Source organism: Staurois parvus, unplaced genomic scaffold, assembly GCF_062004578.1.
Source record: "Staurois parvus isolate SC_StPar_1 unplaced genomic scaffold, SC_StPar_1.0 ptg000090l, whole genome shotgun sequence".
Lineage (NCBI taxonomy): Eukaryota > Metazoa > Chordata > Amphibia > Anura > Ranidae > Staurois > Staurois parvus.
The window spans coordinates 15,675,181-15,819,359 of NW_028317886.1; the positions used below are offsets into that span (position 1 = coordinate 15,675,181).

At 41.6% G+C, this 144,179-nt stretch overlaps 2 protein-coding genes across 8 annotated transcripts in view; both read right to left on the reverse strand.

Annotated features, from left to right (window-relative positions):
* Positions 1-7,074: 7,074 nt before the first annotated feature.
* Positions 7,075-107,463, reverse strand: MND1 (meiotic nuclear divisions 1). 2 transcript variants are annotated; one of them, XM_089670439.1, is made up of 8 exons: positions 107,313-107,461; positions 96,274-96,339; positions 90,086-90,143; positions 87,688-87,836; positions 58,605-58,679; positions 57,770-57,884; positions 13,277-13,321; positions 7,075-7,594 (listed from the first exon to the last, which is right to left on the reverse strand). In XM_089670439.1, the coding sequence occupies exons 1-8, from the start codon at positions 107,313-107,315 to the stop codon at positions 7,488-7,490; spliced, it is 618 nt and encodes a 205-aa protein (XP_089526565.1). In that variant the 5' UTR covers positions 107,316-107,461; the 3' UTR covers positions 7,075-7,487. The 2 variants fall into 2 exon arrangements, with proteins under 2 accessions (XP_089526565.1, XP_089526566.1); XM_089670440.1 differs by lacking the exons at positions 7,075-7,594; positions 13,277-13,321 and adding an exon at positions 38,416-38,844 and having other exon boundaries at positions 107,313-107,463.
* Positions 107,464-120,463: 13,000 nt separating this feature from the next.
* The window catches only part of TRIM2 (tripartite motif containing 2), a 185,303-nt gene continuing 161,587 nt past the window's right edge, over positions 120,464-144,179 (reverse strand). For all 6 annotated transcript variants that reach the window (XM_089670443.1, XM_089670445.1, XM_089670442.1 and 3 more), the window contains exons 8-12: positions 143,620-143,787; positions 139,537-139,705; positions 133,955-134,025; positions 131,584-131,724; positions 120,464-126,641 (exon numbers count right to left, since the gene is read on the reverse strand). In XM_089670443.1, coding sequence (XP_089526569.1) covers positions 126,489-126,641; positions 131,584-131,724; positions 133,955-134,025; positions 139,537-139,705; positions 143,620-143,787 — 702 coding nt within the window. In that variant the 3' untranslated portion in view covers positions 120,464-126,488. The remainder of the gene's footprint in view (positions 126,642-131,583; positions 131,725-133,954; positions 134,026-139,536; positions 139,706-143,619; positions 143,788-144,179) is intronic.

Consider the following 144,179-nt stretch of genomic DNA (forward strand, 5'->3'; position numbering starts at 1 on the left):
AGATCACCCAGAGAAGAATGTTTTCTCTCTCAACAAAGGTAGAGTTACTTTTAAAAATCCCCTCCCCTGACAGTACAGCTCACTCCAGTATAGATCTTCCCCTTCCTGTACAGATTTTCCCAGCACAGCTCATCCCCAATTATATCCTGTACATATTTCCCCACTTGTACAGCTTTCCTCCCAGTATAGAATTTCCACCCCCAAGTTCAGCTCCCACCAGTAGATTTCCCTTTCTATGGAATCTATTCACAAAACCAAGCATTTCAGATTTAGGGGGAGTCTTCCCTTGGCTGTGTCATGTGGTCGGAGTTGAGGAGAGGCTAAGAGAGCCTACCCTCACTTTGAACTGTCGCTGCCTGCCTGTCTGACAGGCAGCAGGGGTGGCTGCAGTGCTTGAGATGTGCAGGATCTCTCAGCACTAGCTGCAGCACTGTGAACGAGTTGGTAGGTAGGGGAGGATGGACCTCTCCATTCCCCACATCTACACCTCTGGTCCATCCACACTGCATAAGCGTGGATGATGGAATCTGTTATGTTATTTTCATTGGGCCTACAGGCTGAAGAAAAAAAATAATCTAAGTTTTTATACTTAACTTTAACAGAGCATTGGTTACTGCTAAAAAAACTGATAGCTAGAAAATGTGTCCCTGCCTCGCCTTCTACTGTTGGAAAGTGGCTGAAGAAGATGCACATTATGTTATGTTTTGAAAAGCTAACATATACTTAAAGGGGTTGCCCACTGAAGCTCCAGAAAATGTTGATAGCTAGACAAACTAGATCCTATGGTCAATCTGGCTATGCACTGTACAAATATGCTCAGAGGGTGGCACTGGCAGCTTCCCACTGCCTGACATCCCTCGATTGAAAAAAAATTTAAGGAGCCAGGCAGGAAATAGATGAAAAGCAATCCAATCAGATGCAGCTGCTGCTCAGGTCTTCCAACAGCTGTTGGAGCTGGCTTTCACACACATTATATATATATATATATATATATATATACATACATACACACACACTGATCTCTGATTACTACCATAGAGTTAAGGCACCAGGGATTGGAGGATATTATAGGCACTCGTACTCAGAACAACTGTCCTACTGGTGACAAAGGGACCAAACATGAATATACTGTATATGCAAGATGCATTGTATTAGGTTTCCTCAGCTCAGTGCAGAAATCTGTATTACAAGGACTCAGTAGCAGGTCGATATGGAACTATGTAATTTCTGTACAGAACTCGGTGAACTGATTGTTCTTATGTCACATTTCATAACGCTGTATGCTTCAACACATCTTGCTGATGTTTTTCTGTATGTGTGTTTGTATTGTTTAAACATAAAAGCTGTACATACCAAAAAAATACTGGCTTAAAAAAACATCTGGTGGTTGGGAATCTAGCCAAATCTTATGAGTTTTCCCATGGAGAGCACAAAATTAGCACAGCCATGAATTTTGAAAAGGCCAGTGAAGCTGTTGCAATCTCAAAGAGCAATCTCACAAACTAGTAGTGATTATAGCCAACTGAAACCCCAAAGAATCTTTGAATTGAGAAGGTAGGCATCTTTCATGCCCATGGTTTCCAGAAACTCTCCCTGTTTCATTGAGGTGATGATCTATCTAGTGTAAATAAAATGAACACAGACATGATGACAGAAAACCATGAGGTCCAAAATTGGGTGGACTGAACTTTTTTTATTGAATAGTTTAATTTGAACCCCAGTGAAAAAAATCCTCCCTTGCAGTGGGCTCCACCTGAACTGCAAGGGTTAAATGCTTGTTACTTACCTGATCCTCTGCTCCCTTAAGGCTATAAGACCAATCCCTACAGCCTCTCCTCTATTCTCTTTCGGCCACAGGTCCTATGACATCATTAAGTAGAATGCAGGGCCCAGTAGACATAAGGATGCCAAGGGACAGTCCACCGATGGAGCACAGGAGAGTGCCAGTGGCTCCCTGGGGAAGTGGGGATCAGAAAAATAAAACTGCTTTTTCTGGTACCCTTGATGTAAATGAGTGTTTGACTCTTGCAGTGCAGGAGCAATCTCACTGCAAGGTAAGATTTTTGTTTTCCCTGGAGATTCATTAGGCTTTATTTGAGATTTTTTAGCAACTATTAATTTCCTCGTATCGACCAAAGGTCTTTGTAGGTGGCCTTGGGCCTTACACTGAAGAGAAATATGTATTTCAGAAGCCAGATTGTGCAATGCTCTGGCTCCAGTGTGACATTTGAGGAGGAAATGTGTAGAACACACATCTGTCTACCAGCTCTTCTTTGACACCTACAATTCTATGTACACTTCACCTTATAGCAAGGATAGGAGCCAACATGCTATGGCTGGGATCCTGGGACTAGCCCCATGCCATGCCTGAGGACCTTATTAAGGTAGCCCACCTGCCCAGGTGGGGTGCATCCCCAACCAAGTGGCCCATCCCCAATAAGGGCCCTCCATCAATTGGCCACCAACGCTCCTATTCCACGCTGGCTGCATTTCTCTCTCACCATTTTCACATTACTTTTCAACCAGGGTTGCAGCTCAACAAAGTGTTTTAGGAAATATACAGACAGGCAAAACGGTGCATTTTCATATCTTTACTTCTACCCTAATTACAGGTAATAACAGTTCCAATAATAAGAGATAATTCAGTGGCTATGTTTAACATTAGTCTTAACTGTCACAGACTCTCCTCACGGTCGTAACTCATGGGGCTGCTGCGGTGTACAGATTACCTCTTTTCTCTTTGGATGAGACACCCCATCATCACAAGTCCCACATTCCATCCAAGTTCATGAAGAAATGTCCCTATTATAGGGTGTCCACAGAAGGGAAAAACAACACCCTTTTTACGCTCCTTATTTTTATTTATTTATTTCAGGTACTTATTATTTATTTATTTCAGGTACTAAATTGTACGCTGTCAATTTTCCGCAGCGCTTTACACATATATATATTGAACATTCACATCAGTCCCTAACCCTCAAGGGGTGTACAATCTAAGGTCCCTAACTCACATTCATACATACACATATTAGGGCCAATTTAGACAGGATCCAATTAACCTACCAGCATGTCTTTGGAGTGTAAGAGGAAACCGGAGCACCCGGAGGAAACCCACGCAAGCACAGGGAGAGCATGCGAACTCCATGCAGGAGGCGCCATGGTCGGGAATCGAACCCATAACCCATGTACTGCAAGGCAGATGTGCTAACCACTAAGCCACTGTGCCGCCCAACCTTATACCTAAGACTTCCCAATATCCTTTCCTCCTAACTGATTCCTCCACTTGTATATAAAGCATTAACCCAAAAGGGTGGCAAGGAACAGGAATTGTCATGCAAATAATATTTTATAGTTGGAAGAGGCCATTTCTCTTACCAAAAAAGGTTCAGATGCCTAATCAAGTCGTGTGTGCAAATTGAATATCTTGGGGTAGTCCTTCAGCTAGAAAATAGACTTGCCCCCATGCATTGATCCTTTGGCTTGATATTTAAAGGATTTTTTTCTGGAATCTACACCTAAGAGATTGAAAAGTAATATTTGCTTGTCTTTGTGTAGGGTCGCATAGGGTAAACTTGCATGAACACCACCACACCATGCCCATTCTGAGCAATTTATAATGTAGTTCCTGTTTTAGTCTGTGGCAGATGTGTTCTCTTTTCTTTTGGTAATTTGTTAAATGCAAAGTATAGTTTTTTCAGCAAGCCCATATTATTAGAGTCATTATTGCAATGTAAATTCCTTATCTTGGGAGTACAGTACAGGACTTGTATTCTTAGACCATGGGTTATATGGCTACCTTCAGGCGAACAGACACTGGCAAAAAAAAACAAAAAACACTTGTTAGAGCTGCACCTAGAGGGCACACATATAACAACGCCCACTCCGTAAGACTTCAGCCAAAGCAAGGAATTATCAAAGAAGCAAAGGGTAGGGATCTGTGTCCTGTACTTTAAGCAAACAAAAAAAATTACAGGTAAGTCAAATTTCCTATTATCCTAATCATATAGTACAGGACTTGCGTTCATAGACCAAGGGACATACCTAAGCAATACACTGAAAGAAGGGCAACAACATAGCAAACAAAACTGCCAAAAGGCTCAAAATAATAGAAAGGTTAAGGGTGAACAAAACACTCAGAAAATAGCTTGAACCGCCTTGCGGTGGCCGAAGCCTGTACATCTACATGGTAGAACTTAGAGAACATGTGAACAGAAAACCAGGAGGTAGGCTTTCAAATCTAAGACGTAGAGTCTTGACGCTGAAAAGCCTAAGAGACCCCGACAGCTCTGGTGGAATGGACTCTGAAAGGGAAAGGAGAAATTTGATCCCTAATGGTGTAGGCCCTGGAAATGAGTTGCTTGATCCACCTGGCAATGGTGGAGTGGGAAGCAGGATGACCTCTTTGAGGGCCCACAGGTAAGACAAATAAAGATCTTGTGAAAATAGGCTGTTGCTCCCAAGCTGACAGTCCTGATCACATCAGAAGAGTTTAAGGCAATTTCTGTCATGTTTTGGGGGAGGATAAAGCAAGGGAAGAACAGAGTCCTCGCTGAGGTGGAAAGGAGAGACCACCTTAGGCAGGAAGGAAGGTTTTGATTTCAAAACTACTTTGTCCTTGTGCATAACCAGAGAGGTCTTTTTGCAGGAAAGAGTTGCCAACTAAGAAACAAGCCTAAAAGACAATAACTACCAAAAAGGCATACTTACAAGTGAGGTCTTCCAAAAGAATATCTCTAATTGGCTCTTTCAAGTACAAAGAGCACCAGGTGACAGACTCTTGAATTGGGGGATTTATATGAGCAGTTGCACAAAGAAAAGTCTTATTTGAGTTGTTTCTGGAAGAGAATGGATAAAGAAGAAACATCTCATGAAAGTACTCCAGGATAGAAGCTGGTCAAGACTAGACTGAAAAAGGGCAAAATACAAGTGATAGAGTATTCCCTGGATCTTAGTTTCCTCTCCTCGCACTAGGCAGAAGTAAGCCTTCCATGTGAGATAGTAAATATTACAAGAGTTGGATTTTCTTGCTCGGAGTAAGGTAGGAACAAGAATCAGAAATACCGATATTCTTTAGGACTTGGGTTTCAACAGCCATACCATTAAATCCAGAGACTGAAAACTAGGATGGAACAGAGAACCCTGGGCCAGTAAGTCTTGTCTGTTGCAAGTTTTGGACTTGTCTGCCAGAAGTATGAGTATATCCATGTACTATGTTCTTCTTGGCCACTTTGGTGAAATGAGAATCACCTGAAACCTTTCCACCAATGGGAAGGCATAAACCAGCTTGAATTGCAAGGAACCACTAGAGCATCTATTGTGAAAGTTGGAAGATCCCTTGTCTTGGCTACCAATTTGTTCATATTGTTGAACCTGAAGGTCGTGATTTCAACATCTGGTTGTCCCCACCTTTGACAAGACATTGCTCCAGGACATAGGAACAATTATAACCCTGAGTAGTGTTTTGAATTCCCTGTAGAATTCTTGATATACTGTCCTTTTGTCCCAGCTCCCTTGTGCCTGTGATCCACCACTGTTAAATGGGAGGATCCCCAGTGGGGAACCCATGGTTATGGAGTGCGGAATAATAAGGCTTTGCCTGCCTGGGTGAGGGAGCCACTGTAACCCAGGGGCTGACCATGTTCCTGTGGCTGTCCATAGATAGGTATTCTTATTTTCAACCAGCAGGCAAAAGGAAAAACAACTAACCGATTCCTACATCCACAAAAGCAAGGTGGATGAAGAACCCCCTCCCACCACACCAAGACATTGTATTCTGACAGCAGGACTCTCCAATTGACATTTTCTAGTATGTCACCTTCTGTTGAGCAGGGAAGCCGGTTTAGCAGGGACCATTTTGATCAGTCTATGGCCAGCTTAAGAGGTTTAGTTCCAGAGTGATTCCAGGTGGCAGAGAGCTCTAATTGGCTGGCGGGATGTGTACTAAAGCAAGGAAATTACAATCAACCTCCAGTACCCTTTCCTTCTGCCAAAACTCTGTTTAGAGAAAATGAAAAGAACTAAAGTAGCTAATAAAATGAATTATTTTATGGGTTGACTACCTATTTTGAGATATTAGTTTAAAAAAATACTTGTAATTTGAGATGGATGTTCCTCTAGAAAAGGTCTAATCTAATGTCTGCGTTGGCCTAATTTTAGTTATTGTTAAAGCAGAACTCCAGGAATTCAGCCACTTGCTAAAATATGGCAAACTACTATGGGTTAAGTCCAATGAGGTGCATGCCACCTTGTGGACTTATCGTTTTAATTTACAATCAACATTTTTACTGAGCACCGGGAGTACAGATATCACTACACTCTTTGCACTCTGACAGGAGCAATGCTGCTTTCTCAAACAGCAGCTGCTCTGTCTGCTCCCCCGTCTGTTGTCCATTTACAGGTGGCTTTGAATTTTGTGAAGGGCTTCACAAGATACAAAGTGCTGTGTTTGGACAAGAGGAGGGGAGGGATGGATATTGCATGTCTCTACTGCAATAAAAAGCCTGCCTGCTCACAGTTTTTGAAGCAGGAATTTATTTCCACTGTGAAGAACAGGACCAGTAATCAGAAATGAAAATAAAACCTTATTGGAGGACATTTTCTTGGGCATTATTAACTTCCTGCTCAAAAATCACACTGATGGACCATGGGCCTGATTATTGAGCAAAAATGTAAGTGTTGCCCATACCAACTAATCAGGTATATTTCATATAATAAGGAATCTTGCTGCCAACGGCAACAGTTTCATCCATGCCCTCCAGTTTTCATTAATTGTCCAAACTATTACCTTACACAACCAATTAATCCTTCTTTCAAGTAAACAGTACACTGAGAACAATTACTTATAGTTTAGATATAAAGAACACAAATCAACTAACATTTGTAAAGTACTATGGCAGCAGCTTCAAGCAAGCTTACAAACAATTAAGAAAACAATTTGCACTAGAGTTCTGTGAATGAATTATCTGCCATAGTTTCTGTCTATAAAACAACTACAGATTAGGGGGAAAAAAATATTTAACTTATATACAGTAATACATTGTAAGCAGTTAGTCTGTGTTACAAAATAGTTACAAGTTCAAAACACATTTGCATTTTAATAGCTTATTTCATATATACAAACACAAATATTTACATACACCTAAAGTAACTCTTTGCAATTCAAATACATATGGGATACAAACATATACTGTATATGTAATGGTCATCTTATGTGAAAAACTGCATGTCAAAGCAATCAGTAGAAGAGGATGAAATGGATCTTTGGAGAAAGCAATCAGTAGATCCAGTGATACAGTCAACGAACGTTTTGCCATATTTACTGCAGGTAATTACTGCTTATACATTTTTCCTCACATGGTTACTATGAATTGCCCAGGTTTTTTCACAGGTTTACTTTAATGAAATGCACGCTCAGTGAATTTAGACATACTTACTACGGGTATATTACTACTACTAATATACAACAAACTGTATAATTGAGAATGAATTCAATCAATATAATCAAATTCTTCAGGTATGCCAAATGTTTTATCAATCTTGCTTTCTTCAAAACCAAACTTTTTCTTGGCCCAGGATTTTACAGAAAATATGTTGTCTGCAAATACATGAACAAATAACAGATTATGTCAGATTCATAACATACTTAAATATTTTAGTATACTAAACTAAGAGGTACAATATACTCCTGGCACAGTGGAGTGGAGACTCATGGTTGGGCACTGTGTGGTAATGGCAGGCAACATTACAATTCATATTCTGATAATCCAATATTACAAAAAGCCAACACATCTCATGTGCCAAGTGTGTGTAGTTACTAAGCAGTGATCACAGCAACTAGTCAATATGAAATAATAAAGGTCCAAAATGAGGACCAAAAGGTGTAACAGACAATAAATCGTGACCATGGGCATTTTGCCCACAGTCACAATTTATTGTCTGTTACACCTTTTGGTCCTCATTTTGGACCTTTATTATTTCACCTTTCCCTTCACTCCCATATTCCTTCCATTTACTGATTATGTTATGGTGTATTATCTATAGTTATCTCATTATTTGTTTTGGAATGTCTGTAGCATTATTGTGATTAGCGCAATGGGTTTTACCTACCTGTACAAAGCAGAAAACTGTTCTGCTTTGGACACTGACAAACATAAACAAACTGTAGGCCAGCCAAGGATAACCCCTCTCTCACTGCCAACATGTCTCAGTTTGTAGCAAAGCAGTATGGAAAACATAATCATATACATAGAAGGGAAACATTTTTTACAGTGAATATAACGTTTTTTTGAACTAAGAATGATAATTCTATTTGACACAAGAGATAAGGGCCTTAATTTGGACATGGGATTCCTCAATCATTATCCGACATTTTTATGACTATTAGCTGTAGCTGTAGTATCCCCCCCACCCATCCTCGCTTTGACTGCATCTTATCTCTAGCCTCCTTTTTTCTTTTTCTTTTTTTCTTTCATCTCTTCTAACATTCTGCTAACTTTGTGAGTAGTACTGCTTAGACCTTGAAGAAGGGGACATTCCCCGAAAGCTTGTCCTCAAAATTGTATGTTAGTGCAAATAAAAAAAGTATCACGGACAGTACTCAATTGTTTCTGTCGCAAATGCACTAATACGGCTACAATCAACTCATTACAGTGAATATGAAATCCTATTTTCTCTCTAATCTATTGAGGGACACACAAAGTCTTCACTCTTCGGATAGGCCAGACGTAGCCCTAATGAGGGGTGAAAAAAAAAAATTATAGAACTGGAGACTCAAAGAGCTGCCTGAAGAATTGTATACCTTAAGCTGGTATCAGATGAGGTTCTGCCCCTCAACAGGAAAGGGCGAAACCAAATCCTTGAAACCAAAAACTTGAATGATGGTCTATCTGAGCCACCTAGTGATTATGGTACGAGAAGCTAGGACACCCTTCTGGGGTGTCAACAGCTCTCTTTCCTTATGCAAGGCCAAAAAGGGGTTCTTTGCTAAACAAAGCTGTCACAATTCAGAAACTCACTTCAAAGGTGATGGCTACAAATAAAGCCACTTTATGGGTGATAGTAGAGAAATGTCCTCAATGGGGTCATACAACAGTTTCTGAAGGACAGAGAGAACCACATTCAGATACCATAGAATCAATGGAGAATGAACGGGGTTGTTACATGGAAGACCCCTCGTACAAAGGCCCTAATCGAAGAGCAAGATGTGAACTGTTGATGAAAAAGAATGAAAAGAGCAAACACCTAGTCCTTGATAGTGCTGAGAACCAACATTGATCCAAACCCAGCTGCAGGAAGTAAAGAATTCAGAGAAACTCCTGACATGCAGCCTCAAGACTTACATCAAGTGAAGTATGTCTTTCACACCTGATTACAGACCTTGCAGGAATTAGACTGAGGACTGACTCCTCAGAGGTAAAATCTGATGTCAAGCAGTGACTCAAATTCAGACAGGCACTCTGCAGCGTATGGTTCAGAAGCTACTAAGGCGATCAGTAAATCAGTTACACAATGTAATGCGCGGGAGTGTGCTTGTTGTCTCTTCAATCAGTCAGTAAATATTTAGGTGATTTGGGTCAAAGTTTTTTACTACCTTGGTAAAGACCTCAGCCAAAAGAGTTTGACGTTGTATGGTGGAAAAGTGGGCGCAACACTGCACCCAGCAGATGACATTAGTCACACAGTGGTATTCCCTTCCACAGCAGAAAAAAAGCAGAAATTAACAAAATAATTGAAAATCAAGTAGCTTTTGAAGCTCAGCCCAACTGGTATGCTCACTGAGTATTTAGAGCTAGAGCAAGCCATAAGAAAATGCCAATAGATCTGGACTTGGAGAACTCTCCACATAGAACTTTTACCAGCACAGAGCCACATGCAGAATCAAGTGCTTGAAGGTCACTTCCAGGCTCTCCTCACAACATCCAGTCCAGCAGCACTCCAAAAAACTGCATTGAAAAGCTACCAATCGGAGGGGAAATTCCAGCAGTGCTGTAGAGTAAGCCTTGACCGAATGAAAAAAAACTGAAAGAAAAGCAAAGTACTAGCAAAATAATAGGTTAGTCTTTACAGACACAAAGCTGTAGAAAAGATGTTCATCCTCCCAGGAGACTAGCAAAAAATTGAGGCATGCTGGTAGGTGGGGTTAGCTTGTGCTGGGATTTTTTGTTTGCCAGTGTCGAATTGTGTAGGTAGCAGCAGTGTTAATTTTTACATCAAATTTCGATTGAGTTTATGTCTTCTGACTAAAATGCTATTTTAGTTTTAGTGGTATATTAGTCATCTGAATTGTTTTAGTCGTATTTTAGTTCACTAAAATCTCCAGTACATTTTAGTCAACTAAAATCTAATGGGTTTAGTTAAATTGTAAGGCATTAAGAATTTCCTAACTCATAATACATTTCTGGAGTAAACAATCTAATAACACGTTTTTATTTATGGTATTAAGGTTCAACAGTTGTTTTATTTGTATTTTAGTCAGCTAAAATAGTGGTAATTTTGTCATCGAAATTAACACTGAGTAGCAGTATAATTCAAAAGTTAAATACTTTGTGTCCCTCGATGGACAAGAAAGAAATCGATATAAAAAATACATTAATGTAACACACACTGGCATTCATGGTGCACAGGTCACTGCAAATGCCTCTGATCTACTGTATGTATGCTGGAGTCCACAAAAACCGTAGCAAATGTTCAAGTGTAAATCATCTCACGTAATGCATGGGACATCCATGTGGAAACACCTCCAGAATCACTGGGTATATAGCTATGCTTTTCAGAATGTTCCATAAAAGTTACAAATAAGCAAATCAAATATAGGACACCTAACAGAACTGGTGCAAAGGAATTGAATAAGTGGTTCACACCAGAGCGACTTGTCATGCAATTTGACAATTCCAAATCACATACCAAGTCGAACCCTATTGCCTATGGAACCGTTCAAATCGGTGCAAATCCAGTTTTGGAGTGCGGCACTAATTTTGAAAAAAGGTTCCTGCACTATTTTTGGCGATTTCATGTGCGCCTTGCACAGACATCTGTGCATGAAGTTGCGCAGATGTCAGGCAAGCCGCACATGTAATCGCACTGACCAGCGATCAAGTGAAATAGCACAAGTTCAAAGCCGCATTTAGTGTGAACCAAGGCTTAAATGATTCTGGAAGGGCTCCCCTATGATGTCCCAAATGTCAGGCTAGTTTAGAGACAGCTGCACTGGAGACTGCCTTCGCTTACCTTTGTTACCTGGCTGTCTCTCTTTTCAATACTTTCTGAGCTAAGCTGGAACAAGCATGAAGCCAATTAACTCCTGATCCACAAGCTTGTTTTGAGTTAGTAACTCAAACAATAATGAAGTCATTGCAGACCAGCATAGCTTAAAACTGAAGCAAATTTGTGAAAGGTAGAATAGAGCACCATATGCAGTATTTAAGCAGAATTTTAACTGCATTTTGTTCTGTACAACTGTAGGCCCCGTTCACACCTGAGCAATGCTTTCGCACCACATTTTTTTGCACGTTGTTGGAACGGCGCTATTCATTTTGAATAAGAGTCCCTCCGGTCCAAAAACATGCCAAAAGAAGCTCACGTACCAAAACTTTATTGTTGATCCAGGCAGATTTTTATAAACTGTGTTTTACCACGATTTTCGAATGTTTTGTTGTGTTGCAATCATGGCAAAATTGCACCACGTTTGGGGTATCATTAAGAATGAATGGCACCCAAGTATGATTTTACTTTGATTTGTAATCGCAGACGGAATCATGGTGATTCTGCTGCAAATTCCAAATCGCAAAGTGTGAACGGGAGCCTTAGTCACAGTACTTCCCACAAACGAAACATGTCCCATATTGTGCAAGCAGCTGGATCCTGGGGAAATGTACACTGCAGGGATGCAGAGTCCTCTTCCTGTCTCTGAACTTCTGGTACTGCAATGGTTAATAGCTTTGGACTCTGGGTTAAGTTGCTGTGAAAATGTTTGACTGGAGACCTACCCCCTCTTCCTGTTTACACTGCTTGTAACAGGATTTCTGAATGGGGGAGTCTGATGAGGTACCAGATGCTCTTACCCATTTAAGGGTCATGTTACAGGCACAAACACAATGAAAGAACTTTTCGTGGGGGAGGAGGGGCCGGATCCCCAGTGACTGAAGATATTAAGCCCTGCAACCCCAAATGATCAGATAGGATGAGGACTGGGCCTCCCTGCAGTGAAGATATCTTTAGGATCTGGATTCCTGATGTGGGGGAGCCCTCATTAATGGTAGAAAATGTGACAAAAGATGTACAGAATAAAAAAAAAATCGCAATACTTCAGCTTCAAAACCTTCTGATAGAAATAACCCTTACATCATAACTTTGCAGCTTACCAAAGAACATTGTAATAACCATCACTCAAGGAGCTTAAGGGTGAGCAAATCTCAAAACCTCTTTCATAGAATAGATAATACACTGTGACATACCAGTATGCAAGTCTGTAAAACAGGATGTGGTTGTTTTATAGCTGTTTGCAAAGATCAGCTAAGCTAAGAAACATTGAAACATTTGACCCAAGAGTTCTCCAGATAATCTGTTAAATAAAGCACTGTACAGTGCCCATACACCTTTATCATTCTTTCAACCAAATCGCCAAGTGAGGATACTAAAAAAAAATATTTCCACTGCATCAAACTTTCTCTAAACTGCTACCTCATTTAGAACATACTAAGTGAAACTAAAAAAGATGGTAGAAATAACTGCTCTACAATCATTTTGAAATATAGAACCTCTTTATAAAAACATCTGATCATTGTTTAGAGCAGTGTTTCTCAACCTTTTTTCAGTCCAAGCACCCTATAAAATTTGGCACAATCTTGAGGCACCCCATTCTAAATTGTAAAACCATAGCTTTACATAATGGAGCAACATCCATACACATAGGAAACCCAACATGATTTATTCACACTGGTACTAACTAGTATTGCAATGTTTCTTTCCCTCACTCTGCTAATGTGACCCCAGTGCTGAGAGAGAGGGGCAGGGGAAAGGCAAACAAGAATACTATACAGGCACCTGATGCCCTCCTAGTTGTAGCTAGCAGATTGTAATGGTGCATAATGAAAACCTGTTGCTTTGTGTAACTAAAAGGCAGGCTTCATCCACTCTAGCTTGTATACAATTTTTGGGCAAGTTGTAGGCATTTTTCCTAGGCACCTCCTGAAGAAACCTGACAGCACCCTAGTTGAAAAGACTGGTTTAGAGTGTCCACCAGTTGGGTCCTCCTTAGTAGTAGGATGAAAATGCTTACCAGTCCAGCGGTTAGCAGCATCCTTGGCCACCTTGTTGGTTTTACCTGCAGATTAAAAAAAAATTGGTTTAGCACCCAAGTATGCATAAAATCATACTATGTCATGAATCATAACCGACGATGAAGAACATATTTACAAAACCAATAAACATTGGATCTGTAACATACACAAACTCAAGCTGTGGGGTGTTTTGAAGGGTTCCAGAATGAAGACTGGTTAACAGACAATTTCTCATGAACAACGCTAGATTAAAGTCAGCCCATAGACATAACCTGATTACGGTTTGATTCTGCCAGTTTTAGGCCTCTTTAACAAAATTCAAACAACAACAAAGCAAAGTTCCAATCATTATCCCCCTGATGAAGTCACGTGACCCTGTGACGCAACGCGTAGGGGAGGGGCTCTGACGTCACGACATTGCAGCGGCAAGGCTCGGTGATTCCAACGCAGACAGTGGCAGGCAGGGAGGGAGAGCAGAGGTACAGGATTGCTCACCCATTATTGACTGTGTTATTTATGCCGCCCTGGACTACCAAGGAACTGTGTATCGCTGTGAAATATCGCTACAGGCAGAAATAAATTTCCACTTTTAAAAGGATAAAGCACAATGGTTTGTTTTTCTTTTATCTACATCTGACCCTTAAATTCCACATGGGTGAGAGGAGGAAATGAGAAGGAGGTGACCCCTGGAGGGGAATAAGGAGAAAGAGCTGGTCTTTAAATCGGTGTATGAGCAGTTGTTAAAGGAGAAAGAGGAGAGTACAGGAGTACCTACATCTACACCTTGGCACATCTAATCACACAGAGCATCAACCCACCGATCCTGGAAGGATCAAAAAGTTTTTTTGCCTGAATTCATTCAGGCAAACCTAAAGGTGAGCGCATAGGGAGACCACAAGGCACCTGGCGAGAGGGAACAAGGATTCACCTGCACTTTGGCACTTGCTTAGAAAGACTTTATTTATTTATTTTTCATATATTACACTTATGCACGTGCACATTAGTATATTTTTGCACTAATATTGCCGGATTGATCACATATAATTAGAGTGGCACTAATTATATTTATACTGTTATTGATATATTCACTTATTTATTATTCACATTATATCAAGGTCCTATATTGATTATTATTTATCACACAAATTTAGGTTGTGTATGTGTGTATTGGCAATATATCAACAATTATTTTAGTTTATGGAATATCACTATTTATTAAGTAGAATGAGCACAGATTGGATATAGAGACATAGAGATATATATGTATACAAATAGGAGCGCGGCATTATTAATACCTTATATATTGATCTGACACTACCAAGTGAGTTTGTGTAAGTGCCAGCGCACCTAACACAAAAAATTAGCACATAATTGTTTAACACCCACAGAATACCTCATTCTTAATAGCTCACAAGGATTCACATTATATAAAGCAACAAAGCAAAGTTCCCTGCTCAACTCTTTAAAGAGGAACTGCACTGCATCTGAGCACCACAAACTAAAAATGCTATTTAATTCATTTTTAACATTCAAAGCAAACTCATCCAAACTTTATTTTGCTGAGAAATCATTTTGAAAAACACCCCCTTGTATTTCTGGCAGTGGCCATCTTGAGTAAGGGCAGATGATTCATGTAGCATTTACACCCTGGAATCCATCTGCCCTTGGTTCAGGCATATGCTGAGTTGAGAACCCTCCCTCGCCTCCTAAAGACTCCTGGGATGTATGACATCATTTGCCTAGGCATGGAAACCAGGAAGTAAATGAAACAATGTAAAAAAAAAAAAAGTTTAAAACAAGTAAATATGATATACTTTCCTATCCATTTATGAATTCTGGCTTCATAAGGATTAAAAATAGTCCATGTTGATTGAGAGAGTGAAGTTCCACTTTAACAAACTTGCATTTAAATATGAATGCACTATAAATATACAGTTTTAGACTAAATTTATGTATTTTGACAATGCCACTAATTTGAATGATTTATGCATTATGAATAGAGATGAGCGAATCGAACATGACGAAGTGGAATTCGTTCCGAAGATTTGGAAAAATTCTATTCGCGACGAATCCGAAGATTAGCAAACTTCGGATGCACGAATCGAATTTTCCCAAAAATGGCGGCGACATGTGTGGCCACGGAGAAAATGGACAGAGAAGATGGGGCGGGGATCTCTGGGAAGGCGCGCAGACAAGGCGCGCTGACCCATAATGCATTCATGTCATGTGATCGCATTAGCCAATCAGCAGCCAGCCAGCACTATAAATCGCGGCCATCTTAGAATTCTCCATTAGCCTCCGGTCATTCAAGAGAGACAGACCTGTCTGTATTAAGGGACAGAGTTAGGGCCACAGAGACTTTAGGGCCACAGAATCGTTACTCAGGGACACAGAATCGTTACTCAGGGACACAGAATCGTTACTCAGGGACACAGAATCGTTACTTAGGGCCACAGCTATCAAAGAATCGAAAATTTAAAGTGACATACACCCTTTTTTTTTTTGGTGGCTGTCGTGCACAGTTGGTGCTGCAGTTTGCCGATTGTGCAAAATAAACTGACTTTCTGCTTCACAACCACTATTGTACGTTCAAAGAGTTAAATCCATTTACACGCCGGCTGGCGGTAATATTTTTTGGGTGATTAGTGCATTCCAGTGACACAAACGTACAGTTTACAGCCAACGGCAAGCTGCAATTGACCGATTGTGTACAATAAACTGACTTTCTGCTTCACAACCACTATTGTACGTTCAAAGAGTTAAATCCATTTACACGCCGGCTGGCGGTAATATTTTTTGGGTGATTAGTGCATTCCAGTGACAGAAACGTACAGTTTCCAGCCAACGGCAAGCTGCAATTGACCGATTGTGTACAATAAACTGACTTTCTGCTTCACAACCACTATTGTACGTTCAAAGAGTTAAATCCATTTACACGCCGGCTGGCGGTAATATTTTTTGGGTGATTAGTGCATTCCAGTGACAGAAACGTACAGTTTCCAGCCAACGGCAAGCTGCAATTGACCGATTGTGTACAATAAACTGACTTTCTGCTTCACAACCACTATTGTACGTTCAAAGAGTTAAATCCATTTACACGCCGGCTGGCGGTAATATTTTTTGGGTGATTAGTGCATTCCAGTGACCTAAACGTACAGTTTCCAGCCAACGGCAAGCTGCAATTGACCGATTGTGCAAAATAAACTGACTTTCTGCTTCACAACCACTATTGTACGTTCAAAGAGTTAAATCCATATACACGCCGGGTGGCGGTAATATATTTTGGGTGATTAGTGCATTCCAGTGACATAAACGTACAGTTTACATCCAACGGCAAGCTGCAATTGACCGATTGTGTACAATAAACTGACTTTCTGCTTCACAACCACTATTGTACGTTCAAAGAGTTAAATCCATTTACACGCCGGCTGGCGGTAATATTTTTTGGGTGATTAGTGCATTCCAGTGACACAAACGTACAGTTTCCAGCCAACGGCAAGCTGCAATTGACCGATTGTGTACAATAAACGGACTTTCTGCTTCACAACCACTATTGTACGTTCAAAGAGTTAAATCCATTTACACGCCGGCTGGCGGTAATATTTTTTGGGTGATTAGTGCATTCCAGTGACAGAAACGTACAGTTTCCAGCCAACGGCAAGCTGCAATTGACCGATTGTGTACAATAAACTGACTTTCTGCTTCACAACCACTATTGTACGTTCAAAGAGTTAAATCCATTTACACGCCGGCTGGCGGTAATATTTTTTGGGTGATTAGTGCATTCCAGTGACCTAAACGTACAGTTTCCAGCCAACGGCAAGCTGCAATTGACCGATTGTGCTAAATAAACTGACTTTCTGCTTCACAACCACTATTGTACGTTCAAAGAGTTAAATCCATATACACGCCGGGTGGCGGTAATATTTTTTGGGTGATTAGTGCATTCCAGTGACATAAACGTACAGTTTCCAGCCAACGGCAAGCTGCAATTGACCGATTGTGCTAAATAAACTGACTTTCTGCTTCACAACCACTATTGTACGTTCAAAGAGTTAAATCCATTTACACGCCGGCTGGCGGTAATATTTTTTGGGTGATTAGTGCATTCCAGTGACACAAACGTACAGTTTACAGCCAACGGCAAGCTGCAATTGACCGATTGTGTACAATAAACTGACTTTCTGCTTCACAACCACTATTGTACGTTCAAAGAGTTAAATCCATTTACACGCCGGCTGGCGGTAATATTTTTTGGGTGATTAGTGCATTCCAGTGACAGAAACGTACAGTTTCCAGCCAACGGCAAGCTGCAATTGACCGATTGTGTACAATAAACTGACTTTCTGCTTCACAACCACTATTGTACGTTCAAAGAGTTAAATCCATTTACACGCCGGCTGGCGGTAATATTTTTTGGGTGATTAGTGCATTCCAGTGACCTAAACGTACAGTTTACAGCCAACGGCAAGCTGCAATTGACCGATTGTGCTAAATAAACTGACTTTCTGCTTCACAACCACTATTGTACGTTCAAAGAGTTAAATCCATATACACGCCGGGTGGCGGTAATATTTTTTGGGTGATTAGTGCATTCCAGTGACATAAACGTACAGTTTCCAGCCAACGGCAAGCTGCAATTGACCGATTGTGCTAAATAAACTGACTTTCTGCTTCACAACCACTATTGTACGTTCAAAGAGTTAGATCCATTTACACGCCGGGTGGCGGTAATATTTTTTGGGTGATTAGTGCATTCCAGTGACATAAACGTACAGTTTCCAGCCAACGGCAAGCTGCAATTGACCGATTGTGCTAAATAAACTGACTTTCTGCTTCACAACCACTATTGTACGTTCAAAGAGTTAAATCCATATACACGCCGGGTGGCGGTAATATTTTTTGGGTGATTAGTGCATTCCAGTGACATAAACGTACAGTTTCCAGCCAACGGCAAGCTGCAATTGACCGATTGTGCTAAATAAACTGACTTTCTGCTTCACAACCACTATTGTACGTTCAAAGAGTTAAATCCATTTACACGCCGGCTGGCGGTAATATTTTTTGGGTGATTAGTGCATTCCAGTGACACAAACGTACAGTTTACAGCCAACGGCAAGCTGCAATTGACCGATTGTGTACAATAAACTGACTTTCTGCTTCACAACCACTATTGTACGTTCAAAGAGTTAAATCCATTTACACGCCGGCTGGCGGTAATATTTTTTGGGTGATTAGTGCATTCCAGTGACAGAAACGTACAGTTTCCAGCCAACGGCAAGCTGCAATTGACCGATTGTGTACAATAAACTGACTTTCTGCTTCACAACCACTATTGTACGTTCAAAGAGTTAAATCCATTTACACGCCGGCTGGCGGTAATATTTTTTGGGTGATTAGTGCATTCCAGTGACCTAAACGTACAGTTTACAGCCAACGGCAAGCTGCAATTGACCGATTGTGCTAAATAAACTGACTTTCTGCTTCACAACCACTATTGTACGTTCAAAGAGTTAAATCCATATACACGCCGGGTGGCGGTAATATTTTTTGGGTGATTAGTGCATTCCAGTGACATAAACGTACAGTTTCCAGCCAACGGCAAGCTGCAATTGACCGATTGTGCTAAATAAACTGACTTTCTGCTTCACAACCACTATTGTATGTTCAAAGAGTTAGATCCATTTACACGCCGGGTGGCGGTAATATTTTTTGGGTGATTAGTGCATTCCAGTGACATAAACGTACAGTTTCCAGCCAACGGCAAGCTGCAATTGACCGATTGTGCTAAATAAACTGACTTTCTGCTTCACAACCACTATTGTACGTTCAAAGAGTTAAATCCATTTACACGCCGGCTGGCGGTAATATTTTTTGGGTGATTAGTGCATTCCAGTGACCTAAACGTACAGTTTCCAGCCAACGGCAAGCTGCAATTGACCGATTGTGCTAAATAAACTGACTTTCTGCTTCACAACCACTATTGTACGTTCAAAGAGTTAAATCCATATACACGCCGGGTGGCGGTAATATTTTTTGGGTGATTAGTGCATTCCAGTGACATAAACGTACAGTTTCCAGCCAACGGCAAGCTGCAATTGACCGATTGTGCTAAATAAACTGACTTTCTGCTTCACAACCACTATTGTACGTTCAAAGAGTTAAATCCATTTACACGCCGGCTGGCGGTAATATTTTTTGGGTGATTAGTGCATTCCAGTGACACAAACGTACAGTTTACAGCCAACGGCAAGCTGCAATTGACCGATTGTGTACAATAAACTGACTTTCTGCTTCACAACCACTATTGTACGTTCAAAGAGTTAAATCCATTTACACGCCGGCTGGCGGTAATATTTTTTGGGTGATTAGTGCATTCCAGTGACAGAAACGTACAGTTTCCAGCCAACGGCAAGCTGCAATTGACCGATTGTGTACAATAAACTGACTTTCTGCTTCACAACCACTATTGTACGTTCAAAGAGTTAAATCCATTTACACGCCGGCTGGCGGTAATATTTTTTGGGTGATTAGTGCATTCCAGTGACCTAAACGTACAGTTTACAGCCAACGGCAAGCTGCAATTGACCGATTGTGCTAAATAAACTGACTTTCTGCTTCACAACCACTATTGTACGTTCAAAGAGTTAAATCCATATACACGCCGGGTGGCGGTAATATTTTTTGGGTGATTAGTGCATTCCAGTGACATAAACGTACAGTTTCCAGCCAACGGCAAGCTGCAATTGACCGATTGTGCTAAATAAACTGACTTTCTGCTTCACAACCACTATTGTACGTTCAAAGAGTTAGATCCATTTACACGCAGGGTGGCGGTAATATTTTTTGGGTGATTAGTGCATTCCAGTGACATAAACGTACAGTTTCCAGCCAACGGCAAGCTGCAATTGACCGATTGTGCTAAATAAACTGACTTTCTGCTTCACAACCACTATTGTACGTTCAAAGAGTTAAATCCATATACACGCCGGGTGGCGGTAATATTTTTTGGGTGATTAGTGCATTCCAGTGACATAAACGTACAGTTTCCAGCCAACGGCAAGCTGCAATTGACCGATTGTGCTAAATAAACTGACTTTCTGCTTCACAACCACTATTGTACGTTCAAAGAGTTAAATCCATTTACACGCCGGCTGGCGGTAATATTTTTTGGGTGATTAGTGCATTCCAGTGACAGAAACGTACAGTTTACAGCCAACGGCAAGCTGCAATTGACCGATTGTGTACAATAAACTGACTTTCTGCTTCACAACCACTATTGTACGTTCAAAGAGTTAAATCCATTTACACGCCGGCTGGCGGTAATATTTTTTGGGTGATTAGTGCATTCCAGTGACAGAAACGTACAGTTTCCAGCCAACGGCAAGCTGCAATTGACCGATTGTGTACAATAAACTGACTTTCTGCTTCACAACCACTATTGTACGTTCAAAGAGTTAAATCCATTTACACGCCGGCTGGCGGTAATATTTTTTGGGTGATTAGTGCATTCCAGTGACCTAAACGTACAGTTTACAGCCAACGGCAAGCTGCAATTGACCGATTGTGCTAAATAAACTGACTTTCTGCTTCACAACCACTATTGTACGTTCAAAGAGTTAAATCCATATACACGCCGGGTGGCGGTAATATTTTTTGGGTGATTAGTGCATTCCAGTGACATAAACGTACAGTTTCCAGCCAACGGCAAGCTGCAATTGACCGATTGTGCTAAATAAACTGACTTTCTGCTTCACAACCACTATTGTACGTTCAAAGAGTTAAATCCATTTACACGCCGGCTGGCGGTAATATTTTTTGGGTGATTAGTGCATTCCAGTGACACAAACGTACAGTTTACAGCCAACGGCAAGCTGCAATTGACCGATTGTGTACAATAAACTGACTTTCTGCTTCACAACCACTATTGTACGTTCAAAGAGTTAAATCCATTTACACGCCGGCTGGCGGTAATATTTTTTGGGTGATTAGTGCATTCCAGTGACACAAACGTACAGTTTACAGCCAACGGCAAGCTGCAATTGACCGATTGTGTACAATAAACTGACTTTCTGCTTCACAACCACTATTGTACGTTCAAAGAGTTAAATCCATTTACACGCCGGCTGGCGGTAATATTTTTTGGGTGATTAGTGCATTCCAGTGACAGAAACGTACAGTTTCCAGCCAACGGCAAGCTGCAATTGACCGATTGTGTACAATAAACTGACTTTCTGCTTCACAACCACTATTGTACGTTCAAAGAGTTAAATCCATTTACACGCCGGCTGGCGGTAATATTTTTTGGGTGATTAGTGCATTCCAGTGACCTAAACGTACAGTTTACAGCCAACGGCAAGCTGCAATTGACCGATTGTGCTAAATAAACTGACTTTCTGCTTCACAACCACTATTGTACGTTCAAAGAGTTAAATCCATATACACGCAGGGTGGCGGTAATATTTTTTGGGTGATTAGTGCATTCCAGTGACATAAACGTACAGTTTCCAGCCAACGGCAAGCTGCAATTGACCGATTGTGCTAAATAAACTGACTTTCTGCTTCACAACCACTATTGTACGTTCAAAGAGTTAGATCCATTTACACGCCGGGTGGCGGTAATATTTTTTGGGTGATTAGTGCATTCCAGTGACATAAACGTACAGTTTCCAGCCAACGGCAAGCTGCAATTGACCGATTGTGCTAAATAAACTGACTTTCTGCTTCACAACCACTATTGTACGTTCAAAGAGTTAGATCAATTTACACGCCGGGTGGCAGTAATATTTTTTGGGTGATTAGTGCATTCCAGTGACATAAACGTACAGTTTCCAGCCAACGGCAAGCTGCAATTGACCGATTGTGCTAAATAAACTGACTTTCTGCTTCACAACCACTATTGTACGTTCAAAGAGTTAGATCCATTTACACGCCGGGTAGCGGTAATATTTTTTGGGTGATTAGTGCATTCCAGTGACATAAACGTACAGTTTCCAGCCAACGGCAAGCTGCAATTGACCGATTGTGCTAAATAAACTGACTTTCTGCTTCACAACCACTATTGTACGTTCAAAGAGTTAGATCCATTTACACGCCGGGTGGCGGTAATATATTTTGGGTGATTAGTGCATTCCAGTGACCTAAACGTACAGTTTCCAGCCAACGGCAAGCTGCAATTGACCGATTGTGTACAATAAACTGACTTTCTGCTTCACAACCACTATTGTACGTTCAAAGAGTTAAATCCATATACACGCCGGGTGGCGGTAATATTTTTTGGGTGATTAGTGCATTCCAGTGACATAAACGTACAGTTTCCAGCCAACGGCAAGCTGCAATTGACCGATTGTGCTAAATAAACTGACTTTCTGCTTCACAACCACTATTGTACGTTCAAAGAGTTAGATCCATTTACACGCCGGGTGGCGGTAATATTTTTTGGGTGATTAGTGCATTCCAGTGACATAAACGTACAGTTTACAGCCAACGGCAAGCTGCAATTGACCGATTGTGCTAAATAAACTGACTTTCTGCTTCACAACCACTATTGTACGTTCAAAGAGTTAAATCCATTTACACGCCGGCTGGCGGTAATATTTTTTGGGTGATTAGTGCATTCCAGTGACCTAAACGTACAGTTTCCAGCCAACGGCAAGCTGCAATTGACCGATTGTGTACAATAAACTGACTTTCTGCTTCACAACCACTATTGTACGTTCAAAGAGTTAAATCTATATACACGCCGGGTGGCGGTAATATTTTTTGGGTGATTAGTGCATTCCAGTGACATAAACGTACAGTTTCCAGCCAACGGCAAGCTGCAATTGACCGATTGTGCTAAATAAACTGACTTTCTGCTTCACAACCACTATTGTACGTTCAAAGAGTTAGATCCATTTACATGCCGGGTGGCGGTAATATTTTTTGGGTGATTAGTGCATTCCAGTGACATAAACGAACAGTTACCAGCCAACGGCAAGCTGCAATTGACCGATTGTGTACAATAAACTGACTTTCTGCTTCACAACCACTATTGTACGTTCAAAGAGTTAAATCCATATACACGCCGGGTGGCGGTAATATTTTTTGGGTGATTAGTGCATTCCAGTGACATAAACGTACAGTTTCCAGCCAACGGCAAGCTGCAATTGACCGATTGTGCTAAATAAACTGACTTTCTGCTTCACAACCACTATTGTACGTTCAAAGAGTTAGATCCATTTACACGCCGGCTGGCGGTAATATTTTTTGGGTGATTAGTGCATTCCAGTGACCTAAACGTACAGTTTCCAGCCAACGGCAAGCTGCAATTGACCGATTGTGCTAAATAAACTGACTTTTTGCTTCACAACCACTATTGTACGTTCAAAGAGTTAAATCCATTTACACGCCGGCTGGCGGTAATATTTTTTGGGTGATTAGTGCATTCCAGTGACACAAACGTACAGTTTACAGCCAACGGCAAGCTGCAATTGACCGATTGTGTACAATAAACTGACTTTCTGCTTCACAACCACTATTGTACGTTCAAAGAGTTAAATCCATTTACACGCCGGCTGGCGGTAATATTTTTTGGGTGATTAGTGCATTCCAGTGACAGAAACGTACAGTTTCCAGCCAACGGCAAGCTGCAATTGACCGATTGTGTACAATAAACTGACTTTCTGCTTCACAACCACTATTGTACGTTCAAAGAGTTAAATCCATTTACACGCCGGCTGGCGGTAATATTTTTTGGGTGATTAGTGCATTCCAGTGACAGAAACGTACAGTTTCCAGCCAACGGCAAGCTGCAATTGACCGATTGTGTACAATAAACTGACTTTCTGCTTCACAACCACTATTGTACGTTCAAAGAGTTAAATCCATTTACACGCCGGCTGGCGGTAATATTTTTTGGGTGATTAGTGCATTCCAGTGACCTAAACGTACAGTTTCCAGCCAACGGCAAGCTGCAATTGACCGATTGTGCAAAATAAACTGACTTTCTGCTTCACAACCACTATTGTACGTTCAAAGAGTTAAATCCATATACACGCCGGGTGGCGGTAATATATTTTGGGTGATTAGTGCATTCCAGTGACATAAACGTACAGTTTACAGCCAACGGCAAGCTGCAATTGACCGATTGTGTACAATAAACTGACTTTCTGCTTCACAACCACTATTGTACGTTCAAAGAGTTAAATCCATTTACACGCCGGCTGGCGGTAATATTTTTTGGGTGATTAGTGCATTCCAGTGACACAAACGTACAGTTTCCAGCCAACGGCAAGCTGCAATTGACCGATTGTGTACAATAAACTGACTTTCTGCTTCACAACCACTATTGTACGTTCAAAGAGTTAAATCCATTTACACGCCGGCTGGCGGTAATATTTTTTGGGTGATTAGTGCATTCCAGTGACAGAAACGTACAGTTTCCAGCCAACGGCAAGCTGCAATTGACCGATTGTGTACAATAAACTGACTTTCTGCTTCACAACCACTATTGTACGTTCAAAGAGTTAAATCCATTTACACGCCGGCTGGCGGTAATATTTTTTGGGTGATTAGTGCATTCCAGTGACCTAAACGTACAGTTTCCAGCCAACGGCAAGCTGCAATTGACCGATTGTGCTAAATAAACTGACTTTCTGCTTCACAACCACTATTGTACGTTCAAAGAGTTAAATCCATATACACGCCGGGTGGCGGTAATATTTTTTGGGTGATTAGTGCATTCCAGTGACATAAACGTACAGTTTCCAGCCAACGGCAAGCTGCAATTGACCGATTGTGCTAAATAAACTGACTTTCTGCTTCACAACCACTATTGTACGTTCAAAGAGTTAAATCCATTTACACGCCGGCTGGCGGTAATATTTTTTGGGTGATTAGTGCATTCCAGTGACACAAACGTACAGTTTACAGCCAACGGTAAGCTGCAATTGACCGATTGTGTACAATAAACTGACTTTCTGCTTCACAACCACTATTGTACGTTCAAAGAGTTAAATCCATTTACACGCCGGCTGGCGGTAATATTTTTTGGGTGATTAGTGCATTCCAGTGACACAAACGTACAGTTTACAGCCAACGGCAAGCTGCAATTGACCGATTGTGTACAATAAACTGACTTTCTGCTTCACAACCACTATTGTACGTTCAAAGAGTTAAATCCATTTACACGCCGGCTGGCGGTAATATTTTTTGGGTGATTAGTGCATTCCAGTGACCTAAACGTACAGTTTACAGCCAACGGCAAGCTGCAATTGACCGATTGTGCTAAATAAACTGACTTTCTGCTTCACAACCACTATTGTACGTTCAAAGAGTTAAATCCATATACACGCCGGGTGGCGGTAATATTTTTTGGGTGATTAGTGCATTCCAGTGACATAAACGTACAGTTTCCAGCCAACGGCAAGCTGCAATTGACCGATTGTGCTAAATAAACTGACTTTCTGCTTCACAACCACTATTGTACGTTCAAAGAGTTAGATCCATTTACATGCCGGGTGGCGGTAATATTTTTTGGGTGATTAGTGCATTCCAGTGACATAAACGTACAGTTTCCAGCCAACGGCAAGCTGCAATTGACCGATTGTGCTAAATAAACTGACTTTCTGCTTCACAACCACTATTGTACGTTCAAAGAGTTAAATCCGTTTTTATTTTTGGGGTGCTTATTGAATTAAAGAGTATGTCAGACAACACGCAGAGGAGTGGCAGAGGAGGCAATGTTTCAGGAGCAAGCAGACGTGGCAGCAGAGGAAGGGGTCGAGGCAGCACTAGTCGCAGCCAGAGGCCAGTGCTCCCGGTGTCATCCAGCGGTCGTGTCTCCACCGACAACCCTGCCGTCATCGATTGGTTGACTCGGTCGTCTTCCTCTTCCCAGGTCACCTCTGACACCTACAGCCAACGGTCGGTGGGTACGTCAGACACAACCGTTAGTTGGCATGGCCTGGGAGCAAGCCCACTGAAATCACGTGTCCTCGACCTGCCCCTGTCCTTTGGTGTTCCCTCACCAAGCGAAGTATCGCATGCTGTGGGCTCAGCCCTACTGTACAGTGAGGAAGAGCTAACAGAGGGCGGTCAGGAACGGGGGGAGACATCCGCCTCTTCAGCAGCCAGGCGAAGAAGTACTGGCGAGGAGAGTGGCTCGGTAGCCGGTCTAGAGACAGGTCTGTCTCCTGACCCACACGCAGCCGAGGGGGCTAGTAGTGACGCGGAGACCCTAATTGATGATGATGAGGCTGATCGCACTTGGCAGCCTCGTCGTCATCAGGCTATTGCTTCCGCATCATCAGAAGAGGGTGCCAGCTTGCCAGCGAGCAAAACAGTCGGTGGGTTGCCCAGGAGGCAGCAGGGTCGCAGCAGTGTCAGTGGAGCCAAACGGCCACGGAGTAGAGCACCAGCTCCACTGCAGCCTACCACCACGGCCAGTAGTGGTGCCGGTGTGCACGGAGGAAGTAGCAGTCAGCCAGTGAGGAGTAGCGGGGGCAAAGTTTCCTACTCGGCGGTGTGGCAATTTTTCATCAAGCCGCCCGAGGAGGTAAACGTAGCCGTATGTCGACTATGTGGCCAGAAAGTCAAGCGTGGCCAGGGGGCCAATGTTGGGACTACAGCGTTGCGTCAGCATATGCAGCGTCGCCATTCGGTGGCCTGGGAAAACCGTGATAAAGATACGGCGGTTCTGCCTGCCCCAGCCCCCGCTCCATCACCCGCTCCGTTACTTGCTCCGTCACCCGACGTCAATCGCCCTCTATCAGCCAGTCAAGGCTCCAACACCTCTGAGGGGAGGGGTGCTGAGGGGAGTTGTCGCTCGTTGGCATCTTCCGCTCGTTCAGATGCTCCTTCTCCTGCTACTCCTCTTCACGGATTCCGTCAGCAGTCTTTCTTGGAATCCGTTTCCAAGAGACAACAGTTTGCGAGCACGCACCCGACGGTGCAGAAGCTGAACGTCCTCCTGTCCAAGTTGCTGGTGCTGCAGTCCCTCCCTTTCCAAGTGGTGGACTCAGCACCTTTCCGAGAAATGATGGCTTGTGCCGAGCCGCGGTGGAGAGTGCCAAGCCGGCATTTCTTCGCCAAAAAGGCAGTGCCAGCCCTGCATTCACATGTAGAAGAGATGGTGGGCCAGTCTTTGAGCATGTCGGTCTCTGCCAAAGTGCACGGCAGCGCCGATGTGTGGAGCTGTAACTACGGTCAGGGACAGTACATGTCATTTACGGCCCACTGGGTGAACGTGGTGCCGGCACAGCAGCACCAGCAACTTGGACAGGTCACGCCGCTTTTGCCTCCACGTTTGCACGTCCTTGGTCCAGCAAAGATGTCCGCCTCTACCACCTCTTCTTCCACCGTGTCCTCAGCCGCCACCCCCGTGCCAAGTCCCATTACCCGACCGGCATATCACATGTGCAGGGCGCAACGGTGTCACGCTGTGCTGCACCTGGTATGCCTTGGCGAACATAGTCACACAGGGGAGGAACTTCTGAGTGTAATGAACAGAGAAATCGACAGATGGCTGTCTCCGCGCAAACTGAAAATCGGAACCATGTTGACCGACAACGGAAAGAACATGGTGTCTGCTCTGCGTCAAGGAAGGTTGTGCCATGCGCCATGCATGGCTCACGTGTTCAATCTGGTTGTCAAGCGGTTCCTAAAATCCACCATCCCACTGCAAGACATCCTTAAAATGTCACGTAAACTTTGCATGCATTTCAGCCATTCCTACACCGCAAAGCACACCCTCCTTGAGCTGCAGCGGCAGAACGGAATTCCACAGCATCGCCTGATCTGCGACGTTGCAACAAGGTGGAATTCAACCCTACATATGTTAGACCGCCTTTACGAACAGCGAAAGGCCATCACCGATTTCCTGATGTTACAAGCGGATAAAGGTACTCCCCTGTGTAACTTAGATGTCAGCCATTGGCAGCTCATGCGTGACACCTGCCGTTTGCTCAGGCCCTTTGAGGAGGCCACGCTATTCGTGAGTCGGCAGGACTATGGGATGAACGACGTCATTCCTCTGTTGCACGTCCTGGAACAAATGCTGTTAACAATGGCTGGTCAGGGTGCGGTAGACGTGGCGCACAGATCTCAACGCCACATGACCCCTGTGGGGGCAGGACAGGAAGAAGAGGAGGAGGTAGAGGAGGACATTGGTGCTCAGGAATTATTGAGTGAAATGGGTGGTTTTTCCACTCAGCGGACAGGAGTGGAGGAGCAGGAGCATCTGGTAGAGGAGGAGGAGGAGACAGAGGACCCAGATGCACCGTGGCAGTATGCTGTGGAGATGGAGGCAGGGAGTCCCTCGCATTCCTTGGCACAAATGGCCCATAGCATGCTCGGTTGCTTGCGTAGCGACAGCCGAATAATAACCATCAGACAGAGGGATGACTTTTGGCTGTCCACCTTGTTGGACCCTCGCTACCGTTCAAAAATGGTGGCCTTTTTCACACCTGCTGAGAGGGAGGCCAAAATAAAGTACTATAAAAACCACCTATGTAGTCAGTTGGTCTCTGCCTTTCTGCGCCAACGTCCATCCTCAGACACTGTGGGACCTGTGCGCTCGCGGGAATTGCTTTGTATATCTGTCGCCTTAGGGGCCGCTGTCTGGCGACATAATTTTTTGTCACTGTGTAGACATCTATTTATAGGCCGATGTTTGGCCACAAAAATATATTTAGTAATAACCTAGCCCTTCAGGCCGCTCCCTGAACACCTCGGGAATTGCTTTGTATATCTGTCGCCTTAGAGGCCGCTGTCTGAACAGCTCATGAATTGCTTTCTATATGTGTCGCCTTTGAGGCCGCTGGCTGGACAGCTGATGAATTGATTTGTATATATGTACTTATTGTCCGCTGTCCGGACAGCTCATGAATTACTTTTTGTATATAGCCTTCCAAACCACTCTCAGAATAAGTCATGATATTCATGCTGTGTATAGCCTTATAGGCCAATGGTCAATCAAGTCATGATTGTTATAGTGTGTATAGCCTTATAGGCCGCTGTCTTTACAACTTTATAATTCCATGCAGTATATAGCCCTATCGGCCACTTTCTGGCATCCAGTTGCTGTAGCCCCCATCACCACACTGTGCCATGGGCCCCTGTACCGCCTTCTCATACTGCTGCCAGATCCATCCTCTGCCATGTGCGTCTTTGTCGTCTGCCCACGCTGCTGGGTTCCAGTTTTAAACCTAGGCCTGTGTATGGCTTCCGAATACTGCTGCCTCCACCGCCACCCTGCGCCATGTGCCTCTGTCGTCTGCTCACGCTGCTGACGGCTTCCGCTTTTTAACCTAGGCCTGTGTATGGCTTCCGAATACTGCTGCCTCCACCGCCACCCTGCGCCATGTGCCTCTGTCGTCTGCTCACACTGCTGACGGCTTCCGCTTTTTAAACTAGTCCTGTGTATGTCTTCCGAATACTGCTTCCTCCACCGCCACCCTGCGCCATGTGCCACTTTCGGGTCCCCTCACACTGCTGCCAGGTCCATACTGATTCATGGCCCCCTGTACCGGCTCCTCATGAACGTGGTTCAGCGGGTTTGCATCACTTAACGGCAAATCGTTGACAAACGCTGGGACGTTCAGTGTTGTGCGCATTAAGCCAGACACCAAAGGGCAGCACAGACCTGTTATTACTCGCTCAAGCATGGCTGAACAAAACCAGTCTCTACCACAAATTGGACCCAGACCTGCCCAGGGTCTCGTAACTAGATTGCACGGAGGAGTAGAGTCCGTTATCGGAATTAAATAGACAAAACGCCACACCAAAAAGAGTGGCCATTTCCAACACTTATTCCAGAAAGAGGAACAACCCGTTTCATATACAGCCCGTAGACGTTTCACGTCTGCCACATTCAGTCAATTTAAGACGCAAGCTCCACTTCCTGTGGTCTCTGACCGTCGATATACCTTTAAGTGTCAGCTTTGAAGCTATATTCCCTCCGGAGCACTGACACTGGTGCCCTTCCGTCAACATGCCTTTAAGTTTCAGTTTTCAACCATATTCCCCACAGAAGCCAAAGTCTTGGGTATCCCAGAAGCTGCTCAGCGGGTCAGGGCAATAAAGCTCCTGGTTCGCAGGTTGTTCCGTCTTATGGATGGAAGTACGACGGTATATGATCTTCTTCGCACCCACGGCATTACCTCATAAAATTTCTGCATTGCATCTGCAATCACAACGCTGACTTCCCGGATCGCCACTCAGCCATTGGACTCTTGATAGTCGTCTCCCCACACTGCTGCTGGGGGGACTTTTTAACCTAGGCCTGTGTATGGCCTTCAATTGAAGCTGCTTCCGCTCCGCCACTCTGCCATTGGACTCTTGATAGTCGTCTCCCCACGCTGCTGCTGGGGGGACTTTTTAACATAGGCCTCTGTATGGCCTTTAATTGAAGCTGCTTACGCTCCGCCACTCTGCCATGGGCCTCTAGGGTATCCCAGAAGCTGCTCAGCGGGTCAGGGCAATAAAGCTCCCGGTTCGCAGGTTGTTCCGTCTTATGGATGGAAGTACGACGGTATATGATCTTCTTCGCACCCACGGCATTACTTCCTAGAATTTCTGCATTGCATCTGCAATCACAACGCTGACTTCCCGGATCGCCACTCAGCCATTGGACTCTTGATAGTCGTCTCCCCACACTGCTGCTGGGGGGACTTTTTAACCTAGGCCTGTGTATGGCCTTCAATTGAAGCTGCTTCCGCTCCGCCACTCTGCCATTGGACTCTTGATAGTCGTCTCCCCACGCTGCTGCTGGGGGGACTTTTTAACCTAGGCCTGTGTATGGCCTTCAATTGAAGCTGCTTCTCCTCCGCCACTCTGCCATTGGACTCTTGATAGTCGTCTCCCCACACTGCTGCTGGGGGGACTTTTTAACATAGGCCTCTGTATGGCCTTCAATTTAAGCTGCTTACGCTTCGCCACTCTGCCATGGGCCCCTGTACCACCTCCTCTTGCTGCTGCCAGGTCCAGAGTGTGTCATGGGTCCCTGTACGGCCTCCCATTGCTGCTGACTTCATCGCCAGACTCTGCCATGTGCCACTTTCAGGTCTCCTTACACTGTTGGTGGGTTCCATTTTGTGATAGGGTGCTGTATGGTCTTCCATTGCTGCTGCCATGTGCCTCTGTTGTCTGCTCACGCTGCTGACGGCTTCCGCTTTTTAACCGAGGCCTGTGTTTGGCTTCCGAATACTGCTGCATCCACCGCCACCCTGCGCCATGTGTCTCTGTCGTCTGCTCACGCTGCTGACGGCTTCCGCTTTTTAACCTAGGCCTGTGTATGGCTTCAGAATAATGCTGCCTACACCGCCACCCTGCGCCATGTGCCTCTGTCGTCTGCTCACGCTGCTGCCAGGTCCATACTGATTCATGGCCCCCTGTACCGGCTCCTCATGAACGTGGTTCAGCGGGTTTGCATCACTTAACGGCAAATCGTTGACAAACGCTGGGACGTTCAGTGTTGTGCGCATTAAGCCAGACACCAAAGGGCAGCACAGACCTGTTATTACTCGCTCAAGCATGGCTGAACAAAACCAGTCTCTACCACAAATTGGACCCAGACCTGCCCAGGGTCTCGTAAGTAGATTGCACGGAGGAGTAGAGTTCGTTATTGGAATTAACTGTGAGGGACTTTTAAACCTAGGCCTGTGTATGGCCTTCAATTGAAGCTGCTTCTGCTCCGCCACTCTGCCATTGGACTCTTGATAGTCGTCTCCCCACGCTGCTGCTGGGGGGACTTTTTAACATAGGCCTCTGTATGGCCTTCAATTTTAGCTGCTTACGCTCCGCCACTCTGCCATGGGCCCCTGTACCGCCTCCTCATGCTGCTGCCAGGCCCGTAATCGGCCATGGGCCCCCGTACCGACTCCTCATGCTGCTGCCAGGCCCGTAATCTGTCATGGGCCCCTCTACCGCCTCCTCATGCTGCTGCCAGGTCCAGAGTGTGTCATGGGTCCCTGTACGGCCTCCCATTGCTGCTGTCTCCATCGCCACACTCTGCCATGTGCCACTTTCAGGTCTCCTCACACTGCTGGTGGGTTCCATTTTGTCATAGGGTGCTGTATGGCCTCCCATTGCTGCTGCCTCCACCGCCACACTGTGGCTCCACACTCTGGTTTTGGCCCCGTGACTGCCCAAATGAGTGAAGTGTGCGGTGATTCTAAGATCGACGGCACTCATCTGCATGTCATACTGACTGACAGTATTATTTCTCTTCCCCAGCAGACTCCAAGGGCATTTAAATTAAAGGTACAGTGTTCTGCACTAATATAAAGGCTCTCTGAAGCCTAGAAACACCCTTTTTATAAGTTAAATTCGCAGCGAATATATTCGGCTCGAAGCGAATTTATTCGGCGAATTCGGCGAATCAGCCGAACCGAATTTTTGAATAATTCGCTCATCTCTAATTATGAATATATTAACGCTCAGATACTGCTGCATACATACTTTTTTGAAACTGCTCTATAAACAAACACATATATGTAAACTGTACCAATGAACAAACCACACAGCTATTTAATTTTGGTTTGGTTCAGCAATGCTAAATTTAAGTAAATAGGGCCTTGTAATGATTAAACTGGTAGCTTCAGTTTACTGAAGAAAAAATAAATCCTCTCCGGGTCGGTTATAAAAACTGCAGCAGTTTTAGCAAATTTCATTGCATTGTTTAACCTGCTGCTCTTTTCTTGAAACTATTAAATAGATCCCAATCACTTCCTATTTCCTATGTGCTAAGTAGTAGCACCTGCTGTAGTCACATGATCACTTCTAGTGCAAAAAGCCAATCATATATTTGTTTTGGATAGAGCAGGGAAGGATTACAACTCCTATCACAATTTACTACAGTCAGAGGCTCTATTGGAGACATTCCTTTACTTTCCTGTCTTGTAAAAAGGTTGTCCCCAGGACAGGAAGTGAGGAAAAATCTCTGACACCAAGAAAGGCAAAGGTAAAATGCTCTTTTTTTTAAGTATGGTAATGTTAGAACCTCTGTCAACCTTTTATTGATGTCTGTGCTCTGTTGCACATTTTTGCTTCCTGTGTGGTAAAAGGTTGAGGGGAAATCTCTCTAATGAAACTACATATAGTAGTAAAACTTGACAGGGTTTCTAACATTTCCCCATTCTTTTTATTGAATCTCTGTATTGAAATTATATATATATATATATATATATATATATATATATATATATATATAGATTAGAATTAATTGCTAAGCAAAAAACTTGCTCACTGAAACAGAACTGTACAACTAGGTAATGACTGCTTTAAGTGACTAGAACTGTACAACTAGGTAATGACTGCTTTAAGTGACTAGAACTGTACAACTAGGTAATGACTGCTTTAAGTGACTAGAACTGTACAACTAGGTAATGACTGCTTTAAGTGACTAGAACTGTACAACTAGGTAATGACTGCTTTAAGTGACTAGAACTGTACAACTACGGTAGGTAATGTCTGCTTTAAGTGACTAGAACTGTACAACTACGGTAGGTAATGTCTGCTTTAAGTGACTAGAACTGTACAACTACGATAGGTAATGTCTGCTTTAAGTGACTAGAACTGTACAACTAGGTTTAAGTGACTATTGTCATTTTGTAAGACACAAAATGTATAAAAAGAGAAATAGAGAAGGGAGAGTACAATATAGAATAGAAGATACAATAGAATATAGAGAAGAAGCTAATGAAGTGTTGGCCATTAGTGTAATATAAAAATAACCACATACTGTTTTATAAAAAGTCATATTTGCACACTGTGTACATCGGTGTGGTTTTATGCATACCTGATAAAGTCAAATCTGAGGGAGATATCTTCTTAATGCATGGAGGACTTCCTCCATGAGGCATATGTGTGTTTTTTTTTTTTACAGAGCCAGTCTTTAAGTGTTTATTACCCCAACAATTCATATTCCTGATATAGGTGTATGTTGTACCATGTACTTTAAAGTATCCTGTTCTCTTTGTATTTCTTCCTTTGTTTGAAGTATCTGGTGATCCTGCAGGTCCCCCTGCTATCCTATCTCAAACTGACCAGGCTAGGCACATCATTATCAGCGTGGTCAGCTTTCTGCCTGTCCTCCAGACACGCCCTCCTGCAAGGTCTTCAATGGGAAGATCAGTGTATTGTTCCTTCTCAGCCTGCTGCTGACACCCCCCCCCCAGTCTCCACCCCCACCTCTCTAAGTCCATTATGTTGCTGAGAATAAAGGTAATGTGATCACTTATAAAAGAAAAGAAAGCATTTGTAATATATACAGCGGGCAAAGTATTGAACACTTCACAATTTTTCTCAGTAAATAGATTTCTAAAGATGCTATTGACATGTAATGTTCACTACATGTTGGTAACAGCCCATGCAATCTATACATACAAAGAAATCAAAACGAATCGGTTTAGAACTTAAGATATATGTAATAAATGTATTATAATATTATTATACAGGATTTATATAGCGCCAACAGTTTGCACGGCGCTTTACATGAGGGCAGACAGTACAGTTACAATACAAATCAATACAAGAGGAATCAGAGGGCCCTGCTCATTAGAGCTTAAAATCTAAAAGGGGAGGATCAAGGTATACAAAAGGTAATAACTGTGGGGGATGAACTGATGGAGAAAATACACGTAAAGTTGTTATAGTGGAGGCAGGATAGGCTTCTCGGAAGAAAAATGTTTTCAGGGATCGCCTAAAAGTGGACAGAGTAGGAGATAGTCGGACAGATTGGGGTAGGGAATTCCAAAGGATGGGAGAGGCTCAGGAGAAGTCCTGGAGGCAAGAATGGGAAGAGATAACAGGAGAACTAGCGAGCAGGAGGTCTTCGGAGGAATGAAGAGTGATTTGGTTGGTATTTTGAGACTACTTTAGTGATGTAGCTAGTATTTTGAATTTGATTCGTTGGGTAAGTGGCAGCCAGTGCAGGGACTGACAGAGGGGTGGCAAATATTGAACGGTTGGTAAGGTGGATGAGCCCAGCAGCACCATTCATGATAGACTGGAATAGGTAGGTCAATGGGGAGGGAACAACACAGGGAAAAAAGTATTGAACACATGAAGAAAGGGAGGTGCAAAAAGGCATGGAAAGCCAAGACACCAGTAGAAATCTATCAGTAATTAGAAAGAAATCCTGCCCCTTGTCAGTGCAAATTAATGTCAGCTGGTTCAGTCTCAACTGGTGGCCTATAAAAGGTGTCTCATTACCAAGGTGCAATACAAGAAACATCTCATGATGGGTACAAGCAAACAGCTCTCTTAAGACCTTCGCAACCTTATTGCTGTAAAACATACTGATGGCATTGGTTACAGAAGGATTTCTACATTTCTGAACTGTGTGTGTGTGTGTATATATATATATATATATATATACACACACACATATACACACACACATACATACATACACACACACACTGTACACACGCACACACAAATGTTTTGCCTTGCATTTCTATTTTAAACTGAATGGGTTGAGGGATCACTGGTTCCCAGATAGCAAGGGAGAAACCTGTTCAAACAGGTCAGTATTTCTCTGCCTTGCCAATTGTGACAGAGGGCACTAACAAGAGACCAGCATAGGGATATGTGAGCATTTGCTGTGCATCAAACAAACAGGCATGTCTGGGGGATGCAGTGTGCATGTTCAAGCACTAATCATTAGGTAAACTAGGTGTTAAAACTTTTGGTTATGTTAAGTTTTTCTTCCCTAACAGACCAGAACACTATCAATGTGCATGGTCTCAGGACTTGTTCTTCCTCAGGAGAAAAAAAAAGAAAAGCTAACTTATAGTAGCTTTTTTTTTTTTTTTTACTTTGGGTGCCCAATGGAGGCTGGAGGACAGTATAAGGTGCGATGGATATCGCTAGAAAACAACTGGTATATTATTTATACAGGACAATCAGCTTTCATGGCAAAATAAAGATATTTAATACAAAGTATAGAAAACAAGTAGAACAAACAAAAACATACCATACACTAGTACACCTTTTTTTTTTTCTATTTCAAAACATATGCTCCATATGAGCTTACAATTGGAGTGGCTTGCATGTCCAGTGTATAATCTGTAAAAAGTATCAAAAGGGATGCAGCAGACAACTCTATTAACTAGTTGCCGACCGCAGATAGCCGAATGACGGCTGCACTGCGGCCGGCCAGTTCTGAGTGGACGTCATATGACGTCCTCCCAGAACGCGCTCTCCTGCGCGCCCCAGGGGGGGCGCACCCGGCAATCTCCATGATCGCTGTGTCCTACGGACACAGCTGATCACGTGATGTAAAAGGCCAATCACAGCGGACTTTTACCACGTGATCAGCGGTGTCCAATGACACGCTGATCAGAGGGAAATGCAAGTGCCGGTTCTCGGCTGCACTTTCCTCACGCTGTCAGATCGTGAGGAAAGTACTGCCAAGACCCGGCAGTTGTCAGAGCGGGGATCGGCACCGATCATCAGGGCACTGATGATCAGTGCCCTGATGATCAGTGCCCAGCAGTGCCACCCACAAGTTCCATCCACCTGTGCCCAGCAGTGCGCCCACTAGCTCCGCCCACCTGTGCCCAGCAGTGCACCCACCTGTGCCCAGCAGTGCACCCACCTGTGCCCAGCAGTGCACCCACCTGTGCCACTCTGCAGTGTCACACACCTGTGCCCAGAAGTGCCACTTACCTGTGTCCAGCAGTGCCACCCACCTGTGCCCACCCACCTGTCCCCACCAGTGCCACCCACCTGTGCCCACCCACCACTGCTTCCCACCAGTGCCACCCACCAGTGCAGCCCAGCATTGCTGCCAGTCAGTGCCACCAGTCAGTGCCCAGGGGTTGTGCCAGTCAGTGCCCAGCAGTGATGCCAGCCAGTGCCGTCTATCAGTACCCATCATCAGTGTCACCTATCAGTGCCGCCTATCAGTGCTGCATATTAGTGCCGCCTATCCGTGACACCTCATTAGTGCTGTCTATCAGTGCCACCTATCCGTGCCACCTCATTAGTACTGCCTATCAGTGCCCTTTAGTGCTGCCTATCAGTGCCGCCTATCAGTGCCCATCAGTGCTGCCTCATCAACGCACATCAGTGAAGGAGAAAAAATACCTGTTTGAAAAATTTTATAATAGAAACAAAGAAACTTTTTTTTTTTCCAAATTTTTTGCACTTTTTTTATTTATAGCGCAAAAAGTAAAGCGCCCAGTGGCGATTAAATACCACCAAAAGAAAGCTCTATTTGTGAGAAAAAAATTATCAAAATTTCATATGGGTACAATGTTGCATGACCGCACAATTGTCAATCAAAGTGCGGCAGCGCTGAAAGCTGAAAATTGGCCTGGTAAATAAGGGGGTATAAGTGCCTGGTAGGCAAGTGGTTAAAACTAGGGGAGCTTGCTCAAAACATTCCTTTAGAAGAAAAAAAAAAACACACACTTTACTAGTGTTGCCTTCTTTTCAAGGATATCTCAGATCATAATTTAACACCCAGGGATTTTGAGTTACATCCCTTCCAAGCAAAACAAACATTAAGACTGGGTTCACACTAATGTAGTGCGGGACACCTCATGTAATTTGCACAGGAATCACACCACATTCCTGTGCGAATTGCATGCAATGTCTGTGCGGTGTGATTTGAACCATTCTTTTTGTATGGCTCAAATCTCATCGCATCCACACCAAAAAGGTGCATGACCCTTTTTTTTTTTTTACCCGCACCTGAATCATATTGCATGGGTGTTCTCACCCATGCAATGCGATTTCTGACAATTGCGTTGCATTTTGCTATCTGTTTTGGGGTGCCATTCACTTAACATTGACACCGGCACCAGATCGCATGAAAGACATGTGATTACAATGCAGTGCAGGAAACACACAGGATTTGCAGCGTTTCAAACTCCGCATCAGTGTGAACGCAGTCTAAGTTGCATCCAGCTCCAGTTTTGTGCACACGTGGCCACAAACTGGGGCATGCAGCATTTTTTTAATACACTGGATAGGGCAGCTTAAAGTAGCACGCAGCTATTAATCTGAAATGTTCTAAATTAAAAGCTACAGTGGGGATCGAAAGTTTGGGCACCCCAGCTAAAAATTTGTATTAATGTGCATAAAGAAGCCAAGGAAAGATGGAAAAATCTCCAAAAGGCATCAAATTACAGATTAGACATTCTTATAATATGTCAACAAAAGTTAGATTTTATTTCCATCATTTACACTTTCAAAATAACAGAAAACAAAAAAATTGCGTCTGCAAAAGTTTGGGCACCCTGCAGAATTTATAGCATGCACTGCCCCCTTTGCCAAGCTGAGACCTGCCAGTGTCATGGATTGTTCTCAATCATCGTCTGGGAAGACCAGGTGATGTCAATCTCAAAGGTTTTAAATGCCCAGACTCATCTGACCTTGCCCCAACAATCAGCACCATGGGTTCTTCTAAGCAGTTGTCTAGAAAACTGAAATTGAAAATAATTGACGCTCACAAAGCTGGAGAAGGCTATAAGATATAAGAAGATAGCAAAGCGTTTTCAGATGTCAATATCCTCTGTTCGGAATGTAATTAAGAAATGGCAGTCATCAGGAACAGTGGAAGTTAAAGCAACATCTGGAAGACCAAGAAAAATATCAGACAGAACAGCTCGCAGGATTGTGAGAAAAACAATTCAAAACGCACGTTTGACGGCATGATCCCTCCAGAAAGATCTGACAGACACTGGAGTTGTGGTACACTATTCCACTATAAAGAGATACTTGTACAAATATGGTCTTCATGGAAGAGTCATCAGAAGAAAACCTCTTCTACGTCCTCAACACAAAAATCATCGTTTGAACTTTGCAAATGAACATATAGACAAGCCTGATGCATTTTGGAAACAAGTTCTGTGGACAGATGAGGTTAAAATTGAACTTTTTGGCTGGAATGAGCAAAGGTACGTTTGGAGAAGAAGGGGCACAGAATTTAATGAAAAGAACCTCTGTCCAACTGTTAAGCATGGGGTTGGATCAATCATGCTTTGGGGTTGTGTTGCAGCCAGTGGCACAGGGAACATCTCACGAGTAGAAGGAAAAATGGATTCAATAAAATTTCAGCAAATTTTGGATAGTAACTTGATGCCATCTGTGAAAAAAATGAAGTTAAAGAGAGGATGGCTTCTACAAATGGCTAATGATCCTAAACACACCTCGAAATCCACGGGGGATTACATCAAGAGGCGTAAACTGAAGGTTTTGCCATGGCCTTCACAATCTCCTGACCTCAGCATAATTGAAAATCTATGGATAGACCTTAAAAGAGCAGTGCGTGACAGACAGCCCAGAAATCTCAAAGAACTGGAAGACTTTTGTAAGGAAGAATGGGCAAAGATACCTCAAACAAGAATTGAAAGACTCTTGGCTGGCTACAAAAAGCGTTTACAAGCTGTGATACTTGCCAAAGGGGGCAGTACAAGATATTAACTCTGCAGGGTGCCCAAACTTTTGCAGACGCCATTTTTTTGTTTTCTGTTATTTTGAAAGTGTAAATGATGGAAATAAAATCTAACTTTTGTTGACATATTATAAGAATGTCTAATCTGTAATTTGATGCCTTTTGGAGATTTTTCCATCTTTCCTTGGCTTCTTTATGCACATTAATACAAATTTTTAGCTGGGGTGCCCAAACTTTCGATCCCCACTGTATATAGATGTCTTTTAATGTTCCTAAAAAATGTAAATCAAGCAATTTTTTTTTTTTTTTTTTTTTTTTAGATAGAGGTTATAAAACTCTATTAGGATTTTTATTCTCTTTAAGTCCCCATATGTGAGATTTACCTGTACTACCTGCCCTCAGAGATACAACAGAAAGTAAACAGCCCACTCTACAAAGCAATCACAAAGTCCACCTTTAACAGTTATTATTTCTCTTTTGGAAATCTCCCTTGCTTTCTCTCCCACAGCAATGGTCAACAGGACAAACAGTGAGGGTAAATTTTCCTAAGGGGGAGCACCACAATAAAAACCTGGCTGAGACTCCAACCCTTCCTTACTCCATTCAACCAAAATGAGACAAAAATGTTTTATCTGGGAGATTATATTAAGTGCACAAAGTGCATCTATAATGCATGAAGTTGTGGCAAATGTAAACAATTCTGCATATGAAGACATTGCAGACAACAATCGCTAATATCCTACTGAAGTGAAAAAGTGCAGAAAGTGAGTTGTAAGAGTTGACAGCTAATACAAGTTTAACATACACAAACAAAAGTACTGTTCTAATCTGCTCAGCTCAGTGTGGGCACACCATAAATCACCCAAGAAAAGATATGATGACATTTGGCCTTGGAGCAGAGGCTTGCTTTCTCAACTATATACCAGCATTAAGATGGAAGTCTTATTCTCTTTCAGTTCCTCCCATGATGAGATAATCACTAGATTATGGGATTACTACTCTGTGCAGTTCAGTGATATTTTATTTTGCTGTTGATGATAATTTTATAGGCAATGGGCTTTGAAAAAAACCTATAAAAAAATACAACTATTATTTTTCTCTACCATGTAAAATTTGTCTAATGCCTAAAAGAAAGAGGTACACTTCTTGACAACACAAATAAGAATTGCATTTTCACTAGATATGACATATGTGCAAATATCAGATTTTTTATTTTGTGGGCTGCCCAAGAGGGATATTCCAATTTTTGGTAGATACTGAAATATTAAACCATCCAATGGTTTCCTACATGTCCCAGGCTGTAATGGTATGCAGGGGCGTATTTGCCACGAGGCAAACAAGGCATCTGTCTAGGTGGCACCTTTCCCACGGAAGGGACACTTAGGACAGGGGCTGCTGTGTCATACCTGTCTCTGCGACTCCGTGTCCCACTTCAATCCGGTCCACGAGGCACTGCTGGAGGAGGGGTAGAGAGGTTGTCTGGTCCAGTGTCTTCATCACTCTGGATCTTGGATCGTGATGTGGGGGGAATGACATCTGATCTCATCTGGCCACACCCCCAGGATCACTGGGCAGCCTGTCCTTCCCTCCCCAAGGTCCGCCTCTTCGCCGGTGATTGGCCGCCGGATCTGTAGCTCAAGGAAATCACACAGGCAGAGAGGAGGAGCCAAGCAGCAGCGTGAAGATCGAAGAAGCTGATTGGAGTGAGGGACCAGCCGAAGCCAGTGAAGAGGAGGAGAGCGGCCAGAGAAGGAAGACAGCTAATTGGTAAGGTAAGTGTCTGTGCGGCCAGGATCTGGGCAGAGCAGATGGTGCTGCTGCAGCCAGGTATGCTGGCTGTGGATGGGAGAGGGAGGGAGCCCGGGCTGGAGCAGGAGTCAGCAATGTGAGCATCATTGGTGTCAGTGGGAGTAATAGTGCCCTATCATTAGTGTCAGTGTGGGAAGAATAGTGCCTCATGATTGATGTCACTGACACCAATGATGGGGCGGTATTCCTCCCACTGACACCAATGATGGGGCACTATTCCTCCCACTGACACCAATGATGGGGCACTATTCCTCCCACTGACACCAATCATTGGACATTATTCCTCCCACTGACACCAATGATGGGGCACTATTCCTCCCACTGACACCAATGATGGGGCACTATTCCTCCCACTGACACCAATGATGGGGCACTATTCCTCCCACTGACACCAATGAAAGGAAACAATTGCTCCCACTGACACCAATGATGGGGCACTATTCATTCCACACTGACACCAATGATGGGGCTCTATTCCTCCCACTGACACCAATGATGGGGCACTAATCCTCCAAATTACACAGATAATGGAATAAAATAAGAGGTGGAGCCTAAAGAGGAAGGGTGGAGTTTACAGATGAAGGGGTGGATCTTAAACAGGAAGGGGTGGGGCGAATTTAGATAAGGGGGGTGCCCAATTTTAGTCTTGCCTAGGGCAGCACAAAACCAAAATACACCACTGATTGTATGATTTCTGCACTGGAATTCCCAGGTCTGCACACCTTTCCAGATTGTGAGGGGGTCCCACTCTACCTAGTAGATTAGCACTAATTTTATATTATCAAGATCACAGGTGGAAGAAATAATCCAAGATAGATGCGGCTTTATATCCATAGTAAACATGTAAGATACAGAAACACAGATCCTTTTGTATTACTATATAAAGGGAATTGTTTTCCTGTAAATCTTTTATCCAGCTAGTCTGAAGAAATTAACTTTATTCCAAAGCAGCTCATAGATATAACTTTATTCCAAAGCAACTCATAGATATGACAGAACTGCTTCATGTTTCAGCTAGAACAGGGAACAATTCTCACATCCTGTGCCATGCCGGTACTTACTGTCCCCTCAGCCTGTCAAACTGCATTTCATTATAACAATCATGAAATAGTCCTTGGGAAAGAAATAAAATCTTCAGGCTATCCTATCAAATTCCCTTATCACCTGTGTCCTAAAGCAGATTTTCATACGTAGGTTGAACTACTACTTTGTACAAGAAAAATTTTCCATCCTGCTCTTTCCAATTTTCTCGTTACTGTGAGTGAAAAAGGAATGTCAATTTGACCCCAATTTGAATGGTGAATCAAACAAACTTTATTAAAACTAAACATTTTAAATGAAAATTTTCTAGTGTATAGCCAGCTGGAGTCCATTCACATTCCTATCTACCAACCACTCCTATATACTGATGAAATCTCATGACTTACATTTTACATTTTTATATATCAACATATTCATTTTGCTTTTTAAGGTAGGGGTTTTAGGAACTTTTGCAATAATCACTTTAAAGACATTTGTATTACAGGAAATCTGTCACAAACCTCAAACAAAATATATGATATTAGCATATGTTAACTTCAGTGAAAGCCACATGTCAAAATTATTTGTAAATACAGATGGATAACAGTGTAAATGATATTGTAAATTCTGTATAAAATTGTATTCTATGCCCATGTATTGTACACTGAAATCATTGTGCACACACCACTAATAATGTTTTCATTAGCCTGCCTATGTAACGTCCCTTGTTACCATAAACGTACAATTGTAATATTAATGTGATATCTACATAACTATGCGTATAAAAGACTTTCAAATGTGCCGAATAAGCAGAACAGTTATTTGAAAGATGCGGAGTGTATCTTTGTGTGTTTCCTACTGCAGTAGTTATTCATTTGGAACCACTAATCAATATGAGGATAGGAGTTGCCTGTCTATATAATTTCAGAATTAATTTGCAGAAAAAAACGGTATATACAATGTATAACTTTGGTTGGCTGAGAAGATGGCCAGGATGGCACATGGAGGAGCTGACAGTGAGTAACAGTGGGCCCGGGAGCTGGCTGAACTCTACTCTCCAGGTGAGAGGAGACACCTCAGGCGCCTGCTTTTCTGTGGTCTCTGCCTTCTCCCCTGCTGGGCTCCCCCCTCCCACCTCCGGGATCTACTTTGCACCCTGCACACACTGGAGGGGAGCAAAACAGGCCTAGAACCGCAGCCGCTCCACCCCCCAACTTTGGCTCCCAGCTTCCGACACTTATTGGCTTGCAGCTGCTCCGCCGGAGTCCCACCAGCAAGGCAATCTATGGGTAGGGGCGTTAATATAAGGGGGGGGGGGTCTTTCTGATCTAATGGAGGTCTCTAAGGGAGAGGGAGGCTCTGAGCTAATGGGGGTCTCTAAGGGGGGGTGCTAACTGCATCTGATCAGAAACCCTCCTCCCCATTTAATCAGAGTCCCCCTATATCATTATCCCTCCCTTAGAGATCTCCCATTAGATCAGAGTGCCTTTATATTAGCACCCCCCTTAGAGACCCCCCCATTTAGATCAAAGTCCCTTTATATTAGCACCCCCCTTAGAGACCCCCCATTAGAGTCTCCTCCTATTAGTACCCCCTTTAAGAGACCCCCACATTAGATTAGAATCCCTTCATATTAGCACCCCCTCTTTGAGACCCCCCCCCCATTATATCAGAGTCCCCTTTTATTAGCACCGCCATTTAGAGATCGATGATTGGTCATCTCTGTTGCCTTGCCAGTCAAAAAAAAAAAATGGCTTCTAACTTTTTTTAGCTGGCTCCTAGATTTAAAGGAAATGCGTCAATCCCTGGCTTAGCCCCACCTATTCCTGCTTTCTTAAAGCAGGCTTTTTCCCTAAAGGTCATGTTATACTGCCCTGCCTCCTACATCCCTCTCCCTCTCTTACCTTTGGACAATATTTTATTTTTAACCATTGAGTCATTGATGCACTTCAGCATTTCTCGCCTAGATGAGAATTATGTTTTTTTTTCTTCCTGGCCCATGACCTGATGTGCTGCAGGGCTTTGGGCCCAAGAGAGCCCTGCAGCACAGCTGTGCATGTGCTGATTCTCTGACCATTTGCTCACAGGCTGGGTTTCCATGTATGCACAAAGTAGTCTATCAGGGAAGCTCCAAATTTTCCCCATGTTTGCACATGCATTGAAAATATTCTGTGCATGTGCAAATGTGCTGATGGGCCCTACCAGGACCCAAAGGCCTACTATGAGGCAGATTTAAGTTCTGATTTAACTTCTCTATTAGTTTTATAATGTGACAGGTGGATCCTCTGAACAACAGGCAGGCTAGAGAGGTGGGAAAAGACTGGGCCAAGCAAACTGGTAAAGTCTGGTTTTGCAGATCAATGCATACCTAATTTTTTAAAATCACGTTTAGTTTGGATTCCTTAATCAATTTACCATTGTATAAGATCTCCCAAATTAAAGAAGTTCCCATACCACTCTGACAAGTAAATATATAGTGGAAATAATTCAGCAGGCACCACACAACAAAATGATGACCTTTAGAGAATGGAAACATACTACTCACTCTACAGAACTGTCCTCCAATTAACCAATGGTCAGTAAGTGCCAGTCGTGTATTTCCTATTTTTTCTTTATCTTTTTGGATAATACAGGTTTAAGTGTCTTTTGAAGCATGCTTAGCTTAGTTAACTCTTAGGCTGGCCATAGACCGAGCAAATTTCTTTCCTGTAACCCATGGTTGCAGGAAAGAAATTCATTCGATTCCCCCATCAACACAAACAGTAATGACCTCCTCCCGCAGAGTCATTGTTTTCTCTCAGCAGGGGAAGTCATCCCCGCAGGGAGAACACAGTGATTACTGCTAGCGGCTTGTATGTAAAATTTGGCAGGCTGGTTGTACCCAAGTTGAATGATCAATTTGGGAACATTCACCCTGCCCATACATGGTTTGAGTCTCGGCCAGTTCCTGCTGAACCTGCTGAGATATCAACCATCTATGGGAGACTTTACTCCTATACTGTAAACAAGCTGTCTAGTAGGTCCATGTTCAGCTACCATACACAAAGAATAAACCTGTACTATATTCTACATTATACACTGCTCAAAAAAATTTAAGGAATACTTTGAAAATACATCAGATCTCAATGGGGAAAAATATCATGCTGGATATCTATACTGATATAGACTGGGTAATGTGTTAGGAACGTAAGGATGCCCTATCGTTTGATGGAAATGAAAATTATCAACCTACAGAGGACTGAATTCAAAGACACCCCAAAAATCAAAGTGAAAAAATTATGCAGCAGGCTAGTCCATTTTGATGACATTTCATGGGAGCAACTCAAAATGGTGCTCAGTAGTTTGTATGGCCCTTGCGTGCTTGTATGCATGCCTGACAACATAGGGGCAAGTGCCTAATGAGACAACAGTTGGTGTCCTGGGGCATTTCCTCTCAGATCTGGACCAGGGAATCACTGAGCTCCTGGACAGTCTGAAGTGCAACCTGGCGGCTTCGGATGGATCAAAACATGATATCCCAGAGGTGTTCTATTGAATTTACAGCCTGCATACTCTCGCCACATAAGGCCGGGCATTGTCGTGCACCAGGAGGACTCACTGCACCAGCGTAGGGTCTGACAATGGGTTCAAGGATTTCATCCCAATACCTAATGGCAGTCAGGGTGCCATTGTCTAACCTGCGTCTCTCCATGGATATGCCTCCCCAAACCATCACTGACCCATCAACAAAACGGTCATGCTGAACGATGTAACAGGCAGCATAACGTTCTCCACCGCTTCTCCAGACCCTTTCACATCTGTCACATGCACTCAGAGTGAATCTGCTCTCATCTGTGAAAATCAAAGGGCGCCAATTCTGGTGTTCAATGGCAAATGCCAATCGAGCTCTTTGGTGCCAAGCAGTGAGCACAAGGCCCCCTAGAGGACTTTGGGCCTTCAGGCCACTCAAAGTCTGTTTCTGATTGTTTGGTCAGAGACATTCACACCAATGGCCTGCTGGAAGTAATTTTGTAGGGCTCTGGCAGTGCTCATTCTGTTCCTCCTTGCACAAAGGAGCAGATACCAGTCCTGCTGATAGGTTAAGGATCTTCTATGGCCCTGTCCAGCTCTCCTAGAGTAACTGCCTGTTTCCTGAAATCTCCTCCATGCCCTTGAGACTGTGCTGGGAGACACAGCAAACCTTCTGGCAATGGCACATATTGATGTGCCATCCTGGAGGAGTTGGACTGCCTGTGCAAGCTCTGTAGGATCCAGGTATCGCCTTATGCTACCAGTAGTGACCCAAGTCAAATGCAAAACTAGTGAAAAACAGTCAGAAAAGATGAGTAGAGAAAAAAATGTCAGTGGCCTCCACCTGCAAAACCATTCTTGCTTTACGGGTCATCTCATTGTTGCCTATCTAGTGCACCTGCTTTTAATTCCATTAACACCAAAGCAGCTGAAATTGATTAACAACCCACTCTGCTACTCAACTGACCAGACAAATATCCCAGAAGTTGTATAGCATCAAGTCAATTATTTTTTTGAGCAGTGTACAGTATATAGCCAAGTCAAATCCCTCTTTAGGATGTAAATTGCTTTTCATATTTCCTTTTCCTTATTACAGTTAATACTCTAATGGGCAGGACCCTTATACAGTACATTTTGCTTTCCTTTTGTATTGTTTACCATGTATGTTTAGTGTAAAGAACCACAGAACATAACACTAAATTAATGTAAAACAACATTATGTATTACTGAAACATATTTTACAATGCTATCTGCAAATAAGAATGGTACAAATTGTCATTTACAGACCACTGGTCACCTACATTCGCATACACCTACATACAAGCAGTTCCTGTAAATGGTTCAAAATTATTACACCAACGCTGTAATTAACATGAGTCATGCAAATTTCTATTTAGGTTTCTCTAAGTGCTTGCTAGATAAATACATATTTAATGCCTAAAAAAAAGAAAAAGAAGAATATCATAGATGCAAGATATTGGCAGCTTTAAAATACAGTAGGGCAAGTACACGGTACAAACTGGCCTCCAGCAAGGGTGGATATGCAAGAATTATCTACAAAATTACAGAGGCAATTAGCGAGACAAACCTAAATAGGACATGAATGCAAAATAAGCATTGCTATTGTCTTCTAAATGCTCAAACCAAAAACGGATAAAAACATTTAATCAGTTACATCTAAATAAGTCTTTGTATGAGATACAGCACTTTATAGTTTTATGAACAACAATGTTAACATTACATAACGCAGTGATTAATGGTAACTTACCACCAGAAACCTGGTCTCAAATTCAAACTGGAGTACTGGCTACCAAAATAATGTTGTAAATAACTCTTGTAGAAGGTGGAATATTTGCAAAGCTCTATCTGATAGACTAAACTTGCTGCATAGCACAATAGACCCCAACGACGGGAATGTAGTGCTAGCAAAGCAAAGCTGGTCTGTTTAGACTGCTTTAACATTTGACAAAATATTCTTGAATCTGCTTAGGAGGAATACTTAGTAATGGTATGTTACCAACGATAATTACACGTGATTAAAAAAATGTTATAAACTTCATGGATTGGCCATGTTATTTGTGGTGATTTGAAGAATTATCTGCTTATATTTTGCCTTTCCCCCCCTCATCAACATATATATGACATTTTTATAGAATACCTTTTGATTTTTATTACTTGTTATATTAGACCCAATGACGTCATCACTGGGTTTTCTGTGCTTCTTTACGCAATGCAGGTAGATCTGAGTAGATGGCCGGGTGCTGTACATACAGTAGCTTCCTAAAAACATCACAGCTCCCTTACCTTAGTACTCATATCAGCCCTCAACCCTGATGCAAGCAATAGGTTGATTCCTGTGAGAAGTAAGGAAAATATCAAAATGTCTTGAGTGCTTGTCTGTGTGAAGGAAATTACATTCCTGGGCAGACTTCGTTTGCAGCTGGACTGTCCCAGGTTAACATCAATCTGTGATGATGAGCCTCCATGATTGAAAGAACTGAATACCAATGAATCCAATGGGTGGGCTAGGGACAGTAAGGCCTAAAGGAAAAGATTACATCAGGGGTGTTCAAACTCTCCACTTTCTGGGCCACAGTGGAAGAAGAGAAATTGTCTTGTGCACATACAATAAAATACATTAACAATAGTTGGGGGGGGAGCGTGGCCGGGATGTCAGCTTGACTGGACGCTTGCCGCTGGAGCTCCAATCCTGTCCCTCTTCCTGCTGCTTTTCAGTGACTTTTCCGCTCTTTTGGTATCGAGGACAGTACCCCTGCTTTCGGGTGAGCCACTACGCTACTCCAGAGAATATATATGACCCCAGGCAACCCCGTTCTGCTCGTACATCGGGAGGTACACCCCAGCCCTGTCCTCTGGTCGACATCTTTGGTCACGCGGTCCCTGGGGACAACCATGTTGGCTGGCACACAGAGTACCATGGAGGAGGGAGCCCCTTCCAGTCTCAGAAATCACTACCTGTAAAGAGATGCCTACTGCCAAGATCAACTTCCTAGCCATGGATGTTTGCCTCATTCGCCATGATCTTGACAAACTCTGCTCCCTGAACTCTGAAGTGGAGGACTGCATTTCTGCTGTGGTGGATAAGGTGAGATCTGACTTCAGGGAATTGCATGCTCTCCAGCTTCAGGTCAAGGTACTGAAGGATGAGGCTTTTGTTACTGAAAACCACCTCAGGAGAAATAACATCCACATCTTGGGGCTACCTGAATGTGCAGAGGACGCTAGGCTGGTGGAATTTGCTGAACAGCTCCTTACCTCTCTCTTCGAACTTACTAATATGCCACCTATTTTTGTGGTTGAAAGGGCCCCATAAGGTCCCCCCCACAGCTTGAGCTCCACCAAGTGCTTTCCTCCTACGCCTGCCGAGCTACCAGGATCGCGACTGCATCCTGGAGGCGGATCACACCAAATCTGATCTCCACTACGAGAACACTAAACTCCTGTTATTGCCAGATTACTCTCCTGAGATACAACAATGTTGACGGTCCTTTACAGAAGTCTGCAAGCACCTCCGGATCAAGAGCATCAAGTTTAGCCTCCTGTATCCCAGTAAGCTACAGATCATAGATGGCGACCGTACCCAGTTCTTTGAAATGCCGTCTGCTACGACTGAGTGGTTGGACACCTGCTGATGATCCCAGCGCTGGGAGATTCATCCTGATTTTCTGCTTCTTGCCACTTGAAGACTTCTAGCTATGTACCAGTATTCACTTATTCGGTCTACGTCTCTATCGGGAAGTCTTTCCACGCAAGATTCCTTGTTAATCGAGTAGTCATACTTGAACTGTATCTTTCATGCTCCCACTCTCACTCAGGAGCTCCACCTACAATCCACTATGGTGTCCTGCTTTGCTTTCTACGTGTTTTGCTGGCTCCCTACCTTCTCTTGAGGAGCTACGACTGGATTGCCGAATCTTCACCTCACTGCCACCCTCTTCTCTCCTGTAGGTTTAGTTCCTGATTTGTTCATGGGCCCCTTTTTGCTCCCCACCCCATTCTTTCTGGGGGTGGGACTAGATATGGGCAGGGTATGCGCCCTTATGTGCTTTGGGTTTTTGTTTTATGTTCAATTTGTATTATGGTGTTGGCTCACTACTTCCGTGCTGCTTCTCAGGTGTCCCTACTCATCCCATGTGCACCTTCTGTTTCTCTAGCATTACTACCGGTATTATGGCTCCATGTAATAATGCCTCGATCACTGTCCTTTCGTGGAATGTTTGCGGGCTGAACTCCAAATTCAAATGGACCTTGATGTTCCAATATCCAAAATATCACAACCCCCATGTGGTTCTTCTGCAAGAAACCCATCTGTTTGGCAGCATGGTATTAGCGCTTAAAAAACCTTGGGTTCGAAAGCCTTCCATGCCATGTATTCTACCCTTGCCAGGGGAGTGTCCTCCCTAATAAATCCCTTCCTTGTGAGGTAGGGGCTATTCATACGGACCCCCAGGGCAAATATGTGATTACAGTGCTCACATTGCAGCGACATGGATATGTTATCACTGCTCTTTATGTTCCCCTTCCTTTTTCTCTTGCTTTAATGTATACTGTTCTGGAGAGGATTACCCCCTATTGTCCTGCTAAATTACTTTTCATGGGAGACATCAATGCCATTTTATCCCCTGCCTTGGACAGACCAGTTGGCCTAAACATATGTCTAATGATTTGTCCATCTGGGCCCAAGCAGCAGGGGTCATGGAAGTTTGGCGTTGGATGAATTAAACCGCCCATTCATATTCCAGTTTCCCCGCTTCTGCCAACCCTGCCCTCCTTGCGGATGTCAGAGGCTTCATACCTACCAAGAGGCCTATCGAATAATTGTCCTCTGGCCCTATACTTTAGAACTAATTACAGCAAGAACACATCACTGTGGCACTAAGGGTCATATGCCCACCCACAGCAGACGAGCTGCCATCTCTGCTGTCTGAATATTGGTAAATGAATACGGGGTCATTCTCTCCAAATATTGTTCGAGATGCCTTCAAAGCCTATACCTGGGGACAATATATCTCTGCCATAGCTGCTGGCCAACGTGAGCAGTCAGCCTCGGCCCAGTCTCCCCAACAATCAGTCACGTCACAGGCCGAAGATTATAATTCTGATCCTAGTAACTTTGATTTATTAATGGCCACTAAAAGAGAGCTCTATCTCCACTTGACCAAAGTTGCCAGTTTAGACCTATATAAGAACAAGCAGAGATTTTTTCCGAACAAGGGGATAGAAATGGCCGATTGCTGGCAATGCTAGCCCAACAAGACTCCCCTCTTACATTGATGTGTCATGTATATTTGACCATTGGAGGGATATTTAAAGTCCCATTGTTTGTATTTCTGTATGTTATGTTCCTTATGGGGATGAGACCCTCCAAATCGTATAACCCACGATTAAACACCATTCCCCTATACATACTATGGTTCTGTTCTGTTCAAGCAGAGTTGATTTGCTCCATTAACCCTGAAGAGGTTTTGTCTGCCATACATTCCTTCTATACTGGCTCCAGGCCCAGATGGCCTCCCCACAGAATTCTATAGGACCCATAGTGATCTACTTTCCCCAATCTTAGTTTCCCTATACACACAATGTCTGGCAGACGGGTTGCTATCTGGTTTGTTGAGTCATGCTCATGTAGTTCTGATCTATAAACCACCCATAGCTCTACTTAACAAAGACCTTAAAAATTTAACAAAATTAATCTCACCTCAGATTACAACTCCTGCTCCCAACGATCACTGATTCTGACCAAACAGATATCAACTTACAGTGCTCAGCATAAGTGAGTGCCACCCTTTTGAAAACTCATATATAAACAGCTTTCCGTCCACCGTATAGTAGTAATTCTGCTACAGGGTGGCACGGGTGCGCAAAATCACGTATATATTTGTGATTTTGTATTTCCGGGTAGGGGGCGCACACGAGCCGCACGCTGCTATTCACGGCCTTAACTGTCAATCACTGGGTCCTAGCCGGTTATTACTCGCTGGCACCCGGTGATCAAGGAGCATTACCGAGTTCTCTCCCGTCAGCTCCTGCACACTGCTATGCATGGCTTTGCATAGCAAAGCCATGCATAGCAGTGTGCTTACAATGAAGCACACACAAAGCACACTGTAAAACTGCACACAGCTAACCTTTGGATTGCCCCACATGTTAACCCCTTTGTGCCCAGTGCCATTAGTACAGTGTCAGTCCTTTTTATTAGCACTGATCACTGTACTGGTGTCACTGGAGAGGTCAGTGACACCAAGTTAGATCCCCCCGGTGTCAGAATGCCCGCCGCAGTCCCGCTATAAGTCGCTGATCGTCGCCATTACTAGTAAAAATAAATTTTAAAATCCCAGTATGTATACCACCATTTGTAAACGGTATAACTTTCACTTAAATTAATTTACATGTATTGAGATTTTTTTTTTTAGCAAAGACATGTAGCAGAATACATTTTGAATACATAAATACAGAATACATAAATTTATGACGAAATTTGTTTTTTTAATTTTTTTACTGGACATGTTTAATAGCAAAAAGTCAAACATATTGTTTTTTTTTCTCAAAATTGTCACTTTTTTTTTCTATAGCACAAAAAATAAAAAATGCACAAGTGATCAAATACCATCAAAAGAAAGCTCTATTAGTGTGAAAAAAGGACATAAATGTAATTTGAGTGCAGAGTTGTATGACCGCGCAATTGTCAGTTAAATTAACGCAGCGCCGTAATGCAAACAATGGCCTGGTCAGGAAAGGGAATAAATCCTCTGAAGGGCAAGTGGTTAATCAATATCGCAATGAAGAAAAGAACAATTTCCAAAATTTTGACAAAACTGAGTTTTATAGAACATTTGTTTAGCTCATTACAGGAAATGCTGGATGGAGAATGATGCTCAACCTGTCTCTCCGGAATGCTCTATAGGTGTTCGATTGGGTTCAGACCAGGAGAAATACTTGGCCACTGAATCACTTTCACCTTGTTCTTCTTCAGAAATCCAGCAGTGGCCTTAGAGGTGTGTTTTGGATCATTGTCATGTTGGAAAAGTGCATGACGACCAAAGGCACGTAGTGATGGTATCATCTTCTCTTTCAATATAGAGCAGTACATCTGTGAATTCATGATACTATCAATGAAATGCAGTTCCCTGATGCCAGCAGCACTCATGCAGTCCCACAGAAGGACACTGCCACCACGTTTCACTGTAAGCACTATGCATTTTTCTTTGTACTCCTCACCTTTGCGACGCCATACAGTTTTGAAGCCATCAGTTCCAAAAACATTTATCTTGGTCTCATCACTCCAGAATACAGAGTCCCAGTAGTTTTTTTTTTCAGTATGGGCCCTGGCAAATTCTAGGTGGGCTTTTTGTACATGGGCTATAGGAGAGGCTTCCTTTGTGGATGACACCCATGCATGTCATTCCTCTGTGTCACGGGAAACAATCACCTCAGTTTGGTTTTCTACTTTAGCTAACTGCAGTGAGCTTGCATGACAAATTTCTTCAACCCTTCTCATCAGAAAACCGCCTGTCAAGTTGTAAACTTCTGTGGACAGCCTGGAGATCTCTGTGAGATGGTTGCAGTTCCATCTTTGTTATATTTTTGTATCACTTTTGCTACAGTATTCTGACTGAAAAGTAAAGCTTTGCTGATCTTCTTGTAGCCTTCACCTTTCTTGTGTAAAGATGATTTTCTTTCTTAGGCCTTGTGACATTTCTCTTCCATGTGGTGCCATTGCTGACAGCATGAAATGGGAAGGGGTTTTGTTAAGTAATGTCCTTTTATAATCAACTGTCTGCTGGACACCTCTGTAATGAATAATTAGACTCACCTGTAGTTGAATTCTTGTTAATTAGTATTTTGTCATCTAAAATTTAGCTTTGCTCCTAAGACTTTCATTGGGGTGTATTAATTTTTGCAAGACAATCTTGTAAGAATTTGTTGGGAAAAATACTTTTGTGTTTGCAAATTAACAAATCTTGCTTGCAATCAATGGCCCACATTTGTGGGAGTATTTTGTAGTACAGTGTCCTGTAGAAAAGTTTGATTCTGAAAGGAAAGTAAAGGTTTTCTGACAAATCTGTCGGGGTGTACTCATTTATGCTGAGCACTGTACGTATACTTTACAGCCACTTACATGCTCAGCATTTCAATGTGGGTTCCAGGATGGTGGCCAATCTGGATATAGAGAAGGCCTTTAATACCGTTGAGTGGTCTTTTCTGTGGGAGGTTCTTGGGTGAATGGGATTCCTGATGGTTTTTATTGATTGGTTGAAGGTATTTACAAAAATCCCACATCAGCGGTTTGGCTGGGAGGGGTTTGTCGGCTCTCTTTGAACTACAGAGAGGCACTCGGCAGTACTGCCCTCTTTTTTATAGCGATTGAGGCGGTTGCAGAGGCTCTTCGTACATCCTCCCACATTAAAGCTCTTCAGATTGGCTGGCTGGAGGAGAGGGTGGCCCTACATACAGATGATATGCTGTTTTTTCTTAATGACACCGGCCCATCACTGCAGGGGGCCCTCCATGTTTTGAACTCATAATCTGTGGTTATGGGGCTTAAGGTTAACTGGAGTAAAAACCTCCTTTTTCCAATAGATTCTGAAGCTTGTACCTTGGCCTCCCCAAAAACACTACAATGGGTTCATCAATTCATATATTTAGGGGTGATTGTATCCTATCAGGATGCTGACTTTCTTCCCCTTAACCTGGCTTCAGTGTTGTGAGAGGTTAAGCTAAAACTGAAAGCGTGGGAAATCCTGCCTTTATCCTTATTGGGTCGTATAAACCTTATTAAAATGATAGTACTTCCTAAATTCATATACTTATTTCGCAATTACCCCCAATGGATACCTTAATCCTTTTTTGTGGGGCTCTAAACCTCCTAGATACAAGCTGTCCACCCTCATACGCCCAGCATCCTAAGGGGGAATTGGCTCTCCCAGATTTTTACAAATAATTGGCCATGTGGCTAGTTACAGCAGCATGGTAGAAAAATCCAGATAGGTTTGTTACCTACAGTTTGTTGGAGGCCTCGTTGGTGAACTCCATAGAGGCCCTCCAGTTCCTATTGTTTAGGGGCCCCAGGGCTCCCTATCCCTTAAAGGATAAGTTCACCTTTTGGACAAAAATAATAAATGCACATTTTTTTGCAGGTAAAAAAATGTGCATTTATTATTTTTGTCCAAAGGAGCCTGTAAAGCATTGCACCAGCGATCAGTAGATTGCTGATGCCATGCAGTTCTCCTGCAAACCTACCACAATATTTGTTTGCCGTACGGGATGTAGAAAAAAGCAGATATACTGAGAGGAAGCTTCAAAGAACTACCATGGCACTCAACAGTGCCGTGGTAGGTCACTGAAAACTACAAGCCCACAGCCGCTCAGGCTGTCGGGACTTGTAGGCACTCATTCACAGAACACTGTGAATGAGTGACAAGGCCATGTAGGCAGAGCCGCGTTGTCTTCAAATCTGACAAATCGTATGGGGAGAAGTTTCCTTGTACTATCTGTCAGAGGGAGGGGGGGGGGCGGCTGGCGTGGCTGCGGCTTCAGGAACATGTTACATGTTCCACCCTAAAAACGGGTGGAACATGTAACATGTTTCAAAAGGTGAACTTGTCCTTTAACGCTCTCTATGATTACCACTATCAGAGCATTTTCCAAACCTTGCCATCTCTCTGAATACCCCCCTCTGGCTTAATCCCACTCTACCCTACTTAAGATTCCTGACCCAGGTGTCTGAGCCAAATAGTGCAGTGTGGTTCCCTAGTTTCCTTTTCACAACTTTCCTTGGAATACAATGTTCCATCTACCTACTTTTCTGCTACATGCAGCTCTCCCATGCTATCCGTAGCCAATTCCCTCAAGTGTCAGTCTTTGAGAAATTGCTCAGAAATGATTGTATTGGGAAACCTACCTTTCATTTAAATGCTCACCTTCTCTCTCTGTCCCTGCCTGCTTTGGAGGGACTTCGAGGCTGATGGCTGCGAGATATACCGGACCAGGATAATGATGACTGGGAGGATATCTGGGATTTTCCTTTCCGCGCTTTGGTCTCCTTGAGAGACTGGCTTTTCCAATTCAAAATTGTTCACAGAGCTTACTACACTCCTTATATGCTCCACAACATGAGTTCCTCGCATTTGCAGGAATGTTGGAGATGTAACCGCTCTCCTGGGAATTTTTCACACATTTTCTGGTCCTGTCCTGCAGTCATTGGTTTCAGGAGAGAGGTACTGGATATAGTTGAAACTGTTGCATCCATCTCCATGAGACCCACTATGGCCATCTGCTTGCTGGGTCTGGTGGAAAACATAATTCCCAGTGGCCAAGAAAACACTAGTTAGTTTATTGCTCTTTTATGCTACAAAGGCCATCATGATGCATTGGAAGAAGTCTGCTCTTCCCACTACTGATTTCTGGAAACAACTGGTTAATAACAACTTACCACTATATAAGCATACTTACATTAATAGAAGTGCCTTAAAAAAAAAAAAAAGCCAAGGTATGCTCCACCTGGTTGGCTGAGCCCACAACAGCTTCAGTAATGTCTGTGACTTACTCCCTGTCACATCAAGCCCGACTTTGAGATTGTGCGAGTTACAGTGAAGTCGCACGATTTCAAAGTCGGGTGAGATGCCGATTTCAGGTGCGAATTTGCAAGGCATCTGACACAGATGTCTATGCAAATTGCACCAAAAGTAGTACATGTACTACTTTAGAAATCTGTGCGGCTCCGACCAAGTCGGGACCGCACCGATTTGACTGCAGTAATTGCGGACAATACGGTGCAACTTGGCATACGATTTGCAAGTCGCATAGCATGCAAATCGCATGTCAAGTCGCGCGCAATGTGAACGGGGTGTTAAGATTTCATGTCATGTATTACCTGTGAAAACAGCAAATCCACATACTTCTGCTCTTGGGAATGGACTAAACATAGGCTATAACCACATCTTAGATGTCCTGGAATATGCACTCCTTGCTGCCCTCAAAGGATCAGTGAAGTCCAAATGCACATGTATTACCTGTATAAGATTTTCATGATGTGGGGACACCCCTCTAATGCATTCTTACATGCATTCATTCTTTTATTATGACTGTCATGTTCTGTGTATACTGTTGCGAGCCACACCTCAAATGTTACAGGTAGGGCCCTGCCTTTCTCTGTGTCGGTATAAAAATGTATTATTTTCTTGCAGCGTGGGCCCTTACCTTGATGTTTATGCTGTTATGTTCTTGTCTGTCTAACAAATGTATCAATAAAACAGATTTAAAAAAAAACGAGAGCTGATGAGCAGTTCCTCCTGAAGCTCTCAGTGGGTAGGTGCTGGCCCCCAGGCCCATTCATTATGACAGGTTGCAGGCGGCTACACCTATTCTCAGCTCTCCGCACAGTCAAAAATTACCTGTGATGATCACAGCTGGATGCAAAGTGCATCCAATAGTGATTACCGCAGGTAATCGCTGGCTGTGTAGAGAGCCACGAATAGCTGCAGCTGCCGGCAAACTGTCATAGTGGACAAGGCCAACAGCCGCACCTATCTGCTGAAAGCTGCAGGAGGAACTATCACTACAATTCACACCGGCCCTTATGACTTGCCGCAGCTTCCACTGCACACTGTGAGAAGCTCACAGTGTGCAGTGAAATCAGAGTAAGCAATTTCAGTACAGGACAGAAGCCTGTACAACTATGCAATGCTAAAGGAAGAAATCCTGCTTTAAGAAGTTAGAGGAAAAAAAACAAAAAACAACTTACGTATATCTTCTATAACATCCGGATCACATTCTTTGTATTGCTCTAGTTCTGCTTTTAGCTGGTCCCGCTGCTGTCTCAACAGTGCCAATTCCTCTGCCAGCTTTGATCTTTCATTCTACAGCAGAAGACATTACAGCATATAAATATTTGTCTGTGAAGATTTTCATTTGTCCAGATGAAAATGAGCAATTACTACTAGTTACTACATCAGAATTGTACTGCACTGAATAATTTTTCCAAAGATAAACTCCTCAAAAGCACGTCTAAATATATAATCAACAAATTAGTATTAAAGCTCTCTCAATTAAAAAAATTGTTCTGCAGCACTTAATTGTAAGTGTATCTGCATTTACAGTTTTCTCCTAGTACCCCTTCAAAGTCACATAACTGCCCATTGATCCTGTCAGTGAAGTCCACCTACTACAGCTGTGGCAATGATATTGCATTGCTCCTGAATTCAGAACAGAGTTGACACTCTTATGTAGGCTGCGCCTGCTTGTATTACACAGGCAGGAAAACATTTTGCAGGTGGCGTGGCTATCGGCATTGTCATTGTGGATTCACAAGCCTGGAGCTTGTCTATCAACAACAAGATACACCTAGTCCTGACCATTGCTTTCTAGATTATTAGTAATGCATATGTTGCTGAAACCCTCCCATTGTGGGCTGCAGTGCCTGACAAGGGGCACATGAGAGACACAAATGAAGGAGGATCTGACTCAGTCAAGGAAGGTAAAATAATTTTTTGTTAGTTCTTCAATTTTTTGTTATTTTGTCTGTAGCTGTACTTTTAACTCCCCCTCAGGATTAATACAGAAACATGTGTTTTACTTACTGTATCTTGGCGGCCAACTCTTGCTTTTTCCGCATTTTGCTCTAGGCTCCTTTCCTTCTGCTTTGCTTCTGTTACCTGAGAAACAGTGTAAAATGAATTAAACACAAACACATTACGAAAAAAACAACTTCCTGTTGTAAAATAAAGTATAGCAAGGAGGCAAAAGATTTAACTTCTAAATTATATAAAAGTACTCTGGCAACCATTCTTTTAAATGACTTTCATTTCAATTAATGGCGACACCCTGCAAAAGTCGTACAGAGTTCACTTTTCTCCCAATATAAAGTAGTAGAATCAAATTGGTTATCCTAAAATGTTCACCTAAGGTATTCATAATTTCTTCACGCTTCTATGCCAACAACATTATAGGAGTTTTTATCTGACATATACACAGTAGAATGTAGCTTGTAAATGACAAACCCATATAAAAAGTGCAATGAAAACACTGCTAATGCACCTATAGTGTTATTGTTCTTATAGCCATTTGAAAGAATTTGTCCATTGTTGACTTTCCTTTACAATCATTTCATGGGCAGTCACACAGTCAATGAAAAATAAAAGGCATGTAAAATGAATGTCAAAAGATGTTTAACGTGTGTCCATAAGCATATAGCATTTAACTTTCTGGTACTAGAGAGTATAAAACATATTGAATATCAAGCTGCAAAAAATAAAACAGTAAAGTTAGTCAACTGTACCTAAAATGTAGGTTACATAGAAAACAACTATTTGTTATATTTAAATGTACTTTGAATTTAGATTATAGGTAAAAACGCAAAAAAGTCTATGTACTGCAGTAGAGCACGGAACACTTCATTAAAATAATACCGTACAGTGGTGTTTTTGGCAATGAAACTTCCTGAGTAGTCATGCACCCTGTGCGTTTGTATTGATGTCGAGCTAAGCAAAGCTTGTGAATTGGAAGCAAGGAGGGGTGTGGATGCAATTCCTTGGTGGCAGCAGTGCAGTATTCTTTAAATTAAGATGCCCATAAAGACTATTTCTTAGTGGTCTAAAAAACCAAAACACTTCTGGTCTATCAAAACACTTGAAACGTTTCCTATTATTAGAACACGGCAAACCATACTATAAACAAATGTACAGTACCAAACACCTTCAGATTATCATAGGAGAGAGTCCTTCCTCTGAACCATCATAACCCATTTAACAGATCTAAATGAAACCGTATATCTACTGTACATATGTTTTTACACTAAACATCTGTAGTATTTATGAAACACATGGGAACCAATGTATCTCTGTTGTGGGTCATGAGATTTTTCCCACACAATTCACAGATCTGATAGAAAAGTGCATCCAGCCTCGTAAGGACTTGTCCTTTGAACATACCCTTTGAACATACCCTTCTTAACCAGCAGAGAAATATTTGACCTATGGAACTTTCTCCCAGGTTTCTTCCTGTGGCTGGCTGTGGAAAGAATGTAAGATGTCTGTGACATTAGTTCAGGCCATCATTTAGCTGCTTGTGTTTGTTCATTCAACTCCCTGTGAGTGAACAAATGATCAGCAGGAGACAATATTTAAGAGCATAGCATAAAGCTATTAAACTACATGGGAAAGGAAACACATAACAGTCTTAATGATTTGTGGTACACAGAAGTAAGACCTTTAACTAACTCATTAAAGATCATTTCAGTTTTAAACTCTGTAATTGGAAAGTGGCCCAAGGCAGATATCATAAAATTCATGTAATCCAGCTAGGCATTAAAAGTGTGCCAGTGTCCAAAGTAGGAACAATAATTACATATTTTAACAAGCAATAAAAGAGCTTTAAACAAGCCATCCATGATCGATCTAGCTGCCTGCACTGTGAAGAAATTAATTCTCAAATATCTTCAAAGACTACAACAAAGACTCGGGGAAATTCAGTAAAGCATTTTGTGACACTTTTCTGGCGGTATCGGTTTCCAGTAAGAGTGCTGACACGTGACAGATTCAGGTAGTTCTAATTTACTCCATCATCCGAATGTGTTGCTATGGCTGCTACAACTTCAAAAAGAATTACTGACAGTTAGTAGATAAAGAAAGGAGGTATTGGAGGTAGTTAGTAGATAAATACTGGAGGTATTAAGAATATCTCTATGTTGGTGTATAGAGACAGCCCAGTGTGCTCAGAGTAGGGCTGTGTAGTAAGTAGTAAAGAGCAGGACACGGGGCATGTTTGCATGCTGTCACTGTTTGCTGGGTGTGATATGGGGGATGTTTAGCTCAGTGGTAGATGCAATTTTTATACAGTGAGTCCATGTAACACCGGCATTATAGTTAAGGGCCAATTCTATGTGGAAAAACTGGCATTAAAGATCAGCCCAACCAAAGAACTAGTTTGAGGGACATGCTGGTAGGCTGAAATAATTTCCTCTTTCTTCTTCAGCTTAGGTTTTAGCCATTACAAAGGAATCTTGGGAGAATTTTTTAAATCTTTGTTGATCTAACAAGTAATGCAACAAAACGACACATTTTGCAAAAGGATGAGAGACCTCATAGCACTAAACACTGAAAGTCTCACTACTGAAATCTGATATGGGACATTCAATGATTTACCCAGCATTTACCTGAAACTGAAGCATGAGTTTCAGGCTGGCCCTTCGCATAGTGGTACATGTGAATAATATTCACATGCATGCTTCTGTGCTGCATATCTTTCCATTGCATCTTCCTTCTAGCCTGCATTAGAAAGCGGTCTGCATTTGACTGGTGGGGATGTTTATTGTCAACACAGTGGGCCAATTGTATTTGGCACAGATACGTAGATTTTTTTAGATTCTAGTGAAGTTTCCCTAAACAGAATTAGCAACAGATCTTATTCAATTCACACAAGTGTGATTTCTCAACTTTCACCATTCACAATTGATGCAAGGATATTAAATAGTACAAAGCTTCTAGCCCTATCACCATTTTCTCTCTACAGTTAATATGGTACTGAGAGGGAGGTCACACAAAATAAAATCCTGGATTCTCAGACTTGGCAGTGAACAGAATAGTCTCCAGCTTAGTCTGTGCTAAACAAAGAAAGCTGTCACAGAGCTCAGATACTGTCATTTTTATTGTTTCAGCTGTTCATATACATCTGGCCACTCATGCAATGCTGACAGATTAAAGCTATATTGTGTATTTTTAATCAGTGACTGCTTACAGTATCCATACTTTAGTACATGGCAATATATTTCTAAAAGCACCGAAGAATTTCAAACTGTTGACCATTGAAAGAACAGTTATGCAAGCTGCAATCTATATTTACACAGGCATTTAGGCTTTATTCCAATGAAATATGACACAATCAATTTTAAGAAAGTTCCAGGGACCATGAAGGATAAAACTTTTCTGATGGAACTTCCAGCCATGCAGCTCTAGAGCACTTATTTAAAATTGTAGCTTGTGCATTCCATCTGTGGTACTTGTACAGCAAAAGATATCTGGGAAAAGAGGAGTAAAAACAATTCTGTTTTGCACAATAACAAATCACATTTATTTCTGAAGATGCGGGCAATTTCAAAGGAGAAGCAAAACAAATTAAGCCTTTATCACGCTGTCTCTAATTTTCCTTTTATACACTGCTTTCATTGAATGAGAAGGGGATGGGGAAAGAATACATTTTCCATACATTTTCATTTGTGGAGAATGTATAGCTTTGGTTTGAACTTGTAATTAGTGTCTTCGCTGCATGTGGCTTGGTTTGTGAACACTGCCTGTGAAGCATTATTAAACCAACATAATCCAAAGTAAAAAAATTAACCCCCGCACATCCTTTATGCTTCCATTGTGCACAAGAGAAGGTCTGATGTGTGCTTCTATTAACCCTTTCCTTATTAAAAGATATGAGATTCTAATTATTCAACAGAATTATACTGACCTAATTTGTTGCAGAGAGAATGCTGTTAATAAGCATTCAAACTCTTAATAAGATGTTTATGTTAACTGACTGGATGCAAAGGAACAATGTGCTACAGTACCCTTCACACAAAGTGACAAGAGCTAAACATTCTCTAATAAAAATGTACATATTCTTTTTCCAATGCTAAAATGTCTGTAAACATGAGATGACATTTACCCAATCTAGTCATTTGGGGGGGGGGGGGGGCATGTCTATGGGGACAAGCACACAACAACTGATCTCAGAGGGATAATCAATAAGACAAGTACTAAAAACCTGTCCTGATCAAGTTTCTCCTGAAATAAGCAGAGCTGGCAGCATTTCCTACATTGCCCCTCCCCCACAGACGACGCAAATGTTTGTGTCTATGGTAGCACCAGCTGCCAGAGATGCACACTTAGTCTTTGATAACTGTAATTACAGTCTAATCATAACAGCACAACAATGTGCCTCATTTATGACAGTGTCTGAAGGAAAAACTGGAGACAGTCAGCTTATGTTGACCCAGTCAGAATATCCCCGTATGGTTGCTCTGGGGGAATCACTGACTGTCAGAAACATCAAATACATTTTAAACAAGGTCCATGATGCATAGAGTAAGACCTCTCTACTTTGCTCCACAGCAGCCAATAAAGCTCCTTATTTCATTTAATGCAATTTAATTTGTCTGCTATGCACAAAGACAGTTGTTATTTTGTCCCTTGATCAAACATGTTGCTGAAAAGGGTTGGGTTGGTCTGGAGCAAGATATGCCACCTCTCCCATTGCAAACCCTTCCATGACAGAGCGTAGCTTTACCACAGGAAATAGTCACATCCATGATTGGTACTACTTTACTGGTCTTGACTAAGGTGGGCTGTCTTGGAAATTCTTCCCTTATGCCTAATATATTTGTCCCCAGTTTTTGGGGCCCAGGGTTTTATTTCTCGGTGAACGGATCCAAAGTTTAAGGCTTTCTTTTTATCCAATGGCCATTGGTGGATAATTTCAAAAATTTAGCATATGCTTTCTCCCCCTCTGGACTATTAGAAAGCCATGCAAATTCAACATTTCCTGTGCACTATGCCATTGCAGAATTTGTCTTTGTCTCCAAATTCTTCGTTAGAACATCAATATTTGGGCACTTTGCAACTTCACCATAAACCTGTGATCTCCTGTTCACTGGTGAATAGCCCACCTGTGGCTCACATTCTTCCCTTCTTACAAAAATGGGAGAGGGACTTGAATAGGACCATTACAGATAACTAGAGGGATTGTGCTCTCTTCAAATTGTTAATCCGATGGTGTAGAACTCCCTTGCTTTTACAAAAAGATCTTCCCATTGGGTCCTCCTCTGTGCTGGCAGTCTTCAGGATACCGGGCACTCAGCTCCATATCTTTTGGTCATGCCCTCGCATATGTCCATTTTGGGAAGACACTAACAGACTGATCTACAAACTTACCAACATCACCCTGGAATTCCATTTGGAGGTGCTTGTGCTACATATCACCCCCCTCCCCCCCCCTTTCGGGCACAGATATAAAAAATCCCTCTTGATCCACCTTCTCAATGAGGCTAAAGTAAGCATTTCACAAGAATGGAGAAGTTGGTTGGGACATGGATAGCAGCGATAAACAAAATTGATAATATGGAACAATTGACGGCCGGTTCTGAAACTCAAAGATGAGCAATTTCGCAAAACATGGTTTTACTGGCACAATTTTCAATATTCACGTGACTATGCTACATACTTGGCAGATAGAGTCCCTCAAAACCCTTCCACACAATGAGCCAGGATTGGCTCATTACTCATTTTTAGGATTCATAGTGGGCCTGTTTGGTGTACCCCAGCCAAACCCCTTCCCCCCCCCACTCCCTTTTCTCCTCCCTACCGCTCCTTTTTTTTCGATTTCTTTCTCTCTCCCCTTTCTCCCTCCTTCTCTTGGCTCTCTTTCTTCTCTCTATCTCATCTTCACAGGACTTCTATGTGTTTGAATTATTTTTTTTTTATTTTTCTTCTTGTTTTTGTTTTGGAAAACAGTCCTTTCAGTCATATGCATAGTTGGTTCTTCTATTTAGATTTATAACTATGTGTGGAAATTGCGTGGGTGGGTCACCCGACCCTTGAGGAAGGTGTAATGTTTTCCCTGTTCCAAAGACTTATTGTAACTGCTCGTATTTTCTTTACTCATGATTTCTATGTCTGCTGTGCATTGTTCACTGCTCTGGATAAGAATAGTACCTTGATTTTGGAATAATTTTATTCCATTCAATCTGTATGTTGTCCTTGTGGTAATTTTAACTGTATGCTCTGCTGAAGAAGGATGTAATATACACACACACACACACACACACACACACTCTCTCTCTCTCTCTGTATCTTCCTATGACAGGAATGGAAAACTTAGCTTTCTATACATATTTGTGTGTTCAACACTTTGCACAAAAACGTACTCACTATTGAGGAGGGGTACTTCCTGCTTTTTTTTATTTTTTTGGAAGAAAATAAGGCAATTTTGAAATTAATGGCAGCCACACAGCTCAAATAAATTGGGACAGGGCAACAAAAAGCTGGCAAAGTACGTGGTACTAGCAAGGTACTAACAAGGAAGAGCTGGAAGAAACAACCAATTAACCAGTTAATTGGCAACAGGTCAGTAACACAACTGGGTATAAAACGAGCAGTTTAGAGAGTTTGAGTGTCTCTGAAGTTAAGATGAGCAGAGGTCCATCAATCTGTGAAAAGCTGCATCTAAAAATTGTCGAACAATTACAGAATAAATGAAAAGCACACAAGTACATTTAAAAGCAGCATGGAGTTGGGCTTTAAAAAGTAACTCCACTGTTGTTGAGAAGAAAACATTGCCCTTTAGGTGATCAATATAATAGGATTTTAACAAGCTTTGTTGCAGATTCCTACCTTTTGTTTCTCAGAAGAAATGACTGTTTGTTTGGTTATGTCAATGTGCAAAGTGAATCTAAATGGGAATGACTTTCATTATCAATCAGCTGATGCACTGGCAGGGTTATAATGAGGAAAATTGCAGGGTATGAATCCTTTTGGAGGTTATTAACCCGTAGGGAGTATCTCACCAAAAATGAATTTCATGTTGAAGAGGATGCCTAAAATCAGGTTTGTATCTTACTGCACAGTTCTGGGAAAATCAGTGAGCAAATCATACAAGCAGGAAATTACATTTGTGGGTATGTAACATACACCAACAGTATATGGACCACTTCCAGGTTGCCATATTGCATTGAAATGTATAGAAAATTAGAGCACTGCAGCTTGAATAGGATATATATGGACCTAACTTTATGTCTATCAAAGCCATGTAGTATGTTCTGCTTGTGTTCACCGAATCTAGTTCTAAGGGAACATGTAGTACGGCCCAAAAATAGGAGCCCACAAGGGCACACCAGACAGTATATGACAAAAAGAGTGCCACAGTTGATAAACTATTTAACAAGGTGGGTCTTCCCATCTACTCCTTGGAATTCATTTTTTCTGTGGCACATATACTCACATGCCCCACAATTGGGCACCCCGCATCTATAGCTACCTTTTTGGTAAAAAAGGGTACTCCACTTAGTTGTTGGCTGTTTGTTGGACGTTTTAACTCTGCTGGGAGCTATGATGCTTCTTAGATCATGGGGGTATTGAAAGATTACTTCTGGGGGTGGGGAAATGTGCGCAGACAGATGAGGATCTAAAATGCCCCAATACTTGATGTTGAAGGCCTTCTGGTTAAACCTAGTGCAAAAAGCTACGCCATAGGAGTTGGTGAACAGAGAGTGTGTCTTGATCTTAGGTGTACGGGAGGGATCTGTCTCAATATGCTTTGAACTGAAAAATTCAGTTCTATATTTGTTGTATGCCTCGTTAATGCTCCTGGCAGTGTATCCCTTCTCTAGAAACTTGTTTTTCAAAATTAGGCCTTGGGCATTATAGTCTACCACTAGAGTACAAGTCCTCCTTAACCTGCAAAATTGTCCCAGAGGTACATTTTATACCCATTTTATTGTTTCGTGAAAGAAAACCTGATTACCCAATTACAGGAAGTTTTTACTTCAAACAAACCTATTGATTGCATAGCAGGCGCTCAACATAACTATCAGGGTCCTATCACCAAAGTAAAAATGTATTCTAACAATAAAAATCACCAGGAGATCAAATTATTTAAGAATTATCCCATTAGTTCATATTATAGTATTAAAACAGCTACTGTATGTATGCTAGGTATGAGAGTCCATAATGCTTATATGCAGCTCAACAGCCTTCTGTAACTAGTTCTACATTGTAGCATCAGGGCTATGCATATACAGATGATAAAAGAACCTATTCAAAGATCTAAACTCAAAAAAGTGACATCCTGTTGACTTGTTACAGGAACAAAGGGTATTATGGTTTTTTAGTGGAAGTAAGCCAACCTAATTTTAGCCTGCTCCGAAGCTATATGAGCAATGGTTAAAGACAATGAAGCAGTAGTGTGTTCTCTTTTCTACACCACTTCTGCTTTATTACTCTCTTTTTTGAATGAGTGTTGCACCTGCAGCTCTTAAAAGTCCAGTTTTATTTTCAGTTGTTGTAAAAAAGTATACAATATGACTACCTGGTTAATATTAAAGTTATACCTGCACTGCTAGGGTAAAATATTCATTTATATCTAGGAGGCAGCAAAAGCAATTTTATTTAAAGCAGAACTTCACTCTCTCAATCAACATGGACTATTTCTAATCCTTATGCTGCTAGCATTAGTAATTAGATAAGAAAGTATGTCATATTTACTTGTTTTAACTACTTGCCCTCCGGAAGATTTACCCCCTTTCATGACCAGGCCATTTTTTGCTATTGGGCACTGCTCTATTTCAACTGGTAATTACGTGATTGTGCAATGCTGTACCCAAATCTCCTTTTTTCCCCACAAATAGAGTTTTCATTTGGTGGTATTTGATCACCTATGCGATTTTTACTTTTTGTGCTATAAACAAAAAGAAACAAAAAGGAAAAAAAAACAAAACAAAAAAAACAAACTTATTTTTCACTTTTTGTTATAAAAATTATCCAATAAACTCAAAGTTAGTCATAATTTTAGGCCAAAATGTATTCTGCTAAATGTCTGGTTAAAAAAATCCCAATACATGTATATTAATTATTTTGTGTGAAAGTTATAGTATATGTATTGGAAGTTACACAGCTTTTACTTTGTGACTGCCTATCACACTTCCTGAGGTGCTAAAATGCCAGGGCAGTACAACCCCCCCCCCCCAAATGACCCCTTTTTGGAAAGTAGACACCCCAAGGATTTTGCAGAGAGGCATGTTGAGTCCATGGGACATTTTTTGCCACAAATGTTTTAAAAATTACACTTTTAAATTTTTTTTTACACAAAGTTGTCACTTACATGATATATTGCTCATGCATGCCATGGGTATATATGGAATAACACCCCAAAAGCACATTCTGCTACTTCTACCAAGTATGGGGATACCACATGTGCAGCCTAGCTACATACAGGCCCCCAAAATCCAATGACCACCTCTAGGCTTTCAAAGGGCATATTTCCTCATATCACTTCCTCACTACCTATCACAGTTTCAAAGGCCCTAAAATGCCAGGTTAGTACAAAAAGTACACACTCTAAGGAATTTGATAAGAGGCACGGTGAGTATTTTACAGATATCATTTTTGAAAAAGAAAAAAAACATTGTTTTCTCTCTTCGTTTTCCAAAAACATGTGGCAACAAATGAAATCTGAAAAATACTCACCGTGCCTGTTAGCAAGCACCTTGGATTATCTACTTTCCAAAAATGGGTCATTTAAAGTGGAGGGGTGGGGTGGAGGCGGCTTCTACTATCCTGGAATTTCAGGGCCAACATTAGAAGCTTATGCCACATACCACCCACTCTTGAAGACCAAGCCTTTTCTGACACTTTGTTCACATGAAAAAAATTTTTTTGCTAGAAAATTACTATGAACCCCAAACATTATATATTTTTTTAAAGCAGAGGCCCTAGAGAATAATACGGTGGGTGTTGAAATTTTTTACATCACACAGTATTTACACAGCGACTTTTCAAATGCAAACCTTTTAGGAAAAATACACTTTTTAGAATGTTAATGCACAAAAAAAACAATATATTGCCCAATTGCTTAATAAATATAAAATGATGATGTTACGCTGAGTAAATGGATACCAAACATGATATGCTTTAAAATTGCCCATGCAATGGTGACAAAGAATATACATTTTTAATATCAATAGGCAACTTTTTAAAAGCCTTTACAGGTCACCAATTTATATTTACACAGGAAGTCTAGTACTAGAATTACTGCCCTTGATCTAATGTTCACGGTGATACCTTACATGCATGGTACTTACCGACATGGAACCAACACTTGTGTTCTCCTTTATGCACAAGAATGGGAAGGGGAAGGGGTGATTTTTTTTTTATTTTTACACTGTCCTTTTCTTTTTTTAAATCACTTTTATTGTTATCACAGGGAATGTAAATATCCCCTGTAATAGCAATAGGCAGTGACAGGTACTATTTTCTGAGAAATCTGGGGTCTATTAGACTCTAGATATGTCCTCTGCCCTTAAAGCATCTGATCACACCAAGATCAGTGTGATTAGATACTTTCCCAATTTAAAAATGGCGCTGTTAAAGTCCGGCGAAAGGGAAATTATGAAATGCTCGTAAATTCCGGTCTCTTAGACCATAGAGATGATTGCAGCCATTCTGGTCTCTGATCAGCTCTATGGTCAGCCAGCAGAACTGCCGGCTGCATCCTCGGATTCCCCTGTGGGACAGAAGAGCCCAAGAAAACTGTGGAAGGCGGCAGGGGGGGCGATGTCCCTTCCCACTGCTTGTAAAAATGATCCAGCAGCCCTCTCCTCCAATCCCCGCCGACTCTTCTCCACCTTCAGCTCTCTACTCTCTCCACCCCCACCTCCACCCAGCACCTCACTCACCGCCCTTGAGATTGCCAATCACTTCAAAAACAAGATTGACACAATTCGCAAGGACATCGCCGCAACTCACACTCCCTCTCAACCCGTCCCCTCTCACACAGCTACCCCCTCATCCCCCCTCTCCCTCGACATAACCCACAGGGACTTCGTCACTGCTCAAACTCCCTCCAACTCCATTCCCCCTCACTCAGCTTCCCCCTCATCACCCCTCTCCCACGGCCCCACCACTGCTCTGACCTCCAATTCCACCCCACCCTACATTCCTCATACTGAAGCCCCCTCAACACTCCGCACCTTAGACCTTACTACCATCGAGGAAGTCTCCAAGGTCCTCTCTGATGCCCGCCTCACCACCTGCCCCCTCGACCCTATCCCCTCACAACTCCTACAACCTCCTTCCCCCTCCATCCTATGCTCCCTCACCCACATCTTTAATCTCTCCCTCTCCTCCGGCACTTTTTCCTCCCCTCTGAAGCACGCACACATCAACCCCATACTTAAAAAGCCCTCCCTGGACCCCAATGACCCGAACAACCTCAGACCTATCTCCCTGCTCCCATTCACATCCAAACTCCTCGAGCGCCTAGTCTACACCCGCCTAAGCTCTCACCTCAACGACAACAACCTCCTCGATCCCATACAGTCCGGCTTCCGTCCCCTACACTCCACCGAAACTGCCTTACTCAAACTCTCCAATGACCTGCTAACCGCCAAAGCTAATGGCCACTATTCAGTGCTCCTACTCCTTAACCTCTCCGCGGCCTTCGACACAGTCGACCACCCCCTCCTCCTCAAAAACCTACACTCCCTCGGCCTCAGAGATTCTGCTCTCTCCTGGCTCTCATCCTACCTGTCACAACGCTCTTTCAGCGTTACCTATAATGCTACCACCTCCCCCTCACTCCCCCTCTCTGTTGGGGTCCCTCAAGGCTCCGTCCTCGGGCCCCTTCTCTTCTCCATCTACACCTCCTCCCTTGGCCAACTCATACACTCTCACGGCTTCAACTACCACCTATATGCCGACGACACACAAATCTATCTCTCAACCCCCCAGTCTCCACCCGAATCACACACCTACTGAGCAACATATCAGACTGGATGTCGCTCCACTTCCTTAAATTGAACCTCTCCAAAACCGTGTTTCTTGTCTTCCCCCCAGCCCGGACCCCACCCCCATTGACTTCTCCATCATGTCCAACAACGCCACCATCAAACCCGCCCCGCAAGCCAGAGTACTTGGTGTTATTCTGGACTCCAACCTATCCTTCCAGCCCCAAGTCTTTACAAACTCATGCAGACTCCACCTCCGCAATATCGCCAAAATCCGCACGTTCCTAACCCCAGAAACCACTAAACAGCTCATCCACTCCCTCATCATATCACGACTCGATTACTGCAACTCCCTCCTTACTGGCCTGCCTCGCCGCTGGCTATCCCCGCTTCAGTCGATTCTGAATACGGCTGCCAGACTCATTCACCTTTCCAACCGCTCCGTTTCCGCCACCCCCCTCTGCCAATCCCTCCACTGGTTTCCGCTTGCGCAACGGATCAAATTCAAAATCCTAACACTGACGTACAAAGCCGTCCACCATACTGCTCCAAACTACATCACCGACCTAATATCCAAGTACCACCCAACACGCACACTCCGCTCCTCACAAGACCTCCTTTTCTCTAGTTCTCTGGTCTCCTCCTCCCATGCCCGCCTCCAGGACTTCTCCAGGGTGTCACCCATCCTCTGGAACTCCCTGCCCCAACCCATCAGATTATCACCTACTCTCCTCTCCTTTAGGAGCACCCTGAAAACCCACCTCTTCAGGGAAGCCTACCCCAACCCCTGCTAACTTGCCAACGACCTCCACTCTTCCTACCACTCCATCCCCCACATCTATCTCCTCCTGTGCCACCATCCCCTCCCTCCTAGATTGTAAGCTTGAAAGAGCAGGGCCCTCGATCCCCTCATGTTTTGCATTGTATTGTTACTGTTCTGTCACATGTTCTGTCCCCCTTTGTAATGTACAGCGCTGAGCGAATTATTGGCGCTTTATAAATAATGTATTATAATAATAATAATAATAATAATTGGTCACCAGAATTTCTTTTATACGAAAGCTGACCGCCAGCTAAAAAAAACGATACCAAGATGATGGCTGTAGCTGCAGGCATCCTCCTGATATAACCACTTAAAAGTCCAGCAACGTACCAGTACATTGCTGGTCCATGTTGGGCATATATGTAAAAGCAGAGAACATGGGCAAATGATGAATCAGGTCTATGGACCAATAGGACCGCAATTCATTCTTTTATGTAATGCCCATGTTGAGGGTTAGGCCCAAAAAAGTTTTAAATTCAGAAATCGTGATAGGTTTCCATGCAAATTGTCTGGCAAGAGGTGAATTTGGGTGGGCAACGATGTATTGTTGTGCGTATAAATTGCTTTGGCCCACAATCAATTGATACAAATCTTCCATGAAAAACAGCGTAGAAGCTAAACGCTAGTGCTGGCCACAAAGATGTCTGATCCTGCTAACACTGCGTTTTTGGGGACACTGTACAAAGAAGGGCATATAAAACATAGGACCTACTGAAAAAGCCCTGAGAGGGGTCGCAATGCGTCTAGGAAGGAGGAGCCAGAATTGTGCTATCACACTGCCACCAGCTTGCTAGCAGAGCGGTGAGTTGGATGTGGACACATTTTATGCTTTTTATGTTTTATATGTGTGACTGAACTTTTAGTGGGGGATTCAATAAAGTGTTATATGGAGAGCACGATGGGGTGGTCTGTTACATGAGACCATCTCTGCTTGATGTCTGAGTATATGGAGGGCAAGAGGAATTAAAGAGGAAGATTCTTATTTGTGATTGAGGAGTTTAGAAACACCCAGATGAGTGCTTATTACCCATTTTAAGGTGAGCAGGTTTTTCACCTAGTGTGGTGGAGCAGCACCGAACATTGACAAAGAAGAAGATATCAACAGAATCTATGTTCACTGATTGAATATTTATGGACTTTGAGTTTGGGGGACACATATATTTTTTCACAAGAATCTTGGTTCTTTATTGATAGAAGGGTGGGTAGCCTAGAGAGTTGCGCTGCACTATTGTTACGATGACTGAACAGTGACCGACTGGCTGCAGTCACTTTTTGGACATCTTTTTTTCTCCTGGATCCTTTAATTTCACAACTGAAGTCTGTTGAGCCGGGTGGTGTCAGCAGGGCCACCCATGGCTCAGATTTGAACCAATTTATAGGAATCAGCTGAAAGTAAATTCCTGTATGTCCAGCTTTACTTTAAACCAGGAATCTACTAATTTTCTAAAGAAAGGGCCAATTTACTGTCCTTCAGACTTTAGGGGGGTTGGACTGTAGCCAGTGGGAGAAGAAAATGCCCCAATATCAGTGGAAGTAAAAAAAATTATATTAATGCCTGTGGTCAGCAGGATGAGCAATAGTATCCCATCATTGGTATTAATGGGGGGTGGGGGGACTGTTGGTACCAGTGGCGTGACCCATTGGTGATATTTTTGATGTTATTAAAAAAAGAATAGGGTTTCTTTGTCAGTGAGAGGAATAATGCCTCCTATCAGTGGGGGTAATAGTGCCCCAGGGACCGGATAAAGGCAAGAAAAGGGAGCATCTGGCCCACTGGCCAAAGTTTGGAGCCCAGAGCTCTAAACTATCTTCTTAATTTCCAAACTATGGGACAAAAAGAGCAATGCACAAACAGAGAGCAGGCTTACATGAAGGCAGCCCCATCCTCCTTAACCATTTCCCTACTACAGCAGCTTTTTAATTTTCCAGATACGTTAAAATCTGCATAATGGGCTAAAAAATTATTTAAGCCTACTAGGATATTATGTGTGATGTGAAAGCAGAGGACCTGTAGAATAAAAAAAAAAAATACTAGTTACGATTTTTTACATTTGTACTACTGTTTCCATTTTTGTGCTTGTGCATACTAAAATTTATTTTAGTGTAGTTTTTACTAAAATGCAATCCTTACTTTAACAAAATAAATGTGGAGGTAGTGTTGAGTAAATACATATCTGCAAATCAAGTAGATTATACACATTATTGGTGGCAGGAAGTAGTATAAGCACTGTTGAAGACACGGTGGATATTTCTTTGATAGAGACATTTATGAGTTTATTCGATATTTTTTGTTCAATATTGGTTTGATTAATTGCTCACAAATATTTGTAATTTTTTTTATATTCATGCATCTTCATATGCATTTATGTATTATATATGATTGATGGAATATTGGTTTGATTGTAAGTGAAGGATTTTACACTGTAGGACTAATAGCACCACACTTTGGTTCATTAGGTGACCCATATGTTCTGTCACTCTCACAGTACTGACCCATAGGCACTCTCACAGTACTGACCCATAGGCACTCTCACAGTACTGACCCATAGGCACTCTCACAGTACAGACCCATAGGCTCTCTCACTCTCACAGTACAGACCCATAGGCTCTCTCACTCTCACAGTACAGACCCATAGGCTCTCTCACTCTCACAGTACAGACCCATAGGCTCTCTCACTCTCACAGTACTGACCCATAGGCTCTCTCACTCTCACAGTACTGACCCATAGGCTCTCTCACTCTCACAGTACTGACCCATAGGCTCTCCCGCTCTCACAGTACTGACCCATAGGCTCTCCCACTCTCACAGTACTGACCCATAGGCTCTCCCACTCTCACAGTACTGACCCATAGGCTTTTTCACTCTCATACTACTGACCCAAATGTTCTCTCACAGTACTGACTTATATGCCCTCTCAATCTCACAGTACTGACCTATATGCTGTCTTACTCTCACAGTACTGACCTACATTCACCGGCCACTTTATTAGGTAGACCTGTTCAATTGCTTGGTAACACAAATTGCGGGATGGTCTGAGTATTTAAAAAACTGCCGATCTACTGGAATTTTCACGCACAACCATATCTATGGTTTACAGAGAATGGTCAGAAAAAGAGAAAATATCCAGTCAGCGGAAGTTGTGTGAATGAAAATTATTATTATTTATTATTATAATGGATTTATATAGCGCCAACAGTTTGCTCAGCACTTTACAATATAACGGGAGACAATACAGCAACAATACAGTTTAATACAAGAGGGATAGGAGGGCCCTGCTCCTTCGAGCTTACAATCTAGGATGCCTTGTTGATGTCAGAGCAGAATGGGCAGACTGGTTCAAGACGATAGAAAGGCATGCTATCATGTCAATATGGACCAAAATCTGTGAGGAATGTTTCCAACACCTTGTTGAATCTATGCCACGAAGAATTAAGGCAGTTCTGAAGGTAAAAGCGGTTTCAACCCGGTACTAGCAAGGTGTGCCTAATGAAGTGGCAGGTAAGTGTATATGCTCTCTCACTTTCACAGTATTGACTCATATGTTCTCTCACAGTACTGACCTATATGCTCTCTCTCTCTCTCTCTTAGTACTGACCAATATATTCTCACATTCTCATAGTACTGATCCATATGCTCTCTCAGAGTACTGACCCATATGCTCACTTTCGGTCTCCTTTCTTTTATTTCTTTCTACTGAAGCTGGTAGACCCCCCAAATTCTATACAATCTGTAGAATTTGACAAAAAAGATCTTACACAAACAAAAATGTCATCATTCCCACAGCCATAAAGCCAGGGCACTTTTTATATATTGTATGTAGAGGGGGTTTCCAAATGATTGCAGCTTCTGTAACACTGCAAAGTATTTTGAACACTTAAGCAACTGTATAAGGAAATTACATTTTAACACTGTAATACTTGAGATATTTCATAAACCAGTTCATGAAAATATCTAAAAGGAAATGTGCCGCCTGTGTCTAATACATGCTAATGTCAGTATCTCTATATGTAGAATTGCCAAAACTCCTTTTACTTTACTTTTCCAGGGGTGTGGACATTTTTGAAAAAAGTACTTGTCCAGGACTAAATCGGTGCCCCAATCTACTTATCCCTCATGACAATCTACTTGTCCTGATAAAAAGACTTTTTTTTTAACCAGAACTATTTAAATCTGCTTTAAGTAATGTCTGGGGCTTTTAAAAACAAAAAGGGGCTTTATGGCGAATTAAACATTTAATATTTTTAACATTGCACTGTTTATCTCCACCTCCCCTCCCTACCTGTCTCCAGCACCGTAACCGGGGACTAGCAGGGAGAGGAGAGACCTTACAGTGCAATGAGCGCCGCCGATTGGGTGGTTGTCAGGAAAGAGGAGTGTCAGGCTCATTCTTTATCCCTTCCGCTGCCAGAGCTGTTTTTTGCACACATTTAAAAAATAATTTAAGGCCTGAAGATTACACAAAACTCCAAAACATTATATGTTTTCTGAAAGCAGAGACCCTCGAGCAGGAGTGTCAAACTGGCGGTCCTCCAGCTGTTGCCAAACTACAAGTCCAATGAGGCATTGCAAAGCTGACAGTTAGAAGAATGACTCTCAAAGGCAGAGGCATGATGGGACTTGTAGTTTCGCAACAGCTGGAGGGCCACCAGTTTGACACCCTTGCCCTAGAGAACAGAATAGCGGTAGTTCCAAATTTTTATGTCATACAATATTATCACAAAATTTCAGTAAAAAATACACTTAAGTTAATTTTAGGGCACAAAAAGCAGTAAATTGTCAAATTTTTTTGTAAAATATAAGAGACAAGGTTGCATCGAGTAAATAGATATCCAACATGTCAAACCTTAATGTGCGTGCGCTTGTGAAATGGCAACAAACTTTAGTACCCTATATTTTCTATAAGTGACGCATTTAAAGCCCCTTATAGGTCATCAGTTTAGTGTTACAGAAGAGGTCTGGTGCTAGAATTATTGCTCTCACTCTGACATGCGCGACAATATGTAACGTGTGTATCACAATCATCGTTTTCTTGCGTAGGTGCATACATATGTGGGGGTGAGGGGCCTTGACAAATTTGGGGGGGGGGAGCATTATATGCTTGGATGTAAATTAAAAAAAAAAAAAAAAAAAAAAACCTAAACATTTTTTACTTAAAACTTTCCTTTTTTTTTCATCACATAGGGGACAGAAAGTCTGTTTTGGTAACAGGTTCTCTTTTTTGAGACATCCAGGGTCTAACCTCCCTAGCGGTCGGATTATTTCAGTATTTCTGTGCTCAAAGCGGTACATTTTTTTGCATGGAAATATGTATTTTTTTTTATTGCAGGCCTGTAATTTTTAGGAATAACTCACCGAAATCTGTTCGAACAAGAGTCTAGTAAAGATCCCGGGTATGTTAAAATTTGAAACACGAAATCATAAATTATAATTTAATAAATAATCATAAAAAATAATATAATATAAACAGGTGAGCACAGACAAACACACATGTGAAGGAATCAGGAGCAGCAAGGAGGTTTCAGAGGACCCGGATTCTTTAATATCTAAGGGAAAGAGAACAAATCTGGGACAACTTCCAAAATAACAGATTAATTGTCCTGCCCATTCTCTTGGTTGCTATGCTGATCTCGTGCTAGAGACCCAGGACATTCAGCAAGCAAAGACAACACTCCTGATCTGCATATTTGTTCAGATATTGGCTTGCACCTGAACCGTACACCTGGAGAGGATATCGCCACCAATACGCATACCCAATACGTTTATTTTACATTGCATTGTTTATGAAATATTATTTTGTGCTATATGTAATTTAGGTTGCACAGTTTTGTACTTCATATGAACTAATCATTTGGGGATATATACATTTTAGTTTGCACATATTAATTTATTTATCACATTTAAAGTGAACAGCACACTTTTCTAAGGTGTAGAAATGATATATTCTGGTATTCAGGAAGGTAGTAGCAGCAGTTCACTTTTCTATTTTTTCATTATACACATTATTGGGCTAAGTGCAAAGATCTTTTTCTTTATACAAAGGACAAACCCCTGCCAAATCCTGTTACATGGACCATGACAAAATAGAACACAAAAAAATGCTTTCTTCACCACTATATTTCTTCAATACTGGCTTTTCAAGATAGCAAATACAATAATTTGGAGGCTGGATAAAAGTTTTGATGTGGTATAACCAGGGTGGATTTGATTTAAATCAAACTGATTTAAATCACAATTTAAATCACGATTTAAATCACTAGTCAGTAAGGCTTGATTTAAATCATAGTTTTCTACATAGACTAATTCTTGCTGGTATAACTTTAATATGCAAGTAGATGAAGATTTTTAGAATAACTTTTCATATTAGTTTTTTTATCCCCAGTTTAATAGGTTAATCATTCATATTTGGACAACTTTTCTGTTGTGCTTAGGAAGGAGAAAAATAATCATTACCTTAATAATAACAATTTAAATAGATTTATTCAACTGAAACAATAACATTACAGCATATGTGATTTGCTTAAACAAACATCCATGTTTGGTAACTAATTTGGCTAAACAAAATATATATATTTTAAGAAACTTAGACTGTCAGCCCCTTCCTCCTTACACTTAGTTTCAGTTTCTTCTTGTGCAGATCTATTCCACTCCAAACAATCAGAAAAATATTGTTTCTATTCTATTCACTGAACTTCTTGAAAGTTAGCACTGAAGGGGTTGATTCTGTATTCATAGGTTTGTAGAAGTTAGGATTAAGGTTTTTTTCTCAACTCTTTTCATGTTATAACATTTTTGCTGTGAAGAAGAGGCATGTGATCTCCGCTGAGTCAAATTCAGTTTTGAGAACTGCAAAAGTAAACCAAGCATCTGTGATAATATCTTGTAGGCAGAGAAACTGCCCAATAATCTTACAAAAACATCTGGAAGAGCATGACATTGTGAATGGATTAATGGAATTTATTTACCCAAAAAATTAAACATATACAGCCTTATTCTACATAATTAAAAAAGTAATCTTTATTTCATGATGGAATAACCTTTGGATGGTAATATATTTTCCTCAAAAAGCATTTTATTAAAAAAAATCCGATTTAAATTAAAAAAAATCCGATTTTTTTTATTTTTTTTTTAAAAAATCATTGATTTTTATCCACCCTGGGTATAACACTTTTAGTTTTCAAATAGCACATTTTCACGTAGGACTAAACACAGGACCAAAAAAAAAATGAAGAGCCTTGAGAAGTGGTTAAGACCTATTCTTTCACCATATGATGCACAAACATCAGATTATTTCCTACATGTAACATACGACTGCTTTAGAAGAAAAAGCCACTGATCACAACAAGATTTGGCGGTAAGCAAGAAAAAAAGTGTTTCTGCTAAAACGGGCTATGTGAAAAAAATTCTTCTTTCGTTATTTACCACTTCCCGTTTAGCTACAGACAATTTATACTGGGGTGGTTTCACTCTGACCAGATGTAAACCTACTGACTTGAATAATATTAATAATAGATATAATTTTGTGCAAGTCCAGTTAGGGACAAACTTCTCAAAGAAACATTAGTACAGTGCTGAGTACTAACATAATTTATTGTTCATTACTCAAGATCAGAATTCCTGTAATGCTTTAAAACAGTTTAGCTAGGATTCATAGGTCACAGTATTTAAATCACAAAAGGTCAACAAGCTGTGGATTAGTGGAAAGCAATATTGCTACACAGAGCTAAGCGTTAATGCCTAAGGCATTACTGCATATCAGGCTGCAGGCCAAGGGTATTTAAAACCCTCCATAGCACAAGCTAAAAATATATAGGAAATTTAAATTTGTCATGTAATTTGTATAAGCAAATGTAAAAGTGCCCATAAATCACTGGTTAAGCAAACTCAAGTCATAGTTACAGACTAAGTAACAATTCATAAAGCCAAAACACAAAGACAGCCAGAGGCTTAGGAAAAAAACAAGTATTAATCTCTGCATAAGACAGTTTTATAAAGGAGAATGTGCTTAGGTAATAAACACTGCTATAGACAAAAATCCATATGTTAACAGAACTATGGCCATACATGGAGCAAACTTTGCGTGTTTTGCAACCTGAGCAAATGGATAGCAGGGAAACGAGAACTAGAAAAGTTTCCCTTTTTATGAATCACATGCATGAGTCGGCCAACTCAGGGACCACACTGAGTCTCTACAGCGCAGCAATGCTTTTGAGGATTGATAGCTGCCTCATCAAATTAGATCTTCAGTCAAGATATCCACCTATGGCTAGACTATAACTAAAAGATGGCCACACACAATTATCCCTCCCCCAAACTGAATCTCCTGGGACGACTGGGCAGTTTTAAAGACACCTGTATTACAATATGCAGACTGCCACTGCTAGCTTCACCTTCTAAAAGTTTCCTGGCTTCAATACTTTCAGAGGCACTGTCCTGTAAGAAACTGACAGTTAGTGAAGGCATACTTGTTCCAGGTTGGTCAGTAAGATTTTACCAATATAACAGCATGACAACCAAGCAACCAGCATTTCTATAAAAAGTTCAGCAGTGGCAGCCTGCATACTTCCCTAAGTAATTGTTTCCTTTATGGCAAGCCCTAGGCAGTGATACAAAGCCCATCTAAATCAGAAGTCGAAAAAAAAAGGATCAACAGTGTGTACATTGCTTTACTATGCCACCATCTCCTCTCCTACCCTTTGAAAAACTTACCATGCCTGCTCTTGTGGACAACCATTCTGAGCACTCTCCTTCTTGCAACCTCACCAAAGTACCCACCCCTAGCTTAATCCACATTGTGGGTACTCCCACCGAAACCCAAATACCTAAAAAGCTTTTTGACTTGCATGCAAAATTCTTTTCTTCGAGTACATTACAGGACATAGGATATCGTATTCTAGAACCATTGAATTTTAATGCTACCTTCAGAAATGGACACTAGCAAGAAAATATGTAAAGACAGTCCAGTATAACCCCTCCTGTTCCCAATATGCCTCAGTTTAGTAGCTAACAATGATAAGAGTGGATCATAAGAAGAGAGGGAAGAGGACTGTGTCCCATAATGTACTCCAAGAAAAGGGTTATACAGGTCCACAAGAAAAAAACAACAAAGGCAGCGCAATAGTACCTACAGAGCAGGCTGAGGAACCTCATGAACGACACTGAGAAGTGAAAATCCACCTGGTATAACTTATCGAATGTGCAAACAGAAGAACAGGTGGCAGCCTTACAAATCTGATGCACAACGGATTGTTCTAAAAAGCCCATGAAGCGTTAACCGATCTAGTGGAGTGTGCATTGACCAGAAAGAGGGGGAACCTTGCCCCATAGGTCATAAACGTGAATAATGAGATGACGGATCCACTTTGCAATAGTGGAACAAAAAGTAGGCTGTCCCCGACGTGGACCTTCAGGAAGCACAATAAGAAAGTCTGACTGATGAAAGGAAGCTGTACCTGACAGAAAAGCTTAAACATTCAGGCAATGGAGAAAAAGCTGTTTAGGTGCAGGACAGAGAGGACAACGTCCTGGTTAAGATGAAAGAAACCACCCTGGGAAGGAAGGAGGCCTTCGGCCTCAGGAAAACCTTTACAGGCTAAGGCAACACGTCAGAAAATCACCTTGAAGAACTGATGGCGAAAAAGAAAGGCAATCTTCCATTTAAGGACAGATAGAAGAATATCACTAAAACGTTCAAGAGGAAGTTGTTGCAAAGCCAACTGAACCATGCTGAGATCCCATGGAGTCATTGGGCAGTATACAGGAGAAATAATGTGAGCGACACACTGAAGGGCCTTTACAAACGAGTGAGAAGCAAAAGTCACTGAAAAAGAATTTGACCATTGGACAGATGTTGATCCCACAGAGTACTGCCTTGAATAAAATTTTCTTGCACCACAAGAAAAGTATGCGATGGAAGACTTTGTAAGAAGTCAATTTCCTAGTTTTTAAGAATGTAAGGATTATCCCTCAAAACCTGGCTTCAACAACCAAGTAAAAAAGTCAGCGACAGAGAAGCAGGGTAGTAAACCAGTCTGGGCCCAGCAGGAGGGGGGTTCGGTGTGCGCCTGGTCAGTACTCATAAGTAGAGTTTAGAAACACAGGACAAAATACAGGTACGGTAGTAAGGGTCAGAACTGTAAAATACAAATTATAATTACAGATCTTCTTTAAGGTCTTGTTGAGACATGTAAATAGCAGGGCCAGCAACAGTGACAGACCATTTTTTTTTTTTTTTTTAGAAGTGTCTTCAACAGGATACTTATGAGCAAAATGCTTGACAAGAGCGAAGACCTTCCCAGGGTGAGGCCAGACATAAAAACAACAGTACAAACTCCTGCGCTCAGGTGCAATGCTTTAAGGTGTAGTCCACCTGTCTGACCAGTTGGCATGGTGTAAAATGTCTTGCTGGCCTCTTAGGACTGTGGGTGTCCTCGCTGAACTGGAAATGATAGTAAAAGAAAGAGGGCGCACCAACCAAGTGAATTACCAAACACCATTTAAAAGATATGTAAAAAGAAGGTCACCTACTCAAAAACACATGTAAAAAAAAAGGCATGTAATGGGATGCAGACGAGACCACCTAAAGTACTTTGGCTCTGAAGGAGAGGGTCCGTCCCTCAAAACCTGTAAGCATTTGGAGGGCACGCAGACTTCCCATACCACTGGCTTGAGTCAGTGGACCTTGAGGCGGTCTCGTCTGGTTCCCATTACATGCCTGTTTTTTTTACATGTGTTTGTTAGTAGATTACCTATTTTTTTATTATTTATTTATTACAGGTACTTATATAGCGCTGCTTTGGTAATGCACTAGATCAGAGGCCAGTCATCATACAGAACAGGCTGTAACAGTGAGTGTACAAGGAAGGTGCCGAGGCTGGTGACCTTGGCAAGGTCAGTGCAGGCAGCTCTGAATCAAGACAAGTGCACACTGTGTCAATAAGGACCTTAAGCACACCCATGAATTCCAACATGGTATTAAGACAATCCCTCCCTTAACAAGAGGAGTGGGCACCCCAAAAGGGGATTAGGAAGTTCTTGAAGAGAACAGTGACTCAGGTTGGTTGGCAGCGCTCCGGACTGGCATTGTGGAAGACCAAAGGAGAAACAAATCACATCCACAGTAAAGGTTGGACCTTGGCCCTGGACCTATAAAGCACCCTACAACTAACGTAATTCGTTGCACCATGTGTCTAGGTGAGTACCAAACTTAAGGTCCAGCACCCAGAGGGCAACAACTCAGGCAGGCCTCACATCTTCTTCCAGATGGGGAATGGATTCAAAGGCAAAACCAAGAAACCAATCCAAAAGCTGCAAAGAGGAGCCCCAGTGGCTATTCAGCAACTGAAAAATCTTGATAGAAGAAAGAATTATCTTAAAAAAAAAAAAAAAAAAGGCTTTATTTCAGTAGAGCAGAGCAAAGATGTCTGTTCTCCTAAGGATACTAGCAAAAAACTGAGGCGAGCTGGGAGCAGGAGAGGTTATACTAAGCTGTCCCTTCAGCATAGCCTGTCAGTGTCCATTTTGCTTGTAGTTCTCAATGAACTGCACATGTGCCAGTGTGCCCTCTCATAGTTCATTGATCTTTCTGCTCTTTAGTAACTGTATGCCCTCATGAGAGGCATGGGCAGACAGCTATACTGCGTGTCTGCATGAGCCTGACATTGCAGCCATAATCTGCAGATTGCATGTGCAAGGCTCTGCAGGTTCCAGAAAAAAAACAAAAAAATGTAAAATATGTGCATTTTTTTTTCTTTCTTTTTTTTAAAAGGTGAGCTTAAAGTAGCATTGAGGTCTTCCACAAAAAAAGTGCTGTAGAACTTAATTTGTGCATCTACAATTTTCTCTCTTAGCCTCCCCTGCAAAGTGCCACAAATACTTGTTGATCATGCAAATGAGTTCCACCCAATACAGTTCCTGTGATGGCGTGGCAATAATGCTACACTGTTCCTGAATTCAATTTTCAATCCACTCCCATGTAGACTCTATATGAGGGGTAGGCAACCTTTTGAGCATGGTGTGCCGAAAAATGTTTTAGAAGAAATTGAGAGTGCCAGCTATATGCAACTTCACACCTCAGGTCAGTCCCAATATGTGCAACTTCACACCTCAGGTTACCCCAATTTGTGCACCTCTAGACCTCAGTTTACCCCAATTCTTGCATTTTTACAACCCAGATCAGCCCCAAATCCTGTTCCTTCAGACCCCAATTCCAGCATTTTCACACCTCAGATCACACAAATACTTGCATCTTTAAACTTTTGATCATCTCCAATTCCTGCACCCTTACAGCTCATCTCACCCCAATTCCTGCATTTTTGCAACCTAGATCAGCCCCATTTCCTGTTCCTTCAGGCCTCAGACAAGTCTCGATTCCTGCATTTTCCTACCTCAGATCACCCAAATACCTGCACATTTACACCTCTGATCATCGCCAATTCAGAACCCTGACAGCTCATATCATCCCAATTACTGCACCGTCACACTTAAACTCACTCCAAATCCAGCACTTTCACAGCTCAGAACATCTCCATTCCTGCACCTTCACACCTCTGATAACTTAATTGATGCCATTTGAAGATAAATCTCTCTGGCTATATCCCCTCCAAGCTGAGCCAGGCAAATGGATGCCGAGGGAGAGAATTGTTTGTACCGCAGAGGAGGAAAAATTACTGTACCCTTTCAAAGTGAGAACAAGCAGCTTGGGGAATTCGACTAGACACAGCTTCAGTGTGGAGAAAGCAATGCCAGAATCGACACCAGCAGGAATAGAGGGGGGGTGCACACCAGCCACGCTGCTTCTTCTGTATGCAGCTTTATTGTTTGGGAGGTGGGTCTCCCAGGACTCCCCTTGGGTGCCGTCCCTGATGCTGTCGCGTGCCACCTCCGGTACTAGTGCCAGAGGTTACCTACCCCTGCTCTATATGCTTTCACTACATTTGGATGAAACAATGTTGCAAGGAGCATGGCTATCAGCATTGTCACTGCTAAATCACAAGCCTGTAGCTTGTCAATCAACTACTAGCCCTGCCCATTGCTTTCTGGATTGGCAGCATTGCTTCTATGGATAAAACCCTCCTGCTGTGAACTACAGCTTCTGGAGCATGCGAAACAGAAATAATGAAAGATTTGGCTTAGCCAGGGAAGGAAAAGGAAGGTTTTTATTTACTTTATGAGGATTGTACATAACTGGATTTGATAACTATTTAGACCAGGGGTTCTCAAACATTTTAAACAGAGGACCAGTTCACAGACCTTCACACTGTTGGGGGGCCAGAATATAGTTTGAAAAAAATATGAACTACCTATGCACACCGCACATATCGTATTTGTAGTGCAAAATAAAAGGAAAAAACAATGCAATATTTAAAATGCACTGTACACTGTAACACACTGGACAATGCAATGCACTGTACATGGTGTGCTCCCCTGGCTGCAACAGGTGAAATCCAGGGCTTCCAGGCTGCCGCTCACTGGGTCTTTGCTGCCGAGGACCCAGCAAGCAGCCTAGCTATTTGCCGGCCGGTGCCAGGTTTTTTGTTTTTTTTTCGTTTCAGATTTTTTTTTTTCCGGCTGGTCCGGAGAGCTGGATAAATGTCTTTGGCAGGCCGTATCCGGCCCGTGGGCCATAGTTTGAGGAGCCCTGGTTCAGACGGTCATACAGGAGCCCTTAGCTATTTTTTAATCATATGCTACTAAGTCCCTTTTGCTGTCTATAACCCTATTTACACATATTGGTTGATTTACTGAAGGCAAACATACTGTGCACTGCAAGTGCACTTGCTCCAGAGCTTAATAAATGAGGTAAGGCTTCACTTTGCAAAGAATACCCAATCACATGCAAGCAAAAAAAACAAAAAACAGCATTTTTGCTTGCACATGATTAGATTATAGAAATCAGCAAAGCTTCCCCTCATTTCAGAGCATCCCCGTAGATCTAAAGCAACTGCACTTGCAGTGCACAGACTATTTGTCTTTAGTAAATCAACCCCATGAAATTTAATATGCTGAAACTTAGGAAATTCCAGCAAGGGTTTATATCTCTCAGCCCCATGTGACTGAAATCATCCACATAATGTATGAACACATTATGTACCACCATTCTCAAACAACAGCATGCAGTATTTTTAGACCTCTGTGCATGACAAAGCATGTAAGTACACGCTGCCTTGATCTACTGATCAAGATCTTCATGATAAAAATTTTACCTCTGGTCAAAGCACATGCAAGTGATGGAAGGGGGAGTTGAAGGTAAAAAGTAAAGGCCTAGAGATGTGCAAACCAAAAAAAAAAAACAAACAATGATGGGAATTCAATGCATACAAAATAGGAAACTGCATTTCTTGTAATAAGCATCTTAATATTAGACATACAGAAATGGGAAGTTGCCCCAGAGACCATTTCCGGTTCATTCTGCTGAAAATAACCCGCAAGCCAGCTGCCAAAGAACATAGTTTTCACTATTATGTCATTTATTTCTCCTCTTTCATTTCCTTTTTCATACTGTAACAGATATAGCACCCCCTCTAGTGGTCATGCACTGATTAACGCAAGCAGAACATTTTTAAACCAGGGAAGGTCATAGTATGTTACCATTTTGTGTACCAAGTTCCTGCTTTATTTATAATGCAGATAAAAAAACACACACAAAAGCAAAATCACAAACACATAATACATGTGGTATTTTTTATTATCTTACAGAGTACCTGCTGAATCCACAACACACAACTTATATCAAGGTTGACAACCTGTCAATAGTGGCTATGCGACAGGTAGATCCCATACCTGCCTTGCCACACACTCCTCAGGAGTGCTCCCCTTTCTTACATGTAGCGCAGCGCAGAAAGCGACTACAAGCTATTAATGCTACATGTTCTGATGTTGCGCCAGAACAAGTAGCTGTAATATCTTGCAGCTGTTTCCTACACCACTCTACTTATAAGGAGGGGAAGCACTTCTGAGATGGTACAGAGGGGGTTCCAAGGATGAATGCTTTGTTTTTGTTTGTTTTTTTTAGTACACCGTATTACTTATTACTGAAATCTGCACTCTGTATTATTTCCTACAGACCTCTGCATTTATTAATGCCCAACTGACCTCATCACAATGTATTACTTCCTACTGACCCCTGCACTGATCTCTACATTACTTGTTACTGACCTCTGCATTACTTACTCTTGACCCCTTCACTGCCCTAACCAAATTATATATTACTCTGACAGGTCAAACCCACCCAGCCAGGCCAGGACTCAGCCCAGCCAGCCAGGCCAGGACTCAGCCCAGCCAGCCAGGCTAAAAGGTGTAAAAGGAAGGATTAGGGTTTAATTCTAGTATATCTTCAAACATCCCCTTTTAATGGGGTTATCTCCTTTCAAAAAAAAAAAAAAAGGGGGGGGGGGGCTAGGGGAAAAGCTTACACAGAGCTAAAGATCCTCCCAGAGGACAATACTAAGGCACCATACCTAGGAACTGGGTGAATGAGACTACTCAGAATGTAGAAAAGTAGGTGTGACCACACTGAACTTAAAATTGGTAGGGGCTTAAAGGATAGGTTCACAGTACACAGAGTCTCCGTGCCATTCCAGTTACAATGACAGCACACCTGGCTTCCAACTAACATTCCGGTGACACTGATAGTCCACCTGGCTGAAACCTTGCTACCCCAAACCATTTTGGTGACACTGCTAGTGTATCAGGCTGCCACCAGGTAAGTGACATATTTCCCAGACCCCTTGCTGTTTAGTCCTGGTTCTCCACTTGACCACAATACGACCACCCCCAAGACTACAGACACAAACCCCACCAGATCAGGAAGGGGCACTAGTTGCTATACTTCATAGCATTCAGATTTCCTCCCCACCCCATAGCACCTCTTCCATCCCTACTCCTCTGCAGGCAGCCAGTGAGCATAGAGCAGAGCGTGCATAGCGCACAAGAATGTCATCATGCTGCATGTTTACTAACTCTGCAGGTCAGCCTGTTCCTGAATATTGCCCGACTACAGTAGTGACCTGGCAACCGGTTCAAAATTCCAGCACTGCCTGGTCAATTCCAGAAAGTTCCCAGGTATATCAAGCACTGACCACTGTATTGCTGGAGGAGGAGAAGAAAAGGATCACTTGCTTCCCCATATCTGAAAGTACTGACAGGGCTTAAGTGTGTGAACATAGGAGGGGAAAGACTATCAAGCCAACATCAAGAGATAGTCGTCACCAAAACACTACCACCTTACTGAATATGCCCTTGCAATTCTATTTAATCTCCAGAAAAGAAAAACAGTCTGCATGAAATCAGTTTGACATGAAAATGCAAATCCATCATGGTCTACTATGTCAGCACGACAGGATAGTATCAGAATAGAATTACCTGGCTTTCCAGAGTCTCCAGCTTTCTCTTCCGAGCATGGAGAGCCTTGCTAGGAAAAGCCCAAAAGTAATTTGAAGTCCCAATGCGCTCAGAATCTACCATGGCATCATCCACTAGACTTTGAAGGATGTCTTTCACGGACATGGATGCTAGAAAAAAAAGAATTGCTCTTACATTGGAAATGCAATAGACTGACAAAATAATCTGTCATTTCATTCATCAGTCAAGATGGTGCAAGTCAATAGGGCTAGGACAAGATTTTCTGGACAAGTTAAAGCCGTTCTTTACTAAAAACCAAACAACTTTGATAATGTGTTCTAAGCTTCATGTGGAACCCTATGGGGAATTTTACCTATTAACCTAGCATTTTCTGTTTTAGATAGAGTGTAAATGGATTGGAACGCGTACCAGGTTTTTATTGCTGTCTTTGCTCCCATTAAGGAGATTCACCTTCTCTATTTGTCCTGTTTACCTTCACTACAGAGAGTGAAAGTGAAAGAAAATCTCAGATTTTGGATTGTCACCAGAACAGGTAAAGGGGGGAAATCTTCCAAAAGGGACACAACAGAGTTGCTTTACAAATACTGTTGCATAGAAGGCCTTGTGAGAGCATCTCCTATTTGCTTGGCATAGGAAAACTTACCTTTAAAAGCTGAACTCCAGGAATTCAGCCACTTGTGCTGTCTTACTCTGGGTTAAGTCCAACAAGATACATGCCACCTGATAGGCTTATCTCTTTATTTACAACTGACAGTTTTTGTGAGTGCTGGAAGTACTGCTATGCTAAACTCCCAATGCTCTGACAGGTTAGATGCTGCTTTCTCACACAGCAGGCTCTGCCCACTCCTCCCCTCTGCTGTCCATTGACAGATGGCTTTGTATTATATGAATGGATTTGCATAAGAGCACTCCTTGACAAGGCAAGAGGAGAGGTGGGGTGTGCAGAGCGGCTATAGACGACTGCAGCTACAGGTGCAGATACCCGAAGGTCCAGCATTTGAGCGCCAAAAGTACTGTGAAAACGTAAAACCATCAACCCATAGTAAAGATGGTCATACATTGTAGATTTTCACAGGAACACTCGTGCAAAAATTCTTAGTACATTCAATGACGATTCAAAGTACTAAATTTTATTTGCTTTTAACATTCGATTTTGGATTGAATGGGCTTTATCAAATGAAAACTACATACACAAGTAGAAATTCAGTTGTTTAAGAAAAATTTCCCATCCTGCTCCTTAGACTCTTCTGGTCACTGCGGTCAACAACAATGTCGATTTGACCCCACTAATGATTAGAAAATCAAATATTTTTTAAACAAACACATTCTTTCAAACAAAATTCTTCTAGTTTATGGCCAGCCTTAGCCAGCACATTTTAGAAAGTAGCTGAATTCTTGGAGTTCAGCTTTAAAAATATCCTGATCAAGAGCTTTCTAAAAACCTAAAAAAGCATAAGCAATGTAATTTGCTCTGTTTTAACAGGTTTAATAAGGAGCTACTTTAAAAAGTGGTATCTGGTGCTGTTCTCTGCTACATGACTGCACAAATATTTCTGATTATTATTTCCAATTACCGTCAGCAGCAGTCGGGTTATTCTCCATTGGTTCCTTCACTCTCACTGCATATCATTGGTCACCTTCCACAGACCTATATGGTTGCACTTCCTGAACTGTGATCAAGAGTTAAGCCGGCCATAGACAGTTTGAATCTTGGCCGATTCAGCATGTATTTGGAGGTGTACTTGTAAAAGGGTTACTATTGCCTTGTGATCTAGGGAAAGAGACTACAGTACTAGCTGATGAGCTTGTGTTGTGAATGACAGTGCACTGGAGATTTCCACCGGTATTTCCAAAAACTCAAGCCCACAATCCACTCCAGCAGCTAGTACTATAGTCTCTTTCAGACAACTAAGCCCAGACCAAGCAGGTCTGTAGTACCTCTGCCATTCCTGGCAGAGGTACTACAGAACTAGCTACTGGCTTGTGTTGTGGGATAGTGCTCTTGTGAGAAACAGCACGTCTCAGTGAGCAGTATTTCACAACATAAACCAGAGTACTGTAGTCTCTTTCCTTGGAATAGCAGGCAGGTAGGTCTGGGATTAGAAGAATCATGCGGCAGGCATAGGGTAAAACAGAAGAGGCACAAAGCTGCAGATGTTATGCCTCTCTCCTCCTGCTGCACAATCCATCATTACTCAGCTATGTGTGCCTGTCAGTCTCCTATTCATCTGTTTGCTAGCAGTGTGGTCAGACAGCAGTGGAGGAAGCAGGCATGCTAGCTCAGGAACCAATGCACAGGACTGAAAGGGACCAGGTGCCCCATGCACTAATAAACTTGAAACTTTTGCTGATGTCTTATCACAAACTGCTCACATTACTAAAGAAAAAATAAACTTACTAATTCCTTTCTCTTTTGGGGCAATTTTCTCCAGGTCCTTCAGTTGGAATACATCTTTCTATTAGGATAAATAAGGACATTTTTGCAGTATTAGACATCAGCCTCCCCCACTTACAAATAGGATAATATGTAGAGGGAAATTAAATAGAAAAAAAAAAACACACAAACAAAAATAATGCACTTTTAACATATTTAAAGCACAAGGCAAATGCACACTGCTCAAAAAAAAATTAAAGAAACACTTTTTAATCAAAGTATAGCATCAAGCCAATTAAACTCCTGGAATATTAATCTGGTCAGTAAAGTAGCAAAGGGGGTTGTTAATCAGCTTCAGCTGCTTTGGTGTAATGAAATTAACAACAGGTTAACCCAAATGGGTAACAATGAGACGACCCCCAAAACTAGTTTTGCATTTGAGCTGGGTCAGTGCTACTATTGGTAGCATGAGGCAATACCTGGACCCTACAGAGCTTGCACAGGCAGTCAAACTCTCCTCCAGCATGGCACATCAATATGTGCCATTGCCAGAAGGTTTGCGGTTTCTCCCAGCAGTCTCAAGAGCATGGAGGAGATTCCAGTAGACAGGTAGTTACTCTAGGAGAGCCGGACAGGGCCACAGAAGGTCCTTAATGCATCAGCAGGACTGGTATATGCTCCTTTGTGCAAGGAGGAACAGGATGGGCACTACCAGAGCCCTACAAAATTACCTCCAGCAGGCAACTGGTGTGAATGTCTCTAACCAAACAATCAAAAACAGACTTCATGAGGGTGGCCTGAGGGCCCGACATCCTCTAGGAGGCCCTGTGCTCACTGTCCGGCACCATAGAGCTCAATTGGAATTTTCCATTGAACACCAGAATTGGCAGGTCCACCACTGGTGCCCTGTACTTTTCACAGATGAGAGTAGGTTCACCCTGAGCACATGTGACAGACATGAAAGGGTCTAAAGAAACCATGGAGAATGTTATGCTGCCTGTAAAATCGTTCAGCATGACCATTTTGGTGGTGGGTCAGTAGTGATGGTCTGGGGAGGCATATTCTTGGAGGGATGCACAGACCTCTACAGGCTAGACAATGGCACCCTGACTGCCAATAGGTATCGTGATGAAATCCTTGGACCTATTGCCCTGGGTCCCTCCTGGTGCACGACAATGCCCGGCCTCATGTGGCGAGAGTATGCAGGCATTTCCTGGAGGATGAAGGAATTGATACCATTGGATGGCTCCCATGATCGCCTGACCTGAATCCAATAGAACACCTCTGAGATATCATGTTTTGGTCCATCTGACGTTGCCAGGTTGCACCTCAGACTGTCCAGGAGCTCAGTGATGCCTTGGTCCAGATCTGGGAGGAAATACCCCAGGACACCATCTGTCATCTCATTAGGAGCATGCCCGACATTGTCAGTCATGCATACAAGCACGCGGGGGCCATACAAACTAATGAGTACCATTTTGAGTTGCTGCAATAAAATTTCAGTAAAATGGACTAGACTGCTGCATCATTTTTTCACTTTGATTTTCGGAGTGTCTTTGAATTCAGTCTTCTGTAGGTTGATCATTTTCATTTCCATCTAACGGTGGGACATCCTTATGTTTCTAACACATTACCCAGTCCATATCAGTATGGATATCCAGCATATTTTTCCCCATTAAGATGTGATGTATTTTCAAAGTGTTCCTTTCATTTTTTAAGCAGTGTATAATCAACATGTACACCTTCATGTTTTCGTGTGGCACATAACAAGCACGATAAGTGCAAAATGTGCTTATGGTTTTACACTCACAAACATGCATACATTCATGAGAACACATAGAGGAAACAATATTTACTCATTAGACATGCTAGCTCTGCTTTCTCTTTATCCCCTAATCCAGTGGTCGGCAAGCCGCGGCTCGCGAGCCACATGCGGCTCTTTACACACTTTGATGCGGCTCTTCTGTGTGCTGGGCGCCCGCTCCCCTCCCTCCTCTCGGGCGGCCACCCCAAAAGTCAGGACTCTGCAGCTAGCCCAGCAATGGGCAAACTACGGCCCGCGGAGCGTGGCAAACATTGGCTGTCAGGATGTAGGCGGGGCAGCGTGACGAACTCCTCTCCTCTCACAGTCCGCCCTGAAGACCGGAACGGCGCGGGAACACGGCGAGAGGAACGCGCGGAGCAAAGGTAAGTGAATTGACACAAAATGGGGAATGAATTACTATATGGGGGATTAATTACTATGGGGGATGAATTACTATATGGGGGATGAATTACTATGGGGGATGAATTACTATGGGGGATGAATTACTATATGGGGGATGAATTACTATATGGGGGATGAATTACTATATGGGGGATGAATTACTATGGGGGGTGAATTACTATATGGGGGATGAATTACTATGGGGGATGAATTACTATGGGGGATGAATTACTATATGGGGGATGTATTTTCAGTTTTAAAAATGTGGCTCTCAAAATAAATTTCTATCATGGTTTTGGCGAGATTTGGCTCAGTTGAAAAAAAAGGTTGCCCACCACTGCCCTAATCCAACTACCTGTTTAGAGGTCTGTTTTTTTTAATTATAAAACTTTCTGCCTGTTTGGTTAAAATAGACTCCCTGTAATCTGTAATGACATAACACCCTCAATGCTACTGGTAGTCAAAAACCTTATGTGACCTTCTATACACCGTTTAACCACCTGCCTACAGGGCACTTATACCCCCTTCATGTCCAGGCCCATTTTCAGCCTTCAGCACTGTTGCACTTTGAATGACAATTGCTCGGTCATGCAACACTGTACCCATATGAAATTTTTATTTTTTCACACAAATTGTTTTCTTTTGGTGGTATTTATTCGCCACTGGGTGTTTTATTTTTTTGCGCTATAAACAAAAAAGGAGAAAAAAAATAAGTTTTTCTTTGTTTCTATTATAAAATTTTGCAAACAGGTAATTTTTCTCCATCACTGATGTGCGTTGATGAGGCTGCACGGATGGGAGGCACAGGTGGGCAGCACCACTGTGCACTGATCATCAGGGCACTGATCATCAGTGCTCATCCGTCCTCTGACAATTGCCAGTTACTGTATTTACCCGGTGATCTGCTGTGTCATTGGAGGCCTTTTTCCACATCACATGATCCACTGTGTCCGTAGGAGCGAACGGGAGGGCGCGTTCTGGGAGGACGTCATATGACGCCTTCCCAGAACTGGGTAAACACGCTGTAGCCGTCATTTGGCTATAGCGGGGTTACCAAGTGGTTAAACTAGTAAAATGTGATTTGTCAACTATGTACAAAGTTTTTAGCTACAGCATACAGTGCCTTGAAAAAGTATTCATACCCCTTGAAATTTTCCACATTTTGTCATGTTACAGCTAAAAACTTAAATGTTTTTTATTGGGGTTTTATGTGATCGACCAACACAAAGTGGCAGATAATTGTGAAGTAGAAAAAAAATGATAAATGGTTTTCAACATTTTTTACAAAATAAATATCTGAAAAGTAGACGCAAATTGCACTGCAAAGATTAGCATGAGATTTGAACAGGAATGTGATTCCTGTCCAGATCGCATGTGGTTTCCCCACTGCTCCTGCGTGAACCCAGGCTTGTCATAGCTCAAGTTCACACAGGAGCGGTGCAGGAAACCTCCCTGCAGGCATCACATGCTCAGTCTCAGTGGTAGGAGAGAATGTGGTGTGAATTTAAAATCCCCGCCACTTTCTCTCCTCTCCTTGCAGAGATGACTGTTCAGGCTAGATGGCATCTGATTGGTCTCACCTCTCCTACCACTGACACTCACACAGGAGCAGTGGGTAAACCGCATGTGATTTGGACAGGAATCGCATTCCTGTTCAAATCGCATACTACTCTTTGCGGAGCAATTAGCATTTATTAACGGTACTAGGTATAGGCGAGTACTTGACTGAAAGTATCGGTACCCGTACTCGCCAATAAAAACCGGTATTGGTGCATCCCTAAACACAAGTTTGTCTATGTAGTCCTAGCATCGATGTTTAGACCAGGAGCCTGTCAACTAACTGTTGATGAATTCACATTAGCACAAAAAAAAAAAAAGAGAGCTTAATCGAGGGTACAATGAGATCAACCACTTGCCCCCCCCCCCCCCTGCGCTATTTCAACTGGTAATTGTGCGGTCGTGCAATGCTGTACCCAAACAAAATTTATGTCCTTTTTTCACAGAAATAGAGCTTTCTTTTGGTGGTATTTGACCATCTCTGCAGTTTTACTTTTTGTGCTATAAACACAAAAAGACCAAACATTTTGAAAAAAAAAAACACTATCTTATTCACTTTTGGTTATAAAAATTATCCAATAAACTCAAAGTAGTTATAAATTTAGGCCAAAATGTATTCTGCTACATCCCTTTGGTAAAAAAAAAATCTAAACAAGTGTATATTAATTGGTTTGTGTGAAAGTAATAGCGTCTGCAAACTATGGTATATATGCTGGAATTTACACAGCTTTTACTTTCTGACTGCCTATCACATTTCTTGAAGTGCTAAAATGCCAGAGCAGTACAACCCCCCCCCCCCAAATGACTCCTTTTTGGAAAGTAGACTCCCCAAGGATTTTGCAAAATAGCATGTCAAGTCCATGGAACATTTTATATTTTGCCACAAATGTTTTCAAAATTACAAATTTTTTTTTTTTTTATACAAAGTTGACAGTAAAATGATATATTGCTCATGCATGCCAAGGGTATATGTGGAAAACCCCAAAACAAAAATTCTACTTCTCCCGTGTATGGGGAGACCACATGTAAGAGACTTTTTGGCAGCCTAGCTACAAACAGGCCCCCAAAATCCAATGACCACCTCTAGGCTTTCAAAGGGCATATTTCCTCCTATCACTTCCCCACTACATATCACAGTTTAAATGACCCCTTTTTGGAAAGTAGACACACCAAGGAATTTGATAAGAGGCATAGTGAGTATTTTACAGATATCATTTTTGTCACAGGGTTTTGAAAAAAAAAAATACATTTTTGTTTTCTTTCTTCGTTTTCCAAAAACATTTGGCAACAAATGAGATTTGCAAAATATGGGTAAGTGATTGGCAAGTAGTTAAAAAAAAAACAAAAAAAAAACCTTACTTTTTTTTTTCCTCAATATGGTATTTCTTATTTTATTTTTTAAAATTTTTTTTCTTTTTAAATACTTTTATCAGAATAGTACAATGTTACCATAATAACATTGTACTACTGTGGGGGGATGATCGGGGATTTAGTTTTTTTATACTTTGCTTTGTAGGCGAAATAAAGATAATTTCTCCTGCAATGCAAAGCTTACTGTCATGAACCTAACTCATTCATGAACTGGTTTTGACATCACTTCCTAGTGATCTGTGATTGGCTGAAGCTGGTCACATGGTACAGGGCGCTGTGATTGGCTCCATGTACCAGCTGTGGGCCAATCATAGCTCACTAGAAGAAAAGCAGAGCGGTTATGAGTCAGATTGATTCATGGTAGCTTTGGTAACATTGTGATCATGTGATCGCAATGGTGGTCCACCAGGATCTTCATTCCACTGTGTCCGCCAAACACAGCAGTCGCGGGTGCGGGGCTTAGCTGTTACCTCCTGAGGCAACACAGGGGGGACTCAGAACCTGACCAAATGTGAGTTTAGTAAGGGCTCCACTGGAGCCTCTCAGTTCATGGAGATCATTGCTTCCCTTCAAGTGAAAAAGACACATTGTGGAAATCTCAGAAAGTAATGGGGTAAAAGTCCCAGGACTAGGATTTTAAAAAAAAGTTAGTCCTAGCCAAAAAAAGCCCAGATATGCAACCCCTCCAGGTCCACTGTCTGGAAATTAAATGATTTCAGTGTTCCTGTCTGTTCGTTAGTAACATAACTAGCCGAGATGACTAGAAGTCTATGCTCGTTTTATTGTATATGGAGCCGTTTCCTGTTTCTAGTAGGTAGAGCCTCTCTCATGTGCATCCCACAAAAGAATTGGGGATAATGTGGTTTTCTGTTTATGTGGAAGTGACTTTTTAACCTGTAGCCTCATGTGTTAAATAAAAAAATCCAAATGAAAATATTCAACATAGGAATTGATGAAAGCAGTAAGAAACTGGTTATACATTTTCTGATTAAACTGATAAAATCAGGTCTGTAAACAACTTCAGCCTCCAAAATCCTGTTTATAAACAATGACAATTAAAAAAAAAAAAAAAACATACCGTTTCAAAAAATATTTCCATCATCTTTGCTCTTTTCTCCTCAACGCTAAGACCCCGTTTCTTAGACTAAAGAAAATGAAAGTTAGTATATCATAATGAAACAACTAAATAACGAATGCCCAAAATAAATATTTCCAGGTCAGAACACAATTGGTGGTCTATTTATAAATGCTCTCACACAATTTTCAGCCGGGGGGGGGGTCACACAATTTTCCAGTTGAATCCAATTAGAAAAAAATTCTGAATCCCGGGTAAAAGTTGTGTGAAACATTTAAATAGGCCCCTTGGTGATTTAACTAGCACATGAAGCAATAGGATGTGTGGTCACAGTCGGATTTAAAAACAACCCATTGGCCCTGGATAAAACCTGCTTTGTTTAAAAAGTTTTAGGTGTGAAATTCTAACTGTATTGGCAATGCACTACTAAAGATGGTTACAGGCTACATTAAATCCTAGATTGTAAGCTCGAAAGAGCAGGGCCCTTGAAACCTTCATGTATTGTATTGTTACTGTCTTGTCTCATGTTCTGTCCCCCCGCTACTGTACAGCGCTGAGCAAACCCTTTGACGCTATATAAATACTGTATAATAATAATAATAATATGAAAGGTGTCTTCTTAGCAGCATACATCTATTTGGTACCATTGCCCTTTAATCCATCAAGATCAATTCAAAGAAACCTTTCCCTTCAAGATTTTCCCCAGACAGCACCTGAAATAGCCAATCAGTAGTGGGCATTTGTGCCATTGGCATCCTTACTTGACCATCCTGTAGGAATGTGTACACAATCCAGGCATAGCTGTTTTCTGAGAGTTGTTTGAGAGTAATATAGCCAAAGTCTGTGCGTAGGCAGCACTTGTCAGGGGCAGAAAATGTGAATGAATGATATGCAATTGGAACTACCTCACTAGTCTATTTACACTAAGCCTTGCATTGTGCCACATTCTCTACTGAGCCCAGGGCAGGTAGTTATTTTGCTTCCTCCTCTTTACCCAACTTATTATTTACACAATTATTTTCCTGCATATCTCATGTCAGCAGCTTTGCTTGCACTGATGGAATAGACCTATCAAAAACCAAAAAGGAAGGGTTAGTGTCAACTAGGTTTATTTGTAAATAAATACCTAGCCAACTGTTCACTCATGTCTTATTTCTGCCATGACTCCCACGTTGATCTTTAGGACCTACAAGCCACAAAGCATACTTTCATAGCTGTTCACATTTAACCGTTTGCAAGCAATGTCATCCATTTATTTTTTCTTCCAAAAGATCTCACAAAAATCCAGAAAAAAAAATTGCAGTCAGAGACACTATCAGATAAATTGGAATGGAACTGCAGCATTAATGCATTTATACCAAAAATTAAGTAACTTATGTGATTTTATATTTTTTATTTGAATGACCAGCTCAATATCTCTCACTCTCCACATCATGCCAAAGCAATGCCAAAGTTATAACTTATAAATATGTTATGCAACGTAATAAAGCAAACTGATTCATGGTAGTAGAGAAGACTTTCAGAGCCACTAAACAAGATTATTGCTGCTGTTAAAAGCATAAAATGCACATCCAATAATAATCCTTTAGCACATACATTGGTTATGTGTATTGCTTGACGTGTTGCATCACCCATTAGGTCTCAGTGAAGGACATGCAAGATGGAGGACTGAAAAAGACCTTTGTATAGCAAACAGAGCATGTAGATCAGCTTTGGAGATGACTGCTGTTCCAAAAACTCAATGTATGGACTGACTATGTGAATTAGCTATTAGCACATATTTTGAGAAACAGCACGTTGAACAGATTGGGTCACTGGCATAAAATCTGGCTTTACAGCACAATATATTAGTCAAAGAAGCTAAATTAAAGTTGTTTACAAATGTTCCAAGGCGACACAACAAGCCTGATAGTAAATAAATTAAAAGAAGTAAAACATATAAACCATGTTTCAGGGTGTCAAAGCAAAGAGTCACTTTTACCAAAAATTATTCCTAGAAATCCTTTTGTTTAACTTCCCACTATGACTTCCCAGGAATTGGTCAGTGTTCTGTCACCTAGCCTGGGTAGAGAAAATAAAGATAGCTTGGGTAGCCTGCATGGTCAAAAAGGATTGATGGTTTGTGTCACCTCCTCTTGGAGACTGGAAAGCTGGAGACTGGTTCACACGTATTTTGCAGAAACGTACTACAGTCCATTTAACATGGTTTCTTATGGGACACGTTTACAGCCACATTTTTGGAAAGCGTCAGGGACTTTTTCCCGCAGCAGATTACATTTATGGTGCAACAGACTTTAGTGGAACCACACCAAAAACGTTACATGTTTTTATTGCTTTTTTTTGTCCAACAGGAAAGTACTGAGTGTGACTTTGATGCAACTTTAAACTCATTGGCACTCAAGCTGCATTAAAGTCGCATCAAAGTATGCAGAAACATTTTAAAAACCACTTTGACTTTAAGTAGTATAGATTTGAAGGGCTTCTATTGCTATCAATGGGCTGTGACCTGCATGCAATTTTGTGTCCAAAGTCACATGTTCGGATTAAGGGCTTGGATTAGGGTTAAATGTTAGGTTTAGAGTTAAGTGTTAGGGTTACAACACTAACCCTAACATTTAACACTAACCCTAACTCTTAACCCTAACATGTGACTTGACAAATAAAAATCGCATGAAAAGTCGCAGCCCATTGATTGCAATGGAACCCCTTCAAATATATACGAGAGTGTAAAGTTGCATCAAAATCAAAAAGACAATAATACATACAACAGAGTCTTGGAGGAAATTACCTCCTTTTCATACAGATTTAGGAGCTCCTATCTTTCCTTCTGCTAAGCTTTGATAGGTTTGACACTCAGCACCTTTGTCTAAGTCCAAGCCTCAGCTATTTCATGGTCCAGGTCATACAGTGACTGAAAATCTGCCCTCAAAAAAAAAAATAAAAATAAAATAAAAATAAACCTTTATGTGCTCATTTCAGGGGCTTGTACAATGTCAGAGCTACAGTTTGTCAGGATGTTAACAACCATTTCTGACTTTTTCTACTGGCACAGTTGGTCTTCAAAGTCCAAAACTGTTTTGAACTTTCTTCATGACCACCACTGCATTCCTTCAACCTTCTATGATAAACTCCCTAACTCCTCTTGGTCCCAACATTCCCTTGCCACGACTTTCACATTCAGATAGAGATGAGTTTGGAGGATGCTCAGGCCCATTTCTACTCTGGAAAAATCCAGGAGGTGAAGAAGTCGAGGTGATATTAAAGGCTAGAAAGCAGGTCTTGAGGTGGCAGTCCTCCTCCAGCTTGGGTGATATTTTGAGTCTAGGTTGGTGATGTGGCTCTGGGTTAAGTTGGTTATGAATTTTTGTGTTGTTCTTAGGGGTTTGAATTGCATTTTTTGGGTGAGTGGAAGGATTGGCAGAGTGAGGTGGTGAACACAGAGTCTGGCAGAAACATTCATAAATCTGATGGGAAGATAGGTCTGTGTAGAGGTAGGCCAATAGGCAAGAAGTTGCAATGCACAAGGTGAGAGACAACACAGGAGTAAATTAGTAGCTTGGTGGGTTGGTATAACAGCCAGGCAATTAGCAATATAAAGAAAAGGCATCAAAGGCAGCTTTGACATTAGTCTCTGTATAGCACTAACTATTCAACTGTTGCATGGACTTTGTTAAAATATTAGTGATCTGATGTGCAGCTAATAGTGTCACAAATTTGCTTGTTCAATGTCTCCCATGGTACGCCTGGTTACAACAAGCATGGCATTAAGCCTAGGTTTACAATAGTGCTGTTGCATAAACATGCATTTTTCAGTGCATTTTTGCCATAATTATGCACATTTCTAATGTGACCAAATGTGTGTTTTTTTGTAGGAGGAAGAGACTGGTCGCTGAACACAAAACCCTACCAAATACAATGTACAAGCATTTTTCATGCATTTCCACCACATTGCATGAATGGGAGCAGGCACCCTAGAGAATAATGTGATTTACATTGTCAAATATAGTGTGAACAGGTCCCCACTATGTGACAGCCAAGCAGAGCTCATACAGGAGCCCATAGCACATGACATTCAACTCCAGCCACTCATAGCTTACACAGTACTTTCTGCTGCTCCCAATGGCAGTATAGAGTGGCAGGTTATGAATGGAAGGATTGTGCTAGTGATGCACCAATAAATCAGCCACCAAAATCTATCTTCCAAAAATAAGATTATCTGCGTTTTTTCAATAAATAAAAAAGAAGGCGCTGATGTCATTGACTCCAATGCAGGCAGAGACAGCAGGAATATAGCAGCATGGCTATGGACAAATGAAAAAGGAAGCTCTGACGAGGAAAAAAAAAATGCATGCAAGTTACGTTACCTTTATCTGATTCAAGTAAATAAATAATTTGAGCAATCAAAAAAAACATTGGGACTGTGCCACAGATGGTGTAAACCGCCACCCATGTCATTAGATATCGCCTATATTGTAAATTATATCTACCAACTCAGATTATCAAAAATATGTACATTGAAACAGAAAAATAATTCAAAGTGCAACTGTGCAAAGTGCCTGGTGTAAACCATATATGAGGGGCGCTCAAGTAAAACCGGGACTTTTTGAGTTTATATAATAAAAGAAAAAATTTCAAGGAGTGGAAACTGCATTTATTTTTCAACATACTCCCCTGCTACATTTATACACTTATGCCAGCGTTTAATGAAAAGAAAAGTTTCGGCATAGAAAGATTTGTCAATACACCTGAACCATCCTAGGACAGCCTGCTTCACTTTGTCATCATCGTGTTCACTGTTCCAACAGAAAGATTTGTCTCTCGTGCAATTTCATGACAGGTTATGTGCCGAGTAGGCAGGATCAAGCGTTTAAAGCACTGAATGTTCACAGGAATGTTTGCTGTGGGCTGGGAACCACAATGGCTGGGATCGTCACTGATGGATGTAGGTCATCTTTGAAATGTTTATACCAATCAAATGTCCTACTAAGGCTGAGCATCTCATCACCGTACTGTGCTTGAATTCTGTAGATATCTGGGGGTTTTACACCTTTGTTCACAAAAACCTTCATCACCACACACTGTTCCATGCACGCACTAACAATGTTATCTGTCATCTTGATTTACGGTCTCTGGACTGGCCCACGACATGTGCCGCCTATCAGTAATAGGACACACTTGCCATTTACTGTTGCAAGTAGTACCGCCACGCTAGCATCCCTTTTAATACATGGAAAATTAACCCCTTGTCCTCCTGAGGATTTACTCCCCTTCCTGACCAGGCCATTTTTTGTGTTACGGCACTGCGTTACTTTAACTGACAATAGCGCACTCATGCAACGCTGCACCCAAATTAAATGTATTTCTCCCCACAAATAGAGCTTTCTTTTGGTGGTATTTGATTGCCTGTGTGTTTTTTATTTTTCTGCACTATATAAAAAGAACAATATTTTGGACTTTTTTTTTTCATTAAACATGTCCAGTAAAAAATAAAAAAAATAAAAAAATCAAATTTCATCATAAATTTAGGCCAAATGTATTCTGCTACATGTCTTGGCTATAACAAAAAAAAAAATCGCAATACATGTAAATTAATTAGTTTACGTGAAAGTTATAGCGTTTACAAATAGCGGTATATATACTGGGCTTTTTTTTTTTTTTACTAGTAATGGCAGCGATCAGCAACTTATAGCGGGACTGCGGCAGGCATTCTGACACTGGGAGGAACTGACTTAGTGCCACTGACATCCCCAGTGACACCAATACACTGTACTAATGGCACTGGGCATGAAAGGGTTAACATGTGGGGCGAGCAAAGGGTTAGCTGTGCTGTGTGCTGTTTTACATTATGTTCTGTGTGTGTGTGTGCTTCACTGTAAGCACACTACTTTGTATGGCTGTGCACAGCCATGCAAAGCAGTGTGGTGTGCAGAAGCTGACAGGGAGGAGAACTGTTTTGTTTGCTAACAGTCCCCCCCCCCGTTGGAGATCCTTGGCAGTCACTGGGCGCCATAGAGTAATCACCAGCCAGGACCCGGTGATTGACAGCCGCTGTTGCAAATGGTGCCGCAGGTAGGGCGCACACGTGCCCCCATACCCAGAAATGCAAAATCACGTATATATACACACGTGATTTTGCGCACTGCTGCTACCCTGTAGCTCTATTTCTGCTATAGGGCGGCGGTACAGCGGTTAAAAGTCCCGGATGGACTTGAACGCCCCTCATATCTAAGTGACCAGTGTAAACAACATATATTACAGATCATAAAACAACTCATTTCTTATGGGATCTCTCTCATCCTTTAATCAGTATACTGTCCAATATGATGTCATCTGCAAGTTTGCTGCTTTTTTCTTTATACCAGCCATTCTGTTTGGTGAGTGATCTGGTACTATTAGTTCCAGCTCACTTATATGCAGATTGGATGCAGTTTGAACTGCATCCAATCCACGTGACATGTGATATAACATGTCTATGTTGCCAAAGGTATTGGGACGCCAGCCTTTACACGCACATGAACTTTAATGGCATACTTAATCCGTAGGGTTCAATACTGAGTTGGCCCACCCTTTGTAGCTATAAAAGCTGCAAACATTCTATGGGAATGTTTAACCATTCTTCCAGAAGCGCATTTGTGAGGGCAGGCACTGATGTCGGACGGGAAGGCCTGGCTCACAGTCTCCGCTCTAATTCATTGCAAAGGTGTTCTATGGAGTTGAGGTCAGGCCAGTAAAGTTCCTCCACCCCAAACTCACTCATCCATGTCTTTATGGACCTTCCTTTGTGCACTGGTGCGCAGTCATGTTGGAACAGGAAGGGGCCATCCCCGAACTATTCCCACAAAGTTGGGAGCATAAAATCATCCAAAATGTATTGGTATGCCGATGGCTTAAGAGTTCCCTTCATTGGAACTAAGGTGCCAAGCCCAACCATTGAAAAAAACCCCACATCATAATCCCCCCCCCCCCCCACCAAACTTTATACTTGGCACAATGCAGTCAGGCAAGTACTCTTCTATTGGCAACCGCCAAACCCAGGCATGTCCATCGGGCTGTCAGACAGAAGTGTGATTCGTCACTCCAAAGAACACATCTCCACTGCTCTAGAGTCCAGTGGCGGCGTGCTTTACACCACTGCATCCGACGCTTTGCATTGCACTTGGTGATGTAAGGCTTGGATGCAGCTGTCCATTCCCATTCCATGAAGCTCTCTACACACTGTTGTTGTGCTAATCTGAAGGCCACACGAAGTTTGGAGGTCTTTAGCTATTGACTCTGCAGACAGTTGGCAACTTCTGCGCACTGTGCGCTTCAGCATGCGCTGACCTGGCTCTGCCATTTTTCGTGGCCGAGTTGCTGTTGTTCCCAGTTGCTTCCACTTTGTTATAATACCACTAACAGTTGACCGTGGAATATTTATTAGCAAGGAAATGTCACGGATGGACTTATCGCACAGGTGGCAACCTATCACAGTCCCACGCTTGAATGCAAGGAGCGCCTGAGAGCGACCCATTCTTTCACAAATGTTTCTAGAAGCAGTCTGCATGCCTAGGTGCTTGATTTTATACACCTGTGACCATGGAGGTGATTGGAACACCTGAATCCAATGATTTGGAGGGGTGTCCCAATACTTTTGGCAATATAGTGTATGCCCAGTGCACTGGCAGCATGGATTCAGAGCGGTTTGAAAGAGTCCTGTACGATTTTTGAGCAGTGCCTTCAGGTTCAAGTGAAGATTACACGCTATTGGCTTCTATGGGAGCGGTTTCTAAACCGCATATGTGTGAATTAGCTTGAATGATGGAGGACACGATTTATGGTGGAGCTTGTGAGGACAGCAGTGTTCCTTCTTGCATGTTGCACAGAAAGACTTTTTTTTGCCTTTTTCACCATTTGCCTACTGGGCACCCCCTTCCTGCCCAGGCCAATTTTCAGCTTTCAGCGCTGTCGCACTTTGAATGACAATTGCAACACTGCACCCATATGAAATATTTATTATTTTTTTCACACAAATAGAGCTTTCTTTTGCTGGTATTTAATCACTGTTGGGGGTTTTATTTTTTTGCGCTATAACAAAAAAGAGCAAAAAATAAATAAAATGTTTTTCTTTGTTTCTATTATAAAATTTGGAAAACAGGTAATTTTTCTCCTTCATCGATGAGGCTGCACTGATTGGCGGCACTGCTGGGCACTGATCATCAGTGCCGATCTGTTCACTGACAATTGCCAGTTCTCGGCAATGCTTTCCTCACGCTGTGACTGTGTGAGGAAAGTGCGGCTGATAACCGGCAACTGTATTTACCTTGTGATCTGCTGTGTCATTGGACACAGCTGATCATGTGGTAAAAGGCCGCTGTGATTGGCCTTTTACCACATCATGAGATCAGCTGTGTCTGTAGGACACAGTGATCATGGAGTTCGCGCCTCTGGGAGGACGTCATATGAAGCCCTGCCAGAACTGGACAACCGCGCTGTAGCCATCATTCAGCTAAAGCGGGGTTGAAAGTGGTTAAAGAGTAACTCCACTTTTGTTGAAGAAAAAAAAAATAAAACATTCCTGAGTGATCTATGTACATTAAAAGGATTTTAACAAACTTTGTTGCAGATCCCTGCCTTTTGTTATTCTGAAAAAATGTCAGTTTGTCCATGTGCAAAGTGAATCTAATGGGAGTGGTTACATAATTACCTATCAACTGCTGCACCTGTAGGGCTCTAACTACAGGGGCTGCTGCCCTTTAGACGTGATTTTCCTTTTGGGAGTATCTCACAAAAAAGGATATTTTTAGTTTTAGGTAGACAATATAGGTGACAGCACTGTCATTTAAGAACTAAATTAATAACTCCACTTTAATACCACTTTATAGTGCACCAGTGCTTTCCCCCTACACGGGCACAACTCAGGTTCACTTTAACCACTTGCCGACTGCAGATCGCCGAATGGCGGTTTTACTGCGGCTGGCCAGTTCTGGGAGGGCGTCATAGGACGTCCTCCCAGAGTGCACGCCCAGCCATCTCTGTGATCACTGTGTCCTATGGACACGGCTGATCACATGGTAAAAGACCGCTGTGATTGGCCTTTTACCACATCACGTGATCAGCCGTGTCCAATGACACAGCAGATCACCAATTAACGCAGTTGCCGGTTATTGACTGCACTTCCCTCACGCTGTCACAGTGTGAGGAAAGTACTGCCAATAACCAGCAATTGTCAGAGGAGGGATCTGCACTGATGATCAGTGCCCTGATCGGTGCCCATCAGTGCCTAGTAGTGCCACCCATCAGTGCCCATCATTGTTGCATATCAAACGCACATCAGTGAAGGAGAAAAATTACCTGTTTGCTAAATTTTAAAATAGAAACAGTAATTTTTTTTTATATTTCAATCATTTTATTGAGTTTTTCAAGGGTAAACAAGGGAAAGATACATGATTCAGTCATACAATATTACAATAGACAAAATATGATTGATCATTTTGTTGTAATTCCGTTCTTGGATGGATGAGGTGCTGGTCTTGTTTTAGCAATATCATCAGAGGTATTCGTGTGTATTTGATGAACTTTGGTGATGAGATTTCGGGGGTTATGTATGGGGGGGGGGTATTGGAGGGGAGGTGGGGGAGGATAGGAATGATGGGGGAAGGATATAACTGGGAAATTGAGGAGATACCAGTCTTGGTATGGGATGTGATTTCATCTCTTGAACTGTCATCAGGGTTGTATAAAACATTTTGGGTGATTTAGCCATCGGGTCCACTGGGTATTGAATTTGTGGTAGGAGGAAGTGTTCATTGCGGATAGTTTTTCCATTTGACATTGGGTGTTAAGGTCTATAATTAATGAAGTGATTGAGGGGGTATTATTCGTGTTCCATAATCTAGTAATATTCATTTTTGCTGCAAAGAGTATGTGGGTAATAATTGTTCGGGAATTAGTGGGGAGTTTCTCTATTCCAATGTGAAGGAGTGCCAATAAGGGGTTCGGGACTATCGGAGATTTATTTCGGATATTAATTGGAATGTAGTATTCCAGAAGGATCGAAGTGACTTGCATGACCATAAGATATGGATTGTTGAGTCTAGTTCACCACAAAGTAATTTTTTTAAAATATTTACTCGTTTATAGCAAAAAAAATAAAACCCCCAGCGGCGAGTACATACCACCAAAAGAAAGCTCTATTTGTGTGAAAAAATTGATAAACATTTCATATGGGTACAATGTTGCATGACCGCGCAATTGTCACTCAAGGTGCGACAGCACTGAAAGCTGAAAATTGGCCTGGGCAGGAAGGGGGTATAAGTGCCCGGTAGGCAAGTGGTTAATTGGAGTAACTGGCACCCATATTTTCCTGAAGGGGCCCATTTGCCAGCATCCTTGTGCCTGTAGAAAAATGGCCTCCAGTCCTGTGTGCCTGGCTAGGGTTGCCACCTCATTATTTCTTTCAGGTACTTATATAGCGCCGTCAATTTACACAGCGCTTTACATATATATTGTACATTCACATCAGTCCCTAACCCTCAAGGGGTGTACAGTCTAAGGTCCCTAACTCACATTCATATACAAGGGCCAATTTAGACATGTTCCAATTAACCTACCAGCATGTCTTTGGAGTGTGGGAGGAAACCGGAGTACCCGGGGGAAACCCAAGCAGGCACAGGGAGAACATGCAAACTCCAGGCAGGTGGTGCTGTGGTTGGGATTCAAACCAATGACCTGAGTACTGCCAGGGGGAAGCGCTAACCATTTAGCCTCTGTGCTGCCCATCCATTAAACCCAGACATATTAGTTCCACAGGTTCTGGGGCTGCTTACTCACTTGCTGCCTTCCCTGCATTACATTAGCCTCAGAACCTGTGTCATTAATATGTGTTCCGTTTCAGAGGGATGAGGTGACAACCCTAGTGACCGCACATTGGTGGGGACCTATTCATAAACACGCCCCTTATATTGACGGATTATTCTCCCTCCAGAACACGGACTCCATTGTTTTATTACTCTCCTATGAGAACACGCCGTGTAATAGAACATAAGAAGACACAGAGCGCTCACCATGTCTCCAGCTTCCTGCACTGCCCACTTCACTGCTGAAACCGCGGGAATATTCAGTCCCGATACAAGCACCGCCCAACAGCCTTTCCTATGCAGCTGATTGGTCTACGCTCAACCTGGCTTCTTTACTCCATATGCTCCCTGAATACATTACGACGAGTACGTCCGCTTCCTCTCTGTTATAAACAGAAGGGAAGCACAAGTGCACGTGGCGGCCATTTTTCCGGAGCCCTGATTTCAACGTTCTATGTACGCTTGCTGTACTTTCCATAGAACGCCACCCTGTAAGAGGATGAGTGTTTTCTATTATCCATAAACGCTATAATGACAAAAAAAAAGTGTGAATCTACGGGCGTTTTTTCAGTAAACGGCTATTATGACCAGTTCACATTACATGCGTTTTAGTTGCTCTTTTTTTTTGCATCCAAAAACGCAGAGAAAGTAGGTTATATGGTTGTCAATGTCAGTTCACATCAGTGCTTGCAGTTCCAGTGCGTTCTGGATGCAGAAAAAAAGTAGAATGCTACATTTTTCCTGCACGGAACTGTACTAGAACATGGTAAAATGCATCAAAAATGCACCGGAGCACACCAACAATATACTGGAACGCACATGTCCCTATTTAAATTGAAGTAAAATGGGGAAAAAATTAACTCAAACGCATCAAAAGTGCTCCGACGCAACAAAAACATCAGGAATGCACCTGGACTGCATTTCTACAGTGTGAACCAGCCCTTAGGGTCAATTCACTCTACATCCATTTCAGTTGCTTTTTTCTGCATCCAAAACACACACAAAGTAGGTTATATGGCTGTCAATGTCATAGTTCACATCAGTGCTTGCTGGCCAGTGCGTTCTGGATGCAGAAAGAAAGTAGAACAGGCTGCATTTTTTCTGCACAGAACTGTATTAGAAAGTGGTAAAACACATAAAAAATGTACTGGAAAGCACATGTCCCTATTTAAATTGAAGAAAAAGAGGGGAAAAAATGAACTGGAATGCATCAAAAACGCTCCGGAACACATCAAAAACATGCATTCAGAAATGCATCTGGAGTGGCTGTCAGTGTCATAGTTCCAGCGTGTTTTTTGGACAAATAGATTAAATTACAGTGAAAGAAATAAGTATTTGACCCCCTGCTGATTTTGAATGTTTGCCCACTCACAAAGAAATGATCAGTCTAAAAATCGAATGGTAGGTGTATTGTAACACTGAGAGACAGAATAGCAACAAAGAATTCAAAAGAAATGCATGTCTAACAAATTATGCACTGATTTGCATGTTCATGAGGGAAATAAGTATTTGATCCCCTTCACAAAACATGACTTAGTACTTGGTGGCAAATCGCTTGTTGGCAATCACAGAGGTCAGATGTTTCCTGTAGTTGGCCACTAGGTTTGCACACATCTCAGGAGGGATTTTGGCCCAGTCCTCTTGGCAGATCCTCTCCAAGTCATTAAGGTTTGGTGGCTGACGTTTGGCAACTCGAACTTTCAGCTCCCTCCACAGATTTTCAATCAGATTAAGGTCTGAAAACTGGCTAGGCCACTCAAGGACCTTAATGTGCTTCTTCTTGAGCCACTCCGTTGTTGCCTTGGCAGTGGGTTTTGGGTCATTGTCATGCAGGAACACCCATCCACGACCCATTTTCAATGCCCTGGCTGAGGGAAGAAGGTTCTCACCCAAGATTTGACAGTACATTACCCCGTCCATCGTCCCTTTGATGCGGTGCAGTTGTCCTGTCCCCTTAGCAGAAAAACACCCCCAAAGCAGAATGTTTCCATCACGTTTGCCAGTTGGGATGGTGTTCTTGGGGTCATAGGCAGCATTCCTCCTCCTCCAAACACGGCGAGTTGAGTTGATGCCAAAGAGCTCGATTTTGGTCTCATCTGACCACAACACTTTCAACCAGTCCTCCTCTGCATCATTCAGATGTTCAGTAGCAAACTTCAGATGGGCCTGGACATGTGCTTTCTTGAGCAGAGGGACCTTGCGGGCACTGCAGGATTTCAATCTTTGTCGGCGTAGTGTTACCAATTGTTTTCTTGGTGACTGTGGTCCCAGCTGCCTGGAGATCATTGACAATATCCTCACATGTAGTTCTGGGATGATTCCTCACTGTTCTCATGATCATTGACACTCCACGAGGTGAGATCTTGCATGGTGCACCAGACCTAGGGAGACTGACAGTTGTTTTGTGTTTCTTCCATTTGCGAATGATTGCACCAACTGTTGTCACCTTCTCACCAAGCTGCTTGGCGATAGTTTAGTAGCCCAGTCCAGCCTTGTGTAGGTCGACAATCTTGTCCCTGACATCCTTGGACAGCTCTTTGGTCTTTGCCATGGTGGAGATACAATACACCTACCATTTGATTTTTAGACTGATCATTTCTTTGTGAGTGGGCAAACATTCAAAATCAGCAGGGGATCAAATACTTATTTCCTTCATTGTAAATGATGAAATGAAAACCGTACGTGAACATTTTTCACGCTTGCCCCTTCAGATAATTTCACATGAACTGTCGTGATTGGCTCAGATTATTGTACAATTGCTTTGAAAGTGGTATTTTACATCCAGTTTTCTGATTGTGTGCACTAGGCATTAGAAATGACAATATACATTCTCCAATATCACCCGCTCTATATGGTGTAAATACTCTGCTGCAAAGTATCTATTCAAAGATTATCAAATTACACTTTTTTTTCCATTTTGGATACAGTGAATGGCTAAAAGCCCCATCCTTACATCCTGTTCTAGAGACACAACAGGAAGTGTGATCTCTTCAAAATAAGGGTATACTCCTCACTTAAGCTGGCCATACATGTATAAATGTCTTTCATCCTTTGGAAGAACAAAAAAAACTTGCTAGGGCTCTATTGGATGTTAAAAAAAACATAGCATCTAGCATAATACCATAATACATAGCACATAAACATCACAAAACAGTGCGGTGCTAGGATAAAGTAAAATGTATGTGCAATATAATAGTGTAATGCAAATATATCAAACTCATATGTGTCACCACAAATTGAAAGAAATAAAACAAAGGAATCCAAATGTGAAGCCAAACACTGTGAATTCAGTGGTTCTTCGATTATGAAAGCAATGACAGATGTAGATGCCAATCGCCACCAAACATCTTAATGATAAACCACACAGCACCTCGGTGTACAACAGACGGATGGTTACCAGAATCATAGGACCCCCCAATTAAGGGTGATCAACTAGCACTTGTGTATCAATCCAAGCTATCCAGCATTCCTCAAAACCACAAGTCAAACGACGGTATATCAGATCACTGTGCATATTTATTATTTATTTCAGGTGCTTATATAGTGCCGTCAATTTACACAGCGCTTTTAAATATATATTGTACATTTACATCAGTCCCTAACCCTCAAGGGGCATACAATCTAAGGTCCCTAACTCACATTCATATACAAGGGCCAATTTAGACAGGATCCAATTAACCTACCAGCATGTCTTTGGAGTGTGGGAGGAAACCGGAGGAAACCCACACAGGCACAGGGAGAACGTGCGAACTCCAGGCAGGAGGTGCCGTGGCTGGGATTCGAACCAACAACCCTAGTACTGCCAGGCGGAAGTGCTAACCATATACAGTCAGGTCCATAAATATTGGGACATCGACACAATTCTAACATTTTTGGCTCTATACACCACCACAATGGATTTGAAATTAAACAAACAAGATGTGCTTTAACTGCAGACTGTCAGCTTTAATTTGAGGGTATTTACATCCAAATCAGGTGAACGGTGTAGGAATTACAACAGTTTGCATATGTGCCTCCCGCTTGTTAAGGGACCAAAAGTAATGGGACAATTGGCTTCTCAGCTGTTCCATGGCCTGGTGTGTGCTATTTCCTCATTATCCCAATTACAATGAGCAGATAAAAGGTCCAGAGTTCATTTCAAGTGTGCTATTTGCATTTGGAATCTGTTGCTGTCAACTCTCAAGATGAGATCCAAAGAGCTGTCACTATCAGTAAAGCAAGCCATCATTAGGCTGAAAAAACAAAACAAACCCATCAGAGAGATAGCAAAAACATTAGGCGTGGCCAAAACAACTGTTTGGAACATTCTTAAAAAGAAGGAACGCACTGGTGAGCTCATCAACACCAAAAGACCCGGAAGACCACGGAAAACAACTGTGGTGGATGAGCGAAGAATTCTTTCCCTGGTGAAGAAAACACCCTTCACAACAGTTGGCCAGATCAAGAACACTCTCCAGGAGGTAGGTGTATGTGTGTCAAAGTCAATAATCAAGAGAAGACTTCACCAGAGTGAATACAGAAGGTTCACCACAAGATGTAAACCATTGGTGAGCCTCAAAAACAGGAAGGCCAGATTAGAGTTTGCCAAACGACATCTAAAAAAGCCTTCACAGTTCTGGAACAACATCCTATGGACAGATGAGACCAAGATCAACTTGTACCAGAGTGATGGGAAGAGAAGAGTATGGAGAAGGAAAGGAACTGCTCATGATCCTAAGCATACCACCTCATCAGTGAAGCATGGTGGTGGTAGTGTCATGGCGTGGGCATGTATGGCTGCTAATGGAACTGGTTCTCTTGTATTTATTGATGATGTGACTGCTGACAAAGGCAGCCGGATGAATTGTGAAGTGTTTCGGGCAATATTATCTGCTCATATTCAGCCAAATGCTTCACAACTCATTGGACGCCGCTTCACAGTGCAGATGGACAATGACCCAAAGCATACTGCAAAAGCAACCAAAGAGTTTTTTAAGGGAAAGAAGTGGAATGTTATGCAATGGCCAAGTCAATCACCTGACCTGAATCCAATTGAGCATGCATTTCACTTGCTGAAGACAAAACTGAAGGGAAAATGCCCCAAGAACAAGCAGGAACTGAAGACAGTTGCAGTAGAGGCCTGGCAGAGCATCACCAGGGATGAAACCCAGCGTCTGGTGATGTCTATGCGTTCCAGACTTCAGGCTGTAATTGACTGCAAAGGATTTGCAACCAAGTATTAAAAAGTGAAAGTTTGATTTATGATTATTATTCTGTCCCATTACTTTTGGTTCCTTAATAAGTGGGAGGCACATATGCAAACTGTTGTAATTCCTACACCATTCACCTGATTTGGATGTAAATACCCTCAAATTAAAGCTGACACTCTGCAGTTAAAGCACATCTTGTTTGTTTCATTTAAAATCCATTGTGGTGGTGTATAGAGCCAAAAATGTTAGAATTGTGTCGATGTCCCAATATTTATGGACCTGACTGTATATATACATACATATATATACGCAGTTGGACACAGTATCATGAAAAAGAAAAGGACATAGTGTAATCCCAATTAAAACACCAATTTAATGTGGTAAGATGACAACTAGGCACATCATATCTGTGGCACCCTCCTAGTTTAGCTAGGGGGAGGTAGATCCTAATGGTTAGGAGCTGGTTAGCAGCTCAGGTGCGATAGCCAGAGGGGTCAAAATCTGGTCAGGGCTGAGAGACTCTGCAGGCAAGCCCCTCTGGAATTTCCCCCTGCTCTGAGGCTTTTGGAGGAGGACCTTGGGAGTCAGTGGGTGGATGTGGCTGGTCGAACTCTTGAAGGACCTCATCCAATCCCCAACAGAAGGCTTAGCAAGGGGCTGGGACTCCCTTAAAAGTGCTAGAGCCTGCTCAGTAGCAGGAGAGAGAATTGTAGAGAGGAGCAGGAAGATGTGAGGCTGGAGGTGGAAGGCTGCCAGGAGGCCTAGTGGGCTAGGGCCTGCCTGCGAGTCTGGAGCTGGAAAAGAGGAAAACTCAGGACTCACTGGCCCCTTGAGTGAGGACCTCCTGTATGGCAGGGAAGCAGCAGCCCAGCTGATAGGCCTGCTAGCAGCAGCCAACACACAAGCAGTACAGGAGCAGATCTGAGTGAGTACAACTGCACCCCCTGGGCAGATAGGGGAAGGAGCACCAGATTAGCCCCCTATTAGTGACTGTGCACCTTATTAAAGGAACAGGAGCTAGATCCCATGCTCAGGAAGAATGTCTTCAGATTGCTGGGTGAAGAGGAGTTAATCTAGGGCCTGTGGTGGTACAACTAGGAGCTGCTGGCTAGCACTCCAACTGAGACTGTGTCAGAGAAAAGTTGTGAAAAGTTCAGGAAGTTGTCCTCAGATATCAGTTCCCTTGGGCATCCTATACCCCCCTTACCATATCCAAGTTCTAATCACCTCAATAAATACCAAAACCAAAGCTCAAGGACTGGTTTCTGGATGAAAGTTTGTTTGGAAGATGCTGAATGTCTGGCTGTGTAGGCGTATAGGGGGACCCAATTCAACAGCAATCCCTAAGGGGGTAGTGCTACATATCATTAAAACAACTCATGTTCCAAGAATCCAAAATGGCCACAGCGGGATCACGTATGCATAGTGGCATGTGTTCCATCTCTGCCCTACTAGTCAAAGATGACGTCATCCTTTAACAAAGTTTAATTGTGTAAACCGGCAGGTGGTGCCAACAGAGCCATACACTGCTTGAATTTCAGCCTAACAGGCAGGAATCACCCAGAATTCAGACAATAACTGTATGAAGTCTTCAGAAGATTCTTCACCCTTGTGATAGGACAGACTTGGTGTATGCACAAAGAAAATTTTACATTTTTTTGCAGAAAACCATGCATCTAATTTGAATGAACCACATCCCTAAATCAAATGGGCCACACAATTTTTGGCACTAGCTAGCAAAGATCACCCTTTACCCATCAACCTGTAATTGTTTTCCCTGGGTTGACACATCTTTGACTGACAGGAAGGGTGGGGTGGTTTTGATATGTAAAATGTAAACTTCACTTGCTCAGTATAGGCAAGGCAGCAGTACTGAATGGAAAAATAAGGCTATAGCAGAGCTTTTTCTTCATAGATTTGTCTAAAATCTACCTTTTAAGGTTGTGTTGACATGCTTTACAAAATGTCCATATTTTATCTTGAGCCACTAGACCAGTCATTCTAAACCAGGGTTCCTCTGGGGTTGCAAGGGACTTCTTGGGCTCTGGCTGATTGACCTCCTATCTGATGGTGTTTGCCTAGTTCCCCAGGGCAGAGCCAGTGGCATGACACAAATTAGATAATTTTAGCTGTTTTTAAGGGGGGACATTCTTCCCACTCACCACCAATATAAGGTGACATTCTTCCCCCATCACCCATACTGTAAGGGGGCATTCTTCCTACTCACCACCAATGTAAGCTGGCATTCTTCCCGCTGGTTCCTGATGAATTTGTTTAAAAGGTTTTTCGCATGTTTCCCAAGATCAAAAAAAATATAAAAGGGTAGAGAAAGACTATGCTAGATATTATATTTCAATAGATTAAAATATTACTTTTACTTACACTTTTTAGTACTATTTCAATACTATTTCCAACATCCTATCTATACTATTGTTTTCCTGTTACTTAGCCCTGGTTCACACTATAAATCATGCAGGAACGCACTGCACGTTCTTGTTCAATTCACATGCGAATCAGTGATTTCATTTTTAAAATTGTAGTGAATGCACTATTTTTGGAAATGCACTGCAACCATATGCTTTTGTACCATGCAATACAGTGCAGCCAAATGCACTGCATTTGTGACCTGCATTTGCGGTGTTGGTAATTTACAGTTGTGTTCAAAATAATAGCAGTGTGTTGAAAAAAGTGAATAAAGCTCAAAATCCTTCTAATAGCTTTTATTTCCATACACACAAATGCATTGGGAACACTACACATTCTATTCCAAATCAAAACATTAAGTAAAATATATCAAATTTGTGTTGTTCCTCTAAAAAAAATTGAAAAAAAGTAATATTAGACTGTTCAAAAAAATAGCAGTGTTTGTATTCTTCTTTACAAACTCAAACATTTATTATATAAACTGAAAAATGTTTGAAGATTTTGCTTTCCTTTGAATCACTTAATTAATATTTAGTTGTATGAACACAGTTTCTGAGAACTGCTGTACATCTGTGTTGCATGGAGTCAACCAACTTCTGGCACCTGTGAACAGGTATTCCAGCCCAGGATGATAGGACTACATTCCACAGTTCTTCTCTATTTCTTGGTTTTGCCTCAGAAACTGCATTTTTGATGTCACCCCACACGTTTTCTATTGGATTAAGATCCAGGGATTGGGCTGGCCACTCCATAACGTCAATCTTGTTGGTCTGGAACCAAGATGTTGCATGTTTACTGGTGTGTTTGGGGTCGTTGTCTTGTTGGAACACCCATTTCAAGGGCATTTCCTCTTCAGTATAAGGCAGCATGACCTCTTCAAGTATTCTGATGTATTCAAACTGATCCATGATCCCTAGTATGCGATAAACACTGTAGTTTGAGAAACATCCCCATATCATGATGCTTGCGCAACCATGCTTCACTGTCTTCACAGTGTACTGTGGCTTGAATTCAGTGTTTGGGGGTCGTCTGACAAACGGTCTCTGGCCACTAGACCCAAAAAGAACAATCTTACTTTCATCAGTCCACAAAATGTTGCGCCATTTCTCTTTAGGCCAGTCAATGTGCTCTTTGGCAAATTGTAACCTCTTCAGCACGTCTTTTTTTCAACAGTGGGACTTTGCGGGGGCTTCTTGCAGATAGCTTGGCTTCACATAGGCGTCTTCTAATTGTAACAGTACTCACAGGTAACTTTACACCTTCTTTGATCTTCCTGGAGCTGATTGTTGGCTGAGTCCTTGCTTCTATCTATTCGAATGGTAGTTTTTCGCTTTCTTCCACGTCTTTCAGGTTTTTGTTGCCATTTTAAAGCATTTGCTTTAAAATGAGCAGCCTATCATTTTCTGCACTTCTTTATATTTTTTCCCCTCTCCAATCAACGTTTTAATCAAGGTACGCTGTTCTTCTGAACAATGTCTGGAACGACCCATTTTCCTCAGAATTTCAGAGAGAAATGCACTATAACCAGCATGTACAACATTTGCTGCCTTCCTTCCTTCCTTAAATAAGGGCAATAATTGCCACCTGTTTTTCAAAGAATGAATGACCTCACTTATAGAACTCCACACTGCTATTATTTTGAACATGCCCCTTTCAATTAGTGATTCAATTACACAGAATCAGCAGCATGCATGTCATGACTGTTGGGTCTGTTGGATTTCTATTACTTTACTACACCTGCTAGCAAATTATTTGCCATGTAGAAATATAATTTCTACCAAAAACAGTGATTGATCAGGTAAGTGATGTCTGACTGCTATTATTTTGAACACAACTATAACTCTGACACCCTCTGAATATCACAACTGCAGTACATTTTTACGTTTTCACACTGATCACGGGTTTCCTGTACCATGTTCTAGTGTGAATCTAGCCTAAAAACAACTCACAACTTTTTAATGAGAATCAGCTAAGCTTTTTATATTTTTTATAACATTTTTCTTCTATCTATATCTCTTTACTGTCTAATCTAATAGTTTTCTAAGTGCACAAAAATTTCAGTGCTAAATTGTGCAGCTTGAGTTTCCCTTTTCCCCCTCTATGTTCACTAGTGACATGACTTTGTTTGGGGACTCTCACATCTGTTTCCGGCATCAGCATCTTGGACCTGGCTTCTTTCTGGTGCCAGGCTGCAGCTATTCTCACTGGCCAGCGCAAGATGAGGTCACTCATTCGGACACCCAGACATGGTACCAAAATGTAAACTGCATTAGTTATAGGTTGGGGAGGTTGCCATTTGTTTGTACAGTTGGTGAATTGGTGCCGGGACTCACTGTATACCTTCAGCAGCCATTGTGCCCTTGCTGGGTGTCCCATGTGTCCCTGTACTTTTGAGGAGGGCCAGGTTCCCTTCAGTTAAACCTGCCCTTAATTTATCCACTGTCATATATGTGGTCCAATTTGGGAGACTCAAAATTATAGAGTTAGGATTGCAGTACATTGAGATGTCTTGACATGGCCACTGCGGCGTACACACATGTTTGTAAATGTGTGCAACTAAACCCCTTGTTTTTAATGTGAACTGTTGAACGGTGTCAATTTGGCTTTGTTGCAGGCTAGCAGAAAAGTGAGCTGGGAATTTTTGTTTTTGATGTGCATTGCCCTTCCGCATGCTCCTTGCTGCAAAAACTAGTTATAGGTTGGGGTGGTTGCCATTTGTTTGTACTGTTGGGAAATTGGTGCGGGGACGCACTGGATACCTTCAGCTGCCATTGTGCTTTTGCTGGGTGTCCCGTGCATCCCTGCACCTTTAAGGAGGGGTGGGCTCCCTCCAGGCAAACCTGTCCTTAATCTATGCACTGCTATATGTGCTCTAATTTGAGAGACTCTGAAATTTGGACAGTTAGGACCACAGTACACTGGTGTGCCTTGACATGGCCACTACGACTTACACATTGACTAAACCTCTTGTTTCTAACATAAACTGACACAGACAGGGTCAATTTGGTATTGTTGCAGGCTAGCTGGTAAGTGAGCTGGGAATTTTTGTTTGTTTCTTATATATTGTTCAGACCTGCACTCCCTCGCAGCTCTGTGCCCCTCCACAGTCAGCAAGAATATCCAACACTTCCAGGTATGGGGGAGCATGTACCTGCTTCCCAGTGACAGCACCTGGGCTAGCAAACAACAGATACTGTAGGTGTGTGCACATTACTGGGGGAGCATTGTTACTCACCCAGTGTATGCGGAGGGAATGCAGGTAAGATCAGTATAAGGCAAAAATGGACACTGGACATCTATGCTGTGGCTGGACACTGTATCAAGTGGTACTCGCATTTAGGGCCTTATATGTTCAGGATCGTATGCCCAGAAAGCAGATGTTTATCATTCTGGGCATATGTCCCTAAACACATAGGGCCCTAAACATTAGTACCACTCTATGCAGCATCCAGCCACTGCATATTTTTAGCCTGTCCTAGACTTTGATAGCTAGCTGAGCTGACAGAGGTGCCTGTACCTCCTGGGGAACATAAAAAACACCAGGATTGGATTCACGGGCCAGACACCCAGTATGCATGTAAGCAACATGGGTTAGCACAAGCTACAGAATATCTTCAATGTTACAGAACAAGTGTAGTTGAATGTGATGAACTACTACTATAGAAATGAGAGAGGGCTCTGGGGTGTTTTCCCCCATATGTTTCTATATGTAATTTCCTTTATCTACCTTTAAACCCAACTTCAGTAATTTGGAAAAAAAATGTCTCTTTCCAGTGAACCCCACTGCACAGTTATATGCACTGCAGAGGTTAAATGCTTATTTGTTTAGGAGGTATAAGAACAGGAATTATTATTTACCTTTTCCCTGCTGACCTCTTCTCCCTGTATCTACAGTCTGTGGGTGTTCCTTTCCGTTTAGTAACCGTGCATTGTACATGGTGGGGACGAGATTGCAACTGCAGCTGGGAGCCGCTTAGAGAGGAGGTTGTGGGGGACAGGTCACACTGCTGGAGGGCAGAATAAAGAAAGAATTGAATCCATATCCCAGCACCCATAGACATAATAAGCATTTACCCATTGCAGTGAGTGGGCACCCCACTGCAAGGTTAAATTTTTTCTGATTCCTGGAGAGTGGCTTTAACTTATAGTCCATGCAGTATTGTGACCTGGGCTTTTTTTCAGCGGAAACGTAGCAATTCTGGCAACTCTAACACTGAATGTATTGTAATGGCAAGGGATGCTGGGGTGTGCTGAAGGGTCTATTGATGCTGGCTGCTGGGGATCTATTTTTGCAGGGTGTTTATTGTGCTGGGGAAGTCTATTGATGCTGGTGGGGATGTATTGTTGCTGGGGGTGGGTGTTATGTTGCTGGGGGGTCAATTGTTGATAGGATGAATCTACTGTTAAGAGAGGGGTCTAATATTGCTGACTGCTCGGGAGATCTATGTTGCTGGGGAGGGCTCTATTTTTCCTTGGGGGGTCTATTGTTGCTGTAAGGGATCTATTGTTAATGGCTGCAGGCGATCTATTTTACTGCTCTTATTAACAAATTCCATACAAATTACTCAGCACAACAAAATTATATTTGGTTCTGTATTCTCTGAAAGGATGGTACGGGGGGGGGGGGGGGGGGGGACCAAGAAACAGTGCTCAGAGGTGGGTAAGGGGTAGAGACAAGGGAGTAACTTGGAAAGGGAGAGTTCCTGCACCTATTGTGTGAGGGAAAAAATGCCCTAATTGTGACTACGTTATCTTTATCTTTGTGTCATTTTATTTCTAGAACCCTGACATATCCTTTTATATGTAAGGCCATTTATCTAATGGATTTCTTTGTAATTAATCTGTTATGTTGTCTTTGGTAGGGGACACTCTGCACATATGACATTAGTGTTTTTCTCAAATATGAACTTTTGTTGGAAAAATTAAAAAAAAAAAATATATATATATATATATTTTAGACCAATACATACACAAGTGATTACATAAACACATCACGCCAGCTATTACCATATAATGTTTATACATTCTTATTGTCAGTATGTAAAGAGTAAAAAAATTGGTTTATGAATCATATCCACAATAAGTCGAATAAAATAAAGTTCTGTAAAAGCCATGATCATCATAATCAGACTCCAGTTTTTATTTTTCAACTGCTGTTCTGCAGTGCATCATTCAATGGTTTGGCTGCTATTGCCATTTTGCACACTTTGGTATATGAGGCCTCATGCGTTTGGAACTCTAGACAGCAAGATAGATTTAGAAATACCTAAAGGTGAACAGTAAAATAACAAATAGAAATGTTCAGTTGTTTGTTTAGTTTAAAGGGGGTTGATGCTCCTACAGGTTTTCTCCACTCTGTACCACCAATCCCACTTTTTTTTGCCACTTGTCAAGATTTGGGGCTGTCTGATGTCAACACGTAGCATGGAGGACCAGAAACATTGCCCTAAGTGCTTTTCAATGAACGATTGAACCGAGTTATATACATGGTTCAGCAACAGATTATAGGCAATCATTGAATGACTGTTGAACTGCCAGGTTGCCACGGGTTACTGCAGGTCATGTCATGTTTGCACAGCCTTGCTGAGTAAGGTCAGTGGTTGTGTTTTGCCTGGCATAAGGCTGGTAAGATCACATCCATTTTACTTGCAATCACGCTCCAGGTCACTCGCACATAGTTAAAATGATTCTCGGTAACCAGAAAAATCACATTTTCCAAAAATCCATGTTCTGAGAGCCAGTGTGTACAATCAAGCTGTTTATTAGGTTGTTGAGTTGTGAACCATTTATACAGGAATTCCAGTAAGTAGATGGAACATTTGTGTCATGAAGTGGATTTACCATTTTTTATACGTTTCTGCGGTTTCACAGAGCCAATAGAAATGGCAGCAGCTTTGCTGGGAATGCCTATGTGGCATATTCTAAACAACCTAGAAATATGGACTTTGTACCTGTGTGTATCATATGTGCAAGATACATAAATAATAGTGACATAGGCATTAACAAATAACTTCTACAAATACATTTAAATGCTTACATCACTTATAAAGTGCTGCCCAAATGTTTATTTTAGGTCCAGTTTAAATTTGACACAAAGCCATTCATTCTACAGTTCCTCCAATATGCTTTCATAGACTAATAAGACAAGAGTGTGGTAAGTTCATAAAGTGGTATAGATATGATCAACTGTCTAAGTGGCATTAGTGCAAGCAAAATATATTAAGTTTATAATGAATCCTAACAATCAGCAGTTTGGGATTTATACGGCTGATTAAAATTAAAAACTCTTGTGTTCATCGAGGGTGCCTGAAGTACAAAATTGAAGTGAAGCCTTGATATTAAACCACAACTTCAGAAAACCTCTAAATGAAATATTTTTATGCTGTTTTACCCAGATTTTTGCAATTCTGCTTAGACAGTGTTGTGGTTAACACACTCCTACCATAATATAGAACCAGAGAAACTATTCAAATCCTGTGGATCCCCGTGTTACCCAACTCACCTAGACCTATTGATTCAAATGATAATCCTCAGCATTGAAGGTCTAACTTTTTTGAAAATAGCAAAATCTCTTTCACTTAACCAGTAATGCTCCCCTCCTTAGGTTTGTTCATTACAGCTGGCCATACATCAGTAGAATTTAGTTTGAATTATCGTATGGACATTTAGTAAGGGCTGGCTTACACCTGTGCGAATTAACACAGTGTAATTTTAGTCCATTCATTTGAATGGGCTGAAATCAAACTGGATCACACTAAAAGTACTACATGCACTACTTTTCAAAAACACATTACCAGATCGCATGGTACTGCAAAATGTGTTTTGCGTTTCATTAAGAACATATTGACACCCACAACAGATCACACACCCAGTGCGTTTTAAATGCGGTGACATGAAAGGAATGCGCCTTTTTCCCGGACAGTGTTCTGGTGTGAACCAGCAGTAAAATAATTTGTACCGTTATGGATTCAACAGAGTTCAATAGTTTAGTTTGATTGCCATGCCAATGTTTCAGATTTATTGTTAGATTTCTGGATGCACATTACAGTAAGTATGATTTTTCCTACATCTAAAATTACATTCGCAGTTAGAATTTCACTCGAGAAAAATTTTCCATCCTTCTCCTTTGATTTTCCTTGTCACTGTGGTCAAAAACAATCACTGGATCATTGATTTGAACCTAATATTTAGAGGATCGATTGAATGTTCCAAACATTAAATTTTTCAAACAAGATTCTACTGCTGCAGGACCAGTTTGAGATACAGTATAGCCAGAGCATGACCTCAAAGTTTAATCCAACTTGCTTCTTCTCTGTTCGCTCTACGCTCTCTCTCTCTCTCACTCTTTTCTCACTTACTTCAGTGTTTTAATAAAAATCTGTAAAAAAAGAAAAAGGTTTGCCAATAATGGAAATGGACAAAGTGTTTAATAACTTGGGCAAACATCAATGATACATTGTTCACCACAGTAACAAGATATGCCCTCATTATTTCAACTCCAATAACCTAATGAAAGTTAGTCTCTTTGCTATGAGCCACAACACATCATTGCACTTTCTTGCCAAGTAAACCAGTTACAATCTGAGACTTTGCTACTTCACTATATTGCCTCTTTCAGCGATTTTGCATGAGATGCAATGATTATAGTCTAGCATTACACGGGATTGCTTTATAAAGATAGTTTTAATTGATAATAAATTATAAGGGCACCTTGTGATACAAATGAAATGTTATATTGCTCAGCTGACAGATTCATTTCCATTATCCATAAAATAACCGTTACAGGCCACATACCTTCAGTGCAAAGAGTATGCGTAGAGAATGTACACAAAGAAGACCTACAGAAGGCTGCAATTCCAAAGACTGGTTGGCTGAGGTCAATCCATATAACCTCTGGAGGCAAACTGTAAGTAGGCTTTTAGAAGCATGCACATCTAAGGGTGCTAAGGTGTAAATACTCACAGCCCAAAGCTCAGTGGGCTGAACGAAAAAAAAAAACCTGAAGAGCTCGTGAGGAGCTTGCTGTACTGTCTGATGTTGGTACAGCGATCTCCCTGCTGAGCTATAGTGTTCTGACAGGGAGACTGCTCCATCCCACCAGAATACATTGTTCAGAGCTAGCAGCCATTGGTGGATAGTTTTCCAGCATGCCCGTTTGACAGAAGCTGACCTTCGGCCAATTTCTGTCGGACAGGTGGGTGTACACATGGCCGAATGTCAGCTGGTTTCTATTGAACCAGTCAATATTTTGCCCATGTGTATGGGGCTTTAGACTGCAATGGCATTAAAGTAAACAAAAGTACATTTAAACTGGCAAGACTCTTGATAGTAATTCTAAGAACAGAAAGAGCAAGAAAAATTTTATATTTGCACACTTGCCTAATTTGTCTGGATATATTAGGAAACTGTTTAAAAAGTGCATCTATCCTTAAATTGGAATTTCTGTCAAATTCTAACGAACCCTAAATCCACTCCCACCCCCATTTTACAACTATCTACCCTGTAAAAGCAAAAAAATGGCTATACTTGCCTATTCTGAAGCTGTTTTGGTCTGGTCAAATGACTGACTTCCAGCACTGCTTTCAGTGTAGAAGAGGGACAGCTGACAATGGCTGCCCTTTAGTAAGGCTATGGGTGATGTCATCACCCAGGCTCTGCAGCCGTTGTTGCTGCCTCTCCTCTACACTGAAGCCGGCACCAGGACCTGCTCATGTGACCGGACTGGAGCGACTTTAGAATAGTTAAGTATAGACATCTTTCCTTTTATAGGGTAGATAGAGTAGTCTTAGAATGAGGATGGGAGTAGATTTAGGCTTAGTTAGAATTTGACTGGAATTCCATTTTAAAGACTTCACTCTCACAAACTAGAGATAGGGATATAATAAGTAGAAGTTAGTGGTTTTCAATATTTAATTTCTTTTTCACAAAACTATTGTAGAAAATCAGGTACCAGCTTGAAATTTTAAATTAAATGTTCTTTTCAGCCATTTTAGAAAAAGCACAATAAAGCAATCTTTCAGACTCACACATTGGGTTCCATTAGTGGCATTCTGTTTTGCCCAGTAAAGAAATTGTAATGCAATGTCAATGTTGATATTTTTGATTATCATTGGAAACGGTTTCAATCTTTAAAAAGGATACAGCATTATGTGCAAGCAAAAAATGCAACTTCTCTACAAGTCAAAAGACAAAACTGTAAATGTCAGGATACAAGTTTAAATAGGACAGCTCTAAAATGTTACACATATCATAACAAGAAAATCATTCCTTGTAAACAAATGATATGCTACATACATAACATCTATGGGATACCAATGAACATGCTATTACTAAGGACTGTTATTTTTCAGTTGCTGTTAATGCTTTTTCATATACTGGATCATATGTCCTTTACAAGATCAATAGTCTGAATGCACATTTCTCAGCAATAGTCTTTTGCCTCCCATTGTCACTACAGAGATGAATACAGTGCATCCAACAGCAATGCATGAATGCTCACAGATTATGAAGGGGGCATGGATCATTTCCCAGCATACCAGCTTTGCAGCTGAGTTGCCATATTAACACATTTCCCTTGGCCATAATATGCTGATCTCGCTCTGCCTGTTGGGTAAATAAACCCAACAGTGCAGTCCTAGATTTTTCAGCAGACTGAAGCTGCAAATCCCAGCTACAGGCAAATTAGAAATAATTCCTTTCAGTGGGGCTGTGTCCACACTGCAAGGGTTAATTTCTCCTTTTGTCTAGGGGAGAGGAGAAACCATTTACTTTCCTGATCCTCTGCTACCCCAGCAGATGGCACACTTTGCATGATCCAGGTGTGGACTGTTCATCCAGAGCAGGACTTTGGACCCTGCTCTGGACTTGATGACATTAGGACACAAAGACCTGTGGAGTGTGGTGGTGCAGACGCCACCTGGGATCAGTCTGAAGGGAGGAGTGGAGGATTCTAGAAAAATACAAGCAATTAACTGTGGGCGACACTGCAAGGTATATTTTTTTATTTGCCCAGAGTTGGGATTTAGGAGGAATGACTAACTGTACAGCTGTGAATATTATACCATATTTAGAGGACAGCTAAAATCAATATGACATCTATGTAAGGATTTGCTTTTCTAAATGTTCATCAAATCATAAATGTATAATTTGGACATTATTTTTGGCTGCGATATTGAAATACAAACAATTGGATCATTAAAACCTGAACTTATACAAGATTAGGGATTTTATACAAGATTAGGGATTTGTTTGTTATTGCCACTTAAAAGCAATTTAATTTTTGGTCAATATATTTGTTCCATCTTTTGCAGGCACCCTTCACATGAATTTACCTTAAGGGTTTTGCTGAAAGATTGCATTGTGAAGGCACACATCAGTTTGGGTAAGCTTTAAGAAGCTATTTTAACCCAACAAATCTAATGTTTCTTGTACTAAAAATTGGAAAGTATATAAAAACTGGAATGGATATAAATACATTCAAAACGTAGTCCAACGCAGAGCCTCTACACAGGCAGGTTTGGCCTTAACACATTTAAGCTTTGTGACTTTATCTACCAATGGTATTAAAGATGACTTAAATCACATAAATAAAATAAAAATATATATGCAATTAAATAGTAATAAAGTACCTCAAATTTTGATAAAAGAAATGTAACATTGGCCCATAATCACATATTTTTATGGCTATTTATCCAGCAAGGCCCCACACTGCCCTCGTTTTCTTGGGAGACATAAAGCACAATGGACCAATGTATACAACTGAACTATGTATATACTGTAACTGAACAAAAAGTAATGTGTGGGTGTGTTGCCTCCTCAGCAGCCAATCAGAAGCTTCCTTGAATACAGGTGGCAATATCTATTACTAGCTGCAACACACCCACTTTTCTTTCAGTTCTTATGCAAGCATCTAAAATAGCATTTCACAAGAAGAAAGCATGCAACTTTTCTAGTGCTGACAGTTGTGTCCTAGGCTGTAAAAAAAAAAAAAAAAAAAAAAGTCATTACTCAATTGGCAATAACTATAACCTGACCTCAAAATTCCCCTCTCACTTTAGCTTCATAATCAAAAGTTATCATTGCAATTTTTTTCTGTTTTGTATAAAAAATGGAAAAGGCATGAAATGAAACATCACATAGTTAATAATGCTTTATCAATGTTCACAGGATAAATAGAAGTGCACATACATTGTAAATGGCTGTGTAGAGAAGACGCAAGTCAATGTTACAAATGTGACAACATTGGAAAGTTTTAAACCCGAATACACGTGTACATTAACTATATTACATTACTGTTATTAAAGACAAAAGGTTGTATTTATCCTATGCTTAAATACAATACCTACCAAGATTTACATGTCTCATAGGCTTCCAGATTTCAGTGCTGGGCAAACAATGAGTGACAACAATTGATATTGTGGAACATGGAAGCTCAGATTAGGAGCATCCTATTCATAAATTACAGTTCTCCAAGAGGCCTAAGAGCTAAGTGCACGAGATGAGTTTTCTTTTATACCAATTGTGTTTGAAGACCTCCCCTAACACATTAATGGTGTCCTATATTACAATGGAAAGGTTATTCTTATAATGTGTAGCGATGAAACATTTGACACAGAAAGGAACCATCGCTGAAAAGTAAACATGGCTGAGTGAAGTTTAAATAAGGAAAGTCATTTGAAGATCACTTCAGATGAAAGGTGAGATGCTTTTATCCATCCTGAAGTTGGTTCATATCCAGTGCAGAAAATCCCACAAAATTGTGGCTGTCCATTTACTGTAAGTACCGGTAAACCTTAAAACAGTGATTTCCAGAGTCTGCTACGACAACATGACCATCTGATGTCAAGGCAAGTCCCTGTGGACCATAGAGTGGGTCAGCAGAAGTGTTGATGTAGGATAAAAATGATCCACTTCCATCAAAAACCTGAAGATTGAAAAAGAATTTGACATAAACAGATTGTTTACTTCTCAACTGGGATGTCCTTATGGGAGATTGTAGTACACAGTACTTCTAGTTTAAAGATGAACTCCAGGCAAACAGCGAAATATGCACTTGAAATACATACAGTATATGGATAATGTTCTATTTGGCAAAAGATTTGTAACTATACAGTTAATTAGAATTGGATGGACTTTGGTCTTTTTTCAGCCAGACTAACTATGTAACTATATAGTTGGAAAAAGATATGGGTCCATTCAGGCAAACATGTACAGTCAGGTCCATAAATATTGGGATATCGACACAATTTTAACATTTTTGGCTCTATACACCACTACAATGGATTTGAAATGAAACGAACAAGATGTGCTTTAACTGCAGGCTGTCAGCTTTAATTTGAGGGTATTTACATCCAAATCAGGTGAACGGTGTAGGAATTACAACAGTTTGCATATGTGCCTCCCACTTGTTAAGGGACCAAAAATAATGGGACAATTGGCTTCTCAGCTGTTCCATGGCCAGGTGTGTTATTCCCTCATTATCCCAATTACAATGAGCAGATAAAAGGTCCAGAGTTAATTTCAAGTGTGCTATTTGCATTTGGAATCTGTTGCTGTCAACTCTCAAGATGAGATCCAAAGAGCTGTCACTATCAGTGAAGCAAGCCATCATTAGGCTGAAAATACAAAACAAACCCATCAGAGAGATAGCAAAAACATTAGGCGTGGCCAAAACAACTGTTTGGAACATTTTTAAAAAGAAGGAACGCACCGGTGAGCTCAGCAACACCAAAAGACCCGGAAGACCACGGAAAACAACTGTGGTGGATGACCGAATTCTTTCCCTGATGAAGAAAACACCCTTCACAACAGTTGGCCAGATCAAGAACACTTTCCAGGAGGTAGGTGTATGTGTGTCAAAGTCAAAAATCAAGAGAAAAGACTTCACCAGAGTGAATACAGAGGGTTCACCACAAGATGTAAACCATTGGTGAGCCTCAAAAACAGGAAGGCCAGATTATAGTTTGCCAAACGACATCTAAAAAAGCCTTCACAGTTCTGGAACAACATCCTATGGACAGATGAGACGAAGATCAACTTGTACCAGAGTGATGGGAAGAGAAGAGTATGGAGAAGGAAAGGAACTGCTCATGATCCTAAGCATACCACCTCATCAGTGAAGCATGGTGGTGGTAGTGTCATGGTGTGGGCATGTATGGCTGCCAATGGAACTGGTTCTCTTGTATTTATTGATGATGTGACTGCTGACAAAAGCAGCAGGATGAATTCTGAAGTGTTTCTGGCAATATTATCTGCTCATATTCAGCCAAATGCTTCACTACTCATTGGACGCCACTTCACAGTGCAGATGGACAATGACCCAATTCATACTGCAAAAGCAACCAAAGAGTTTTTTAAGGGAAAGAAGTGGAATGTTATGCAATGGCCAAGTCAATCACCTGACCTGAATCCGATTGAGCATGCATTTCACTTGCCGAAGACAAAACTGAAGGGTTAATGCCCCAAGAACAAGCAGGAACTGAAGACAGTTGCAGTAGAGGCCTGGCAGAGCATCACCAAGGAAGAAACCCAGCGTCTGGTGATGTCTATGCGTTCCAGACTTCAGGTTGTAATTGACTGCAAAGGATTTGCAACCAAGTATTAAAAAGTGAAAGTTTGATTTATGATTATTATTCTGTCCCATTACTTTTGGTCCCTAAACAAGTGGGAGGCACATATGCAAACTGTTGTAATTCCTACACCGTTCAGCTGACAGTCTGCAGTTAAAGCACATCTTGTTTGTTTCATTTCAAATCCATTGTGGTGGTGTATGGAGCCAAAAACCTTAGAATTGTGTCGATGTCTCAATATTTATGGACCTGACTGTATGTGTAAGTTTATTTAAAAATATACATATGCATGTTGTGCATATCAAATTGTCTGCAGTCTTGTAATTCAGACAGCCCTGCCAGATAATTTATCCAGGACTGGGAATTCCACTCTGACTATAGTACAACAGGACACAGACAACCTCCACTTATAGACTGAATAATGGAGGATAAACAGCACACTGATGAAGCCATCCCTTTGCTCGCCCTGATCTCTCCAACTCTCTGCATATTCACTGCCAGCAAATGTGCCCTGCTTCTGAGCTCAACTAGCCACTAGTGCTGGCCCTCTCTCTCCCAGTTCTTCTACACAGTGGATAACAAAAGACTGAGATATAGAAACATTCTGTTCTGTAACTAGCTGCTTTTATTAATAGATTACTGCAAAAACTGCTGTTCATTCTGTTTTTTAAACCTGAAAAAGTGAGCAGAGCATATCCCTTTATAATGCTTACTATCTTCAATCCAAAGCACCTAGTGTGGTTCCTCTCTGATCTCAACTCTCTCAGCTATCTGCATGACTCACTTCTTACAGTCTAACTTGACACCACAGAATCCCAGGTAATGCCCTGACCAGGGACGGACTGACCATTTGGAAATTCGGCACTGCCCGAGGGCCTGGGGTCAGTAGGGGGCCCCATGAGATGCCCCTGGTACCCTTTTCATAGGCTTTGACTTTGGGCAAGAACACAGGGGCCCCATGATCCCCTATTGCCCGGAGGCCCCATGAGTTGTCAGTCCGCCCCTGGCCCCGACCCTCCCGCCAGCACACAGCAGGTGACTGAAATCCCAGGTAATGCCCCGACCTCCCCCCCGCCAGCACACAGCAGGTGAAGGATAGCCTCTGCTGTGCATTTTTCTTTACAATTCTGTGTTGAGATGGGTTTGTCCTTTGCCTCCATTCAGGTCTCAGGTTACACTGATCTCTCCTCTGTAGTCTGTGCAGTGTGTGACATCAAATCCCCACCCCCTGTCTGCTTTAGCTGCGAAAAATCCTTTGATTTGTGTTTTAGAAGGTAGTACGGAAGAGATTGCAGAAGATAAATGGATACAACTTATATAGGAGGATTTGTTTTATCTCTATATATGACCTGAAGCTTGTTATCTCACTTTATCACAGACAAACATCTTCATTGTATGTTCATAAAAATGCTGCAGGCTACTATAATTGGTAACAGCTATTAACGGTTTATCGGAGCAACATGTAACTTAAAGAGAAACTCCACCCAAAAGGGGAACTTCCGCTTTAATTCCTCCTCCTCCCCTACCACATTTAGCATGTATTTTTTTTTGGGGGGGGGGGGGCGCTCGGATTGCCTAGTCCTCCTCTCCCCCTCCCTCCCCGCAGTCTTCTAGGACACATCACTGTGGTCCCACAGGACTGCAGAACCATTATTCACAAAGCACAGCAGCATGCACATGTGCAGTGGGCAGCCAGCTGTGAACACAAAAGCAGCATAGCTGTCCACATTTAGGTTGCCGCCGCCAGAGCTAGTGAAGAACTAGCATGGGTGAGGATGCTGCTGGATCCCTGGACAGGTAATTGTCATTTTCTTAAAAATCAACAGCTACAGGATCTATAGCTGCTGACTTTTATTTTTTTTTTCCCCCAGAGTGAACCTACACTTTAATCTGGCTGATCAAATTGCTGCTGGTTCAGGAGGGAATGAATGAATTCTGATCAATGTGCGGCCATCCCCACTCGACAGAAGTCAATTATTTGAATCAACTTCTGTTGAAGGGACACATTGGAAAACTGTTCATGATCAGCAGCTACAGCTGCTGAAAAGTGTATTGAGACAGCTACGGATGCTGCTGTCAGAATACAATGTCCTGGTGGGGCAGTTCCTCCATCCACTTTGATTGTGTGGATGGAGGAATATGTTCGTCACTTTCATTTAGCCTGCTGGCTAAAAAAAAAACAAACAAAAAAAATAGTGTATGGCCATCTTTAAAGTCATTACAAAGTTTCATCTTGCCTATTTTGTCATGGGCTAATATACTGATATAATGACAAAGTCCAGATCATGTTATACAAGTTTATACCAAGATTTCAATGCTGAAGCAAGAAAGACATGTCACAATAAACTATACTATAAATAACTCTCAGTATAGGTCTACAAAAAGGAAAGGCCAGTGCATCCTCCTTGCAGTACACTTGCCAATGTGGACCTTTGACACAACCTTTGAAGCTTTAATGCTTTTTACCTCCAACATATTTTGCAGGTCTTTATTTTGTGCAGAATCTAAAGGGTGGTAGTGGTGGGCTCTCTGTGAATGTAATAATGCAAACAACCAATGTAAAGTAGGGTGTTTCTCCTATATTAAAAGCCTCCACCCTGCTTCCATCATTACCTCACCTTTCTGCACCTTGGAGCTTTGACAGTCAAGCTCTGTTTACTTTTTTCTGCATGAGATACTATATTTAATTACACAAAATGTCATGAAGATGTGAGGCATACTTTAATATTCATGCTGACATTGGCAAATGGGTGTGCTGGAAATAAAGGAAGTTCTGCCAGTTTAATTAACAGAATTCTATATTGTAGGCCTTAGTTCTAGAGCATCAAAATCATACAAAAGCAGTGATTGCAAGATATGTGAACTCACAAAAATGTGTTATTTTTTAATAGGTGTAAGTAATTCTATTTAGATCCTTACATTGCAGTGCTGCTCTTTGGAATCAGGACATTTTGCCCCTTGGAAACCTGATTCAAAGCATGAAAGCAGGAGCGTTGTCAAAGACATTTTAAGGAGAGTTTGCATGCTGGTTTTGTGTAATCAACTACACTTGTATTACAAGCTCCAATCTCATTTACATCCATATCAATGCATGAATATATTTAGCCAATGTCAAAGACAGCCATCTGGAACATTCTGAATCTAAGTACGTTCAAAAGATGTCAATCATCTTGTTATCAGAATATTTTTCTGGTCTTGCTGTTGGCTTGCAGTTTAATCTATCATGTTTATTACATAACAGATATGTACAGCATATTGTATTTCCAGAAAGCACAATCATTATTTTACAGAACTTACTTGTATTCTGCTGTTTCCCCAGTCAGCTACAATGATATTTCCATTGGAATCTACAGCCACTCCTGTTGGTGCATTAAACTGTCCATTGCCTTCTCCATTTGAACCAAACTTCAAGATGAACTCACCATCTTGGTTAAATACCTGGAAAGAAAAATGTAATCATAAAATGTTTAAAAGATAGAGCCTCTAATAGTGTACATATAGTAAGGACTGATGTATGCTATTCTCTAAGGCAGGCATGTCAAAATGGTGTTTTTTAGACCACATGCATCCCTCACTCCTTCTATGTGGCCCTTAGGGGGTTTAAGAATTTGCATGAAACCTCAGCTATTCTCCAGTTGATGAAGGCAACCCTCACTTACATATTTTGTAGCTGAATACTCCAGGACATGTTTTACGTACTGTATATGTTTAAGTTGTAATTTCTACTATAATATTAATAATCAAAGATATAGACTTTTCTAGAATTAGAGATACGTTTTATCTGCTTGTATCTGTGCTTGATTAGCTAAAGTGGAGGGCAGGAGAGACATTAGGAGTCTAATACACCCCAATGTCTTCATAGAGAACCTGCTCAATGTTATCACATTTTAACCGCCCTTGTGATAGCAATAAACCTAAATGAAAAAAACTGTTAAAATTGTAATAAAATGTAATACAAATAAAAAATTACAAGTAACTTCACTGCCCTGTGCACACCTGCGAATGCAAATGACCACACAAGGTGCACACGTATATATAAACTGTGACTGCACCAAACATGTGAGTATCACTGCAAACACTGTGATAACAATAATTCTAGGCCCCTCATTTACAGTTTACTCTAAATGAGCTGTAAAGGCAAAGTGTCACCTATTGATAATTTTGGGTACCATACTTTTCCTCCATATTTTTGGCCACATGCGGTTTTGAAACTTGACACATTTGGCATCGGTTTACACTATGTCATCTTTTATTTTATACAAAACAATAGGGCAGGGGTGGGCAACTGTGGCCCTCCAGCTGTTGGTGAACTACAAGTCCCATCATGCCTCTGCCTTTGGGAGTCATTCTTGTAACTGTCAGTTTTTCAATGCCTCATGGGTCTTGTAGTTCTACAACAGCTGGAGGGCCACAGTTGCCCACCCCTGCAATAGGGGACTAAATTGCGACGGTGTGCAATAAAATTAATTTTACTGTATTTTTTCATGAAAATATAGATTTAGATAGTTGTGCAAATAACGTGCAACATAAAAGAATTACACAATCTTTTTATTCTACACGGCCTTTGCTTTCAGAAAATGAAATCATGTTATGGCGGTGCACTGTTACCGCTGACAGGGCTTCCATCTTCACTTATCTTCTTTCCAGGTTTGCGGGCCCTTGCCACTTCAATGGCCGAGCTGCAATGACATCACTCTCATGCATGCGTGCGGGAGTTATGACCGCAGCACAGAGCTCTGAAGGACAGCGTGAATATGCCGTTCCTTCAGAGCACATGCACCGGTGATGTCACCGGCTGCCAAACAAAAGAATATCTCCTAAACTGTACACGGTGCAGTAGGAAAAAAATCACAAAGTTTACTACTGTTTTAAATCTGCCCCCCCAAACTTATGCTAACTAACTTGTGTAAGAAAGATGTGTATATATTTACCTATTTTCAGGTCACTTGGATCCAATGACATGATCTCCCCTATGTAAGCCAATAGCAGCTACAGGGAAGAGGAGAGGGCACACTAACAATGGCTAGTAAACCCTACAGTGTTGACATCACTCATAGGCTTCAATGGCCCATCCGTGGTTGGCGCTCCTTCCTCTACCATGAGCTGCCACTGGCTGACACAGGGGATTTGGATCACATGACTGAACCAGGGCAGACTGAAATGCGTAAGTTAAATACATATTTTTTACACGTTAGTTAGCAAAGGTGTTAGGAGGGCAGAGAGGGCAGTTTGAAGGTTAGTAAAGTGCAAGTTGGTATTCTACTTTTAAGTAACTTTATAGTCAAACATGCAGATTTTAACTTTAAAAAAAAATAAATAAAAAATGTTAAATGCTCTAGAGCAGCCTCTCGACCTTTTTAACATAGAGGAACCCTTAAAATACCTTTTCGGTCTCAGGGTGCCCCTGCTAATTACTATATCTACAGCTCACAGTGCAATAGCATGACGGTCAATGGTAATGTCCCTTACATTGGTGATCAGTGGGAAGAATCCTCCTTACAGATACAGTAGCTAAAAAGATAATCAATGTCAGTGGTTACTTTACTGAAGTGTCAGGGAAGGATTTTCAGTGAAAAAGCAAAACATTAATTACATCTTTTAATGTAACAGTACATGAGAATACGTCAGCCTAAAAACTATTCAGAGTAACAAATTTAAAAAAAAGTACCTTGACAGAATGGTTATGGAAATCCGTTACAATTATTTCATTGTTGCTGTTCACAGCGGCAAAGTGAGGTCCTAAAAAACAAATAATTACTCTCTGAATTACAACAAGACCAGAGTTTGCTACGTGCAGAAAGAGCTGTCATTCTGTGCATTAAGCTGTGGTGATACACAGAAATTTATGGTCACAGAAACTAATTCTACCAATACAAGCAGCTTTGTTAGCAGGACATACATCAACACATACAAATATACATCATCTCCTATTGCAAACAATGTGTCAGGATCACTCTACTTTATGTGACAGCCTTCACCATTCCAGTCGATCAGGTCTGTCAAATATCTTTTACTAGTTTTTGAACAGAAGCACTTGAATTTCTGGAAACAAAATGTCTGAATAGTCAGACAGTTGTGTGCAGATCGAAGAAGATTTGTAGGCTGACATTGTAGTCCTCTCCTTCTGACAATGATAGCAGTGTGTCAGTTTTTGTAGCTGCCGACTTATTTTTTCACAGTGTGACTGGAACTCCGCTTTAGCATGTAAGCTTTTCAAACCAAAGTGCAGGGTTTGTACTTTGAAATATCCTATCCAATCACCAAACTGTGACTTCCCCAGCAGGATTAGCTGGGTATGCTACAATGCTGTCTACTTATTGGCTCAATCAACAGAATAGGTGCATCATATGTAATAATACAGGCTTTTGCAATTATAATAAAAAAAAGGTGGAAGAAAATAAAGCGGAGTTCTAGTCGCGCTGTGAAAAAATGATAGTCAGCAGCTACAAAAACTGTAGCTGATGACTTTTAAAAAAAAGAGCCACTCACCTGTCCCACGATCCCACTGTGTCCTCTCCGCAGCCCGTTTCACCAGCTGTCTGGTGTTCCAGGTGCAAGCATCTTCAGTGTTGGCACCCGGCTGTGACAGTTTGCAGCTTCACAGCCAGGTGCCCACTGCACATGCATGAGTAGTGCTGCACTTCCTGAATGAGTATGGAGAGGGAGGGTAGGAGGACAACTTCCGCTTCTGATCATCTAGGCGATCGCAGCAGAGGTAGGAGTGGGTACCTATCAATTTCAGTTACCCGCCCCCCCCCAGCTCCCCAAAGGTGCCAATCCTTAATGGAGAGCGGGGGACCAGTCTTTAAAGCGGAACTTCCTCTTTTGGGGGGAGCTCCGCTTTAATGTCAAATACTGTACCCGTTCATTTTGTACATTAACATAATAGTATTTTCTGTTTACAAGCAATAATCTTAGGTCATCTACCAAAAAATGATATCAAGAGTACCGGTCATGAAGTAAAAAGAAGGGACAATCCATTATTAAGTTTGCACTAAAGTAACCAAAGAAGGATGAGGTGGGGTTTTCAACTCCTGTTATTAGGCATCGCATACTTCTACAGGGATATATGGATACATACAGGGTGTTTTTTCTCAAAGAAAAGGGTGAAGGTACCCCCCCTTTCAAGTCACCCCTTGTCCCTTTTTTTCCACCCCCTACCCACCTCCCAGTACAACCCCTTTTAAAGACTACATAACCAAGTATAATTTTGTGGTGCTAAGGAATTCGTGAGGAATTTGTTAGTGATAACAGGAAAAGCAGTAAAATAGATCCCCAGCAGCCAGCAACAATAGACCCCCAGCAACAATAGATCTTCAAAGAAACAATAGACCCCCCACAGCAAAATACCCCCAATAGCAATAGATCCACCTCAGCAACAATAGAACACTGCCAGCAGAGAGATGGATGCATCAACATGCAGAAATAAGTAAAGGAGGTAATAGACCAGTACTTTGAATTAAACGAATCCAAGCAGGTTTCTATTGCCATGATATGGGAAGCACATAAAGCCTATATTAGGGGAATACTGGTCTCAATAAGGGCCGAGATAAAAAAAGAACGGGAAAAAAGAATTAGGACATTAAGTGGAAGAACTAAATCAGCTGGAACCACTGCATAAAAAAAATAACTATAGAATTACAACAAAAAATAATAATAAAAAGAGAAGAGTTGAAGGAATTCCTTGAACAAGAAACAAGGAAGATTTTTAACAGGGTTTCGAAGGAAAGTTATCGGTGGGGGGAATAGACCAGGGAAATATCTGATGAAAAAGCTGAAAGAAAAGAAATTAAGAAATTTTATAGATAAAATAAAAATTGAAAAAGGTAAAAATGGTATATTCAACCACTGATATCGCTAATACATTCCAGAGTTACTATTGCGGTTTATATGGAGTAGAAGGGAAGAACCAGAAAGATTCTGAGGAGGAGAGGAAGAAAAGGAGGCAGACTTATCTGAATGGAGCCGGTTTACCTATACTATATAAAACTACACTGGCAGCTTTGGATAATCCAATATTAATAGAAGAAGTCAACTTAGCATTAAAAAGTACAGCAGTAGGAAGGAGTCCTGGACCTGATGGGTTTACTGTAAGATACTATAAGAATTTTAAAGAAAACCTAGTCCCTAAATTATGTTCATATATGAACGCACTAGGAGAGCAGATAAAGATGAGGGATGAATTTTTACAGGCATATATAACAGTAATACCCAAGGAGGGGAAAGATTGGTCTCAGTGTCCCAGATATAGACCCATATCTTTGCTGAATACTGATACAAAATTATATGTGAAGGTATTAGCCACCAGGATGAAAGAACTGATGTCTGGCTGGATAAGCTGAGACCAAGTGAGATTTATTCCGAATAGAGAGGGAAAGGATAATGGTTTAAGAGCATTGCTTATCCTACAAAAGAATGAAAGAGGAGTGAAACTGGGAATTATTCTGGCAGTAGATGCTGAAAAAGCTTTTGATAGAGTTGACTGGGGATTTATGTTTGATATGCTGAGAACACTAGGAATCAGAGCCAGAATGATACAGTGGATTAAAGAGTTATATAGAGTCCCCTCAGCTACAGTGAAGGTAAAAGGTTCATTATCAAAATTTTTTAAGATGTATAACGGCTCAAGACAGCGATGTCCCCTGTCCCTGTTGCTGTTTGTTATCTCCATGGAACTGCTATTAGCAACTGTTAGAAATAGTATAGATATTAGGGGAATGAGGACAAGGGATGTTGATCATAAAGTGGCAGTATATGCAGATGATATGCTGTTTTATATTAACAATCCCAGATTAACATTACAGAACCTAATGAAAAAATTTAAAGAATATGGGGAGCTAATTTGAAAAGTGAGATATTAAATATAAACGTTCCAAAGGCCGAGAAACAAATTCTACAAAAAGAGTTCCCCTTTAAATGGAGAGAAAAAGAATTAAAGCACTTGGGAATAAAATTAACATTGCATATAAAAAATTTTGTATCAGGAAAATTGTATCCTATTAATAAATAAGATAAAAGATGAACTTAGGAAAATGTCTACAGGAATACTGGTCGGAAAATATAGTTAAGATGATCATAATAGCAAAAGTGTTATACAAATTTAGTATGATTCCAATATACCTTCCCGGGTCTTTCTTCAGGGTTCTCAAAAAAATGATACTTAGATATGTGTGGACAAACAAAAAATCAAAAAGTTAAGTATGAAGTTTTGTGCTGTAATAAATAAACGCCAGATTTCAGAAGGTAATATAATTCAGTGCTATTATCACGAATTGTTCATTGGATACACAATATAAAGGGGAGAAGTTGAGTAAGAATGGAAGGCGCACTTAGTAAGGCACCATTAGAAAAGTTTATTTGTATACCACAGGAATTTCGCACTTGGGATGAGGACACAAGCACTTTGACACAGAATGTATTTAGGATTTGGGATGAAACACACAAGCAGAAGGAATGGAAATTTAATTAACTGTCAATTCCGTTGGCGGGAACTAGATTTTTCCCACAAGGAAATTACAATATTTCAGGGAAATGGATATTGGATAAAAATGCACGTTTAAAAGATATTGTGGATAGAGGAGTATTATATTCGTTACACGAGTTGAAGAGTAAAAAGGAAATATTTTCCACACTGGATGAGTGGCGATATTGTCAAATAAGATATTTTGTTGCAAAGCTTCTACAACCACTAAGGAATGAGGATGAAATGTATCCATTTGAGCAACTGCTGAGTATAAATGGAATACAGAAACCTAGTACCTCAAGGATATATAGAATACTTACTGAAATAGAGGGATTAACATGCCCAACATTTCTGGAGAAGTGGGAAGTGGAACTTGGAACAAATGAATTGAATGAGCAACAAAAAAAAAATGTTTAGTTTAACACATGGGGCGGTGAATATGAATATAGTTGAAATTAATTATAAGTGCCTAGTAAGATGATATATTACACGCAAGGTGATGCATAAATTAAGGCCAGAAGTTTAAATTTAATGCTGGAGAAGATGTGGGAGTAAAGGCACAATGGCACATATCTGGTAAGACTGTCCCAAAATACAAGAGTTTTGGAGGGAGATCATGCAATATATACAAGAAATCCAGAAGATTAGTATACAGATGGACCCGTGGGATTGCCTATTTTATAAATCAGAGCTTTCGGTGAAGCAATATAAAAATTCAATTTTGTTTAATCTTGTAAATGCAGCCAAAGGCCTGATTCCTAAATATTGGCAAACATTAGAACCCCAGAAAATAAAAGACTGGATGGACAGGGTGGAATATATATATATATATATACACACAGAATGGAAGAACTGTATCGTATAGATGAATACAAAATGGAAAAAGTCAAGAGGGATGGTATAATTTAAAAAAACAAGAAGATTTTTAGAAGTAGTTGGAGTATGGGGGGGGGGGAACAAACAAGAAATTGGAAACAAAAGGAAGATAGAGGACAAAGAAAAATAGGGGTAAATAGCGAGTGAGATTAACAAAGAAGAACAAAAGTTAAGGAAAGGACCAAGAAGATACGGGGAGGAGGGCGGGAGGATAAAAAAGGGGAGGGGGAATAGAAATTAAATTAAATTAGAAATTGGTTTATTATGGATTTGTCTAAAAAAAAAAAAAAAGAACCCTGCCAGCAACAATAAATCTCTCAGCAGCCAGTAACAATAGACTCCATCCCTCAACAGTAGATCCCTCCCAGTAACTTATGATCCCCCAAGGAACAATAGATCCCCCACCAGTAACATTAAACCTCTTCAGCAACAATAGTCCCCCCTTTCCAACAAAAATGTATTCCCCAGCTGCCAGAAACAATCAACCCTCCCCCCAGCACACCCCACCACTTCTTGCCATTACATACATCCAGTGCTGGAGGTGTCGGCACTGTGTTCCTCCACATTCCCGATGAAAAAACCCTGGATACATATATGGATATGCTTCAGGGAAGGCGAGGAAACTAGCTCACTTTCATTATTACGGTAAATGCTGCCAGTTAATAGAATAAACTAAAACAAAAATGTCTTGATAGCATTGGTACAGTTCTCCAGCAGAACACAGAAAGTGGTGCAAAGGTGCAGTCACATAGCAGCAGTCAAAAGAAGGCACAAAGAAACAAAAAAGACTGTGCCCAGGATTTCACCCAAGTGACATGCCTCCTGCAAATAGTCACTAGTGTGCATTATCCAAGCAATGGCAGGAAATACTGCACAGAAGAAGGAGGTGTACATATTGTCATGAAGCATACCTGCAAACTGCTTGTCTCCATTTCCTCGACTTCCAAACCTGGTCACAATTTTCCCATTGGGCTGGAAGATGAACACACAGCATGCTTTGTTGTCTACCACTATAATATGTCCATTGCGATCTACTGAAACTCCCTTAGGACCCATCAGTTTTCCTGATCCAATTTTTGTCTGTTATAAAAAAAGATAAATACCACCAATGAAGCACATAACAATCACCTTTTTATTCCTCCTGCTTTAAAGTCTTGAGCAGCTTATTTTAACTGTTACCCAGAGTTCAGTAGTAATGATTTTTAGATAAATTAATCCTTATAAAGAGTCTGTTTGCAGTCAGGTCATCCCAGACCCACAGACTTGCTCAGAGAATGAGCAACAGAGACATCACAATGCAGTGCTAGGCAGAAAGCAGAGCTTTCATATGTAATATGAAAAATGGCTACCCCCTTGTACATACATATTTAAAAGCTATACCCAGAAGTAAAGATTGTAAAACGTGAATACTCAATATCAAGAATCTTTACATAAAGATTATCATATTATGTATACCATAGGCTGTAGATTCCCATAATAGTCGCATACATTCAATGCAATTACATTGCTAAGGTATACTTAAATGAAAGTTGCTGAGAGATCACAGTTTGGCACAGACATTAGAAGACCAAAAAGGTGGGACTTTTAAGTTGCCCTCACACATACTAAATAGGACATACAATGTGATTAAAATCTCCTATGTTTTAATTGTTACACATACAATAATACAAAGAGTTTTTTCTTCAGATGGAAGGGCCAAGAACTTGGGGACCACCACACCTAGCCACCCCAAGTACCTGGTCCTTCCATCTGAAGAAAAAACTCTTTGTATTATTGTAAGTGTAACAATTAAAACATAGGACATTTTAATCACAGTACATGTCATACATGTGTGAGGGCACATTCCAAGAAAAAAATCTTTAAAATTATTTTATACATACATATGAACCCTTCTAGAGGTGTCACAGAAGAAGGAGTCCCTAAATGCACAAAATGCATAGTAGATCTACTGTTGCACGCCTTCCCAGCTACCAGCAGGCAAGATTCTGAAAAATACTTTGAGTTTAAGATGGAAAAATATGAGTAATATGCTGAAGGGTGGGGACGAGGATGGCAAACTGTGAAAGAATTATTTTAACTGTAGTTGAATTTATGATTTCAATGCATGTTAAAAAAAATTTTCTGTGTGTTTTTGCATATATGTATATTTTATAAACCAGAATCTTTATCATGTTTATGTATTGCATTGATCTAAAGTATTTGGTTGATCCTGCCAGTTACCTATCTTCCTTGTTCTAAACTGACCACACAAAGCACAGAAACTGATTTGTTCTTGTGTGGTCAGTTTTCATCCTTTGGCCGTCCATTCAGAAGTACAGCACACTGTGCAGACACACAGCATGACACAGAAGACACACAACTAATCTCAGCCTACCTCTGGCACATACTCCCTCCCAACTACAGCCTTCCTCTTGTCCACTGCTCAAGCACAACATGCATCTTGCCTCAGGGGGAACAGACTATGGAACAAGCACATTTTGTGTCTGCACAGTATCCTGCCTGTAACCCCCTCAATTATCAGGAAGAAGAGGTGCACGATCACATGACAGAAATGTTAAATGCAGTTATGGTACCTACATACAGGTGAAACTCCAAAAATTAGAATATCGTGGAAAAGTTCATTTAATTCAGTAATGCAACTTAAAAGGTGAAACTAATATATGAGATAGACTCATTACATGCAACGCAAGATAGTTCAAGCCGTGATTTGTCATAATTGTGATGATTATGGCTTACAGCTCATGAAAACACCAAATTCACAATCTCAGAAAATTAGAATATTGTGAAAAGGTGCAATATTCTTGGCTCAAAGTGTCCCACTCTAATGAGCTAATTAAACTATAACACCTGCAAAGGGTTCCTGAGCCTTTAAATGGTCTCTCAGTCTGGTTCAGTAGGAATCACAATCATGGGAAAGACTGCTGACCTGACAGTTGTGCAGAAAACCATCATTGACACCCTCCATAAGGAGGGAAAGCCTCAAAAGGTAATTGCAAAAGAAGTTGGATGTTCCCAAAGTGCTGTATCAAAGCACATTAATAGAAAGTTATGTGGCAGGGAAAAGTGTGGAAGAAAAAGGTGCACAAGCAGCAGGGATGACCGCAGCCTGGAGAGGATTGTCAGGAAAAGGCCATTCAAAAGTGTTGGGGACTTTCACAAGGAGTGGACTGAGGCTGGAGTCAGTGCATCAAGATCCACCACACACAGACGGAGCCTGGACATGGGCTTCAAATGTCGTATTCTTCTTGTCAAGCCGCTCCTGAACAACAAACAACATCAGAAGCGTCTTACCTGGGCTAAAGAACAACAGACCTGGTCTGTTGCTCAGTGGTACAAAGTCCTCTTTTCTGATGAGAGCAGCTTTTGCATCTCATTTGGAAACCAAGAACCCAGAGTATGGAGGAAGAATGGAGAGGCACACACTGCAAGATGCTTGAAGTCCAGTGTGAAGTTTCCACAGTCTGTGTTGATTTGGGGAGCCATGTCATCTGCTGGTGTTGGTCCACTGTGCTTCATTAAGTCCAGGGTCAATGCAGCCGTCTACCAGGAGATTTTGGAGCACTTCATGCTTCCTTCCGCAGACGAGCTTTATGGGGATGCTGACTGCATTTTCCAGCAGGACTTGGCACCTGCCCACACTGCCAAAAGCACCAAAACCTAGTTCAATGACCGTGGGATTACTGTGCTTGATTGGCCAGCAAACTTGCCTAACCTGAACCCCATAGAGAATCTATGGGGCATTGCCAAGAGAAAGATGAGAGACATGAGACCGAACAATGCAGAAGAGCTGAAGGCCGCTATTAAAGCATCCTGGTCTTCCATAACACCTCAGCAGTGCCACAGGCTGATAGCTTCCATGCAACGCCGCATTGAGGCAGTAATTGCTGCAAAAGGGGCCCAACCCAAGTACTGAGTACATATGCATGCTTATACTTTTCAGAGTTCTGATATTGTTCTATGTACAATCCTTGTTTTATTGAGTGCATGTAATATTCTAATTTTCTGAGATTGTGGATTTGGGGTTTTCATGAGCTGTAAGCCATAATCATCACAAATATGACAAATCACAGCTTGAAGTATCTTGCTTTGCATGTAATGAGTCTATCTCATATATTAGTTTCACCTTTTATGTTGCATTACTGAAATAAATGAACTTTTGAACGATATTCTAATTTTTTGAGTTTCACCTGTAGTTATAACTGTTCACAACTACTTTTTAAATCATACTTACCTAGCTGGATGAAAACACCTTTGATCGCTCAGTTCTTCCTGGCACTCTGAGCAGAGAGCAGTGACTGTTAGTCACCGCTGTCTGCTCTGCCCCCCTACCCAGCGCTCACTGTGGAGGGAGCGGGAGTGGCTGACTAAGGCTCTCAGTGGCTCTCTGAGGTCAAGATCTTTCCCCAGCCTGGACCGGCTGAGTGACATCAGCCGACAGCGAACTTTAGCCTGCTGTCAGCTGAAAATGGGTCATAGGAGTGCAGAATAAACTGTACTCCTGTGATCCACAAGAGAATGCACTTTAAAGGATCTAATGATCAACTTTTAAATATAGAAGGATAAAAACATATGAAGTTTTAACCACCTTGCATGTTGTACATGTGTGAGGGCACCTTAAAAGTCCCGTTTTAATCTACTAATTAATAGTCAATTCATTTGGTGAATAAGGCTATATAGGGATAGTGAATGTCACTAATACAAGGGAAAGGTTATAAAATTTGACCTGGTCCAGTATTCAGTTCATATTTTTATCAATAGCTATAAATGACATGTGTTACTATATAGTCTATAACTTTCAAATTATAGTACATATATTCTGGTTATCAAAATCTCTATTGCAGCATTAAACTCAAATATATGTTTGCTAGGCATTCACTCATGCTTTTCTTGAATGTATACATCTACAATCCATTTCAAGGCATCCACCTGTAAAAGCAGAATCTACAGTGCAAACAATTAGAGCAACATTAATGTGATATTATATCAACTCCTACCTTAAATTTGCCATCAGACGAAAATATGCTGACCCACTTGTTGTCGTAATCTGCTATGATGATATCACCACTTGGGTGAACAGCGACTCCTGTTGGCCTCTGGAGTTGGCCTGGTGACCTTCCGCGGATGCCAAAACGACTTTTAAACTGTCCATCGTTTGAAAAGATCTAACAGACAAGAAAGAAGATCAAATTTGGGCTAGTATGCCATTTCTTTCTATGCATGTCTTTATCTAAAGATTTAGTTATTACACGTACAGCTGTAGTTAAAATGGATTCATACATCCATAAAAGTAGTTATAGACTTCTATCTTACAATGATCTAGCTTGTCTTTAAAATAAGTATTACAATGAAATTTACATTTAAATGATTTTTGTTAGATAGTCAGTTAGATATTAAACAACTATTAAAGTGACCCTGTCATCCAAATGAACCTACTATCTTGCAGCCGATAGGCTGCCCTCTGCAGAAGGTTTAGAGAGTAAACAAGAAATCATTGAATCCGCAATGGCAGAATGAATATGTACTTCATAAGTGAGGGGATTTGCGTAAGCCCAAA

Excerpts from the sequence above, each read along its gene's own strand:
- MND1 (XM_089670439.1), bottom strand. Across the intron at positions 58,680-87,687 it reads TGGAGACTCTGGAAAGCCAG|GTAACAGAAGCAAAGCAGAA; the intron begins GTAATTCTATTC and ends ACTGTTTCTCAG. Across the intron at positions 57,885-58,604 it reads GAGTTGGCCGCCAAGATACA|AATGAAAGATCAAAGCTGGC; the intron begins GTAAGTAAAACA and ends CTTCTGCTGTAG.